General features: G+C 37.8%; 1 protein-coding gene across 3 annotated transcripts; it reads left to right on the forward strand.

The window, feature by feature from the left end:
* Positions 1–13278: 13278 nt before the first annotated feature.
* On the forward strand, positions 13279–93371 carry EPM2A (EPM2A glucan phosphatase, laforin). Of its 3 annotated transcripts, none has more exons than XM_074368218.1 (4): positions 13299–13815; positions 45876–46050; positions 83366–83607; positions 91006–93371. In XM_074368218.1, exons 1-4 carry the CDS (start codon positions 13515–13517, stop codon positions 91281–91283), a joined length of 996 nt encoding a protein of 331 aa, XP_074224319.1. In that variant the 5' UTR covers positions 13299–13514; the 3' UTR covers positions 91284–93371. The 3 variants fall into 3 exon arrangements, with proteins under 3 accessions (XP_074224321.1, XP_074224319.1, XP_074224320.1); XM_074368219.1 differs by having other exon boundaries at positions 13637–13768; XM_074368220.1 differs by lacking the exon at positions 83366–83607 and having other exon boundaries at positions 13279–13815.
* Positions 93372–126631: the final 33260 nt, after the last annotated feature.

Below are 126631 nucleotides of genomic sequence, written 5' to 3' on the forward strand. Positions count from 1 at the left end.
GGAACCAAGAATAGACTAAATGAGGCAGAAGAATGGATCAGTGAGCTAGAAGACATATTAGTGGAAATCACTATTTCAGAACAGAAAAAAAGAAAAAAAAGAATGAGGATAGTTTAAGAGAACTCTAGGACTACATGAAGCACTCTTATATTCAAATTATAGGGGTCTTAGAAAGAGAAGAGGGATAGAAAAGACCTGAGAAAATTTTTGGAGATATAATAACCAAAAACTTCCCCAACTTGGGAAAGGAAACAGTCACTCCAGTCCTGGAAGCGCAGAGAGTACCATATAGAATCAACCCAAAGAGGAACACATCAAGGCACACAGTCATCAAATTGACAACAATTAAGGATAAGGAGAAAATATTAAAACTACCAAGAGAAAAGCAACGAATAACATACAAGGAAACTCCTATAAGGTTATCAGCTGATTTTTCAGCACAAACTCTACAGGCCAGAAGGGAGTGGCATGCTATATTTAAAGTGATGCAAGGGGGAGACTTACAACCAAGAAAATTCTATCCAGCAAAGCTCTCATTCAGACTTGATGGGGAAATCAAAAGCTTCACAGATAAACAAAAGCTAAAGATTTAAGCACCATCAAACCAGCTTTACAACAAATGTTAAAGGACCTTTTCTAGTCATCAAACCATAAGAAAAGAGAACAAAAAGAAAGAGGGAAAAAAAAAAAGAGAGACTTACAAAAGATTGCTTTGGCTGTTTGGTGTCTTTTGTGGTTCCTTATAAAATGTGGAATTGTTTGTTCTAGTTCTCTGAGGAATGTCATGAGTATTTTGATGAGGATTGAATGGGATCTGTGAATTGCTTTGGGTGGTGTGGTCATTTTGATAGTGTTGATTCTTCCAATCCAAGAGCACAAGAAATCTTTCCATTTCTTTGTGTCATTTCGGTTTTCAGAGTATAGGTAACCTCCTTGGTTAAGTTTATTTCTAGGTATTTTGTTGTTTTTGATGTAATGAAAATGTCTCTGCCAGTTATAAAATTCTGGTTTTTGAAATGAAAAAAAAAAGTGAATGAAGGGCCGCAAATGGCAAAAATATCTTTCTTTTTTATGGGTGAGTTGTATTCCATCATATCTATATCTATATCTATCTATATATATATGCTGCATCTTCATTATCTATTCAGCTATTGATGTGCACTAAGGATGCTTCCATATCTTGGCAATTATAAATAACATTGCTGTTAATGGCAGGGTTTGTGTATCTCTTTGAGTTAATTCTTATTGTGTGGTTTGCTTTATTCCTTTGTAACTATGTAAGCTAAAAAGCTAAAGTTCTAAATGTTCTTAGAAACAATGAACAGTACATATATGTAAGTTAAAAAAATATGTTCAGTAAAAAAAAAAAAGAAAGAAATATCAAGCCATGAAAGACATAGAAGAAATGAAAAAGACATATTACTAAATGAAAGAAGCCAGTCTGAAAAGGCTACAAACTGTACGATTCCAACCAAAAGACATTCTGGAAAAGGCAAAGCTACAGAAACAATAAAAAGATCATGGTTTCCAGGGGTTTTGGGAGAGGGAGGGAGGAATGAAAAGATGGAGCACAAGGGATTTTTAGAGCAATGAAATTAATCTGTATGATACTATAGTGGTGGCTGCATGTCATTATGCATTTGTCAAAACCCATAGAATATACAACATCAAGATTGATCTCTAATGTAAACTATGAACTTTGGTTGATAATAATGTGTCCATGTTGGTTCATCGATTGTGCCAAATATGCCTCACTGATGGGGGATGTTGAGGGTAGGGGAGTGTATATGTGTTGGTGGGGAGGGCTCTGTGCGAACTCTGTATTTTCTGCTCAATTCTGTTGTGGAATTGAAACTGCTCTAAAAGAGTAAATTCTATTTTTAAAAAAGATTAGAGAAAAATGGTGATTAACTTATGGAAATTATGCGGAAATTAGATGGAAGGATAAAATGGAAGAGAAAAAACTTATGCATGATGAGCAATTAGCAGAAGAACAATAAAAAAGAATAATTTTTAAAGATTCTACTTTCAATGTATCTTGAAAAGGTTTGGTTATACAGGAACATTATTCCAATGATTTAAAGTTTTCTGCTTCAGGATAATATCAAACTTTGATGCTATTGCCCATCATGCATAAGAAGTTTTCTCTCTTCCCTTTTATCCTTTCCACCTAATTTCCATAGATTAATCACGATGTTTTTTTCCTAATCTTACCGTCTGGCCTACTTTCTTTTGTTTACCTTACTTTTAAACTAAATTAAAATACAAAAATACAAGATGAGCTAAAAGTTTATTCACCAAAGTGAACTGTTGTCATAACAAAAATTGGATGGACTTGAAAGGCAACCAGAAAAATATCTTACCTCTGTGGATCTGGGCATTCAATTCCTCCTACTTGATTATCTACATTATTCTACTAATTAATACATATTTTTCCTAAATTGACATTGTTTAAATTGACTTCCCAAGAATATGAAATCCAATTTTTTTAAATAGTATTTTTTCTTCTTTTTAGATTGTCACCCTCTTTAGTGCTTAAATATTAATTTAAAATTTTTTAAGTTTAGAAATATATTTTCAAGGAAGGTGTAGATTGTTTTCTAAAGTAAGCCCCCAAATCTCTGCTTACGTTATTTTGAATTGTTTTGATAACCTAATATCCTCAAGTCTTAGTAATATGTTTGTTGTCTCTATTAACTTAATGTTTGAACTTTTATAGCATCTTTTATGTGGTAGCAAACAAAATCAAAGTCTTCCAAATATCTTATTAAAAAAACAAAAAGCTTTTGGAGTCAAAAAGCTTTGGATTTACACACTGGCTCAGCCAGTTTTTCACTTGTAACAGAGAAAGAGTTTACTTAACCATTTGAGCGTCAGTATCTTAACCAGAAAAATGGGATCATAATTTCTAGTTAAGAAAATTAAAGAAGTTTTATTAGATAATGTAGCCAAAGTTTGAACCTCAGTACCCACCACTGAGCTTCTCATTAAATGACTAATTCTATTATTATTATCTAATTATTTGAGAAAATCCAAGTATTTCTGAGGCAGTTAAATTTTTTTCCCAAACATTTTACTTTTTTATTCAGATATTTTACTTTGCTAAACAATGAGATGCATTATAGACTGTTCTACACAAACAAATACTAACCCTGTGAAATGTCTTTGTGCCTAAAATAGTTTTGTTTTGCATATTTCTCCTGGTAGAAAAATGTCACAGTTTCAACTTTCCAAGTACAAATTGTCAAACAGGTCCTATGTAAAAGAGAACTGTTTTCTGAAGCCAGTAAATACAAGGGAAGTTAGCAAAACTTTCCCATCGTTACTTAGCAACCAGCTGATACTTTTGAAAAATCTCCTTTGAAAACTAAATTACCATGCGATGTGTGTCTATTGCTAAATTGAAGATCAAATATGCAGTCACAATTTCCCTAAAGGATACAGTTGAAACCTGGTTAGCATCAGCTCATTACTGCTAAGAGACCAACGTTTTGCTCTTGCTGTTTAGGAATGTGATTATGTGCTGTTACTTAGACATAATAAATTCATAATAATGGCTCTCAGACTGAGATTGTAAATGGGAATTTGTCAGGTAGCCAACTGCTTCTCTTTAATACTTAATATGAGCCAGTCCTCCAGAAGCATTCCTTATTTGGTGTGAGAACACACATATAAAGTGTGATATGAATAAGGTCACAGTACCTTCTGGTTTGCCTAAGATGGATCTTGCTTACATCTGTTGTAGATCAGTGGATGCTGTTAATTATTTTAACATCTCTTTTCATTCTCAAAATTGACCTGCTTTGGACAATACATTACAAGCTCACCCTAGGTGTGAAACGTTGGCGGACAGTCCAGAAGAGAGTAGTGGAAATAGTTAGAGGCATGGGAAATAGCCTCTATGAAGAAATAACTAAAGGAATTGGGTTCATTTGTTTGTTGAAGAAGAGAAAACTTACAGAGATTACATACTTGAAGGAGAAAATACAGGAGATATTCTAAGAGGAATCAAAAACCTCTGCCTTCCTTCCCACCCAGAACTAAAATTCTCACATTGGAAATAGGCCATGTAGAGGTTGTAGAGGTGGAGAAAGTAGAGGCTGGGAAGATGCTGTCCACACTGGTTTGTGCCCTAGTAAGGGTTATTTTTTCCCCCCTATTTTGAATATCCTTTAAAGAACAAGTAGACTATGAACATACTCTCTTGTCCAGCAATTCTAGTTATATCCTGCAGAGAAACGCATGAAAATGCCCAGCAGGATGTCCATATCGGGCTGTGAATAGCTCCACTGTCTGTAATGGGACCATTTGAAAATAATTCATCTGTCCATTAACAACAAAATTTATAAAATATGAGATAGTCAAACAGTGAAATAAACTGTACAAAAACAAAAGCAGTTGAACTTACGTGCCCCAACGTGACTGTAATTCAAAAACATCATGTTGAGCCAAAGACCTAAGTTAACAAGAGAATGCAGGTTACAAAGGCATTGTCACTTGCACCAGAGGCTGAAACTGCTGCAGGGGTCCAACTACAGCTGGTAATCTTCCAAGTTACCCAGTGAATGGGTTGAGGCAATATTCTTGAGTGGTAGATGTTCTTTAGAATCCAAAGAGGCTTGTTAATGTCTGTGCCTCTTTCTTAGTTGTGGGAATTACATGGTATTCCTAACGGGATATGCTGGCATACCTCAGACCACGGATCTCTAAGCACTACTGGTGTTGCAGGCCTCTGACTTTTTGAAGGAGTTATTTCCAACTCTCTAGTGTGCATTTTGCCTTACTGACACATCCAGAGTATTGCAACTTCTTGATCCTCAGTTTCAATTATAATGCTATCAAATATAGTGGCTTGCTGTGAAGTTCTGAGAAATGTCCAGATGACTGAGGTACCCTTGAACTGAATTGTGTTCGAGATCAGGAGTGTTATCATAGCCCTGGGAAGGCTGTGATGGAGTCTGCTGTCATCCATCATGATCCATCTGATTTTTGTAAAGGCCAGATTGGTGAATTAAATGGAGACATGATGAGGACATGACCCTGCATCCTTTAAACTTTTAAGCCCTTAAAATTTTAAACAGACTTTGCTCCTTATTCTTATGACAGAACTGGACATTTATTGAAAATTAACGACTCTGGAAAATCAATGCTTTCCTCAAAGTGATAATAAATGACACTTTCTAGAAGGAATGTTACTGCCTTCCAAAGATATTTACTTTCAAAAGCAATCTCATGTATCTAACCTAATGCCTCAAAAATTTGATAACTAAATGAGATTATTAAATGTATATTAATTCATTGCCATGACTAATACTGTTTGCCTGATAAACTTGTGGGTGGTACACTCACACACTCACTGCTAAAGGTAATGAGCAAATAGATTATAACAATTTACAAGGTACTGATTTCTGCTGTTATGAAAGAGCATAAATGAACTTGTGCCTTCATATTGACCTAAGGTGCATGAAATGGTTTACCTCTTGATTTTAGTAAGTTTGATAGTCTCTCTGGACATTAAATACCCAAGACATTTTCTTTTCTCTTTTACTTTCAATCTCTTTGTTAGAGAACTACCATAACACACTTGTCTCTTTATCCATTATTTTTATTACATATGGTGGTATGTGAAACATATAAACTGAAGGGCACAATTATTCTAAATTGCATCTGAATAAGGCAAAATACATGTTTGTCCTAGAAGTAGACTCATGGACGTAGAAAACAAACGTGTGGTTACCAAAGGGGAAAGGGTGGAGAGGGATAAATTAGGAGTTTGAGATTAACAGATACACATCACTATATATAAAACAGATAAACAACAAGGACCTACTGTATGGCACAGGGAACTATATTCAGTTTCTTGTAGTAAGCTCTAATGGAAAAGAATCTGAAAAAATAAAAACAAAAAAATACATGTTTGTCAATTACCTTAGAAAAATGATTTCTGCGATCCTTATCTTCTGCTTCTCTAAAATTGTAAAGGTCAGAATTGGATGGAAGCACCAAGGACCTGGACAGGTTGAGTCTGACATCAGGTCATGAAGGACTTGCAACCAACACACGTTCCTCCTCCCACCTTTATGATTCCTGTTTCTAGTTGGCAGTCATTGCCCCGTAACAAGTACTTCAGCAGTCTTATATTTAAAAAATTAATATTTGTGTTATAATTCAACTTTTCATGTGTATATATCTCCAACAAATACACCACAACTCATTGAGGATCACATCTTAAGTTTGTCAGGTCCAAGTCGCCTGATCCAACGCTGTCTACTTCAATAGTATTTGTATATTGATTGTCTGATGTGAATTAGCTGCTTTTCGGGGAAGGATTTGAAAACAACAAAAAGGTTATTCTTCCCATCCACCACTTCAAAGTGCAAATCAGTACCTTAGTGTATGTTGAAGGGAGAAAACTCTTCTCTTCTACATTTTAGGAACCAGGGTTATGTGAAAAACTGGGGCTTAATGCTCAAATCACTTATTAAAGAGGCAACACAAGCTGGTAAAATAGTTCACTTACTTTTTTTTTTTTTTTTGCTACATTCCACAAGCTCTCTTTTGTGTGGTGCTTAGAGAGAATACCCCCTCACTCCATCTGATCACATTAAAAATTGAAGTGAAAGGTGCTCAGGCTGGTTCAGAAAACTATTACCCTCATCAGAGCCTTCTCTGGTCTCCTTTTAAGGAAGGAAGCATTAGAATTTTTGTTTCCTGTTTCACTCATCTCTCTGAGTTCCCTGAGCTACAGAACAACTATGAACTTTCTGGTGAAGTTCCTGCACAACTAAGTCTTAGCAGAGCATAGAATCCCCCACATGGCAGGCCCCCAAAGGCAGACCATCTCACCACAGTGGATGTATATGAATTGTAGGCTAGTGTTCTACACCTAGTTAGATACATCTGTATTTGTCCAGGCTGATGGATAAAATCTGCTTATAGCTGTAATTTTGCTAAGGATCTGTTCTAATGAGTAAAAATATTGAGATTTACCAAACTGTGTCTAAATAGTTGTCATTAAATTTTTTACACTTTTTCTTTTGAGAATTTTTTTTCTTGTTCTTCTCCCTTCCCTCCTTCTCACACAAGCTTTGCACTGTGGTACAGTGTCTATGACAATATTATGTGGCAGACCGTCTGGTCTGTCTTTGTTTGGGTTCTTTTTTTTTTTGGTCTACTTTTTAAAATTGAAGTATAGTTGATGTACAGTATTATATGCTACTGGTGTACAATATAGTGATTCAGAATTTTTATAGGTTGTACTCCATTTATAGTTATTATAAAATATTGGCTGTATTCCCTGTGTTGTACAATATATCCTTGTAGCTTGTTTTATATCTAATAGTTTGTACCTGTTAAAATCCTATATTGCCCCTCCCCCTCCCGTCTCTCCTCTGGCAACCATTAATTTGTTCTCTATATCTGTGAGTCTGTTTCTTTTTTTTTTCTGTTACATTCACTAGTATATTGTGTATTTTAGATTCCACATATAAGTTATACAATATTTGTATTTCTCTGTTTGACACTTCACTTGGTATAATGCCCTCTAAATACATCCATGTTGCTGCAAATGGCATTATTTCATTCTTTTTTATGGCTGAGTAGTATTCCATTGTATGTAACCATCACATCTTCTTTATCCATTCATCTGTTGATGGACACTTAGGTGGCTTGCATATCTTGGCAGTTGTAAATAATGCTGCTATGAACACTGGGGTGCATGTATCTTTTCAAATTAGAGTTTGGGTTTTTTTTGGTTTTTTGGGGGTTTTTTTGGTTATATAACCAGGAGTGGAATTGCTGGTCATATGATAGTTTTATTTTTGTTTTTTGAGAAATCTCCATACTGTTTTCCACAGTGGCTGCACCAATTTACATTTCCACCAACGATATAGGAGGCTTTCCTTTTCTCCACATCCTCGCCAGCCTTTATTATTTGTGTTCTTTTTTGATGATGGCCATTCTGACAGGTACGAGGTAAGATCTCACTATGGTTTTGATTTGCATCCTTGATGGTTAGCGATGTTAAGCATCTTTTCACAAGCCTGTTGGCCATCTGCATTTCCTCTTTGGAAAGATGTCTATTCAGTTCTTCTGTCCATCTTTTAATCAGGTTTGTTTTTTTTTAAACTTTTGTAATCAGGGCTTTGGCTTATATATTCCTTGGTGGGAATTGGGAATGTTCCCCTCTGGGAGAGGGAAATAGTGACATGTGTCACCCCTGGGCACTCACAGGCCCCATGGCTTTACGTACATGCAGCACCAGGTTTACCAAGGAGCAGGTATTTCATGGGAAGAACAGAACACCAGAGCAAAAGGCTTTGCAAGTGGAGCATGGGCGGCATTCCACCCCACTGACCCCTTCAGCCCAGTGCTTCTGTGCAGTATCTGAGCTGCAAAACCCAAGGCTGAGTCCCTGGCTGGAGAGATATTCTTGGGTACAATTCCTAGCTCTGTCGTTCATTAGTTGTATGGCCTTAGGCAAATCAGTTGATGTTTTAAAACTTCTGTCTTCCTTCTGTAGAATGGAGATCATAACAACGCCATGGAAATGTGGAGAGGGTTAAAATAAGATAAGGTGCGTTAGATACCCAGCACAGTGCCAACCTCACAGTAGACAGGAGATCCATAAATGAGAAATTAGTATTATTATTATACATTGTTAAGAAAAATTATTCAAAATTTAGAAGTAAGGTGCAAGGTCGACTGCATGTCAGGCAGGCTGGAGCAGCACCCACCAGATCCATTCGAGAGTTATTTCATTTTTTATGAGATTATTCATGCCTTGATTTATGCTACTGTTTATCAATGATTAGAACCCTACTCCCAAAGTCATATGTTAAATTTTACAAATCTGTTAAAGATGCAAGTGATTTCTGTGTGGTAGAATAAACCCAAAGGTCACAGTTTTATTGCTTAGTAGGAAATTAATCAATTGTGTATCTAACCTAGTAATCTTCAGTCTTTCAGCATCGATATACATTGCATCTTGAATTCTTTTTGAACCATCTTTACCATCCTATTGGTTCTCTCATTAATTTACATTAGATTCACTATGGAAAATTATACTTTGACAATGTCTATGGTGGTGCATGCTTGAATGAGTACATATCTTTAAATAAGTGGCTGGTTCCACTAATTAAAATGTGAAGATACCCCCTCCTTCTAACCTATCTTTGCATTTCCAAGGAATCTCTGAGGTCATAGTAAGAACTAGAGACTGGGGGGAGCCCAGACTTTATCCTCTGTTTCCTGCTGAAGGCCAGTGGGCTTTCAGCCCAGCTTACAGTCGCACCAGTGCTTACCTTCCCTGGGATCCTGTTCTTTGTCCTGCTGATGGTGAAGTAAAGGAAGGTCTTCAAACCAACCTTCTGCCTGCTGTCCGCTCCCCATCTCAGAAACAGGCACCCTGAACAGTTTCATGTTTAAAATACTTCTATTCTTAATATAAGCACATGGAATGCTTAGGAAAAATAAGCAAAGGATGAATTAGAGTGTTCAAATTCTTAAAAAGTACTGTCAGGTCCCCTGACCCCCCCACTACCCTTCTTCCCCACCTAAGTCTCCATCTTTCATTTAAGTATAAATGAGCCTGCTCTCCTTTCAGCTAACCTCTTTTCTTTTTTTCTCAAACTCTTTGAAAGTTCCCTTGGGAGTTTCAAATCATCCCTTCCAGCCACTACTCTTTTATTCCCAAGGGTTGAGTGATTGGGCCCTCTGCCCTCTCTGAGAAAGGTGTTAACTAGCCTGCCATTCAAGTTACCCCAGACCCAGGAGGCTCTTTTTACAGTGGAAAGAAGCTCTAAGCTGGTGTCTCTAACCTCAAGGTCCAGCCACCTGGCGTGACATTCTACTTTCCCGAGGAAAAGTCAGTTGAGGTCATTGCCTAACAGAACCTGGGCCTGACTGACCTGTTGAGTATTGAGAGGTGTGGGGAGGAGGTGTGGGTTTTACAGTGCTGAGAGCGGGATGGGATGTGTGAGGGAGGGGGCAGAGTCAATGTCTTTGAAAAGGCATAGGTTTCATTGTAATTTTATCCTTGGAGCATGTTTAACAATTAACATTTTTATTGTATAAATTACAGAGAAATAAGTATGACAAATAAGCATGTCTGTTGGTGATGCACTGGAAAAGCAGTACCTCACTATGACTGTGGGGTGGGAAGTGGAATTACTGGAATCTCCTGGAGATAGAAGATTTTTTATATACATCAAAAAGGGACATGGATTTTTTAAATAGTTGAGAAATGTTGTGGGATTTTTGAACAAAGCCTTAGTTAGCATAGCTCGAATCCTTCTATCACTCCAGATCCTCAAAGGGACTTCAAGTAGCCTAACCTACAATTTTCCAACCCCGAAAAAAAAGTCAGCTGCAATATGCAAACATTTAGAAGTTATTCAGGTACTCTCTGGAAGGTTTTGTTTCTTTGTTTTTGCTTTTATTTTTTGGCTACAAAATTGCAAATAATATAGGTACATTTAACTCAGTGTGTTCTGACAAGTAATAAACTAATACTTATAATGGTTCCTAAACTACTTGGATGAAATACGGGTTATATCAGTGAGTGTGCATATACATACACAATATTATAAGGAAAGATTTATGACAACTCACTCACCAGTGGAAGATTATTTCAGAAAACATAAATTACCAGAGATCCAAGTAATGGCTTTCCCTGAGGGGGATTTGAATTGGATCCTGAAACTCTAAATTTAAATCTATCACCCAGTCTTCAAGAAATATTGTAGTTATATATAAGATAGCACTATAGAAATGGAATCCAATGACAACAAATTAGTTAAGCCTTTTAAAAATTATCAGAATTATGTTACTCTACTGAGCTAATTCTTGCTCTAAATTCAGCTTGTCTTCATAGCATCAAGAATCTGATCCCAAATGGATTTCATAAATAATCCCTTTTATATAAGTATCATGTTTCATTGAAATGTAAAAAGAAATCTCATATGGAGAACTCTAACAAAAAAGAGCTGGGAATAAGACAGCTTAATAATTGGTAAATTTTTTTCACCTTGCCTTCTTAAATCTGTGTTTCTACTGCCAACAAGATAGGCATATTGACATAAAAATGACCATTTTGTAGGACCTAAGGTCAAACCCACTTTAAATACCAAGTTATTTATGTCTTTACAGACTCATTGATCAGTGTAGATGGCCACTTGTGATTCATCTGTTCCATCATTCCTAAGCATGAAGTTAGTTACAGGAAATAATTACAAAGTTCGTTCTTGTTTTTTTATTAAGAACTAATGGAGAATAACATTTAAACATGCTGAGATTAAAATGCATTCTGTAAATGATTTCCTTATCAGAAATCAAATACTGTATTATGTCTTTAACTATATAAGCTGAATAGATGTCTTTTAGCACCTGACTCTGCCCTTTCCTGGCTGTAGGCTGTTTACTGGACCTTTTTTCCCCTGTTTTCTCACATATAAAATTGGGGATAACAATTGCAGTTATCTCACAGAATTGGTGAGAGAATTAAATGAGCTAATATGAATATGAAACCATGTGTCTGGCATATAAAAAGGGCTCAATAGCTGTTATAATTATCACCGTTAATAAATTCAAATGATTGACAAAGTATGATTGAGACTTTGAAATATGTCTTTTAATCCATATTTTGGTATTTCTCTCTTTCCAAGTGCATTTTATTTGGGCACAATGTAGCCATCACATTTGCACTGTATGTAAATCCATGCCATAAAATAAGCTGTTATATATTTGGTTTAGGGGCTTAAAAGGGTGCTTCCAACTGTTAAAATTACTCAACTTCTTTATGAGGAGACAGGAGAAAAAGAAATAATGTCTGTTGAACAAGTACACTGTTTTCTTTTTTTTGTTACTGTTTTATCTACCGAATGGGCAGTACTCCCTTTGGAAGAGCTGGTGGGAAAGGGAAATGCCATTTGGAAAGCACACAACACAGGCAGCATGGCAAAACACAAGAAAGTTCTGAACTGTCAGCTTCCAGGGTCCTTGCATGGCCAAATGACTCTTATTTTCCTAAAAATATTCTAAGAATATTTTGTAACAGCAATTTGAATAAACTGAGTCACTCACCACTGTGATTTAACGTCTACTGTATCAGCCATGTTTGGCCAGCCCTGCTGTCTTCACATTTTTCTGTGTTTATTCTTAAGCTTAGCAACTAACCAAACATTGAGTGGAATATCAATATTTAAAAGTAAAGTGTATTAATAGTTTACTAACTGTTCCACAGAGTGAATGAGTTTGTACAGTTTACATTTTTATACTTCTGTTTTATCTGTGCTGTTGTGAATGCATGAAATTTTGCCCCCCCCCCTTATGTTTCACAAGCTTTCAAATACTGGCAAAAATGTGTCTTTGTGTGTCTTTCGTTCACATAAGAGATTATTATGTTAAGTGCTGGTGAATATAGAAATGTTAAGAACAGGAGAACAATTTTAATAAAGAATCAAAAACTAACAACTATGTTAACAAGACAGTTGGTTTTCTTAAGGCAGTGAACAAAATTAAAACTCGCCGCCTCCCTCATGTAAATAGTTTTCTTTTGACGAAATAGCTATAAGCCCGTGTTTCTGGACACAAAACTGTTTTAAAACATTGCTGACTTTCACCTAAAGCAAATTTTAAGCAAAGTGTTTTATTTTATGCCATTTAAAAATTCTAAAAGTCATCTATTTGCGGTCATAGAATTACTGTTTTTGTTTTGTTTTACCCTGGAAAGGCTTGAAAATATTTACTCTAAACCCATTTTACCCATACGAAAAATATTACCATATTTTGGAAGAGAAAGTGACCATTTGTCATTTCGGGCATCAGATTGGTCTAGGCAAGGGAAAAGTATTTAGTGTTTTTGCATCAGCTCTTGGTTCTGAATGGCGCCTCTTCCACCAATCAGAGAACCTTTAGAGCTGGCAGCGTCTTTAAGATCATTATTTTTTTACCCTCAGTTTACCGATAAGAACCTGAGCTCCAGAGAGTAAGGGACCTGTTTAAGGTGCAGAGCGCTCCAAATAAAGTGCAGGATCCTTCCTCAACTTCCTTCTTGTGGAGGCTGCTTTCTACGTGCCATTCTCTTTTTATGATCCTCACAAAGATCATTTCGGGTCTTTTGCAAAAATGACTGGAAAATTGGGGCTTATGAGACGTTTTCCTTCCTTTCCTAACCCGGTTTTCCTCGCTTTCTCCACGTCCCCAGCCGAAGGCGGAACCGCGGTGCTGGAAGAGGCAGCCGAGCAGGGGCCAGCCTCCTTCTCCGGGAGAGCGGGTGTTGGCTCCCGCTGACCACATCCCTCAGCCAAAGGCCCGGGCCTACATCTGGCCCGGGCTCCAGGCCGCGTGATGCGGCCCAAAAAAGGTGCAGCAACGCACGTGGCCCCCCGCCGGCGCCCGGGCCTCGGCGTCCAGGCCTCGCGCGCCACCGCCCAATCGCCGCGGCCGCCTGGCGCTCGGACCGCGCCCGTGGGTCGTAGGGAGACTGGGGGCCGGGAGCCGCGCCGCCCGCCGCCATGCGGTTCCGGTTCGGGGTGGTGGTGTCGCCCGCAGTGGCCGGGGCCGGGCCAGAGCTGCTGGTCGTGGGGTCTCGGCCGGAGCTGGGGCGCTGGGAGCCGCGTGGAGCCGTGCGCCTGAGGCCGGCGGGCACGGCGGCGGGCCCGGGGGCGCTGGCGCTGCAGGAGCCGGGCCTGTGGCTCGGGGAGGTGGAGCTGGCGCCGGAGGCGGCGGCGCAGGACGGGGCGGAGCCGGGCCGCGTGGACACGTTCTGGTACAAGTTCCTGAAGCGCGAGCCGGGAGGAGAGCTCTCCTGGGAAGGTACTGGGAGCTGCGCCGGCCCCGAGCGCCGAGCGGGGCCCCGGCCCGCACCCAGGCCTCGGCCTCGGCCTCGGCCTGGGGCGGGCCCCACAGTCCCCGCTGCGGCGTCCCGGGCGCACTGTCCGGCTGGGCCGCCCGAACGCCCCGGGCGCCCCGGGCTGACGCTGCGCAGCTGTTGCCGCCAACAGCGCCTCCTGCTCCCGACTGGTTCCCTAGATTCAGGCTGTGTTCCCGACCTCCCGCCCCTCCGACCTCTTCGCCACACAGCCAGGACGCGCCCAGCGTCTCTCCCCCGCGCCCGCGGCGCGCTCGCGTTCCCCCGCCCTCCGCTCCCGCTGCGCGTCCCGGGCGGCCTGGCCCCGCCGCTCAAGGGTTCGCGCCTCAGCTCTGCCTTAGTTGTGTCTGTGCCCGTTTTCTTGTCCTGATTCACTAAAAAATGGCCCAACCGGTGAAGCTAAACTTTTCGCTAGTCCAAAAACTACATCGTGCTACTTAGTGTATTCCCCCCCCCCATCTTCGTAGAGAGTGAGTTAATGCAAAGACGTTGAGCATTTCTTTTTCTTTTTTTTTTAATTTTGGATTAAAAAAAAAATCCCAAATAAATGGCAGTTGAGATATGCTCCGATTTCTGGTCTGGGGACGTTTATTGTCCTTTTGTGTTGCCATATCAGAATAGAAAGGTACTCTCATCATCTATGCTCTTCTTTACAGGGTATTACTATTATTAGTAGTCTTATATCATTTTTTTCATAAAAAAGTAATGTCTGATAATCTTAATAAAAATTAAGATGGTTAACAACAAAGCTCTCCCCCTTTCCCAGTGCTCCTTTTCTATTTTTAGTGTTTCTGATATTCCTCCCAAAGTTCTGCATAATTTGCTTATATTATTTCTTTAAGGTATCAACTCGAACTTTTCTGTTTTTAGATTTCCTGAGTTATGTATAACATTTTAAATTCAAATATTGATAGCTGCTGATACCTATAAAATTAACCATCACATTTGCTATGAAATATGAGGAATTTAGCTCAAGTTTATTATCTCTCCTCCCTGCTGATTTTTATTTTAAATTATATATGGAGTTGACTGTTGACTTTCTATTATATAGAAAGTTCTGTATTGTACTTACGTTATATAGAAAGTTACTCCTATATAAAAGGATAAGAATAGCTCACCTGCACATTCCTTTCCTCCCTACTTGGGTTAATCATTATTTCTCCATTAAGTTCTATAAAATTCATACTCTGTTTTATAATTGTTACTACGCCTTCTTGTTTTAGACTGATAGGTTGGTTCTAAGAGTTATAAGTTAACAAAGAGCATTATGAGAAGCAGCAAAGCCAACGTTTAAGAGCAGTGATTATAGAGCCAGAATTCCTGGCTTCACCAGCCAGTGTGTGACCTTGGACAAGTCACTTAACCTTCCTGTGCTGTTGTTGAAAAGACTAATCTGGCTAATAAATCTGAAGAGCTTTGAGTAGGACATAATTAGTGTTAGTTATTACTATTTTTGCTATTATGGTTAGGAAATAATTACTTAGTACAGAGCCAAGTAGTGCAATTAGACTCATAAAAAAAAAGAAATATAATTCTGATATGAAACCTGTGTACCAGGAGGAAAAACTCTCTTCTCTTACATAATAAGTCATGTTCAAATTTATTTAAAATGACATTTTACTTTATATTTGGGTGGTGATGCTCTTCTACACCTTGTTTTAATATTTCTAGTTCCTTTTTTTGGTACAAGTTCATACTGTCTAGTTACTTTAAAAAAAAAACAAAACAGAAACAGCCCATTTATCCTCAGAATTACCTAGCTTAATTGCCCTATTTGATAAATCCAAATTCCTTACTTTTTGAAGGCATTCTTTTCCTTGAAGAACTGGGATATTCTAATTTGCACTGATATATAACTTTCTGAGCACAGCTATCTGGGACTTCTATTATTGTTGTTTTTCATTGAACTCCTATGTTAGTTGTATTGTTTTGGATTCCACATTTTTCGCTTTCTTAAATATCTTAATCATTTCATTGGATTGTATCCTCAAATAATTTTGAGGAAATAGTAAGAGAGAGTCCTTATAAGCCTTTCTTTTGCTTTCGCACTTGATTAATCATTTGGTAGACTATTTTAGTCTCAAAATAATTTTCCTTTTGAAGTCACTGCCTCAGGAGCTTCTAGCATCCACCATAGTTAATAATTCTGATGTCAAACCAATGGCATTTCTTTGTAGGCACTCAGTCTATTTTGTTTTTTTGTTTTTTTCCTCTTTTGAAGCTTTTAAACTTTCCCTTACACTACTTTATCAGGATATATCTGTCTTTTTTGTTATTGTTCATATCACTGACAATTGGTTGACTTTTTCAATTTCAGGAACTGTTTTTTTCAACTTATGGAAATTTTCTATTTCTTTATTTCCTCCTCTCTGTTTTTTCTGCTCTTTCCTCTGAGATGTCCTTAGCCATATGTTGTACCTTCTGCTTTTATGTGAGTATCTCTTAACTTTTCTCATGTATTTTCCATCTTTTGTTTGGACAGATTTCCCTAACTGGTGTTTCCAGATTACTGTTTGGTTTTTATTTTATTTTTTAATTTATTATAATTTTTTAAATTCTTTGGTAGGATTTTTTTCTTTTTTCTTTTTTCTTGAATTATAGTCAGTTTACAATGTTGTGTCAATTTCTGGTGTACAGCATGACATTTCTGTCATACAGATTCATACATATATTCCTTTTCACATTCTTTTTCATTATACATTACTACAAGATATTGAGTATAGTTCCCTGTGCTATACAGTATAAACTCATTGTTTATTTTATATATAGCAGTAAGTGTTTGCAACTATTTGATTTTTAATACTAGCCATTCTATCATTTATTTCTTACTAGATTTTTGTTTTTATTTTTGGCAATCATATTTTTAATCTCCCACATTTTTCTGTTATTCTCTGATTTCTTTTTCAGAGCTTATTTTTCTTCCTCTGTGGATTCTATTTATACCTGAATCTTTCTGAGGGCATTGAATAGAATTGATTAAAAGTTGTTTTTGCCTTGCATTAACTTTTTTTTCCCTTCTGTAGTCAAAATTTTTTTAAGCTAAAGGTGTTCCTCAAATATCTGGTAATCCCGCGGTGACCATTTGTTTTTATGAATAAAGAATCTGTTGATTTATATAGGCAGCTGTGCTGGTTTCCTGTTGAAGTTGCTTATGTTTATCCAAAATCTCCTCTAAATGGGTGGACACTCATGGCATACTGTGTAATTTGGCAGATTTTGTGGAGGGGAAAGTTTCCCTCCTTACAGTTTGTGGCCGGGGCTCCAGCAGGCTCCAGGTCTGTATCATTAGCGAAGTAAAACCAGACCAAACCAACAAGCACTTTACTGTGGGGAGAGGTTTTCAGTCTGTTTTATTCCTGAGTGGAGTTAGCTTTTTCTCTTACCCCCAGGTCTGTTGGTGGGTCCAAGGACATCTCAGGATCTGTTGCACTAGATCACGAGCCCCTACACCCATGCTAGGGCCCTTTCCAGGACATCCACTCCCTCCTGTGTTTAGAGCACGCTTATTTCATGTTGGGGACAGGGTGGGGTGGGAGGAGGCAGTGGGAAGCCTTTCCTTCTGCTCTTCTCCAGGTTGGTGTCTCTTCATTTGTTAAGTCTCTTCTTACATATTGCTTTTTCAAAAGTTTTTCCTAACTACCTTCTTATCTTTTCTCCCAGCTCCTGGTCCTCTCCTTATATCTCTTATTACAGTTTAAACTCAACATTAATTTATATTGGCTTGGACTCTGGTTGCAAGCGATTAAAAACAGTATGATCAGGCCTAAAAAAAGAACTATTATTAACTCGTGGAATCAAACTGAAGATGGGTGGGGTCCAGCCTCCTTCCTCACTTGCCCTCCAGCCTCTCCCCTCTCCTCACACTGTTGCTTTACTCAGGTACCAGCATCATTCTCTGAAGCTAATAGACTCTACCAAGCTAGATTCCCCAGGGGGCTGCAGGCTTACATACTTAGAATAAGAGAAGAAAAAGATAGCCTTCCCTGCCAGCTTGAGTTAGAAAAATCTGGGGGAAGGACTAGAATTCACCTTGCTGGAACCACTCTTGCCAAGGAAGTGGGAGTGCGATGAGCATTTCCAACAACAAACACTTCTTGAAGTAGAGAGGAAGAACGCTCTCCCCGCCCCAAGAAGTGTGTGCTGTTTCAGAAGCAGTTTGGAATGTAAGTTAACAGAAAATACAACAAACAGTTCCTTAAACAAAGAAGGGCTTTCTGCTGTGAAAAATTCACAGGTACGTGATAGTGGTGCTAGTCCACAGCGCACGGATGTTAGGTGAGGGGCCATTGCATTTTCTTGGCTTTTCCCTCAAGGCAACCGCTGCCGCTCTAATCATCACACCTGCATTCAGTGGAATAAGGGAGGAGAGGGAAACGTGGAAGCGTGAGCCACGGGTATCCCTTTGTATCTAGAAAGCAATAGCTTTGCCAGAACACTTCCCACCTCTCAACACACGTACGGGTACACCTTGTTGTACTGCACTTCACTTAGTTAAGCTTTTGCAGATATTAAATACAATATTTATTTGTTTATTTGTGTAGTATATACCTTCTTTCCAGACTGTGACCTCTATGAAGATAGGGACTATGTCTACTTTCTTCACCCTTTTATATTCTGTGATTGTAATTGGCACATGGTACCTGCTCAGTAAATATTGGTTGACTGACTGAAGCACAAAGAGAAAGATGGAAGTTTTTCTTAAGTATCTGTCATGTGCTAATTACTTCTTAGGTGCTTTCAAGTAGCCTATCCTTTGTCCTCAACAACAACACTGTGAGAAGGAAGATATTCATTTGCCTGCTGTGCAAATGAGGACATTGAGGCTTTCTGCAGATTGTAATCTGCAATCTGCTATTAATCTCATCCAGTGAAATTTTCTTTTCAGATATTGTATTTTTATCCTCTGAAAGTTCCATTCAGTACTCTTTTGCATATTTTCCGTTTGTTCTTATTTAGTTTATGTTTTTCTTTAAATTCTTGATCACATTGAACATGCAGCTAGAGTCTTTATCTTCTAGTTCCCTTATACCTGTTTTATATTTGGGTCTGATTTCTACTGACTAATTTTCCTATTGGTTATTAATAATACTTTTCTGCTTCTTTTCATGTCTCCCCAACCCCAACATAATCGAGCTTTATTTGTGGATTTTATTTTTACACATTTTGGACCATATTGCATGTATATTTAAAAATTTAACTGTGTTTGGAATGGTTTTGGATTTACAGGAAAGTTGCAAAGATTGTACAAAGTTCCCATATACTCCATACCCAGCCTTTTCTATTGTTTACACTTTATATTAGCATGATATACTTGTCAAAATTAATTAACCAATGCTGATACGTTATTATTAACTAGGGCCCATACTTCGTTCAGATTTAGTTTTGTTTTTTTTTTAACAACATACCTTTTCTCTGTCCACAACACCACGTTACATTTAGTCATCATGGCTGTGTTGGTTTCTCAGACGTTAGTTGTTTCTGAGATGACTGGTAGTTTTGAGGAACGCATCAAGTATTTTGTAGAATATTCCTCAACTGGGATTTTAATGGTGTTTTTCTCATGATTAACCTGGGATTATGGGCTTTTGAGAAGAACATCATAAAGGTCAATTGCCTTTCTTACCACATCATATCAAGGGTACATGCTATCAACATGATTTACCTCTGTTGATACTGACCTTGATCACCTGGCCGAGGTAGTGTTTCTCAGTCTTATCCCCTCTGAAGTTACTCTTTTCCCCTCCCTTTCAATACTGTATGCTTTGGAAAGAATTCATTGTGTACAGCCCACAGTTTAGAAGTGGTGAGCTATGCTCCCACCTCCTTAAGGGTGGGGTAAGTACATCAATTTTTTAAAATTCATCTGCATGGGAGATATCTTTTCTCCATTTTTTATTTATTCAATCACTTTTTTTATTTTGGTATGGATTCTTAGGCATTTATTTTATACTTTGTGTTATAATCCCAGTATTTATTTTTTTTATTGAAGTATAATTGACATTTAACATTATATTAGTTTCAGGTATATAACATAATGGCTCAATATTTGCATATATTGCAAAATGATCTCCATAATAAGTCCAGTTAACGTTTGTCACCATATGTAGTTAGAAACTTTATCTTGTAATGAGAACTTTTAAGATCTACTCTCAGTATAACTTTAAAATATACAATACAGTATTATTAACTATAGTCACTATGCTGTACATTACACCCCTATGACTTATCTGTTTTAAAACTGGAAGTTTGTACTTTTTGACTTCCTTCACCCATTTTGCCCACATTCCCATCCACCCTCCACCCCCACCTCTAGTATTTTATTTTTTTGCTCAATTTGGTCCAGCTTTGGCTACTGAGAACTCTCTCAGTGGTTCCAGCATCTCTTTGAGATGCCCCATCGTTATGTGTGTGGTTGGTTGGTTGGGTTTTTTTCTTTGTTTGTGGCACTTTTTTACTTTTTGGTACTGCAAGGTGCTCCAGTCTCTTTTTTTTCTTTTTGTATTTCCTGCCCTCACACCAAAATCAGCAATTTATCCAAAGAGCTCTGGTTTGTTTTAGTGTAGAATCATGTTAGAAACCAAGATCTGGGCACTGAGTATGCTCCTTGTTTCTGGGATATTGCCACCTGTAGGCCCTCTTGGCCGACAGAACAAAGATGTATATATGTGTATGTACACAGGGAACAGATACACTGCTTGTAATATAAAGTTCTGTGAATTATGGCAAATGCAGTCATACCCACTATTATAATATCATACAGAATAGTTTCAGGTCCCTAAAAATTCCCTTGTCTTTTGTCTATTCAATCCTTCCCCAGCTTCAAACTTCTGGTAGCCACTAATCTGTTTACCATCTCTATAGTTTTGCTTTTGCCAGAATGTTATATAATTTAAATTAAACATTGCTGAGGCTTTTCAGACGGACTCTTTTCACTTAGTAATATGTGTTTAGGATCTACCCATGTCTTTTTGTGACTTGTCAGATAATTTCTTTTTATTGCTTCATAGTATTCCATTATATGGATGCCTCATAGTTTATCCATTCTATTGAAGGACATCTTGGTTGCTTCCAGATTTGGTGATTATGAATGAATTTTCTATAAACACTGAATTTTCTATAAAAACTTTTATAAACTTATAAAAGTTATAAAACTTTTATAAGTTTCTATAAAAACTTTAGTTTTTATATAAACCTAAAGTCTTCAAATCAGTTGGGTAAATACCTAGGAGTGGGTTTGCTGGATCATATAATAAGACTATATTTAGCTTTATAATAAACTGCCAACCATCTTTCAAAGCGGCCATAGCATTTTTCATTCCCACCAGCAAGGAATGAGAGTTCTTATTGCTCCACATTCTCATCAAGTGCTTTCGTTCATTTTAAAAAAAAAATTTTAGCCATTCTAATAGGTATGTAGTGGTATCTCATTATTTTAATTAACAATGCTCTAATAGTAAATGTGGTTAAGCATCTTTTCACAAGCTTATTTACTACCTGTATAATTGGATGTTGGCTCAGATCTGGTCTCTCTTTTTTAGTTGGGTTGTTTGTTTTCTTATTGCTGGTTTTTAAGAGCTCTTTGTATATTTTGGATACATGTTCTTAAGAGATATGTGATTTGTAAAAATTTCCTCCCAGTCTGACTTGTCTTTTCATTCTTCTAACATTGTCTTTTATAATGTAAAACTTCTAATTTTAGTAGAGTTCAGTTTACCATTTCTTTCTTTCATTGATTGTGCTTGTGGTTTTCAGTCAAAAAATTCATCTTCAAATCTAAGGTCATCTAAATTTTCTCATGTGGAATCTTCTAAAAGTTTTATAGTTTTGCATTTACATGTAGGTCTGTAATCCATTTTGTGTTAAATTTTATGGATGGTGTAAAGTCTGTGTCTAGGTTTTTTTGTTGTTGTTTTTTATTTGTTTATTTTCTTTTTGCATATGGACATCCAATTTTTCCAGCACCATTTGTTAATGGTTTGAGTTACCTTAATTAAAAATAGGTCAACTAAAAAAATATTTGCATGAGTCTATTTCTGGGTTCCCTATTTGGTTCCACTGATCTATGTGTCTGTTCTTTCACCATTATCACACTGTGCTAATTACTGTAGCTTTATACTAATTTTGAAATAGTGTTATGTGAGTCCTCCAAATTTGTTCTTCAGTATTATGTTGGCTCTTTTTGGTCTTTTGCCTTTCATATACATTTTGGAATCAATTTTTTGATACCTACAAAATAGCTTGTTGTGATTTTTGTTTGGGATTGCATTGAATCTAGAGATCAAGTTCAGAAGAACTGACATCTTAATATTGAGTCTCTTAACATATAAGCATGGAAGGTACCTCCATTTAATTAGGTCTTTTTGACTTCTTTTATCAGTGTTTCGTTATTTCTCCATTTACAGATTGGGTGTTTTGTTAGATTTATACATAAATTTTTGGGGGGGAGTGTTGCTATTTTAAATGATGTGTATTAAAAACTTTTAAATTTTCAATTTCAATTGTTTATTGGTGGTGTATGGGAAAGAAATGGACTTTTATATCTATCGATTTTTGTTTGGATTCTGGACATTGTAGTTTTACATTGTTTTGAAGAAAGTTTGGCTTTTTGCTGACAGTTAAGTTACTTATGGATTAGTTGGTTTCTTTTGAGGTTTATCTTGAAGGTTTATAAGGACACATCTGCTATAGCTTTTACTGTAGGCTAGTTTAGTCCCACTACTAAGCAATGATCCTCAGATGCTCTCTGCTGAATGCTCCATTACTCTGTCTGCTGCAAACTCAAATGTTTCCCAGTTCTGTGTGAGCACTGCCAATTCTTTGGCTTACAGTTTTCAGAAATCGTTCTTTTCTTGCCATTTGTTCTTTGTATGGCTCTGTCAAATTCCAGTTTATGCATCTACAGATTGGCATGAAGCCAAAGAATATGAGACCTTTATGCAGATTTATGGACCTCTTTCTCTGCATGGCTTTCTCACCTCTGGAATTTGGCCCTACAAATTCTAGTTGCTTTGTTCTAAACCAAATCCAAACCCTAATTTGGAATTCTGTTTCCTCAGTCAGTGAGACAGTTGGGTTCTACTTGGGATTCTATCCCTGGGTAATGGTTCAGAAATTCTGTATAGGCAAAAATTCATGGCATTCATATTGTTCATCTTGTTTGTTTTCCTTCTCTCAGAGATTACAGTCCTGCACTGCCTTTTGTTCAACATCTAAAACAGCTGTTTCATATACTTTTCCATTTTTCCCTAGTTCTTGCTTTTACAGGCAGAAGTCTCTGACTGATTTTTAAGTTTGCAGGTAGACATTTTTACAGCACATTTTAAAAAATTTTCTGAAACAGCAATTCCTTATCTTGTCGTTTAATTTATGTCTAATTTTTTTATGTATATGTGTATATACTTAAATATATATGTGTGTATATATAGAGACACACACACACACAGTCTAACCTGTATCTTTCTTGTTAAAATTAGGATATTTTCTTTGGTACTATCTTCTTTCATGCTGAAGATCCCTAGCTCTCTAATTATAAAGTGGCATTAAATTTTGTTTCCACTCAATTACACTCTGAATTAGGCTTCATAGTCTTAGATTTTAGTGGCCATAAATTCAGCACTCTAATTATCACTATTTCTTACTCTGCTTTTATTCCTCTCTGCAAACTGTAATTTATCTTTATTTCATATTACCTTCTGTGTCACAACAGTGATTGTGTTAGAGTAGATTGACATATTAACATTTCTAATCCTTAAATAATCTATTATTATAATTTAAGAACATTAAACAAATCAACTTGCAACTTTATGTGTTTAAGATAAGGCATTAGTTTGCTAGGGCTGCTGTAACAGAGTACCATGGATTGGATGATTTAAACAACAGAAACTTATGGTCTCCTAATTCTGGAGGCTAAAAGTCCAAAATCAGTGTCAGCAGGATGTGTTTTTTCTGAGGTCTGTGAGGGAAGGATAGTTCTAGGCCTCTTTCCTTGTCTTGTAGACGGTTATCTTCTCCCTGTGTCTTCACATCTCCTTCTCTCTATGTGTCTCTCTGTCCAAACGTCCTCTTTTTATGAAGATACCAATCATACAGGAATGGAGTACACCCCAATGCCCTTATTGTAACTTTATTGCTACTGTAGAGATACTCTCTTCAAATAAGTTCACTCTGAAGAACTAAGGATTAATTAGGGCTTCAACATATGACTCTTAGGGGACACAACCAATAGTAAATCTTTTCTAATATTCACTTCATTTATCAAATTGTTCTTTACATTCTGAATGATTAAAGACGGCTATCATTTGTCACTAGGCGAGAGAGATGGCTCTTTGTCTTGGTACCAGAGTTGGTGCCACTGCTTCCATACCAGTAAGCTCATTAAAATGTTTTTTATTCCAAGATGATCATCAATTTGAGTTTCGTTATGCAGCAAATTTTCTCAGTTTTCTGCTCTAATGGTGGGATCACAGGCCAGATCCAGCTAGCTGAAGTCTGTAGAACAGTCCGTATACAACAGAGTGAGAACTTAACATTTTCAATTCTATGACCTTCGTGTTTTTAAATGTTAAATCATAATGTCACATTAACATAGAGCTTTATCCTGAATTTTAGCTAATAAACCATAGAGCATCAGAGGAATGGTAACTTTGAAATCATTTCCTTTCTCAGTTTAGTTGTAAAAGGCTCTATTTCTGTGAAAAATAACAGATCATCATTTGACCTGTTATTGCCAAAATTTCTGTATGTTTGTAAATTTTATTAACTATTTGTACCTTTGGGAAAAGTTAGTGTAACATTCACATTCATGTCTTTTGCCATAAATTACTAGTTTATTACCATCTTTATTGAGTACAGTCACTAAAAATTTGTTTGATGAGTGACAGTTGTTATCCAGAGCTGGAGTAATTTGGACTCCTGTACACAGGAAACTGTATATTTGGGAGTTATACTGTTATTTCCATGATCTTAGATTCAGAACTATTCTATATATCACCTATTGAATTCTGAGGTTGTGCAATTCTGAATGTTGTGTAAAAGACCTTGGTTTAAAGTATTTAACACTTACTAGTTCAGAATAATTATGAGGAAGAATTGAGTTAATATATATGAATATTCTTTGTAAATGGAAGTGATAAATATTTTGTACTAAAAACATTGACAAGATTTTGTCATTGGCTTATTGATGTGGTTTTTTTTGTGGTTTTTTTTTTTTTTTTGGTGGCATTTCACATTTTATTTACAACAAAGGAATATCCTGTAAAAATGTTTATTAAAGAAGTTCTTTACCCCTGAGTTGTGTATACTTTTTTGCACAGACTTCTGTCTTTACTTAATCTGTTTAGAAATTTGAATCTGAAACTCTCACTTGGTAACATTATCTTCTGATTGTGGTTGAAGAGGTTTTTTTATTTCTCAGAGAGAGGTACTTAGAATTCGTTAGTGGATCAATCTGATTAGATGTGAGCAGTGTAGAGAGACATAATCCAAATCAAACTTAAAAAAAAAGTAACTCTTCTAAGTAGTATGCTATTACAAAGGGAATAAGTGCCATGGAAATAAAAATGTACTATTATCATTAAACCTCGAATTTTAATATTATTTAAAACCTTATTTTGGTATTAGCCTTTGAGAAAGGATCTCTATTACTTTCTCTCCCTCAATTAGGAAAGAAAAAGCCCTAACAAATCAGAATTGGTATTTTATTCATTTATTCAACTTATTTAACAAACAAGTTTGAGGCTCAGTTATCCACCAGGAATTGTGTTAGGTGTTGGGAAACAAAGATGAAAAATTCACAGGTCTTGTGTTTAGGAGACACATTCTAGCTGAGGGGAAAAAAGGTTATAGTCAAGTGGGGACTGTAACAGCGATCTAAGACTCCACATGCAGTGTAGTGGAGGAAGCCCATCCTAGTGGGAATTCAGGAAGAGGGGAGGGGTTAGGAAAGTCTTTACAGAAGGGGTAGTAATTTGGACTAAGTATTTAAAGAAGAATCGGACCATCCCTCATTTATTTTTTCTGTAATTATGGAAATAAAAACAAAATTAAACATCTGCCTAATGTGCATCCAACTGGCTCTGACTTTATCCTCCATGAGTGAGAATCATGGTTTTACTAAAGTGAGAAGGAAAACACCCAAATCTGAGGGCTCAAAGGCATGTAAGCCTTTCAGCCTTTTGTGGAGAGGCCCCCCGGGAGTCCTGGAATAGGGAGGGGGTGAGCTGTAGGAGTGCCAGTTTTCTGGGTGAAGGAACCCCGAGGGAGGTGCTTGTAGGGACAGCAGGTGGGAGGGTGGACTGGGGTCTCAGGAGGCCACTGTGGGATGCTGAGTAGGGCTTTCTTCCTGGAACCTAGCGGACTTGGGCAGAGATAGCCTTTCTTCCTGCACTGCTCACTTTCAGCCATCTCTGTTGGCATCTTTTCTTTTTCTTCAAATGGAACCCAAGTAACGCTCTGGGAATAATACACATTCACCGGTGTTTCTCAACCTGATTAAGTATTAGGATCACCAGGGGAGCTTTTTCAACATACAGATTCTTGGGTCAGTCACAGACTTAACAGAATCTCCAAGGATGAAGCTTGGAAATCCGTATGTTTTTAACAGTTTTATTGAGCTATAATTCACATGTAAAATGCACCTCTTTGAAGTGTGCAATTCAGTGGTTTTTAGCATATTTACAAAGTTGTGTAACCATCAACACCAATTCTCCAATATTTTCACTGCTCCGAAAAGAAACCCTGTACCCATTACTAATCAGTTCCAATTCCTCCCACCCCCTTCCTCTGCCAAACACTCAGGTACTTTCTTTCTCCATGGATTTGCCTATTCTGGGTATTTCATATAAATGGAACCATATAATATGTGGCCCTGTGCAACCAACTTCTTTTACTTAGCATAATGTTTTCAAAGGTTTAGACATTGTAACATGTTTCAGAACTTCATTCAGTTTTATTGCTGAGTAATATTTCATTGTATGGATGTACCACATTTTGTTTATTCATTTATCATCCCATATGATAGATGGGTTATTTTCACTTTTTGAATAATGCTGCTGTGAATATTTGTGCACAAGTTTTTGTGTGGATATATGTTTTCACTTTTTTTTTAACTCATTTTTAATTGAAGTATAGTCGATTGACAACATTACTTTCAGGTGTACAGCAAAGTATTTCAGTTATACATATACATATACATACATACATGTATATTTTCAGTTTCTTTAGCATTACATCTCCTTACAAGAAATTGAATATTGTTCCCTGTGCTATATGGTAGGTCCTGTTGTTTATTTTATATATAATAATGTGTATCTGCTAATCCCAAACTCCTAATCCATCCTTCCCCCCTCCTTTTCTCCCCTGGTAACCACAGTTTGTTCTCTATGTCCATGTTTCTGGCTTGTAAATAAATTTTTTTTTTTTTTTTTTTAGATTTCACTATAGGTAACATCATATGATATTTGTCTTCCTCTGTCTGACTAACTTAATACGATAATCCCTAGGTCCATCCATGTTGCTGTGAATGGCATTATTTCATTCTTTTTTATGGCTGAGTAATATTCCATTGTATATTTATACCACATCTTCTTTATCCAGTCATCTGTCAATGGACATTTAGGTTGCTTCCCTGTCTTGGCTATTGTAAATAGTGCTGCTATGAACACTTGGGTGCATGTGTTTTTTTGAATTACAGTTTTCTCCAGATATGTGCCCAGGAGTGGGATTGCTGGATCATATAGTAAGTCTATTTTTAGTTTTTTAAGGAGTCTCCATACTGTTCTCCACAGTGACTGCACCAAATTACATTACCACCAACAGTGTAGGAAGGTTCCTTTTTCTCCAAACCTCTCCAGCATTTATTTGTAGACTTTTTAATGATGGCCACTCTGGTGTGAAGTGATACCTCATTGTAATTTTGATTTGCATTTCTCTAATAATCAGCAAAATTGAGCATCTTTTCATGTGCCCATTGGCCATCTGGATGTCATTTTGGAGAAATGTCTATGTAGGTCTTCTGCCCATTTTTTGACTGGGTTGCTTGGTTTTTTGTTTTTTGTTTTGTTTTGGTTTGTTTTTTGATATTAAGCTGTATGAGCTGTTTGTCTATTTTGGAAATTACTCATCCCTTGTTGGTCACATCATTTGCAAATAGTTTCTCCCATTCTGTAGATTGTCTTTTCATTTTGTTGATGGTATGCAAAGCTGTACAAAAACTTTTAAGTTTAATTAGGTCCCATTTGTTTATTTTTGCTTTTATTTCCATTACTTTTGGAGCTGGTTAAAAAAAATACTACTGCGATTAATGTCAAGGAGTGTTCTGCCTATGTTTCCGTCTAGGAGTTTTATAGTATCCAGTCTTACATTTAGGTCTTTAATCCATTTTGAGTTTATTTTTGTATGTGGTGTTAAAGAATGTTCTAATTTCATTCTTTTCCATGTAGCTGCCCAGTTTTCTCAGCACCGCTTATTGAAGAGACTGTCTTTTCTCCATTATATATTCTTGCTTCCTTTGTCATAGATTAACTAACCATATGTGTGTGGGCTTATTTCTGGGCTTTCTATCCTGTTCCATTGATCTATGTATCTGTTTTTGTGCCACTACCATACTATTTTGATTACTGTAGCTTTGTAGTATAGTCTGAAGTCAGGGAGCATGATTCCCTTAGCTCTGTTCTTCTCTTTCAAGATTGCTTTGGCGATTCAGGGTCTTTTTGTGTTTCCATATGAATTAAAAATTTTTTATTTCAGTTTTGTGAAAAATGTCATTGGTAATTTGATAAAGATGGCATTAAATCTGTGTATTGCCTTGGGTAGTATGATCATTTTAACAATGTTGATTCTTCCAATCCAAGAACATGGTATATCTTTCCATCTGTTTGTATCATCTTCAATTTCTTTCAATACTGTCTTATAGTTTTTGGAGTACAGGTCCTTTGCTTTCTTAGGTAGGTTTATTCCTAGGTATTTTATTCTTTTTGATGTGATGGTAAATGAGATTGTTTTCTTAATTTCTTTTTCTGGTATTTCATTGTTAGTGTATAGAAGTGCAACTGATTTCTGTATATTAATTTTGTATCCTGCAGCTTTACTGAATTCATTGATGAGCTCTAGTAGTTTTCTGGTAGCATCTTTAAGATTTTCTATGTATAGTATCATGTTATCTGCAAGCAGTGACAGTTTTACTTCTTCTTTTCCAATTTGGATTCTTTTTATTTCTTTTTCTTCTCTGATTGCTGTGGCTAGGACTTCCAAAACTATGTTGAACAAAAGTGACGAGAATGGGCATCCTTGTCTCATTCCTGATCTTAGAGGAAATGCTTTCAGCTTTTCACCATTGAGTATGAATTTAGCTGTGGCTTGATGTATATAGCCTTTATTAGGTTGAGATATGCTCCCTCTATGCCAATTTTCTAAAGAGTTTTGATCATAAATGGATGTTGAATTTTATCAAAAGCTTTTCCTGCATCTACTGAGGTGACCATATAGTTTTTATTCTTCAGTTTGTTAATGTGGTGTATCACATTGATTGATTTTAGATATTGAAAAATCCTTGCATCCCTGGGACAAATCACTTGATCATGGTGTATGATCCTTTAAATGCATTGTTAGAGTCTATTTGCTAGTAATTTGTTGAGGATTTTTGCATCTATATTCATAAGTGATATTGACCTGTAATTTTCTCTTTTTGTGATATCTTTGTCTGGTTTTAGTATCAGGGTGACAGTGGCCTCATAGAGAGTTCCAAAGTGTTCCTTCCTTTGCAATTTTTGAAATAGTTTCAGAGGGATAGGTGTTAACTCGTCTCTAAATGTTTGATAGAATTCACCTGTGAAGCCATTTGGTCCTGGACTTTTGTTTGTTGGAAGTTTTTAAATTACTGATCCAATCTCAGTACTGGAAATTGGTCTATTAATGTTGTCTATTTCTTCTTGGTTCAGTCTTGGCAAACTGTACCTTTCTAAGAAATTGTCCATTTCTTCTAGGCTGTCCTTTTTGTTGGCATATAGTTGCTCTTAGTAGCCTCTTATATTCTGTGGTGTGTTTTTTACTTTTTTTGAGTATCTACCCAGAAGTGGAATTGCTGAATCATATGGTAACTCTACTGTTTAACTTTTGAGGAACTGCCAAACTGTTTTCCAAATGTTGCAGCATTTTAACATTCCCACCAATAGTGTATGAGAGTTTCCATTTCTCCACATCCTTGACAACACTTGTTATCGTCTGTATTTTTTATTTTAACTATCACAGGGGGTGTGAAGTGGCATTTCATTGTGGTTTTGATTTGCACTTCCTTAATGGCTGATGATGTTGAGCATCTTCTCATATGCTTATTGGCCATATGTCAATCAGAAGATATATGTAAGTGTGTGTATCTTCTTAGAGAAATGTCTCTTCACATCTTTCTATTCATTTTAATTGGGCTATTTGCTTTTAAGATGTTGAGTCATTGAGCCCATGTTTTTTAAAATTTCACCTCAGGTGACACTGATGCAGATCTTTGGATGAGTAATAAGTAACTGTAGGATAGGCTGCTGATAAACCTAACTTGGGCTGAACATTGAAGCTTTTACATTGAAATGCATGAATTGGTTTTGTATAGTGCTTTACTTTGTTGTAAACAAGTAGGGCAATATGGTTTAATGCTGATTTAATGGGATTATCTGTTAAGTACATTTATCCTTCCTTGGCCAACCCTAATATTACCATGTTCATCTTTCTGTGCACTGCTGCTAAGTATAAGTGCTCTTTGAGCTTCTTTACTCAGATCACGTCTCATATTAAGCTATGTTCTTTCTTTGGAGAACCTCCTCCAATCCCATAATCCCATGATGATATAGCTCTGGCTCTAATCCCTCTTCTGGGCTCCAGATTTATATATTCTTTTGTTTACAAGATTTTTTCATCTGGATACCCTGCAAGTACTTTAAATTCAATATATTCAAACTTCAACTCATGATCAACCTTTGCAAAGCTGCTTTTTCTGTATTCCTGATTTAAAGACACCATAGTTTAGTCATTCAAGTATATGGAAACATGAGAACTCCTTAGGCCTGGCTGCCTGCATCATGAGCCCCTGGGGTATTTTCCTAGGCCACATCCTTGAAGACTTTGATTTAATAATTTTGGGATTGTCCAAGGAATAGGAATTTTACAATTTCTCCAGGTACTTTTGATAAGCAACTGGCTTGGGAGACCACTGTGTGAGATTCTGCAGTTGAAATATTTTAATCCACACCCCCCTCCTTTTTTATGTTCATTTTACTGCCTCTGCTGTAGCTTGGTGCCTTGGCATTTCAGTGGCCTTCTACAGCTCTAACTCATTTGTGTCCCTTCTCTATTTGTTCCTTCTCTATGCTGCACTGCTATCTTCCTAAAGTACGGATTGGATAATGTCACATGTGTGATTAAAAATTCTCTGATGATTTCTTATTTCATATAAAATAAGTCTAAACTTCTTAGTATGACCTTTTATGTTCCTCATATTTTGGCAGTTACTTACTCTTTTTTTAAAAAAAAAAATTAGTTTTGCCGGCACTTTTCCTGCCACTTCCTAAAAACAATCTGTTTCAGCTACCTAGACTCTTGTTTTTCCCCAGTATTTCATGCAACTCTTTGTTAGTGCTGTACCCTTTCCCTGGATATCTGTCAAAACTATGGCAGTCTTAGATCTGTGACCAACCATGCTGCATTATTCCATTGGCTTTGGTGGGGTAATATGAAAAGTCAGAGATAGCCTTTTCAAATAATTTATATTTATTATACAATTCTTACATACAGCAGATGATTATATAATATAAAATTATTGAATCTATCTAAACAAAACCTTCTGATTAATGCACAACACTCACAGATGCATGTAATATACATACTTTGGATTAGGGATACAGGAAATTAGTATCTTACTCTCTAAGGGGTGTCTGCCACAGTCCATTGGTGACATTGTAGGTAAGGTTGCTTCCTTTTTCTCTGGCAGCTGGCTAGGTCATCAGTGTTGATTAGATCAGTATGAAGGCTTTCATTTTAGAGCTTCTGGTCAGAGACCTAACCTTCTGACATTAGCAGAGGGAAGCACATATGCAGCCCTCCTGCTAGAGTAAGTGTTATTGAGCAAGGAAAATAGCGTGCAGTTTAGGGAACTCATGTATTTTGGTTATATATATAGTTAGTGCAAATACTGGCTCTGTTGCCCCTGTTCAACTGGTTGTGGGTTTTACATATATGTGAACTAGGCAACTGTTAAGTGTTGATGCTAGATACAATTTGCACACATCTGGCTCTGATACCCCCACCCACCTGGCTGTAGTTTGGTGTATATGCACATTAAGAAACCCTGCCCTGTTGCTTCTGATGAGATGTGATATCCTTCACCGAACACAGGCAGCTTCTATGAGTCTGTACTGATAAAATGCTGAGTCTAGAACTGAGACATAATTCATACTCACAAACATTCTAAATACCTTTTCTCTTTCTACTTGTTTAATACATTCTCATCTATATCTCACATATCTGAAGCATAAATATTCCAAGTCTCTAGCTTTCTGTGAGAATCCTTCCTTTTGATATTTAAGTTAAATTGCTTGAGTTCCCATCCACATGTTGACAGATCTGATCTCTTTCCTCTGTGTTACCCAGAACCACCTTTTCTCAGCATAGTTGTAAAAGCTGGGGTGTGGCAGATGATTTTTTTTTTTTAACCAATATCTATGTCCTCTCCCCATGGGAGGATTATTCTTCTTTGTCCCGTTGAAGTGTCTCTTTGTCATGTGACTTGCTTTGGTCAATAAAACATAAGAGGAAATGATGTGGGGTCACTTCCTGTTACTTTGCCTCACTCTTTTCTCTCCAGCAAGAGGTTGTTACTGTTGATGTTCCAAAAAGTGATTGCTTTGTCTTATGGTCCCAGCATGAAGATGGATGACAAAGTGAAGAAGAACCCTTACTTAGCTGATCTACAATGAGCTCTAGCACGGGAGAGAAGTAAACCTTTGCTCTACTATGCCGCTGATAACTTGGAGTTGTTATCACTGTATGTCCCCAGGATCTGAAACAATGCCTGGCATTTGGCAGGTGTTCATTAAATACTTGATGATTGAATGAATTTGAACAAGGCACTTTCTAGGTGTCTCAAACTAGCATAGTCATACTTTCTGTCTTTCCATCTTTGCTGTGGTCCTGGGCTAATGAGTCTGTAGCCCAGGAAAGACATACACCATTGTCTCAAAGCAATAATTTTTCTAAAAAAAATTTGAGGAAAAAAAATTCTATTATTTTCTAATTAAAACAGACATGTATATGATATGGAATAGAACACAAATCTCACAGGAATTTTAAAAGGAGAAGTACAAGAATTTTCATGAAAGCAGGGTACTGCTTTAATCTTTTTCTGAGACCCCTTGGAAATGTTTGAGAAGCCCTGATGATCTCCGAGTCTCACTTTTTTTCCCTATAAAATACAGAGTTCGGACAAGGGTAGAGATGTCAGAGGCTCTAAAGGAGGGGCTGTGTGGTGTCGGCAGCACTAGCCAGGGAGCCGGCAGCCTTGGGCTCCAGTGCTTGCTTTGCTGATGGAGAAGCCGAGGACTCTGTCCAGTCATGTCATCCTCTAGATCCTCAGACGCAGGAAAAGTCGTGCCACATGTCTGCCTCTGTCCCACTGGATTTTTTTGTCTCGGTGGGGGGAATAATATATTTTAAAGTATTTTGAAAATTGTTAAGCTCTGTTATTCCAGTTGAAAAGTGGTATGAAAGTCTTGTAATCTTTTCAGATTTGAAGTCTTTCATTATACTTTAATTCCACTGGATGGCAGTATTTCACTTGCACGCCACTATAATTTTAGGGTTTGTATATAATCTCATAGAAAAGAATGTAATCACCATCTCATTTTCTTCCAACCTTATCTTTCCCCTTTCCCTTCCCAGGCACTCCCTATCTCCCAAAACAATTCTGAGAAACTGTTACCATTCGTTTAAAAATGATTTAATGACATAAATGTGAGGACAATCACTAAGACCTAGCAATTTATGCAGAACTTTAGATTCTTTCGGGAAGAAGTGTTAGATAGCTTAATTTTGCTGAGATGTAGGTAAATTACTTTGATGTAGGCAAGTAAAATCAGTTAAAAAGTCACCTACAAATATCTTGTCATTGGCTCTTTTTTATAAATGCTTTAACAACTATTTTTTCAAATAAACTCATGTAGTCATTTTTGACTGATAACGCCACTGGTGCTTATTTTATCCTATGTTTCATAAGATGATAAAGTTGTTATGCTGAATCCTTTGATGTCTGTGATGTGTTTGTGAAACACTTCGTTATGGTTCCATATCAGTTTACTTTGTGTCATACTCTTAGAAAATTAATTCTACAGGGTGAGTTGAACAAGAAAAGTATACTTGTAAAGCTTGATAAGTTTTTCCTCCCTGACTTCTGTTGATATTAAGGCTTCCATGTAAGTGGTGGTCCAGGTCTACTAGTGTTCCCTGCAGCAAGAAAAAAAAAATCAAGAGTCTTTAGCAACATAGTGGATTGCTAGTTTTCACTTGTAAGGAGACCATCATGCAGTTTCAAAACTGCAGTAATCACTGGATTCTATACAAGAGAAGGTAGCTGCTTGGAAAATTAGGTTATTGAAAAGTTGCTTATAAAATGATGTTGCTAGAGAAATTATTTTTTTGATGGCTGACATTTGAAAGAAAATTTTAATTGTTTTGTGTCAAATAAGTTTTTGTTGTTTTCAAGGAGGAAAAAAATGTTAAAAAAGATAGATGTCTAAATATAAGTTGATGTGTTAGTGACAATTTCATCTCTTTTTCTTATGGTCATAATTAGGAACCACATTTCCTCTCTTCTAATATACAGGATAATGATAAGCTGTTTGCACTGTGTGTATGAACATTTGCAAAATTTTTTGTGGAAGATAATCTGTAGCTTTTTAGTGATTCTCAAAAGGACTTACTACCCACAAAAGTGAAAAAAAATGGTATTTCATCATTACATATTTTAAATAGATTTAAAAATTGCTTTAGAAGTTTTACCTCATGAAATATCAATCCTCATTTGTGCAAGGGGTAAAAATGGAGGAACAGTGTATCTTAGTTCAGGATTTTAGAAAAATCTCACCATTTCTTTGTCCACAAATTAGAAAGTGACTGGCTGGCTAATAGATTAGTTTGGTGGATCCATTGTAAGTTGAACAACTGAACCTAAGGTGTTCTGATTAATAAACCAGTGGGAACATGAGGCATTTCACAAGTCACTTTATAATAGGTCCTTTCCTGCCAGATCTTTTTATGAGTAATTTAGGAAGCATGCTTGTCCAGTTTCCTGTTGAGAGAAAACCATGAGAAGTAGTTTCTGTTTCATTTGAGAGAAGCAGTATTCAAAATGTGAAGTCTCAAAGACAGAAATAAACCAACAACAAGAAATTAATAAAAGTCAAGTCTTGTATTTGCATTAATAAGTTATTTTATAAAAATAGAGAACTAGAGAAATTTCCCTTGAGAACAATTCAAAGTGAAAAGATTTGGGAGTTTCAATTAGTGTTGATTTTAGGGAGAAGTTTGCATGGTTTGGAAAGAGATTGGTCAGACTTTGTAAGCTAGGTAAATTGCTGGGAAAAAAAATCAGTGGTCTTATCTTTGGAACATGTAGGTCTGAACAAAGCTGTGGTTAAAACAATCTGAGCATATTTTAGGGGGTTACCTGTTTTGCAAATACAGTGAACAGTTTTTTAAACAGACTTAAAGGACTGGAAAAGAAGAATAACAGTTAAGCATTGTCATTGAGCTGTTATTGAACACCAGCTGTGGTAGGTCCTGTGTTTAGTCCTTTAAACGGGTCATCTAATTGAATTCCTTCACAACAACCCTATGAGATAGATAGTACTGGGATCTCCTTATCACAAATGTGGAAACAGAGACATAGATTGCTGAAACGACTTTCTCGTTACTATTTACAAACAGTGAATAGCATAACTTGGGATGGAGTCCGAGTCTGGATCTTGAGTCCACGCCCTTAGCTGCTATAATATCGTGCCGTCCAGGGGAAAGAGTATTATGAAGCCAACAGAGGAGAGCGTCATCAGAGAGTGGTCACTATCGTTAAATGCTGCGGGCAGGTAAAGAAATGTGAAAAATGAGTCTGACAGGAGATGACTTCATTTAAGGGTTTTTCCAGGGGAGTGATGAGGGCAGATGCCGAATTGTAGATCGCTGAGGAATGAATAGGGAAGTGAGGGTATTTGGTGAGGACAGAGCTAGTTAGAAGAAAAATTAGACTAGAAGCAATGATGGTGGGACAGAGACGACAGGAAAACTGGAAGAGAAGGTTTAAGGCTAGGAGGAGAGTCTGTGTCATAGCAGAGAGGTCATACGAGGCAAACACAATCAAGAACTAGACAGCCTGTAGTCCCTCTCTTTCTTTTTGGCCGGGGTGGGGGTTGAGGAGGGGGTTGGGGTGGTGCTGGTTCAATTTTCAAGGTTTCATAGTACATTAAAATGCTTTTAGTTTTACTGTCGATTTATTTTAAAAGCAATTTACAATTAAAAATTTAATGCACTGAGTACGTTTGAATTAAATCAGATAGAGACATGGGGTACCTAATGAAATGTGGTTTATCTTCCAGAGTGATTTGCTGGAGAAAAGTGATGTGTTCAGACCCATGGAAGTCCTCATCAGTGGCCTAATTAGCATTCTTTTCCGCCATGTTCCCAGGATAACAGAAATCCCGACTTGTGTTAGTGGCAGTGGGATGAATCCTTACTGCTCTGATCAGTTATGGTACTCTTTGCTCACCTTGGCTAGCAGTTGGTCTAGGGAAGTCCCTGTCGCCTAGTTCTGGCTAATGAGATGTAAGAAGTCTTTTGGGTGAGGCTCCCAGGAAAGCTGTCAATTTTCTCACGAAAAGGAGCAGAGACTCATCACTCTTCTTTGTGGCCAGTGGAGTGTCCAGACATTAGGTCTAGAGGGCACCCTTTGAACATGGGTTGACAAGCATGACAACAAAGTCAATGTGTGAAGGACATTGTGCAAAGCAGACATTTAGGAGGCGCTTGGTATTTCACGAGTCCTGGGCTGCCTAGCTTCACACCTCCTAGTTCATGAGAGGCACGCATGTATTTACTGAAGTCACTGTCTATCAGATTTCCTGTTGCTTGCAATCAGATGTAGGACTCAGAGAAGCAAAATTCTTCACCAACTGTTTCTTACACACGTGTAGTTTATTTCTGGCAAATTTTAAGATAATCAACCTAATTGACCCTCTTCTATTTTTACAGCCTTTAATAATGTCTCATTAAAAAGATTTTAATCTGGTTTTTCAATTTCAGAAATAATCTAGTCTTTAAAAATTATATTTGACCACTCTATACTTTAACTCAGTTAGCTATTCATTTCTAGTTTCTTTCCAGAGACAGAGCAGTGCCTATATGATGTTGACATCTGCTCTATCTCTATAACATCAAAAAATATTTTTGCCGTGGAAGAAACCAAAGCATGAAGCCATCAGAGATCGTTTTCCCATCAGACCCAGATCAGCTCAAGGGAATGTCTCATTAAACCATTTAGTCCACATTCTAGAAAATCTCAATTGAAGAGAGATTTCATGCCAAAATGTTTATTTATAATGAAACTGCTAAAATACATGTCTGCTGGGCTAGTTGGGTTGGGATGGGGTTAAATGTAAAATAATTCTCAATGTTCTTCAGAGTTCCTCAGATGAATATGATTATTGCAGTGTTCTTTGCACCTAAATGTTGGACACTTGAGATATGACTGCTAGGGAAGGTGCTGCTTTCTGCCTCAGCATCATTGGACTTAAAAGTACACAAAGATAGGTGACATAGCCTTTGTCATGGCCTTCAAGGTGAGTTAAATGAAGCAGTGAAATTTGTTTAGAAGCCTTTTCTTCATAGAATGAGTCTAATATTAATATAGATGCTTTATTTTAATAGTGTGACTTGCATTTGTGTTCAGACAATGAAACACAATGAAATTTCTAGTCAATTCTGAAAGTGCTATGGAGAGAAAAATTGACCTGACAACTGAACAGCAGAAGTCTAGACACTGCTATAAAAATTGTTTAAATGACAGTAGGAAAGTCAACATTAAAATTATTGGAGTAATCAAGTATAAATTTATTAAACACATGAATAAACATCTCTGCATGTGACATAGAAAGTAAATGCAGAATGTAGCAAATATCCAGTTATGCAGAGATGGAGCATTTTAATATTCTGCTCTCCTTACTTAATCCCATGAGTCATGGCATAATTAGCTACCAAAAGATTTGATCCCTTCAAGTCAGGTGGTCAAATCTTTTAGCTTCTCTCTAGATGATCATCACATTGAGTGAATTGTTAATAATTCAGTCTTGGTGCTTTGAGTCAAGCTTATTAAGAACAATCTAAGTTTCAGATTTTCTCTAAAAATTATACAAAAGAAGAGCTCTGTTATTGTATTTAATTTTGAATGGAAGCATAATTGCCTAGTAATGCTATTTTTAGGGTGTTTTTAAAGGGAACATTCAAGCTTTGAGATGCTCCCCATTTTAAGATGTGTGTATCAGTATGAGTCACTAATTAACGTAAATCGTCTGCCATACAAAAAAGTCTGACTTCCTAAAATCATGGCTGGAGAAGTGGTAATTCTCTTCTCTGCTTTTCCAAGTCATGACATCTAGTTGTTTTACAACGATTGGTCTAGAATTTGGTAAGTCATACTGACCCCCATGGGTTCATATGTTGTCACTCTACCCACTGAAATAAACATGCATTCTCATTACCTATTTCCTGCTTTGAATCATACTCATTCATACACTGTTGTGTTCTTTGTTAAGTCTCTCAAGCATACCTTGTTGTCAGTCACAGCTTGAGACCCACCCCATCTGTCACAAACCTCTTCTCAGTGGACGGAGCTCACACTGATACAACCACCTCCCTTTCCCAGCCTTCTGCATCCATGCGCACACCACGTGTCTGTCATCATTTCTTTTCCTAGTGAGCCAGCTGCTCTTTAAAATACATCTCGACGTAGCATTCTGGTCATCATATATTGAAAATGTCCTTGAAGAGGAAGCTTATTTGTAATTCTTGAACATTCTGTTCATGTATCAGCATCTTATGTAGTTTTTAAATTATCTCCATCATTTAGTTTAGTTTTGTTCCTTTCACTAATTGCTCTGTGCAACCTTTGTCTCATCAGCAATAGTCGATTCATCATGAGAATCATGTTTCAAGTTTCACTCGTCCACTTCAGTGTGCCACAGGACTGGACACATAACACGTTCTCAGTAATACTTGGATATTTTCTGGACTAGAAGTCTCAGGTCAGGGGGCCAGCTGGTCTGGCTTCCTGGCTTGCGGATGACTGCCTTCTTGCTGTGTCCTCACACAGCATTTTCTCTGTCCCTGCATGGAAAGAGCAATCTCTGGTTTCTCTACCCTTTCTTATAAGGACATTGTCCTATTGGTTCAGGGCCCCATCCTTATGATGTCATTTAATGTGAATTCCCTCCCTGTTGGGCCACATCCCACAGGCCAGCAAGTCTGAAGAAAGAGCCCAGAGTCAGCGACAGAGACATCAGTGGTTTAATGGATAGGGTGATCTTACTAGTCTGAAGCAAGGCCCTGGAAGGACACCCCAGCATGTGCAGTGGTCGGTGGACAGGACGCGGCGGCAGTCTTTGCTCTTGGAGAGGGGTGGGTTACCAGTTATAGAGGGAATTGACGTCAGGTTGGCTTATCAGTTACCAGGGAAACCAGCAGAGAGCCACGGCCCTCACTGCCCCTTGAATAAACATAGTGGAGAGTTCTCATCTAAAGCCTGAAGAATGTTAGCTGGGGCCTGGGGCAACTGTGTAGGAAGGTCAGTCATGTGAGTAGGGTGTAGGTGAAGTAGGCACAGTTTGAGCAGGGACATACAGAGAGCGGGAGAACAGCCAAGTTGACCAAGTCCTGAGTGACTTGACCATACACTCCCAAAGCCCCTCTCTCCGGGTAAAGGCCGGTTAGGCCTTCAACATATAAATTTGGGGGTACATAATTTAGTTCATAACAATGAGATATTAAAGTATTAGTAAATCTTTTAAGAAAGGAACCATTGAATTTTGCTTTACTTTTTTTTTTGTTGTTGTATTTCTTCAACCTAGCTTGATCTAAGCCTCCATTTCACCTATATCTCTAATCATGGGAGTTTTCCCCTTCTAATATTTTTTGCTCTGTATGATTTGGCAGGCATTAATCAAGTTTTTCTTTAAAATTCTTAGTGGGAACTGATCAAGGCTCTTTGGGGGGTTTTACCTAAAAGATCCCCTCTGGAGGCTTGGCAGAGAGTGAATCCAAGGCTAAGCTCTATTAACCACTCCTGCTGTTGCCCTTTTCTGCACACCTCAAGCTCACCCTTTGAGAGGACCAGCATATCACACCCACCTACTAAACTACTGTCTCAAGGACTTTTGTTTATTGTCTCACAGAATTTGAAGCACATATGAGTGGTCTTAAGTCTGATTATTAATGAGAACAAGTGAGGCCAGGTCTATTATATACAAAGGTAGGAGCCCTCTGACTTGTGTTTCTATCAAGTAATTAATTGTCTTAGACTGAGTGGCTCGTTTTTGACTAAAAGGGTTAGACAGGTTTACATGTACAGGTTTACAGAAGGGACAATGCTTATGTATCTTTCATTTCAACTACAACTTGTCATAAAAACAGCAATCACCAATAATAATTAGTTTTTTACCTTGAAAGACAAACACACATACACATATCTGCATGCCTGCACATGTACGTGTACACACACACACACACACACACACACACACACCCCTGAATCAGATGTTTGATTCATTGCCAGAACCACCCTGTCACATTTGATGTTTTCCTTTCTGGTCCTCCAAACTCTAGCCTCCTTAACAAATAATATTTTTGTATCTATTGTAGAAAAATCTTGTTATCTCTAAATCTAATTCCCATTTTCATCATTGCTAAGTCATTATTTTTTTTATAATCAAAACTCTTGGAGCTCTTTCCTGAATTTGCTGGATTGTTTTGTATTAGATTTTTCCTAGGAGTTATTTATTTCAGATCTAACTCTTGGCATAGCACCCTTGACTATATAAATATTCTACTATTTTAATGTAAAATTGTTATACAAGAACTGGGCTTTGGTCTACATACCTACCTGAATTAATATAGAACTTTCTTCATACACTAGCTAGTCACTGATTTCCTAATTTTCATTAGCCAGATTTCATTATTTTTGCCATGTCTACTTAACACTTTGTATTTAAGATTTGTGCATTCCTGTAATCAAATGAGATAAAAATCTTGTAAATAAAAATATTCTTCCTACGTCTTGTATTATTTATTATTTTCTTATTAACTTTCCTTGTTTTCTTTCTTAAAATTTTATTTTGTTGTGTGTGTGCAGATTCAGAAAGCTTGTAACGAGTCTATAATTGCATAGGTTAGAGTTTAACTGTGGTCTTCCTCCTTTCGGTATGCATGTATCAGTCCCGTTTCCTCTAGGCTGGGGAGGCTGGAACCCTCTCTTTGATGCCTGTGTAGCAGGGAAGGTTTAAATCCTCACCTTTGCTTTCCTGCTTCTGCTCTGCTTAGCAGATGCAGCTTCTTGTTGCCCTGCTTATGTTGCCCTGTTCTATATCAAGTCAACCTAGGCAACAAATTCAATTTTTAAATAAATTTTCGTTAGTGGCCTGTCTTCTCTCTCTCCATACAAGAAATCTGTGTGTGAATGTAGTAGGTTATATTGAAGGTTAGGGGTGGGGGGCGGGGAGAAGAGAGGAATATTATAGAAGGGCATGGAAACACTTGCTGCGATTTACCTGCTCCGGGCCGGCCGTCTCCTGACCCTGTGTTTTAATTAGCCACTTCATGTAGTCTGCCAGTGGGATCTTCTCTTCTTTGCCCCCTTTCTCCATCTCACCTTTCCTTCTCCTTCTCAGTCTTCACATCCTCTTCCCCATCCTCTTTTTCTGTGATTGCACCTGTGTCCTCTACTCTATGATGCAGTTCAGTCTCCCATCACTACTCCCAAACCCAGCTGTTTTCTACCTTGAAAAGCATATTGCAATGTATCAAAGTGCTCATTTGGAACAGGATCCACTCTCAAAGAGGCAATTGGTTGACCAAAAAGATTTTTTGCCTTTTGTTTTGTTTTGCCATTAGAACTGAATATCAAAGTGCCAGAGTTGGTAATGATTATACTGTATTTGTACGATTTAAGGCACCAATAGCATCTGAAGTAGTAAGTAACAGATGGGGCGTGAGAGAGATCTGGTGTGGGTGAATTACTAGCTAAAATTAGAGATTAATGGGTTAGGTTCAGAATTTATGTTCATGTGCTGGAAATAAAAACGGCAAAGTAATTAAACGTCAAAGAGGATACAAATAAAATAGCATGAATAATAATTAGAATTTTAATTTTAAGGAGACCACACTATCCAATAGATTTTGTTTATCCAAAATAATTTTAAAACGTCTGACTTTATGGAAAACAAAGTCATTTTAACCTGAACTTTAAAACGTATAAGCTATTTAAAATAATGTTTAGTTAGATTTTTAGATTTTGAGATTTCTTACTCCTCTGGCTTTAATGGGCATGCCCAAAAAGCAGACCTCTTACTCCTTCACATTTATTCACTTTATTTTAACTTACCTAACTTGTCTCAATAAACAAGTAACATGATGCCCAAATCTGCTCTAAGGAAATAGGTGTTTACTGTTAATTAAACCAGTCCTTTTCCACTTTTCTGCCAATAACACAGATGAGTTTATCCCCACCTTAGTAGCTGTCTGTATGTGTATTTATTTTATTTGATTTTATTTTCATTGACATATAGTCAGTTTACAATGTTGTGTAAATTTCTGCTGTACTATATAGTGATTCAGTTATACATATATATTACTTTTCATATTCTTTTTCATTATAGGCTATTATAAGATATTAAATATAGTTAATGCTAATGAATAACTGGCAATGGCTGACTTCAATCTGGACAGATAATTCACTCCTACTTGCTCCCTCCCCACTACCCCATCCTCTGACACAAAGTTACTCCTTCAACCTTGTTAGAACATAGCCAGCTGACTCTTTAATGAGGTATATGAGACCTGGAAAAGTTAACTAAGCTTCTAAGCTCAAGTGATCACCATGGTAGTAAACAATGCATTACACACTGTACTTTTAGGCCAGCCCTATGGAACAGAAAGTAAATCAAAACTGAAAAATTCTCCAGTCTATTTGGAAAAAACAAACCAGGATTTATTTTTTAATTACACTTTTTTATTTTGAAGTAATTGTATATTCACACGCAGTTGTAAAAAATAGTAAGGAAAGATCCTGTGTAAACTGACCATTTCCCTCAGTGGTAACATTCTCATCACTGCAAGGATCTCCCTTGTTGCTCTGTTATTCTTACCCACTTTCCTCCTAGCCCCCAACCTCCAGCCCCCTGGCAACCACTAATCTCTTCTTATGTTTTCTTTCATTTCAAGAATGTTGTATAAATGGAATCATGCAGTATGTGAGATTGACATTTTTTCACTCAGCATAATTCTCTGGAGATTCACCAAAGTTGTTGCATGTATCTTTAGGTCATTCCCTTCTATGGGTAAATCATGGTGTGGCTGTACCATGATTTGTTAAATTATTCACCCATTGAAAGACATCTGGGTTGTTTCTAGGTTTTGACTATCATGAATAAAGCTGCTGTAAAATTCTTCTACAGGTTTTGCATGAGTAAAAGCTTAGTTTCTCTGGGATAAATACTGGGATTATAGTTGGGTTGTATGATACTTGCAAATTTAATATTTTTTGAAAAATTGCCAGATATTTTCATCTCTGTCCACACTTTCAGTCATGCCTCAATTACTCCTAGTTATCCTCTTCAGCTTCTCTTTCTCTACCTCCTTTATAAGCTCATCCTTCTCTATTCAGCTATTAAATGTGGAAATGCTTTTCAGACTCGGTTCTAGAAGCCTTTTCTTCTCAGTCAGCATTTTTGTGTGTGTGACTCATCTATATCCTTGTCTCAATAACCATTTATACTTAGATGACTCATAAACTTATTTTTCTAATTCACATCTCTGGTCTGAATGTCAAACCAATAACTCCAACTCTCTACTTGACATCTCCTTTTGTATCTAAATAGCACTCTAAGCCTCAAATGCCAAAACCATGCTGATGATCTTCCCTTCCAACTCTTCCAGATTTCACGTCTCAGGGAATGGCACCACTGTATACTGAGTTATATTTGCCAGAAGCCTAGGAGTATTTATTGCTTCCCTTTTTCCTTCACCTCTCATATCCAATTAACCACCAAATCCTGTGGCTTTTCCCTCTTGAATCTTCCCCCTTCTTTCCATTTCTACCTCCAGGCTTTTATCATCTCTTACCTGGGCTAATACAGTAGTTTCCTAACAGACTTTCTTCTTCTAATCTTTTTGTGCTTGAATTAACTTTTGACTCTGTAACCAGAGAGATATTTTCAAAATACAAACTTGGTCATGTCACCTGCCTGCTTAAATTTTTTTTTATTGCTCTTGTGGGAAGTACCTAAATCCTTAACATGACTTAGTACATACAGTTGACATTCAATAAATATTTATGGAAGAATAAATAGATAACTTATATAGTGTATAATATTAGCTATTAAAACAGCATTGCTACACCATGTATGTATCTGCGTATCTTTCTTTACTCTTGTTATACTTCTGCTGGATGTATTTCTAGAAGTGGGATCACTAGTATAGTTTGGCTTTCATCTACTGAGTATCAGGGTTAGTGGGGCAGTTGGTGTAGTGCCTCATAGCCACCAAGAGAAAACCGAGCTAGGAAGATCTGTGATGATTTATTAAAGGAGCCACCCTGTACCTCCTGTCTGATGGAGGAGGGTTATAGTCTAAAGAACTGCCCAATGATTTAAGGATTTTTAAAAAACAGATTGTATGCCATATAACCTTAGATTAAATATTTTGTAAGGCAGAGCAAGGAACACATGAGTTGAATTTTCATATTCATAATAAATGTGACTTATCCCTATTTTATTTTGCTTATATGTTTTTCTTATTAAGGACAATAAATGGAAATTAGGTAGTTTAAGGAAAAGAATGATTTGAAATCAGGTGGTCACATAAGAAGGGCTAATAAAAATAATTTATGACTTACAATTTTTATAGAAATAAAGGATCTGTTTACTAATGTAGCTGATAACTGGGCAGAACTGTGATGTCTGCAAATAGTATTTTCAGAAACATGCTCTTCTGTCTCTGCCTCTTTTGCTCCCCTCCCTGGAAGGAAGATGGTGCGTCTCAGTGCATGTGGAGTAGGCAGAAAACAGCATGAAGGTATCCAGTGCCTGAAAGGTGGGGGGTAGGGGTATCAGGTTACTGATAGCTTTGTACTTGTTGGTTCTGTGACCCTGGACAAGCTAGTTAACCTCTGTGATACTTAGTTTTTCCATCTGAAGAAAATACTAACCACTGGCTTACATGCAAACTGGATTTGATGTTATCATTTGTTTTATTATTTATTAATGTATTTATTTTTTGAAATTTCTTTATTTTTTTGAGCTGATATGAAACACTTTATTACTGATTTTAATCATAAATTTGCATACCAAGAAGTGAAAAGCATGCAGTGCAGGGACACTGATGGCTTTAAAAATCCTAACAGCAACTTATCAGGCTGCAAAATGACTCACAATGGGCTCCTAAGGCACTGAGAGGTACCATGAAATTCTGAGAGTTACTATGCTTTTGGAAATATACATGTTTTCAAAAGGAGCATAGAACTCTATGAAATTCATAAGCAACACTAGAGTTTTTTTGTACTGTGTTCCTTCTTACTCTAGACTGTTTTTGTTTATACTGAAATGTATTAATTATGCAGCTTTATATTTATTTTCATCTTACTATCAATGTTGCATCCGCTACTTTGTGTCTGCTTAATTGATGTAATTGCTCTGTCTGTCACTCCTTCTTGTTCTAGGCAATGGACCTCACCACGACCGTTGCTGTACTTATAATGAAAACAACTTGGTGGATGGTGTTTATTGTCTCCCCATAGGACACTGGATCGAGGCCACTGGGCACACCAATGAGATGAAGCACACAACAGATTTCTATTTTAATATTGCCGGCCACCAAGCCATGCATTATTCAAGGTAAAAATAGTGCCATGTTTATAAGCACAGAAGTAGGACAAGGGTAGCATTAGGACGATGGAAGTATTTACTGCCTTCAAAACTGCAGTTTTTCTCTTCGGGGGGTTGTATAGGCCTGCAGTACTTTGAGGAGGTAAATTGCAGTGAATTACTGTGTGAGCTTCTCTGCTTCCAGATGTGAAGGATCCTTTTTATAGAATTCTTTTATTAAATACATAGCCTGGCATCAACATACTTAGACTAGACGAGAGTTAACCAATCTTTGTACTTATATAGTGGAATAAAAATAAAAACTAGACTAAACGATCCTAAATCAGTATTTTAATCTTTTATGCTACTAAGCAATAGTGAAACAAGAATTGGTGTCTCTTTATAAAATTTTATTCTAATAAACATGAGTGAAAATGTAGACATAAAACTAGATTGGATATGATCACTTGCTCTATTATTTATTAATATATTTATTTTTATTTGTCTGCTTAATTATTATGCCAATAATATGTGCCATACTGTAACTTCAAACACAGAAGAGAATGTTAAATGAAAAGTAAGGTTCAATACATTTTCCTTCATTCCCACTCATCAGAAATAATTATTTTTAACCATTTTATGGTTAGTTCTTCTGGAAGTTAAATCCAAGTCTTAAATAATATGCATATATTTTAATTGTAAATATATCAACTTAAAAATCACTATTGATCTTCCTCTATGACGTGAGAGAAATTTAGCTCACTTATACTCATTTTCTCTCCTGATTCCCAATCCCTACCAGGCTCATTAAAACAATTCTTTTGTTATTTAACTTAATAAAAATTCTATTTCTTGACCCATAATTTTCTTTTTACAGTGTCTCTTGATTTCCTATCCTGTAAGATCAGAGATTTATTGCCTCTATATGTTCCTCCACATCTGCTTCTACCCATTAACTCCTGTTTTCCATTACTTATACATGTTCAAGTTTTATAGAACTTAAATTTATTCAGCAAATAGAAATGTCTTTCATACTTTGCTGATTTAAAATTTAAAACCAATGCCCAACATTTAAAATATTATGTATGTATTATTTGCTGTAGAACATGCAGTACTTGTACCATAGACCAAGAGATCCATTCTCATGTACTTAAAAATTGTATTGCTTTGAATGAGAGATACAATGAATACAAACAGCGTTGTAAGGGGTAGGAGAGAGGAAGAATGTAACTTCATCACAGTGTTAGGGAATTAACATTCTTCTTGGACATACCTTTCTTATAAATTCACGTTAGAAGTTGGCCTTGGATGCAGAGCCTGAGGAAAAGAGGAATTAAGTATGACTTGTGGTTTTATGGTCTGAGCAACTGGATTAATGGTGTTACCATTTTCTGAGATGGCAGAGACTTAGGAGAAGAGCAGTTTGGAGTTGGGATTGAGATAAAAATTCTACTTTAGACATATTGCATTTGAAATGTAGGTTAGATTGCAGAAACAAAATCAACTTGATGTCTGGAGTTTTGGGGAGAGGTTGGAAGTAGAGAGATAAAGTTGGGATTATCAATGTATAGATAACGTTCAAAATGGTAAGTCTAGATGAGATCACTTAGCAAATGAGTAAGATAAAGAAACGATAAAGAAAAGAAGAGCCCTTGGGTCCACACAAATCAAGGATCAAGAAGAGGATCCAGAGAGAAGAATGAGAAGGAGCACCTGCTGAGATGTTCTGATATTTAGCGAGGATGTTTTTATGGGTTGGTTTGCATTTTTGCTGAGCCACATCTTCTCTCTGTAGGGTCACGTCTTAGGCTCTAGGGATTTTCCTCTGCTGCTTGATTGTTTCTCCGCCTTCACTGTCTTTGTTCTGCCAGTAAAGATACCCCTTAAGGTGGATGCTGGACCTCTTGGATTTATACTCTATTCTTGACTCTTAAAAAATATTTTTCAGCTTCTGCTTTGATGGCTTTATATTTTAGGAGACTTCTTTTTTTCCCCCCAACTCACCACATATATTTCCTCTTAATTTTGATTCCTAGTTTTGTGTTCTTTATTTTCATGAGCTCTTCCTTATTCTTTTATTCCCATTTTGCATATTTTTTGTTCTAGCTTATGAATAGATATATTCTTGAATCTTTCTTAGAATACTTAGGAGAATTATTTTAAAGTTATCTTCTCTTACTAAACAGTTTGTTTCTTCCTAAATCAGTTCTCTACTCATTTTGATCTTTCTCTCTTTTAATGTTCATTTTAAAAATAACTACTAATTCTTAGTTGTTTATATTCATTATTTGAAATACAGTAGGTTGGTTATTAATTTTGGTGGGCATGAGTTTCCTCTGCCACTGCTAGCTTCTATACCTGTGAGAGTATTGGCGCAAGCTGTGGGCATGTGGGCAAATCACCTCTGTCTGAGTGGAGCAGAAGCAGACAGTCAGCCTGGGCCCTCCTGCCACCCCTCCCTGAATGAAAAGATGGGAAGATCTGTGTGGGGCACATCTCTCACTCTGAGAGCCTTTGCACCCCAAGTAGATGTTTCAATTTTTAAAGAAGGTATTTCTTCAGCTTCACGTATAGTATCATAGCTGTGTATGGAGTGAGTACAAATCATAGTTCAGATACTCTTCATTCATGCAAGAAAGGTTACATTTTAAATTTCTCTTTAAAGCAACTTTGTTTTACATCTAAGTTTCTATCCTACTAGTATCTCAGGTAATTCAGCCTGTTATTATCCTTCTCAGGTGTAAAAAGAAAAAAATATGTAATATATAAAAATTATATAACATAATAATATATGTATATAAAGTATATAATACATGCATAGTATGTATAATGCATAATAAACATACTTACACCTGGGGTATTATATATGTAGTATAGAATACACACAGATACACATACCTGTATACATATATAAATGTGATAAAATCTCATCCTCTTCATTGTTTTGGACCTGACAATAGTATTCTTTCTTTTTCCCCTCTACTAACTAAGAACTTGGAAATAAGTAACAATTGTTTATAGTGGACCTGATGCCATATCTCTGCTTTAAGTCCCATTAACTCCAGTGTTTCTCACAGTTCAGTCTCAAAATTACCTCTTGAAAATCAATTAGGTGGTATGATTTTTAAAAGTGAAGACCAATTGGGTGTTTTCATTTTTTACAATACAGATTCGTGAGTCCCATCAAGTCCTGGAATCTTTTTTTCCCAATCTCTCCAGATGATTCCTATGGGCAGAAAAATGTGAGAACTTCTGTGATTAGTTGAATAAAGAGAGTCATTTAGAATTTAAAAAGGGAAGATTTTTATGTACCATCAGTCATTTTAGTCTAACTCCTCTTATAAATTCCAGACACAATTCATCCTGTCTTGAAACTGGACAAGATAAAAATCTGCATTCATTTTATAAGAAAAGAATTGAAAAGCCATTCATATATTTCATTATTTAATTGAAGATGTCTAATTGCTACTGCTTGCTATATTCATCTGTCTGTACAGTGCTACAGTAATTTGTGAATTTATTTTAGCTGCTGAAAGAGATGCCCACATGATAGGTTATATATTGAGCATGTGTAATAATAGAGGTAGTCAAACTCACCTACTAGTTTGTAATCACAAAATACCAGCCTTTAGTTTGAATATGGGAATAGAATCACACCTAGATTTTTTTTTATAATTGAGATAAAAAATTGAGTTGCCATTATCAGTAAGGATAAGACTTACAAGATTTTGAGATTTTAAAAATATCTAATAATTAAATTTTACGTAGTGTGGCAAATTCTTTCATCCAGTAAAAATTGTGTGGGCTCTTTTGTGTAGCCCCTGCATTCAGTGCTGGACAATCAAAGATGGAGAGACAATGACCCTTGCTCTCAGGAACTCATGTTCTTGTACAAGCACATAAACATCTGTAATGGAGTGAGATAATTTTTATAATGAGGTTGTATATGCAGAAGAATGAGGGGCAGAAGGAGAAACCTTTCATGTAAGGAAATCTTTTCGAGTAGAACTTGAACAGAAATGGGAAGGATTTTTCTTCTCCAGGAAGGTATTTGTGGGAAGGAAGCCAAGTTAAGGAGAATAACAAGTGCAAGGTGTACATGCACATGTTTAATGAATCTAGTAGGTCTGCAGGCTTGATTGTGAAGACAAGTCTGCTGCTCCCCTACCTCCACATCTCCTCTACTTTGGTCTTTCCACAGGCAACCACTTTCACATCTTTAAGCTGATTATTCTAATTACTTTCAGGTAAATGATAAATACCATGATTACATTACTACTTCTTGATTTTAGTTTTTGATATTATCTATTGACTTCACACCATGAATAATGAAGATTTAGCTCTTTTTTTTTTTCCTCTCCCCCTCAAACCTCAGTGACATCTTCCTGTTGTTCAACCCTCCCGGTAGTTATACCGTCTTTCTGATGAGATCAGTATGGCACACGATTATTCGTATGCCTGTGTAAATGCTGCTTAACACCCCTAATGCTTCACAAATGTCCAGATCTCCTTTGGTGAGTGTGTAGCTTTCAGGTGTGCTATTGAGGAGTTGAAGCCTTTACGGTTCCTAATCCTTTATGTTTGAACTGAGTCACCCCCAGAGCTGTTAGAATCTTTTTATTTTCAATATTATGAAATTTCATGATGGAATATCTTGATGTGGGTCTCTATTTTATCCATTTTTGCCAAGCTCTCAGTGAGTAGAATTTTTAATTCTGTAAATTCTGCAATTTCAAATTCTTTGGGGCTAAATTTCTTGATTTATTTCTTCAGTGATTTATTTCTCTTTACAGAACTCCTATTATTCAGATACTGGAATCATGGCTTGAGTCTTTTATATTTTGCATATCTTTGTATTTTTTTTCTCCAGATTTTCTCAACTTAATCATCCATCACTGCTATTTAGTTTTTTATTTCTGCTATCACTTTTTATTTTCTAGGTGCTCCTCATTTAATTATCTGAGTGTCCCCCAGTCCAAAGACTTGTTTAACCTTCCAGAAAATAAACCTCCAGTCTTTGTCAGGATGGGAGAGGGACAGTGTCCCAGCTGAGGAGAGTGGAAATAAATCTGAGGGCTGGCTGCTTCCTAAACAGACTTGCAACCAGTTCTCTGCGTTCCGTCCCCCCACATCCAGAAGTCCCTGGCAACCCCAGTTTGTGAGCCTACTGGGGACTCTGTAGTCTAAGTCTAGTTGTTTCTCAGCTTTCTTTATTGTTGGCCTTAGCACTTAATATTTTTTCAGTCTGCTAACTTATTCAGTAATCAACCAATTGCTTTTTAGTTTCCACAGTTTTGTTGTCGTCTTTCCTCCAGTGCTCTCTCTCTTCGAGTTTTGGGTGTTTAATTTTTTTTCACAAAATCTTTTCATACTTGTTTTAAAGGGATTTGATGAAAGAGTCAAATTAGATGTGGAATCAATTTTTCTGCAATAGAATTGAAGTGAAATAAAATACTCAAAGTGTCTAATATAAAACTTGGTAAAGAGTAGCTTTATAAATATTGTCAATTCTTTCTTTCTAACATTTAGTTTGTATTCTGTTCCTCTGACCCAGCTAAGATTCTACTATGCTAGAAAGAGATTTTTAAAATCAATGCATACTTCCATATTCAGACTGTACTTGGTACCAAACTGCATCTCCCTCTTCAGTAGATTTTTTTATGCAAAAGAATGAATGTTTGCATTAAAGACACAGATAACTAATTTAATGAGACTTTAGTGGAAAGGGACTGTATTTTCTGTATCTTGAAAAGGCTTATTGCCAATTAAACACATTTTGAGAGCCGTAAATTAGACTTTATGAAAGTCACACTTTACACTCTTACAAAAATGTTACAGTTTAGAAAATGTGTCGTAAAAGCATGATTATACTTTGCAGCCTCTCTGGCTTATAAAGAAAAGGTATACAGTAATTTTCAAAACTCAAAATTTACTTCATGCACTGTAGAACAATAATTTCACACATTTAAAAATAATGTTTTATCTAGCACATTTTCCAAATGAATGGAATTAATTACTTTGGAGAAAGAGTGAGGAACTGGGTGCCAGCCCAGCTCTCTCATTTGCTGCTGGGTAACCTTGGGACAGTCCAACAGTTCTGGATTTCAGTTTCCTGATTTACAAAGCGAGCTGGTTGAAGCAGATGAATACTAACAGCAGTTCAGGAAATAATCAAGGATTAAAGTTAATTTAAAAAACTAAGCCTTATGCAACATTTTGCCAATATATTATATTGGCCTAACAATGAGTATACCCCATATCAGCTTCTCTGATTTCAGATTCAGCCATCAAATACCTGCAGTCTGGGGCTACTTTCTTTCACTTTTGTAGCTCAGGACATACTCAACAGGAGCATTTGGAAATATTATTTGTGCACTGAGTTTATAGTCAGTGAATAAATAATCCTTGATAAGTATGTATATACTTATTTTATAGTGATATTTTTACATGGCTCAGATTTTAATCAAATTTTGACAAGAAATCTCTTTTGGAGTAAATAGAGAACAGCCACAAAATTTTGTGCAACAACAGGACCTAATTACATTGTCCTGCTTCTGTAGTTAACAATCAAGACATTATTGACCAAAGGAAGAATCTAATTTCAATTTGTATTTGCATATGATTGAATGATTTGAGATTTTTCTAAACACTGAAACCAAGATTATAATTGTTCATTCTACTAGGAAAGGAAACAGCATAATCTTTCTTCTTACTGAGTTCTGCTGATCGGGCAATGCTTTTTGTTGAGTATTAACTGAGTGTAGGAGATTTCCTTGAAGAGTTCCTTTTCCATGTATAAATAATGCTGTTCATATTTACAAGGCCAGATTAGTTGATGGCTGTCCTCTTTTTCTTATGATTAAAATATATATTCTTATATGAAAGATTTAAGTATATTAAAGTGGGTTGTATATTTAATATTACATGTATAATTATATTGAGATGATTTATCTTTAATATTGTATCAAAAACTTAGTGATAGATATTAGCATCTTAATGGTAACATGAGCTACTGTGAACATACCCCTTAATTCTTATTTCTTAGGAGTCATTTAAAATATATCTGCTAAAGGTCATGGAGAAGCCAGTTTTTGCTGATAGCGCTGATATGGATTCAGTACAGTTAGAAAGGAAGCAGCTGGATTCTGTGCTGCCTTGTATGTTATCAACGACATTGTTATTTAAATTATGATTGAAATTCTTGATCGGGCAAATGAGAGACAAGCCTGACTGAAGGAGAGAACTCGATTGTCAGATCTCAGATTGTGTCTGAGGAATGGTAGTAAGAAAGAGGGAATATTCTATCATGTAAGTTAAGCAATTTGGATCCCTAACTCACTATGTGGGGAAAGTATGGCAGTTTTGCTATGAAAATATGGATTTTTTACTACAAAAGAGAGCAGAGAAACAGGGACGTATAGGGTAGGGGAGGGTAATTTATGACGGCTACTATTACAGAATGTTTGGATGCTGATGAAAATGATCCCACGGAGTGGAATACAGTTAATGATTAAGAGAGAGGCGAGAGTCTTGGGAGCAAAGTCTTTTCGTAAGCAAGAATGATCTGAGTCCAGGATAACAAAGAGTACATCCATGGTCCTGGAGGAAGCAGAGAATTTGGGCACAGATGCAGGCAGTTCAGTGAAGTGGTGAGGGCATGTGGAAGTTCAATTTTTGTTACTTCTCTTTTCTCCGTGAGATAGGAAGCAAGGTCATCAGACAAGAGTGAGAAAAGAGGGGAGTTTTAGGCTAGAATGAGATATATAGATGGGGTAACTAATGGAATGTAAATGTACTGACTCATGAATTTTAATTTTTACAAGACTCTCCCATTCCAATATTATAGTGGCCAATGCAGGCAAAGAAGTTATTCTCTTATTTTAAGTGAATACGGAAGACAGAGTATTTTTGACAATTTTCTGTGTGACTCTAGACAGATCAGAAAGAAGTCTAAGTAACACACAAAAATGGAGTCTTGATGGGTTGGAAATTATATACCATATGTTTCAGAGCTAGAGTTAAATTTATTATGCTAACCATTTTGGAAGGTCTACTTCAGGAAGAACAGCGGATCTACTTAGACTGGAGTCAGTGAATACATTGGGGAATGCTGCTTTCTCGTTTTCAGAGTTGATATATTCATGTCACTTTGTCAATCATTGATTGTGATCATTTAAATTGGCTTAAAATGACTAGTTTCTTAGGTTATAGGCTCTTCTTTGGCCAAAGAGAATGCAAAGATGATCAAACCCATGGTGGAGGGGTCAGCTAAGAAGCAGTAGTCAAAACGCACATGTTACGTACTATATAAGACCATCAGTTTTGCTGTTGGCTATATGTAAAGGTCCTATTGTGACTTGTACATTCACAGACTTCTTTGAAAAGCAAGGTCTTTATTTTTATGCTTTGATAAGTTGTGATTTGCCTTTCTCATCCTTTTTCTGAGTTCTTTAAATTTTTTTCTTTGAATGTCCTGTAGATGTCATTTCTGATAAATGAATCAATAGTGATGAAATATTAATATAATTGATTGGCATATGTAAATACTAGGTGTTTCAGCACATAGCTGATAGATACTCTGCAAAAATACTGTGTGTATCAACACACACACACACACACACACACAGATATGCGCTCCCCACACACATAGACACCCCCCCCCACACACACACACTGATAACATCTCCTTGTGCAGGCTCTCCATCTTACAGGGAAAAGATTGTTTTCTCCCCACAGGCCATGTGACGTGTTTGATGGAGTGCTGGGTCAGGACTCAAGGCTTCAGGGAATAGATTACAGGTGTTGTAGAGGGTTCCACTCAGCAAGTAAAACCACAATAATGCTTTGTAACCCTGAGCTCCTTCTGGCTGAGAGAGAAGGAATCTTACACAGCATCCCCTCCTGCTCCAGGGGATCAAAGTGGGAACCAGATCGACAAGGTCCTGCTCTGAGGCCACGGCAGCTGACCTCATTCCCAGACTCTCCTCCACGTGCCTCTGTTTTCTTGCACCAGAGTGTTCCACCATCGACTTCTGATCAAAATACACATCTGGACATAAACACATGACAAAATAATCCTGCTTATTTTCACTAATCAATGTTTAAAGTTTAGATAGTCAGTATAAGTCAGAATATGGAATTAATTCTAAGAGGGGCCTGAAAACTTTCTCCCTCTCCCAGCACCTCCATGCTGTGTTTTGAAATTGGTATTTATTCAGGCATTTGCCTTGTAGTTCAGCTCACCTCACTACCCTTCCCCACCTTATAATCCTGAACTATCGTATTAATTGCTTGCCTCATGTCCCCATTCCCTAGACTGCAGGTCCTGTCCCAACACCCCTTCCTTCCATAAGATTCATTTGTTTGGACTGTTTTGTTTTTCTGAGACAATTATTATTAATCTTCTAACTTAGGCACTGGCATTTCCATTGCCACGCCCTCTCCTCAGACATGTTTATTTCACTCCCTGGTGTGAACAGGCTTGCTGATGTGAGAGGAAGGCATCTGATGGGAGGAGCTTCTGGCATAAACTGCCTCACGCTTTTTCTGCTGCTACTCCAGCTTCGTTATTCTTGGTGTGACTCCTCATGCTAAGCTTTATGGAAACAAGATATAAAATCCTCAAGCTCAAAGAGACGTATTTGAACAGGAAGTCACCAGAGAATTTACTTAAATGGTGACCTCCCCAAGGATTTAAGAATTTGTTTCCATGCTTTTTTATTTGTTTGTTTGTTTTCTTGGTCGAGTTTTAGAAGGGAAGAGGAACCTAAAGCTAAAATTAATGATTAATCAAGAATGAAACTTGAGCATCTCAAAAATGATACATTGAAGAGAAGCATTATCAATTTGTAAAAAAATAATAGGTTTATACAAATTATCAGGAACCGTTTTGTTGCACAGAGTACAGCGTATGGATTTATAAAGCTGCTTGTATGTTTGTAGTTGGTTCATCATATCCTAGAAAAATTAGAAAGAAAGAAAGAGGAGGAAGGACAGAGAAGAAGGTGGGAAGAGAAGGAAAAGAGCTTGGCCACTTGTTGTTCAGCTGTTGTGTGATGGCTGGGGAGCCATGGATTATTTTCTTAGTCCCATTTCCTTCTGAAGCATGCTCTGACCCTGGAAAGTTCACCCTGAATAATCTGTTGTTTTTGATGGTACCAGAGGTTTGGAAATAGGGCCTTTTGTGTATCTCATTGCTTGTAGCCAGGTGAATGAAAAATGTTGCCTGCCACGTCAGTAACCAAAGGACGTTGCAGCCATCAAGCCACTACATCCACCCCAATGGTGCACCCTGAGGGAACTCAGGATGGAGACAAACTGGCTGCCCACTGCTAAACCCTCAGCCATCGCTATACCCTGAGGGGACTCAGGATGAAAAAGAACAAGATACTGGCCCTGTAGAGCTCAGGTGCATATCAAAGGAATGATTTCAATGAGCCCAGACCTCTGCATCTTCCCATGCATAGAAAAGCACTAAATTCTCTAACAGGAGATATCTGGTTTTCTTTAATTAACAGCACTCTTTTGATGTTCCAATGACATGGTCTTTGTTGCAAAAATGTCTGTATATCCTGGCTCCTCCCTTACCTCTTCAGAGCAGTCCCTTAGAGAGACCTGAGAGGCTGTCTCCAGGGCTTGGCGTCCTCAGAAAACCCACCGAATAAAACATAATTCTCAATTTTAGGTTGTGAATTTTTTTTCAGTCGACAGCCACAACGGTGAGTTTTTATTACTTCAGAGCTAAAAGAAAAGAAAAGAAAAGAAAAGAAAAGAAAAGAAAAGAAAAGAAAAGAAAAGAAAAGAAAAGAAAAACGAACAAAGCACAGGGATGCAGTGAAAGTGAAAGAACCTTTCTGAGTGAGATCAGCAATGCTTAAATCAATGGTCCGTGGCTAGAATCATAGCTATTCACAGTGGCTGGGTTTGAGAGCTGCCCCTTAATTTAGGATATTCGTATCAGATATCATTAATTAAGTCAATATGGAGTAAAAAGGATGATAACAAAGGATATAGAAGTGGAAAGTACATGTAGTTAATTTGATTATAGAAATAGATGTGAACATTGGAACACTAATTTTTAAAATACCCTTTGCTTGAGACTGGCTAATGTTATTCCCTTCCCTACTTAAGAAAAAAAAAATTCAGAAGTAGGATTTTGATTATATACCATGGTATTCCCGGTGTTAGGCATTGTTAAATATTTCCAACTTAAATAGTAATGAAATTATATGGTATTTATTTGCATCACGAAAGTGCTCTTCCCTTTGTGGATGCACTCCCTTGCTTTTAGACGGGAGACCTTCTCAGGATGGAGCTGAAGCAGGAGCATCACTCCCTGGCCTGAGTTAAGAACACCTGAGGAATGTGATTGTCCTGGCCACCGCCACTGCAACTAGGAAAAATTAATTATAGGGGAAAAATCCCCCTAAACTGCGAACAGTGGTTAACCAGCTAGCTCACATGTCAAAGATGAGCAATGAGAAGTTCAGACACTGACATTCATGGCCGTGGTGAACTGCAGGTCACAGGAGGGCATTTATAAATTTTTTCATACAAATGCACCCTTGTCTAGCAGGTTTGCCCTTCCTCTTTGCCACCTTTTCTATTTCTCCACCGTTTTCTGTATATCCAGTCTACTTCTCCCCCTACCCCCACTTCCCTCTGTTTTCCACTGTCTCTTCCATTGTCCTCTGTTTCCCTGTCTCTTTCTCACCCTCCCTCTGGCTTTTCCTGTCCCTTTTTTCTTATCTTTATGTCCTTCCTCCTTTGTTCATTTTTATCTTGATACTTTATTAACTGGCCACAATATGGAATTGAAGTCCATACCTAAACAGATATTTAAAACATTTTGTACTTTCTGTTCTTAAATGGTAGTCAGATGAGTTTGGTCTGTCTCCATTCATTCATTCACTCATTCAACTACTTTTTGAGTGCCTACTTTTTGCAAGAAGCCTAGATACTGGGGGTTCAAGGTCAAACATGTCCTAGTGTCTCTCCTTCAGAAGCTAATAGACTCACAGTAGAGACAAATAAAATATGTATTACTGTGAAAATCTTAATCCAATTAATTTAGTTTTTCCTTTTCTGAGATCTTCCAACATATTTTCTTTAAGTGATTTTTAGTGAATTAAGGTCTTGAATTCCTGTTGAAATCTCTCTACATGTAAAACGTGACTTGGCTTACAAAAATTTAATTAATATTTAATTTTCAGGAACTTTTTTTTAATAAATGGAGAGACCATGGTACTTATAATTTTATGAAGGAAATTAATAAAAATTTAATTTACCTCATACTCTTATTTTCTCACCCTAATAAAATCTTGTCAATTATTATTCTGTTGAAGTACAGAAAAAGCCTTCTGGGTAAAGTATAGCACTGTCTTAAAATTGTGCTTTAGATTTTTATCCTTATTTGAAGTAAATTTTCATAGAGGGCTGGGGACAGGACCGTTGTCTGGCACAACTCCAGAACAAATAATTCACATAGTAGTTTACGTGAATCCCTGCTCCACCGATTCTGCTGCCACTCTGTGCAGTGCAAAGCCTGCCATGCTATGTGTGGTGGACCAGGTTGGGTAATAATTTTAAACACTATACACAAATCTATTTGGTGGGCATTATAATTTTTTGGATTGGCATATACTTAAAAACTTCATAGTAGATTTGTGACCTAAGATGTAATAACTTCTAAGAATTACCTGTATTAATCTTTTTAGTTTGTAAGTCAGCTGACTGATATTCCATCACATTTCCTAAGGGACTCAGAGTGAGTTAAGGTCTCTTGTTACTAAACCAAACTTGGGTCATCTCGCCCACGTGCAATAAAATCATTCTACTGACCCTGGGTTTTGGTGAAGGAAAGTGCAGCGTTTATTGCAGGGCACCAAGCAAGGAGCCTGGGACACTTGGTGCTCAAAAAACCCGAACTCCATAATGGGTTTCAGCAAACATTTTTACAGGCAGGACAAGGGCAGGGAATCCCAGGGTATGTGATCAGCTTGAGCACAGGTCTCTGATTGCTGGTGGTAAGGGAAAGTAAAAAGGCAGGTGATAAGTTGTTGCAAACATTACCTGGTTCCGGCCAGACTCCAGAGGGGATGTGTTAATTTCTTTCATTTCGTGGGGGTTTTAGCATCTGTAAAACAACTCAGAAAATTTGTGTCAGATACTGTTGTCTAGATACTTCAGACAGGAGCTAAAGCAGAAGATACGGGGAAGGGGTCTGTCCCAGGAAGGCTGCATAGGGTCCTGCTCAGTTACATTCTCCTGTTATTTGATCTTCAAGTGCATCCAACATCATGGTGATGGGGTTTAGAACATGCTGCCCTAGATATGGCACCTTGGGATACTGAATAATTTAAGCCAAGGAATTTGAGAAGCAGCATATATAGGAAGGACTTTTTGACCTTCTCCTAAAGCAGGTATTAAGACCCTTCTGTGAGTGATGCCCTCTCTACATCCAGAGGAAAAGAGCATCTTTATCTCTGAAGACTGAGAGCAATCCAAATACACAGGCCTTGCCAGGTTTCCCCCAGTTTACCTCCCTTAGCTCACATCCTTTTGTCCTATCACATTTTCCCACGTCTTTTCACTCTTCATTACACCTAGTATAATAATGCTCAGGTTTAACTGCTTCATCAGGTCCTCATTTCCTTGTGAAGGCTCCTGTGTCCTGTAAAATTTATATTAAATAAGTGTATATTATTATAAATAAATGTGTGTGCTTTTCTCTTATTAATCTTTCTTTTGTCAGTCTAATTTGTAGAGACCCAGCCAGAGAACGTAGAAAGGTAGTAGGAAAAAGAATTTATCCCTTCCCTACAACAGCCTGAAAAAGCTTCCTGGAATTTGCACAGGGAAAAGTGTCTAAGCCTAGAAACAAATATTTCTAAACACTGTAGGAAAATGGAGATTAGAAAACTATATGGAAGTCTCTAATCCACTGGCAAGATTAATATTTGACATTAGGTTAGTTAAGAAATTAAGACTACTTTTGGATTTTGAATTTAGAAAACTGTTACGGCTTTTCACTACTTTACCTTATAAAAGGCAAGTAGATTTTTCTACACATTCAGGTATTTGAAGTAGTTTTATAAGGCATGTGTCATACCAAAGAAGGTGTTTTTTTCAGTATTTACTTTTATTAGGTAGAATTGTTACAGTCTGATTGCACATATACAATATATTGCATGTAAATACATATATACAAGATACTGCACATATTTTTAAAATTTACATATGTGTACTGTTCATTGTTTTTAAGAACTTTTATAGCTTTAGCTTTTTAAGCTTACATAGTTATCAAAGGAATAAAGCCAACCACAAAATAAGAATTAATTCAAAAAAGATACATATACCCCACTATTAACTGCAACATTATTTATAATTGCCAAGATATGGAAGCATCCTAAATGCACATCAATACATGAATGGATAAAGAAGATACAGCATATATATGTAATGGAATACAACTCACCCATAAGAAAGAAAGATATTTTGCCATTTGTGGCCCTTCATTCACTTTTTTTTTACCAAAGTAGATTTTTTTATTGCTTAATTATAAAGTAAATTTTAATGAAGACAACATAACTTTCATCTGGAATTCAGTGAGCTATGTTATTACAGCATACATTCTATTTTAAATGAGAAGAATAGGAAAAGTATCTTCTAAGGATAGAAATAAAAGTGGGAAACAACTAACTCTCTGACTAAAACTATCTCAGAGTTCTAGTAATTGTAATGAGAAGGAGAAATAATGAGTTTAGGAGCAAAAGCCATCTATTGTGTTGGAAATGGTGAATCCAAACTACAGATCTTCATTAAAAATAAGAAGCCTGTAAATTAAAAAAATGCTGTAGAGTAGTGCAGAACAGGTCAGTCATTTAATGGAGCATATCTATAAATAAAATGCAAACAAGAAGAGGGTAGTGTATGACTGCCTGCTTGGACAGGTGCAGATGGTATTTACTGTCCAGTTTTGGCTTCAAATATTTTACCTTGTTGACTCAACTAATTTCTTCAACTTATTTAAAGATGTTTGTCTTAGGCTGCTGTCCTGCTAATGCAAATAGCTTTTTTGGGGAAAATCAAAATAGCAAACATAGTCTTATGATCTACTAAGCTGATGGGAATTTGGTGTTAACGGTTTAGGACAAAGTTGAAGGGCAGTCCCAGGAGATGCATCAGCTGAGTGACCGTGTGTCTGAGTTCCGCAGACTCTGGGAGCCAGAGATTGTAAATCTTCCGCTGTTTTAGAAGCGAAATGACAGTCTTTTGATTAGAACATGAAACTGGTCCTTAAAATGAACTTGAAAATCTTAACAAAAAGCTGCTTTGTGTCTCTGAGATTCTAATAAAGACCTGCCTTGTAGCAGCCTCAGACCCCAACTCATGAAACAGATTGTTTCCGTAATGCTGCTTACATTGAAATTTCCCTGATTATGGAGCAAGTGGTTAAGAGAAGCTGGCATGGAAGGAGAAGGAGCAAATGGAAGAAAAGGAATAAAGAATGTAAATGAAAAAAAGCAAAGGTCAGAAAGAAAAGCTAAATACAACTTATGAGAATAAATCCTATCAGTTAGATAGGAAGTGTAGCTTCCACATGAAAAAATTACAGTGCATATCTGGAAAAAGGAATCAGAATGATTAAATTTTTCAAATTAAAAAAATGATGGATGTAGCACTCTTCAAATTTTATTGTCTATTCTAAACCTACTACAAACATTCTCTAAAATGAACCCTGCCTTATTTTATTAGTGGACAGTGAAAAAATTTTCTAGTATTTCCTAAAAAATAAGCTAATAAACGTAAGATCTAGGAGATTATATTACCTGTAGATCTGCCAGTGTGGGCAAATGTCATGCTGCCAGGCTCTCAAAGAAGTGTTAAAAAGACTTGGAGAGCAGGGGTTTTTTAAGATTTCAAATAATTGTGCATGGCTTTCTGTGGATAGAACATAGCCAGTCATCCAGCTTCATATGGCTCCTTTGGCAATAACACTGTATCTGTGTCAACTGTTTGTATGATGTTGACGTCACGTCATCACGTTGACACATCTGAATATTGATCAGGCCCTTTCTCTGATGCCACCTGCCCCTCCTCTGGCTGTGAGAGTAGAGACTTCGACTATTACATTCACTGTTGTAGTCCCAGCTCAGGTGCCTGCACTTTGTATTTGATCACTTCTTACTGTATATAAAAGTTATTTAATGATGCATGCTGTAAGAAGACTATACTCCTTCAGTGTAGGCTGTATATCTGAATTCAGCTGCATATCTGTTCACTGCTTTTAACACAATGCCTTACACACAACTGATGGTTATATGTGTAGATTGAATGATGAACTCCATGTACTTTAATGACTCATTATCTACTATTTGCCACCTGGAACTTATCCAAAACTTTCGCAACTCATGGGTAGATCTTGTGTGGTGCCAGGGGCTGGGGTGGAAGAAATGATAACTGAATTGCTATAAAGCCATAGCTTGGCCACCATCAGGCCCAGTGTGTTCTCCCCTCTTTGAGTCTCTAGAATACCATGTATTGTTGGCAATTCACAGGGGATGTTTTTCAGAAATAACACAATGATGATGAGTACACATCTCAGCGGACAGGGTGACTAAGCAGATGGGAGTAGAGAAAAAGGTAAAGAAATCTGAATTATAAGAAATTTTTAAATGTAGAATTGTGGAATATTATTGAGTCAATTGATCACAAATCATGAAGGGAAACTCAGATCAAGGTAGCTGAGGGCTTCAAGTTCACTGTGCACAAAAAGAGTTAGTAGAGCAAGCTTGGAATCGCCTGTTCTTAGAATAGTCTGCTTGCCGGGTTGGCCCTCTTACCGGTCTCTGGGAACCTGGCTAGTAAACAGACCCCCATCCTGATATACACCTTTCCCTAGATAATAATGGTGGCTCACTGTGCCTAAACTGGGCAAAGAATGTGTTTATACTTAACACTTGCTTCCTTTTGGGAATCTAGAGTTTTGGTGCATACTAGGCAGAGGGTACCTACATACCAGCCCCCAGTAAAAACCGTTGGTGGTGTCTCTAATGAGCTACCCTGGTAGACAACACTTCCCACTTATTAGCAACTTGTTGCTGGAGGAATTAATCATGTCTTATGCAATTTCACTTTGTGTTCGGGGGACTCTTAGAAACTTGCACCTAGTTCCCTGCAGACTTTTCCCATGTACCTTTTCCTTTTGCTGATTTTGCTTTGTATCCTTTTACTGTAATAAATCTCAGCTGTGAGTACAACTATATACTGAGTCCTATGAGATTGTCTAGCAAATCACCAAACCTGGAGTGGTCTTGAGGAACCTGAACATATTCACTTTGTGGGACGCAGCCCAGCTAATGTCTCGGGCCAGTCCTGGCCATGACTGCAGGCTGTCGGAAGGCCCACCACCAATCAGTAGAGGTGCAGGTTGTCTTTTAGTCTTAGACCGGTATCTGGTCAGCCTAGTATGAATCCCAGGCACAGTTATGCCTATTCTGTGTGAGTGAGTTTTTTTCCCACCATATTTTCTAATTAATTTCTGCTTATATAATGTAGTCATTAAAAGCATGTGCTCTGAGATGGGCTGCCAAGGATTGAATTTCAGCTTTACCACTTCCTAAGCAGTAGGACTTTCTGAGTATGTTACTTAACTGCTGTGCATAATCTATAAGATAATGGTAATAATAAAACTTAAACCTTAATAGGCTGTTGCCAAGATTAAAACATTAACACACTTAGTAAGTGCCTAATACGTGTTAAATTATTTTTACAATTGGCATTATAAACAAGTAGCAACTTTATTCTGCCTCCCAGAATTCAGTAGGGAAATTCTCCCCCTGTCCCTGGATAAAAATTGGGGCAGGTCAATAATTTCTTTGGTCACTTATAGGTAATAAAACCTCTATATTCATTTAACTCATAAAATACAATCTTAATTTTCTACTCAGAAGTTTGGCTTCTTTGAAATAGTCAAATCTTTCAATTTAATATAAAATGAAATCTTTCAACATTCTTGCCTTGAATTCAACCTTGCCTGCTATTAAAATCTTGTTCCTTGATTTATTTTTACAAATAATAATTTAATGATAAATTACTAATAAAAATAAAATTTTATCTATCCATTTATTTTATACATTTCCCAATTACATTGTTTTCACTTTGCCTTTTACATTTAACATGTAGTTAGATTTGTTTTTGGAGTCAGGGAGAGTGGTTTTCCTTTAATGGGTAAATGCAGCCCATTAATATTTAGTGTTATAAAATGCTCAGTCTTAACTATGCCGTCTAATTTTAAGATTCCTGTTTTCAATGCTTTTTAAACATTTCCTACTTTTCTCTCTTTTCTGTATGATCATCTTTCTGATAAGTTAGAAAATATATAGAATGTTTCTTGTTCTACTACAGATTATCTTCTGAATGTGAACATACTGTTACTTCAAATTCAATTTAATCAGTTGAAAGCACCCAGAAACACCTCCTTTTGAAAGACCATAGATACTTCTACATAGATAGGTATATGACCCCCTTGACTGCAACCTCGGTTTTCAGTATTAGTGAGATTTCTCCCTGTCCTTTATAATTATTTATTTTTATTTTTGATATTATATAGTTTTACAAGTGATAACACATTGTTTTCTCATTATCAATTCTTTAGATTTAATTACATATTTAAATAAATTGCTTGCTTATTATGTAATTCATATAATGGTATTATCTTTCTTGAATCTTTTGAAAGTCGTCACTGTGTTGGTTAGATTAAATCACAAGGTAGGGTTTTTCAAGAAAGACTCATGGGAGTTTATTTCTTAAATCTTTTATGTATTTAATATGTCTTCATATTGTCTTTATACATGGATGGCAACTTGATTATATATAGAATTTTGAATTACTTTCAAATATATTTAGAGTTGTTTTTGGTCTCCTGACTTGATTATTGCTATGGAGAATTTTGAGGCCAGGCTTATGTTTGGGGGATCAATGCAGATTTGTAGGATTTAATGTGCCCACCTTTGACCCTACAGAACTGGTATTTTTAGGGTCAGGAGAATTCAGATAGTGGTTATCTTTATAATTACTAGAAAAGAGTACAAGGAGAGTCTTCTAGGGCCTGTTAGAAGTTTTGTTTCTGGATTTGGGTGCTGGGTATATGGATATATTGTTTGTAAAAAAAAAAAATTGTTGAGCAATACATTTATGTGTGTTTTTAATGTATATTACGTTTCAATAGAAAGTTTTTACAAGTTCATGTAATCAGTCTTGCAGATACTTAAAAAAATTGATAGGGTGCAAAATCCTAATGTTTACAAAGATGAACAAGCAAATTAACTTGTTGCAGTATTTCCTTTCAATAGTTTCCATCAGAAAATTAGATTCCCTTTAAAGGCAAACAAAAAGGGGGGGGGGGGTAAAATATAGGCAAAGAAAAACCAGTTTCTTAGAGGTCCATTAACTGATTTTCAGTAGATCTACCCAAATTGTGTTTCAGATCTTTGGTCCTGTGCTTATTTTACTTGTTGATGTTCATCTCAAGAATGCCACGAGGCCAAATGGCTGCATTTGTGAGAGTGCTTTTTGATGTTCATTAAAACAGAATGGAAAAGCCAAAGTAATAGCAGTATAGCCTTTTTATAGACCATAAAAGGAACAAGTAAGCCTCTTAAAAGTATATTTGAAGCTTCACTGGTCCTAGTCAGAAAATGGAATTATTTAGTGTTTCAGTAAAGCAGTGGGACCATCCTCCTTTTATGAACCGTTAAGTGTCATGCCAGCCACCTCCTTTTAATATCAATGAAAAGAGAATGGATGGGACTTTCACACACACACAGTGTCTGCTGGAAACGATAAACATACCCCAACATTTTCTGCAGATCCCCTTTGATCTATTTAATAAAATAACAGAATCCCAAGTTATGAGTTTTTTTTAAAAGCACCTGAATAGCTGAGAGATATCCTTATTGCAGGTGGGTTGGTCACTAGGGCGGACATTGGATAGCTCAGTACCCTCCATCACTGCCACCCTCTTCTCTTTTGGTTATTTTATATTCATGACCATTCTTCTTTCTGGCCTTATGTAAATGTAAAACATATACTGCTTAATTGCTGATTCTGTTTGCTGGATAGAGAAGTCAATTCATTAATACATCACTCAATATTTCTGGTTGCAGAAATTCTGTGCATTGCTAAGCAAAGGAGAGGGCTCTCAGGAAAGCTTCCTTTACATTGATAGAAACAGGTGTTCTCTTTTAGTTGTCAAGTCAGCTCCCTTCTGAGAATCTCAGATAAGTGGTCCAAATTACATGTAAGAGGAAAATTCGCGAAAGCATAATTACTTTTCATCAGGGTGCCACAAATAATGGAAAGCACAGAACACTGGAAGTACATTGTAGTCTACTTAATCACCATCATTTTAGAAAGCTGATGTAGAATTCCTTACTTCGAGACAAAATTGTATAGCTTTGGTGGTAAATTAGGCATATTTTCTAAACACTAAATTATATTTTTTTCGAATTCATATTTGGCTAAGGAAAGCTGACTGGTCTTTGTAGCAGTGGAATATAAGTGATAAGGTTTGCAGCTGCCATTTCGAACAGTGCATTTTTGTCTATTATCCAATAGCTTCCTGCGTTTCATTCACACTGAATGAATCCCTTTCTTTATCTTTCTTGATAAGATAAATTTCAGTAGGATTGCTATCTCTGCAGGATGCAGGCAGATTCCTTATATCACCTGGCCTGTCCATCCCTCTCTTCCCCCACCCCCACCCAGGAGCTAAACTTGTGGAGAACGGTCGATTATTTGTATGGGTAGAAATAGTAAAGCTTTGCCCAGTGATAAACATTTATTTAGCATAGTGCATGAGAAATTCTCATCATTAGAATCTTATGTAGCATTTGTCTGCATTTAAGAAAAGTTCTAAAAGTTCTAAAAGCATTTAGTCAAGACATACTGGAAAATCTGAGACCAGTAAAACTCGGTTTGACTGCAGGCTCAACCATTGACTAGCTATGGGAAAGCTGCTTAAACTTCACTCTTTATTCATCCGTCAAATTGAGACAATAACATTCATCCTGTAAGAAACAAATAGCATAGCAAAAACATTTTTCTAGGATGGTACTCGATGAATAGTAGTAATTATAAGGGAAAGCTAATATTTGGGGGGAGCTATGTAGACGTTTGGGGAGGAGATGGGGAAAAGTGCCTGTCCTACGTCAGCACTTTTAACTGGTTTCAAGGACTTCAGGTCACCTGTTTTCCCGACTGCTTTCTATTTTTCCCTAATCAGCAGCTCTTCCTCTGTGATCCTGACTGTTTATTCTTCCCAGAACCTATCACCCCCATGTCCACTGTCTCTTTGCATCCCACATGGATGACTGTTTCCTTTCTCTCTTTAGCCAACTGGGTTGATGGAATAGAAACGCCTGTTCATAAAATAAAATCTGTCTCAAGTTACCATGGGGAAGAGCTGCAGGCTTCCCAGTACGGCAGGGACTGGCAAAGGGTGGACAGTATATATTTTAGGCTGTGTGCGCCATATGGTCTCTGTTGCAGCTATTCAACTCTTTTGTTGTGGTGTGAAAGTAGATACAGACAATATGTAAACAAGTGAGAATGGCGGTGTTCCATGAGAACTTTATTTACAAAAACAGATGGTCATCTGGATTCAGCCCATGGACCATATTTTTCTGGGTCTCTAAGATGCAGAGATGAATCACACCATAGCAGAGTTTTAAGGGATATGGCAGTCATGTGGTCCGGCTTCCCCCAAAGTGCGATCCACAGAGAGCTGCCCCCCCTGCAACTGAAGGTTAACTGCTGATATGTTTTTGAAATGCCACACAGTGTGCCCCCTTCTTAGTGGCTCACCAGTACATTAGCAATCCTCAAGGCCCTGATTCTTCTCAAGGGTGTAATACAGCAGTAGGGATGGTGACTAGTGCCTTAAGAGTGCTTACTTGGTGCCCAGAACTATTCTAAATGCATTTATGTACATTATGTCATTTAATCTCACAACCCTATGAGGTATAAAGTACTGTTAATGCTATTTTATAGTTGATGAAACTGAGGCACTGAAAGGTTAACTCATCTGCCAAGGGTAGCATGATGAGTGGAGCCACAATTCAAATTTAGGCAGCCTGGGTCCAAGGTCTGTGCCCTCAGCCACCCTTCCACCTCTGTGCAGCGTCTGAGAAACAGTGTGAGCTGAGAAAGTGCTTCTTTAATTCAGTCCTCTCAGTCAGTTTACAAGTTGGAAAAGTGAGATCCGGAGAGATTCAGGTCACTTTGCAAAGGTCACAAGAATAATTAATAACTGAGACCAGTCTAAAAGTCCACTCAGTCACTACCTGGTACTTGAAACAATGCTTAAATTAATCCTTTATAAAGACAGACAATACTATTGAAAATGAGTAATCATCTCTAATTTCCCCTTGTTAATTCAGGTTTTTATAACCAGCTTCATTTCCATGGGGTAAATAAAACAATTCGATTTTTTTAAAAGGTAGAATTATTTTTACCTTAAAAAAATCTGATAGGCTGTCTCCTCTCTAGAGAAAGATGGCAAATATTTATCTCCAACTCAGACCTCCTCCCAGGCGCTAAATCATTGATTCTCAGTGTATATTAGAATCACTTGGGGGGCTTAGAAAAAATGATGCTGATCCCCACCCTGCTGCTTCAGAAATTCTGTTTTAATTGAGGATCCGATGTAAGTATTTCTAAAGCTACCCCCAAGGAGATTCTATTATGGGGCTAGGTTGTGAATCACATTTGTTACTGCCTGCTGAATTTGTCCACCTGCGTTAACAGCTAACATTTAAAATACTACATGGCATGAAATGGAACTTAAGACTACGGTCCATGGGTTATCATTAATAAAAGTGTGACCACTTTCCAAGCATGAGTGGAACTTTATTCTTGCAGATAAATTGTACTGGTGGCTATAATAGTCAATCAGTTTTATGTGAGTCGGACTTTTGGATTGACATGCATAGTTACAGAGCCAGACTGACTGAACAACTTAGGGGTTCTGATGGATGGCTACAAGTCTGTGGGGCTCAAAGAAAGGCTGGTATTTACTTCTTAATTGAAGTTTAGTTGGTGTACAATATTGCATTAGTTTCAGATGTACAGCATAGCGCCTCAGTTATTCTTCTTCTTATATTTCATTATAGGTTATTACCAGACATTGAATGTAATTCCTTGTACTATGTAGTAAATACTGGTTGCTTATCTGCTTTATGTGTAGTCGTTTTTTCTGTATCTGTATCTGTTAATCCTATACTCCTACTTTGTCCCCACCTCCTCATCTTTACTTTGATGTGGCTCTTTAATGCCTGAGATGTAAAGGAGAAGAAACATTATTTTGAAGAATTAGATTTTGCCACCATCTCTTACCTACTTACAGATATTACAGTCACTTACAATGGAAGAATTTAGGAAATAAATCATGTATAGTAAAATAATTTAGGATAGAAATGGAGCATCTCTGACAGGAAATGGGGTAGAATTTACCAGGGACTTGAGATGGTCTAATTGCTACTATTGAGCACTAAATTTAACTTTAATTTTTTGGGGGCAGTTAAGGCAAAAAAGGAAACATGTTGGGTAACATGGCTTTATATTCTGGTCAAAAACAGCTTTAAATATTTGTCTGTAGAGAGAATTGTTATTTTTAAACTAATTTCAACTAGTAATTTCACACATATATCCTTGGGATAATGCAGTTAAAATAATTTCATCACAGTTTTGCTAAAGTCATAGAAGTGCTGTTCGGTTGGTGATGGTTGTATACAGTTGAATGAACCAAATATTTTGAGTAATTAAAGACATTTCTAAGTTGTTCATTCACTCATTTATTTATTCAATGTAAAGTTCTGGAAATACGGTGATCAATAAGACGTCATTCTTGTTCTCAAGGAGCTCACAGTACAGAGGGGAAAATGCTCAGAAAAAAGCAACATTCAGAATGAGAGAGGTCAGAGTCTGAAACAAAGGTGTGTATGTGTTACAGGAACACAGAGGAGGAGGACCTAAGTGAGACTGTTGGGGATCAGGAAAGATTGAATAGGTTTAATCAGGTAGATGAGCAGGGACAATGTATTCTAGGAGGAAGAACAGCAGGGTAAGTGGCAGGGAAGGGAGAGTGCACGGTGCTTCGGGAGAGTTACAAATACCTCCCCTAAACTGGAGGGTAGGGTTCACATGGGGATGAAGCATGAGAGGCATATGTAGGCATCAGATTCCAAAGAGTCAGGTTAAAGACTTGAGACTTTATGTGAAAGCAATGAGCAGTCACATTAGCATTTTAGGCACTGGAGTCACATGATCAGATTTGTGTTTTAGAAAGATCATTTTAGCTCCAGTGTGGAAGGGAGATGGACTGGGAGGTCCCATAGGAGGCTATTAGTGTAATTCACTTACAACTGAAGAATTTGAGAAATAAATCATGTATAGTAAAATAATTTAGGATAGAATCCTTAAGGGTTGAGGATCTGAAGGAAAGCAATGATAATGGAGAGCAGGGGACAGGTTTCTGCAGCTGTTCAGGAGATTGACTTACGTGATTGGGTTAATGACTGTAGGGAGAGGAAGAGGAAAGAACCAAGAAAAGTTTCCTGGTTTAGGTGACTGGGCAGCTTATGGCACAGTTGATGGAGATCTAGAACAATCGGTAGAGAATCAGGTTTGTGGGTAGGGAGCAAAGATCAGAAGATGGTGAAGATGATTTCAGGTGATACTTATGGGACAATGCGTGGAGAGTTCCAATAGAGCATGGAGGTCTGAGCTGGAGGCAATAGATTTGGAATTCATCAGCCTGTAGATGGCAGTTATAGGTGGCAACGTATATTCGTGAGTTAACTTGAGTCTATAAATTGAAGAGAGACCAGAGTTTGGAACTCTTAGAAATACTCGCATCTACAGGGCTTGTAGAGGACACGAAGTTTATGAAGGGAACAGAAGCATAGTAAGAATAAACTAGGAGTATGCACAGCAATAGAAGTTGTCAGTAGGATATGTGCTACCACCTAGGGATGTAATTTGGGACAGAGATAGAACGTGCACATTAACTGGCCCAAATTACATCCCTAGGTGCTCATTCTTAGGAGGATGTACTGACTTGCATGACTTTCTTTTGGACATCTTGAAATATATTATATGTGCCCTGACTCCAGGCTGAATGAAAGAAGCAAAACTTCCCAGGGATTTTGTAGGTCCCAGTATTACAATATTTTTAGCTGTGAATCTCTCTTCTGTCCCTGCAGTCCTAACTACTTCCATCTCATCAGGGGGGAGGAGGTGTTTATTGTTTGTCTTTCTGGAACCATATCTAATTTCTGATACCCCTGACTGCAACACTGCTAACTGCATCAGAGTTTTCATTTACGTTCCTTGGTGTTCCAAACATTTCAAGTTTTGTGTGTACCTTCGCCAATTTTCAGCATCCACATGTAAAAAAACTCAAACCTTATTTTTTTAATACTACTTTTATTTTTGTTTATTTGTTGGTGGGAAGGTAATTAGGTTTATTAATTTACTTATATATTTTTTAGAGGAGGCACTGGGGATTGAACCCAGGACCTTGTCCATGCTAAGCATGCACTCTACCACTTGAGCTATATCCTTCCCACCTCAAACTTCAATTTTAAAATATAACACAAAAGGGAATTTTAGGTTCCTATCAAGAGGCCAATGAGCACTGTAAATAAGGAGAAAAGAGGAATGTTTTAGAACCAAAGAAGGTCATTATGCAAATATAACTTTGATTTCCTACAGATTCTTCACTGAGAAACCAAGAAAGAGGGCTAAAGAGATGTAAAATTTTTCTGTAATTAGTAGGATTTTTTTTTTAAAAAAGTGAGCCTCTATGCACCATTAACATTAGGCCTCTAGTGTTAGCATCAAAACTAGAGCGAAAATGCTTGTCTTTTTGTTTGCTCTCACAAAAAGACCTTATTTCATTTACTTCTCAGTGCATCTCAAAATTATGAATTGTATTGAACTATTGTGATGTATAATAATATAATAATAGTATTTAGATTAAATACCATTATTAGAGTAATCCTTGCTACTCAAAGTGTGTTCTAAGACTCAGCAGCATTGATATCACAGGAGAGCTTGTGCAAACGCAGAAACTCAGGCTCTAACCTAGATGTACTGAATCACTGTCTGCATCTTAACATGATCCGCAGGTGAATCAGCTACATATTGGTATTTAGTAAACATTGGTCTAGATGAATCATAACCGTACAAATATCCCAAATGATTAATTTTTGGTCAAGAAAATTACAATGAAAATAGCTATTGTGGCTCAAAGTACTTAATAGAATGCTTTTCACAACAGAACTTTTTTATATTTCAATAAATCAAATGATTAGTTAGCAATAAGGAAGAATTAACATAAGAAAAAAATCGTGATTTTTTTTTTCATTTTCCAGCTACCTTGCTTTCTAAATTCATTTTTGTTCTAGAGCTGAAATAAAGACCCACAGGTGCAAAGAATAAATTTTAAAATTATCTCTTTAGTGAATTATTAAATAAATCAATCAGTTTCATTGTGTGCCACCTTGTCTATAATGCATATTTCCTGGATATGAGTTAAATCTAATTGATGGGCAACATATCCTGTGTATAAAGGTTTTAGATCAATAAAAAAACTTACCTTTTCAACATTTGTACTATAGAAATAAAGATTTGAGTGGAAAACTGAAAGGAAGTTTGAATAGTTTGATAGTCTCAAGATTTAGGTGTATGGATGCCACTAGCATGGTGTCTAGTAAGTAAAGTGTTGGTTAATCTGAAACTTATAAAAATATACAGTAAAGAAACTTAGACAGATAAGCTTCATTGATCTGGTTAAGAAACTGTAGACTATATATCACATTAGTAAGCTTAGAGTCATTTTGGAATCTTCCCTTCCCCTCAATCCTTGCATCCAACTAATGTACAAGTTCTGTTGGTTCCACCACTAAAGTACATCTTGAGTTAATCTGCTTCTTTATCTGCACCACTAACTATATTCAGCCATCACTATTGAAAAGCTCCTTTGTCTTCTTCATAGTACCCAGAGTCACCTTTTAAAAACTGTAAAATTAGTCCATGTCACTCCTGTATTTAAAAATCCTTCACTCTTATTTCATTGCTTTTGTATTATTATACAAATGCCTTAGCACATCAATACACCTCCACATGGTCTGGTCAATCTATCTCAAGCCACACTTCTTATTCCCCTCACTCCATGTCTCTAGGTTTCTCTCAGTTCCTAAAGTACACCCTTCTCACCATAAAAAAGTCTTGCTCGTTTTTCTACATCATGTTTGTTTTAATGTCACCTTTTTGGGAAGGACCTTCCTGATTATCTTATCTGAATTCTAGCTCTTCGGTGGTTCTCTGTTTTAATTCCCTGTTTAAGTCCTCCATAGCACATTACAAATTAATTTTATAAATTTTATACATTTTGTATATTTATTTGCTTATTGCCTATCTTCCTCAAAGAAAAAAGACTCAAATAAAGACATATTTTGACTGTCTTGCTCACTATTGATTGTTGAGTACTTGGCAAAAAGCAGACATCATTACATTTTTATTGAATAGACAGAATGACTTTAAAATAAATACAAAAAATTCACATGTTTAATTTTTTTATTACTTCCTTGATCTTCTGTGATTCCTAATTTATTATGCAAGTGATTAATTTTGAACAAATCCTTTCAAGTTCATTATGTGAAAAAACATAAAACGTGACATTTTACTCTTTGAAGGAACTCAGCATTGGAAACAAAATTAACATATCAGGAGGATACTTTAACGGAACATTTTGTTGAAATTTGTATCAAGGTAACTAGTTGAGGCTGCTAGCCTAGTTATTTGTCCCAGTCTGTGGTACCTTGTGATTAACTTTAAGAAAGTGAAGTGTGCTAGTTGCCCTATTTACCACAATAATCTATCAGTATGGCTTATAAACCAAATTTCAGGACAACAAATGTGCAAAAATAAGAAGGCCAAATTGCCTGGGACAAAGAGTCTGAAGAAATTACGAATCTGAGAGACTGCTCCTATACAATTCAGGTGATTCTCCATTGAGGCCCATTCTCTCAAAGCCAAGCAAAGGGGCCCAAGACTCTATTTCTCAAAACCAGATACCTCAGGTCTTCAGAACTGAGTTATTAGATCAAGAAAAAAGACAAGTAGTCCATCCAGGGGCCTGAAGATCTCTTGCGCCATGTCGGAGGTGCACAGGTGTATAGACTGCAGTATATGAGTAAAGGAAAGAGGGTGAGGAATTTTGTGTATCAGAGAACAGTCTGGCACCCCAATCAAGTGTTAGTTGTATTTACAGGAATTCTGAACATCAGGATGAAAGGTGAAAGATATCTATTAAAATGCTAAATTGTAAGTGCAACTGATATATGGATATTTGAAGAGTCTGAATAATTGTATATATTTTGATAATTGTATATATTTTAAGTCTGAATTTTAGACCTTGTATCTGTTTCCTGGGGTTGCCATAACAAAGTGCCACAAACTGGGTGGCTTAAAGAGCAGATGTTTTATTTTCTCACAGCTCTGAAGTCTAAAGTATGAGGTCGATGTGTCTGTGGGACTGATTTGTTCTTAGAGCTGTGAGGGAAGGATCTGTTCTGGACCTCTTTCCTTGCCTTGGAGATCAACATCTTACTCCTTTTATCTGCACATCATTCTTCTCTCTGTATGTGTCTGTTCAAATTTCCAGTTCTTATAAGGACACCATTCGTATTTGATTAGAGCCCACCCCAATGGCTTCATTTTAACTTGATTACCTTTGTAGAGACCCTAACTCCAAATAAAGTCACACTCTAAGGTGCTGTGGGTTAGGACTTCAACATGGGAATTTTGGGGAAACACAGTTCAACCCATAGCAGACCTTCATAATTAAATTATATGACATTTTATAGTATAGAAAATGAGAGAACATATGTCAAAAATATTTGCTTCATTTGGCGATAAACTACATAGCACATCCAAAAAAATCTAAGAAACTGACAGCACTTATAGAAAGTCACATGTGTTCTATATACACTAGTCTTTGACCCACAAGCAAACTATAATAAAACTATTTTTTATTAAAGCAGATAATTAGCATTGCTCTCTAAGTTGGAGTTTGTCTTTGAGCAGTTATTCAGCCTTAACTGGAGTCTGTTACAAGCACCCTTTTGGCATAGAAGTTTGGCGTTAATAACTTAACACCTGACACCAGAGAACAAATTTTCAGCAGAAGGAACTATATGTGCTAATGAAGCTTGGAGCTTCCTGGAGGTTGATTTTAATGTTTCTCTTGCTTTCTCACTAATGAGATCTAAATTGCAGGACTGATAGACGTTTTTCTTCACCCATTATTTAAAAGCTAGATCACATTTTAATTTCACATTGAATTGCCCATAAAATATTAAATAAGGTAAATGCAGCACAATTACCCATCGTAGGAAATGTGCTAATCGTTCGGTTTTTTTTTTTCTTTTTTCCTGCTAAATTCTTAGCTGGATTTTGCGAAGAACCTCCCCCAAATCCATTTTCTCTGTCTTTGAATGGTGCTGAGTTTGAATGGGGAGAAGAGGGCGCTACGGTTCAAGGGCTGTTGTCTCTTGGTGTGATGACAACTAATCGCCTATGTCCATACGTTGATCCCACCATCCCTGTGGTTTCCCTAATTTTTCCCCTCTGTGGACAAAAATTGATGCTAATTTTCACCTTCAGGAAAAGGTCACTCTGCCATTTCTCATGGTCGTTAGTGATGGAACCTGCAATGTGGAGTCCATGCTAACTGTCTCGTTTCCTGAGATCTCTTGTCTTTTCCACACCAATACCCTGTGGTGTTTTCTGCAAAGAGCTTGCGTGCTCACTCTGCCTGATGTACTCATTATTGCCAGCGAGGCCTCCTTTGACTGACAGCTGAGGTGGAGCTAGTGGTTCCGATTCACATGCCTCGGTAGCTGTTGTACCACAGGCCCCGGCCTGACAGGTGAAGCGGACGGTGCAGTGTTGTGATGTGATTACCTGGAACTGCACATCCAGATTCATTCAAATGAATGAAATTGATTTTGATTTGCAGTCCAGGAAAGTAAGCTTTCAGAACGTCAGCCATCCATCTCTTCCCCCTGGTCTTTAACTGAGTTGTGATATTGTTAGGATAGATTTTATTTAAATTCAATCTTGTTGAATCATAGTGGCAACAGTCAAAACCCAAGTCCATAATTTTTTCTATGATAGTACATTCTTAATGGATATAACTATATTAAATGTGTGTCATGACTCAGAAGGAGAGTTCGTTTTGACATTTTAGAAGATAATATGCATTAAACACATGGACATGTGTTCTCATAAACACTCTCTCATAACAGTTCCCCAGGCCTCACTCTCTGTCTCGGAATCATCTGCAGTCTTGAAACTATTTTTGGAGACAGTCGAGGCTTAATTTTATATGTCTGTGTGTAGAGCTGAGCAAGTTCATGCTCTCATCTCTATATGTCTCCCTGCTACTAAAAGGTGTTGAGACCCACATACTAAACTTCTACATGTTTATTGGGTTCTGCTAGGCTAGTGGTTCTGGAATCTTGCTGCATAGTAATATATGAAATCCGGTTAATTTCTAAAAAATAAAATAAAAATCAATTCACAGAATCTTAGACCTCACTTAATTTTTTTCATTTTTTTGTTTATTGTGTGTGTGTATATATATATATACATATATGTATATATATATATTTTTTATCAAAGTATAGTCAGTTTACAATGCTGTGTCAACTTCTGGTGTACAGCATAATGCTTCAGTCATACCTGAACATACATATATTTGTTTTCATATTCTTTTTCACCATAAGATGTTGCTATACAGTAGGCCCTTATTGGTTATCTGTTTTATATATGTTAATCCCAAATCCCTAATTTATCCCTCCCCCACCCTTTCCCCTTTGGTAGCCATAAGTTTGTTTCCTATGTATGTGAGACTATTTTTTTTTTGTAAAACAAGTTCATTTGTATCATTTTTTTAAAGATTCCACACGTAAATGATATATCATATGATATTTGTCTTTCTCTGACTTAGTTCACTTAGTATGGTAATCTCTAGTAGATCTCACTTCAGAAACACTTTATGAGTATCTCTGGGGTAGGTCCTGGTGATAGAAGTTTTTATAAAAGCATCACATGTGGCTTGAATGCAAAGCCAGGTTTGGGAATTTCTGTTCTGGGTTGACTCTGTGAACGCCCATTTGGTACAGTAATTTCTCGTTGACCTTTCCAAATTGTCTGTAGTGGAGCCAGAAATCTCTGATGTAATTCATGATTGATAGTGAATTATTCATCAAGTAATTCTCTGGAAGTTTTACAATGCAATTTACAATGTAAGTGCAAGCTATACTCTTTATTCCAGTAATTGTATCTTTGAAGTTTGATATGTCTTGCATTAAAACTACCTTTACAGGAGATTTTTATGCCCTAGAAACATATTTCAACAAACTTCTTTTCATCTTTGAAAAGTCCTGATTTTTAAAATAGTTTAAAGTATCATCAACACCAAAAGAAGATTAAAACTAAGATGAGATGAGTAAAAATTGATTTTTAATGGTGTCAAATCATTCTCTCTTGAATGGACAAGTAGAAGTTTAATTACTGTTTAGAAAGGACATCATGCATCTTACTACCTCTTGTATATCATGTAACTAGAAATGGATCACTTGCTATTGGAGGCAACAAACTGAAATAGGATGCATATAAAGGGCACTTTAGCTGTCCAATTACGCAGGATCTATTGATCTGTGTGTTTCCAACAAGCCTAGTATTTTGCCTACATGTCCCATAGAATGGTTCAGTACAATTTACAACTTTAATTCTCTATCCTTCATTACAGTGCTTGTTTTCAGAATTTATCTTTAGTTATTCATCTCCTAGTTCCAGAACATCTCACTTAAACAAGTCAGGAATTATTTTATACTAATTTTGTAAATATGGACTCTGACTTCCAGCATTTCCAGGGGAAGGGTTAGTTATGTTGCTGAAAAGTTGGAAAATATTTGATATAAATACTGGTGTTTATATGTGTGTGAAAACGTATGGGAAATGTTTAAAGGCTTATTCTCGTTAGAAATTTGATGTGGAAAATATATATGTTAAGGTACTAACTTTGGGGCTGTTTATCTTTGATTTGTTCTGAGTTTCCTGAGGTTCCTGATTAGTTTAAATACATTTGCCGACCAAGGCTGAACGAGATAAAATAACACCTTTTAAAGCAACACAATGTGATCTGTATATTGAGTCTGGTTTGGGATTCTGATTTCTTATTTTGTAGGCTCCCACATCCTGATTTACCCTTTGTATGTCTCTATGAACTATTCTTTGGCATTTATGCAAATCTTGCATGCTAGTCACTTTATTTTATTTTTTTAATTCAAAATTCATTTTATTTTATTGAGATATAATTGACATGCCCTATTATGTAAGTTTAGTGTACAATGTGTTGATTTGATATATTTCCATATTGCAATATGATTACAACACTGTCGCAGTAGCTAACACATCTATCACATCACATACTTATCATTTCTTTTTGTTAGCCACTTTATTTTGGCATTTATTTACTAGCTAAATACTAAGTTCTACCCACTCAAAGAGTACAATATTCAAGAAAATTCTGGGTAACATTTGAAATCTAGCTTGCTTGCCATGAATATTCATTTTAATCTGTTACCAGACCACTTCAAGATTTTGCCAGTAAAAGTACACTGTCGTTCAAAAGGTCATATTTCTTAGTTATGTAACTGAGGTGTCCAGTCCCCCAAAGCACAGGTATGGCTGCCCAGCCCTGTAGTTATCCGCTGGGCGTCCAGCAGGTTCCTGCAGGAGGGGTCTTTCAGATAATGGAAGGAGGGATGGAACATCAGGATTGGTGAAGGCTCCTACTCTCACTAAACAGCCAGAGGGAAGGGACAACGGCCCAGGTGAGTGAAGATTCCACTCCTGCAGAGACTGGACACTCAGCGAACAATGTCCTCACGAAGCGTAGTTCTCCGGCACTCTAAACGCCCCTGCCGATGGTCTTCCTCTCAGTCCGCGGGCCCAGTGGGGTATCTGAGAATTCTTTGGGGTCAGAAATAAGGTAAAGAGAACTTTGGATCCTGTGTCCGTCTTCAGAGCATCATTAAGTCTTTCCTGGGTTTCTAACTTTTCTCTGTAAACTTTATCCTTTTATTATTTCCATAATAATCCTCAATAATCCACAAGGAAATTCCTAGTAACCCATTAGACTTAGAAACAAAGCAGCAATTAAAATTTGGTTTATCCTTTCCCTGAGGGTGAGTAGGATTCAAGCTTTAGAAAGATGATGCTTGATCTGGTAAGATATTTTTACTGAGGATGGATAATGCCCACATTTGAGGATTCATCCATTGGCTTCTTATGTTAACACCCACAATGACAACAGCAACAGCTCGAAGGAAAAGACAAGCTGAATTTCATGTTTAAAAAATTGGGTGAATAGTCTATATTCTGCAGCATTCAAATGGAGGACACAAAGGACAATGGAAAAGTATTTGAATGGTCATTTCAATATAAAATAAATTACTTTTATTATTAAAATAAATTATTTTAATAAGTAAAATATAAAAACTGGACATAAACTCCACTTGCATTTATTGTACATCTGCTAGTGTCAGTTTTATACAAATACCTTATTTAATTGTATTTACTTCTCACAAAATTCCTGTGAGTTAGTAATTTTTAGGACCATTTTAAAAAAAAATGGAAGTACAGCCAGTTACAATGTGTCAGTCTCTGGTGTACAGCACAATGTCCCAGTCATGCATGTATGTACATATATTTGTTTTCATATCTTTTTCCATTAAAGACAGGACCGTTTTAAAGATGAACACACCAAAGGCTCAGGGATGATAAATACGTTGGCCTAAGGTCAGAAACTTATGATCAAGTTCTTTTAAAAATACTGTGCTGAAGTTGTATTTGAGCTCAGTTTTTCTAGCTTGTGTTCAGTGCCCTTTTCCCATGACACCACACTACACATGTTGCCCTGCTGTTCAGCTGTGCAGCATTAGGCTTTTGCTTCACTCCCTAGGTCTCTCTGTGTATGCATGTATACATACCTGTTCTACAGTGTAACCTGGAAGCATATTGTTATCAGACTGTTGCAGCTGATGAGCCACAAACTCCGTGTCAGTTATGTTGGTCTTACTCCAGCTCCATATTCCTTTTCGTTCTACAAAAAGTAAAGAGTTCTCTTCCACATTTATTTCCCTAAATGAAAGCTTCCTAACTTAGACACTATTGACATTTTGGAGTAGAGAATTCTTTGCTGCGGGGAGCTGTTCTGTGCGTCTCTGATCTCAGTCTACCAGATGCCAGTAGCAGCACCCAGCTTGACAGTCACTTGACAATCAAAAATGTCTCTGTAATCATTGTCCAATATCCTCTGGGAAGCAAAGCTGTTCCCAATTGAGAATGACTGCTCTAAACTCAAAATGAAAGTCACTAAATAAAAGTATAGTCCCTCTGCTCTGTTTCTTTCCTCCATATTAGAGACTTTAGAGCCATTGTTTTATTTAGGCTTTGTATTGGTCAGAATAAGTTAAGTTATGCTGTGGTGACAAACAATGCCAAAACTGGCTTTACACAACAAGCCATTAGCTCTCCAGGCAGCTGTCCTCCCTGAGGTAGCCTGACATTCCAGGCAGCTTCAGCTTCCAGCAGCCCAGCATCCTCATGTGCCTTCATGATCATTGCAGCCAGGAAAGAAAGAATGGACAATCATGCATAGGGTTTGAAGTATGTACCTCTGGAAGTGACATGTGTCACTTCAGCTCACATTTTATTGACACAGCCATATCTAACTTGGAGGTGGAGAGGGAGTTTAGTCCTCCATGCTTGAAAGGGGGTACCTGAGAACCCTGGGGAGCATCAGTGATGTCTGCCACAGTCATCTCATAACTATTGTCTGAATGCCCTGTAATGGACCTAGTAAGGTTCTAGGTGACATGATTCAACTGTAAAGTTTGAAACAGAGTATTTGCCCATTAGTTCTGGAGAGAATGTACACGTGTGAAATAATCAGTGAACAAGACAATATAACCATCTGCAACAGATTATAATAACATGCATTTAATTTATATATTAATTTAGAAAATATTTACATTTTAAAGATATTTACATATTTTTGATTTTAAATCTTCCAACTAAAGAGCGTGGTTATGTCTTTTGGGTTCTGGGACCCAATTCCAATGTGTGTGTGGGAAGGCGTTTCCTCAGCTATCCAAGTGATTCTCTGTGGACCAGTTTGGTGTCCTATAGTTCAACTCAGTTCTGACCCCATCTACCTGCAGATGTATCAGATTCCACACATTAAGGGTTCAGTCCCACAAGACCCACCTCCCTAACCTGCCTTCAAACACCAGTCATGAGCCCAGGTTGTTCCCTGTTTCTGACTGGCTACAGATTGGGTGTTTCCCAGACTCCCTCCTTAGATTTGAGTTTGATTATTTTGCTACAGCAGCTCACAGAACTCAAGGAAACATTTACTTATGTTGACTGAAAAAAAAAAAAAAAGCACAACGTGAGAACTATGGGTTAAGTTTTATTAGGTGCTTACTGAGGACTACAGCCCAGGAGACAGCCCATCAGGAACTGCTGAGGTGGTGGGGGAGGCTATTAATATATATATGATGTTGGTGAAGCAGGTATGTGCACCCAAGTGCATTTCTTGGTAGAAGGGTGCTGCTAGTTGCAAGGAGCAGATCTCTCCATTACTGATTTTAGTGCTTTTCTAGGAATGAGCAGATGTAAGAAACTGAGTTCATAAAATTTTCTCCTGAAAATATCTAACTATCTAAAATAGCCTGTTCTCTCAGTTTTCCCCAAAGCACAGAATGCCTGGTCCTGATCTCCACCCTGAACTCCTTTCAGTGTGTGTAGAGAAGGCCAGTGACTGCAGTGCTAGTGACTTCATTCTTGTAGAGCCAGATGGTGAATTACAACATTCTTTAATTTGCACTGAGTGGATCACCAGTTCAATATAAAAGGATATAACTCAGGAACAGTCGGATATAAGAGATGCCAAGGGAAGGCATGGGGGAAAGGGCAGAGCTTCCATGCCCTCTCCAGGCACCACCAAGTGTTCCCCAGCCTGGAGGCTTTCCAAACCCTGTCCTTTTGGTTTTTTATGGAGGCTTCATTACATAGGCACGATTGATGAAATCATTGTCTAAAGGTGACTGCTTCAACCTCCAGCTCCTCTCCCCTTCCAGGAGGTCAGGGGGTGGGAATGGAAGTTCCAAGCCTCTAATCACGAGGTTGGTACCCCTGGCAACCAGCCCCCATCCTTTGGTGCATTCCAATAGTCACTTCATGAACAAAAGACTCCTCTATGGCTCTCATCACTTAGGAAATTTCAATGGTTTTAGGAGCTCTGTGCCAGGAATGGAGATGAAGAACAGATATATGTTTCTTATTATAAATCACATATCACAGTATTTATTTGTTGTTGTTATTTTCTTAACATCCTCCAGTGAAATTTTATAGTTCTGTCTGGTTTAAGATATTCCGAGATGTTTTGTAATTTTGTTATTATTTTTGAATGAGATTTTCCTTCCTCCCCACACTCTGTTTTTCCCTGGCTCTTGGCAGTGTAGAGAAAAGCTGTTTGGTTTTTATGTATTTTCCTTTATCCAGATATCTTAATACTTTTCATGGCTTTTACAGTTGAATCTTTTTTGTACAGATAGTTATATTTCTTCTTCTTACCTTGTAGCATTAGATGAAACACACAGAATAATGTTAGGTGCTAATGGAAATAACCTTTACTTTGATTTTATTTGAAAGAAGATTGTTGTTTGTTAGTTTCTGGTAATCTCATACTATTTGAAATTTTTATACAGAGCTTTAAACAGGGATGATTGCTGAGTTCTAGCACATGTTTCCCAGAATTTATGACATAATCATAGGAGTTTTGCCTTTAATTTACTGGTATTTGAAACATGTTAATGGGTTTCCTAATGCTGAACCACATACACATTCATGGAGTAAGTGTAACTTGGTGGACTTACTTGAATATATTGCTAGATTTGGTTTGCTAATGTCTATTTCCTGGCATTCTAGTTAATTGAAATATTTGTTTTCCCCAAAACATTGCCACCAGTATTTTTGTCTTTCAATAATAATATTGGTACTCATATTCTTAATACAGCTTTTCCTGCACCAGATTTAAAGGTTAATTTTGCCTTTAAATACTCCGTGTTTTATGCAGTTCCTCAGGCTTTAACTCATGACACCAACAATAGTAATAGTTGACTCCATGTGTTCTTATTAGAATTCTACCAAATATCTGGCTGGGGAGCTGCCCTCGTCAAGTGGAACACGTAACCATCAAACTGAAGCATGAACTGGGGGTTACAGCTGTCATGAATTTCCAGACGGAATGGGATATTGTACAGAATTCCTCAGGCTGTAACCGCTACCCAGAACCCATGACTCCGGACACTATGATTAAGCTGTACAAGGAAGAAGGCTTGGTCTACATCTGGATGCCGACACCAGATATGAGCACTGAAGGTAAGTATCAGGAGGACCTCTCTGGCTCATGGTCAAACGTGTTTCAGAGAAGCCCTTGCTCTTTCTGCCAGCCTGTCTGCCTGTCTGCCTGTCTGCCTGTCTACCTACCTACCTACCTACCTTTCTACCTATCATTGAATGACCTAAAAATGAATGATAGATATGGAATAAATACGAGTTTTGTGGTTTAATATATTTTACATATATTTATCTTTTGACTCGTTGGCTAAGATTCTGTTTAACATGGGTTCTTCGTTTGTTTATTCATTAAACATATTTACTGTGTATCCACTATGTGTGTATGTGGCAGTAGGCTGGTGGCTGGGACTACAACAGTGAAGGAAAGCGGGCACACCTCCTGTCCTCATGGAGCTTACAGTCCTGTGGTGAAGACAAGCATGCATTAAATGACTACAGATAGAAATTTAAAACTGTGACGAGTTTCTTTATTAGAAAGATACATAGATATTGCTATGAGAACGTGCTCAGGCAAGTCAGACCCAGGAAGAAGGGCCAGGGAAGGTTTTCTTGGGTGCGTCTGAGCTGAGATCTGAAGTGCAGGCTGGGCGAGGCTGAGGAGGGAGAGGCTCCCAGGCAGAGGGAGCAGGTTGGGAAGAATCCTCGTTGCAGGAGAGCAGAGTGCTGCAGGGACTGAAAAACAGGCCAGTGTGGCTGCAGGTCTGGGAAGGGGGGAAGAGAGTCTTGCAGGATTTTGGACACAATAAAAACTTTAGACTCTAGATCCTAAAGTGGGGAGAAGCAGTTGAAAGGGCAGGAGGCTGACAGATGCCAAGATAACCATTTTTTCTTCCTCAAAAACCGCCCTTTGATTGCAGTGTAGACAATGTAGGGGTGAGCCCCAGTGGATCTGGGGACGCTGGGGAGGAGTCAAGGTGAGAGATAAGGAGGGAGAACGCAGCTCGGGGTAGGGTAGCTACAGGGATGCTGCATTTACTGCACAAACCTTGGCTGCACAAAACCTGTCATTGTGGAGAGAGTATCAGGGTGTGACGTGGGTGCTGCCGGGGAATCAGAGACAAGCAAGGCATAATTTTGATCTAATGGTAAGAGGCACTAAGATAGGTTCAAAACTAATTACAGTACAAAGAAGAATGTGAGGAGAGGAACGTGTTGTGTGCCGGGAGGGTGGGTTATGGTGTGGGAGGAGCACTTTCTGTGGGGGAGCACAGTGTGGCTACGGGAATGTCCCGGTATTTGAGGTGGACGTGACAGGTCAAGATAGAGGGAGGAGGGGCATGCCGGGTGGAAGAAAACATAGACCAAGGCACAGAGGCATGGTGCTTCAGAGGAATGGCCTGTAGAATTGGGTTCTTGTAGAAGAGATTAAGCCAAGAGAACAAGTTACACTAATAATATCAACCAGGGGGCAGCAGAGAGCTGTGGAATGGCACGGGCTGCGGGAGTTTGTGAACTGTTTTTCTGGGGAGGAGAAAGAAGGCCGTGATTCTTAGGGAGGAGGAAACGCCTGTATCATCAGCCCTCTTCCCCCCACAGTACATTATGTATCAAACACTATTCTCAGCAATTCCATGCATTAACTCACTTAGTTCTCACAACAAGAGTCCTGGCAGATGAGGTAGTCTCCAATTCGCAGAGGAAGAGAAGGAGACACAGAAAAGTTAAGTCACCTGGCCGAGGTCCGAGAGCGGAGATGCAGGCTGGGTTTCCGCGCAGGCAGTCCGGCTCAGAACCTGGCTCCAGGCACCAGGTGAGGAAGCTGCTCTCTACATGCTCTCTGCACGGACTCTTCAAGGATCTTCTGCAGACCACCAACCACACTTTCAGTCCTTCATGTTCTCCATTAGCTGGAGTTAGACAAAGTCCTGAGCTGCTCAGGAGGTAGCTTGTCTCCCCAGACAGAGTCAACAGTCCAAGATGTGAGTGGGGCAGGAGACTGAGAGTCACAGGCTGCCTCCGTCACTGGACCTTGGGACCTGGGCTCTCTGTGACTCTCAGGTGGTTCTCCTGGCAGGGCTGGACCCCTTCGTGGGTCTGTGTCTGTACTGAACTCTCACTGGGAATGAGGTATAGGTTTTGGCCTGAAGCAGGAAGTAGTTTGGTTACTCCCCTTGGTGGTTAATGCTCATCCAAAGGAGCTTGATTTAGCAGCAAGAGCTCTTTTTCCAAGGAAGAAAAAACCAAAAACCTTATTTGCACAGAAGAACACTGATTGAATCAAGGTCATATTTGTCCTGTCCAGCTTCTCTCGCTTAATAACAGGTAAGATTGTTAGGACAGTGTGCCTGTAGCTTTCAGGGAGTGTTTTGGTTTTTGCTTCTTCGACTCTGATTTTATAGCATCGTTATCCCACTGAAGAATTAATGTGAACCAAGGCTCAGAGAAGCTGAGATAACTATGGCGTGTTCCACCCAGTGCACTGATTGCCCCCAAACCCTGCTGACTAATAGGTAATTTGCTTGATGGTTTGGGAATATGCAGAACCCCGAGGGAAAATTCTATCCCCAAAGACCCACTGTAATTGTATCAAACCCTTTTGTGGGGTCACAGAGTCACCAGGTCCCATTCACACAATGGAGCACCTCGCACACTGAAGCAGTCTGGAAACATGGAATGGCAGCAAAATGAAAGCTCCTACTTGAAAAAGGCCAAACCCCAAGACTAAATAAAGGGTTTCTTTGGTTCAGCATAACCTGCGGGAGTAATCAAAGGGTTAACAACCATTCCTGAGTCACCCAGGAATTTCTGACCAGTAGATCAATCTATGTGGCTCACAATATTAGCACAATGAACACACCGATTAATCCAGCTGAATGTTTTTGGAACTCTAGGGAAAAATCCATCTGGAAGTGTTTTGAGCTGCAGCATTATGCTGTCAGATAAAGTCAGAGAAGGAAGACACTTTGTTAGGGCTGACTGTCACCACTGGTTGTCACAGACCTGTTGCAAACAATTGTGCCATTGATTCTTACTCTTGTACTTTGTGTCATATGCAGAGGGGTTGGGGTTAGTTAGGTTTCTTTTCCTTTTTCTTCTTTTTTTTTTTTAAATTTTGGTTTGTGTCTTTTACCTGAGAAACAAAAAGCTCCCAAACCTAGCATTCACCTGAAAACATTAAATCTGCTCACTGAAAGTCAGTTTTCAGACTGGGTTTTGACCTGTGTCAGCGCAGTGCGGTTGGTAACAGATGGTCTACCCTTGCCTCCCAAATGGGTTAATGTGCTGCCCGGAGTCCTTGGCCACCCCTCTGTTGTCACAGGCTGAGTCCTTTCTCTGACTCAGTGCACTGAATTCAGCATTGCCACGGGGCAGAGACATGGCCTTGGAGCCACAACACCTAGGCTGGAGCCACCTCATCCTCGAGCAGCTGTGCGATATGGGTAGGCTGGTCCCTAACTTGGAAAATAGGGAGTAGTAATTTGTGCCTTACAGGATTATAACAACAGAAAAAGATAATTGATAGGAAAGTGCTTGCAAAATTCCCAAGTTGGGTCCATATGATTAGTCACAAGTCTTTCAGTTTCTATCAAAGGATGTTACAGATAACATGGACCTTATCCACATCAAGGAAAAGAAGACATGCTCATATGCAATAGTAATATATTCAGCCATAAATCTGGTCTGGATTAAGGAAGCAAAGGGATGTGTGTGTATGTGTGTGTGTGTGTGTGTGTGTGTGTGTGTGTGTGTGTGTTGGAAAGGCTGGAAGTTGTGCCAGGAATGATTTCTTTCAGGGTCAGCCTTAGGTCGGCCTCAGACATCCTTAGGGCTCCCCACTCCCACTTATTCAGGACCCAGTGCCTCAGGCTGCCCCACCCTGCCTCTGTCCCCTTTTCACCACCTTTGCTTGCTTGCTCATTGCATGTCATCAGGTAGCTTTTCATCCTTCCAGAGCCGGATTCACCTGGAGGAAATGTGGACCAAATGTAGTATTAGAGTTGTCTCATGGTGTCTCAGATCAAATCGGTGTTAGTGGTTTTGTTTTACTTTGTTTTAATTCATGTACTTAACGAATGTTTATTGAGCATCTATAGAAAGTCAAGGCCTGTTTTAAATTCCAAAGTAAGAATCACAGATGGTGGAGTGTTTTGTTGGACCTGCACAGGGTTTAAAATTTTCAACTTAGTTGCCAACATTTAAAATTTGGAATATTTAAAAAAAAAATCAGCAGTTCTTTCTTGCCTTGAGGTATTCTTGTTCTTTAAAAGGGAAGCTTTCTAGAATCAAATTAAACTCTACATGGAGCCTTAATGTATGAAACATAAAAATTAGGGGCTCTGGTTGACACTGGCTTGATTGGGTGAGCCCTGCACCTGGGGACCCCGTTGTGATGCCTTGGAGGGTTGAGCATTAGCTCAGGCTCCCTAGAATGGGTCGGCAAGTGGAAGGGTATGAGCCTGTTGGGCACAGATGGTCCCTCTGTGGTGGGGACAGAGGTGCTGAGCCCCAGGGAGGGTGTCACACAGGGGTGGGGGCCACAGCAGGACCAGCCAAGTAAGAATTCGGATTGACAGCATGAGGACCTGCAGGTACCACTGACCTGGTAGGTTAGAGAAGGACAGTGGCACGGAAGTTGAGACCAGAGGCTTTAGAACCTGGATGGCTGGGTTTGAGTGGCCACTGGGGAATAACCCTGGGTAAATCTCCACGCCTCAGTTTCCTCAGATATAATGAGGATAAGAATAGTACCAACCTCATAGTTGTTGAAACCTCATAGTGCCTGTGAAGGAGCTTTTGCAAGCCCAGTGCTTAGAGCAGCGCCTGGCAGGTAGAAAGGGCTCAGTAATGTCAGCTGTCATCAGTCAGAGCAGGGTGATCTGCAGTCCCTGGAGGTCAAAATAAAGAAGGGCTCTGGCTGAGGCCAGGCTGAGACTGCTAGCATCCTAGATCAGCTGCTTCTCTGGTGCCCCTTTTTATTTATTGATTCATTTTTACATTATGTAAATAATGTTTGACAGTTCTTAAGTGGAATGGCTGAGTGGTTCTAGTAGAAGACCACCAGTGGGGGAAACTCATGTTTAAACTGGGAGCCTTCGGCGTTTCGACGTGGAAGTTGACATTTACCTTCCAGGATTACATGTCTGAGTGTATTGAACCTTAAACGAACACACGCCCCTTTTCAGCTTCTAAGCTGTATACATGCCTCTTGAAGAATCTTTTGCAGATAAAAAGGAAAGGGGGACATACTAGGTCATTTGGGCCACTAGGTGAAGACCTGGCTTGGGCGGGCTGGCCACAACGATGCTGAGCACCAGGGGCTGGGACTCTGATTCCAGCAGCTCCCCATGCAGATGGCCACCATGGGATATTCGGATATTGGAAACGTGATAAAAATCCACATTAAAGATATTTCTGTTTACTTCCTGGCAATGCACTGGTAGCTGGAGAGGCAGGTGTAACAGGAACTGGAAAGGTGATCCCAGTTGTGGCAGGAGCAGGAAGAACCCAAGCTTCCTGGATCCATCACTGGGCGCTCCCTTCCCAGCCAGTGTTACTTAAAGTCAACCTCCAACACCCCCTGTGTGGAACAAGTGCTCGCACTTGAACAGGACTCACCCTTGTCAGCAGTGTCGCTCAAACAGACTGGGAGGTGTTGCCTCCTCTGATCCCCCAGCTCAAAGAGTGGGTGACATACACAATACTCTCTCCCTGGGAGATACAGGGAGACACCGCTCCAGAACATGCGATGTCCACACCTCGTTACATCTCCAGTGATGCTTTACTGCCCCTTGGAGATGCCATGAGTAACTGACTGTATGGCAGGCCCACCTAGCGCTAACCTCAGAGCACCCTGCAACCAAGCACAGAAGTACAGATCAGTCTGGACTCTGAGAAATCAAGCAAGGCATAGGAGCTGATGTGTCTCCAATTCAGATTCCCCCTAAGGAACAGGCAGGGAAGAGGAAAGTGTGGCAGCAGGCCCTGGGGAGAGATGGAGCTTTAGGAACTGCAAAGTGTGCTCTGCCTAAAGCATTCCTGTTAAAAACATTTCTAAATTGCGTATGGGGCCTTTAGATCCCTTAGTTAGAGGGATTAACAGAGCACCAGCAGAAACATAGAACATTATCTGGCTTCCACACAGATTTCCTGCTTTGATCGCGGAGTGGGGTGAGCCTGAAGCTAAGGTGGACACCCCCCCCTCACATAGTGGTCCCTGGGAGGGCCTTCCGGCTACAGAGGGGTTTTGGTAACGTCTCTCCTTCTAAGGTGTTGATGCCTGATTGCAATGTGTTGTGTTGGTCCCTTCAGGGTATTTGCATTTAAAAAAAGACATCTTAAGAGAAAAATCTAAACTTGAGTAGCTCTCCTGGGGGAGTTCTAGGCCTCAGGGAACATCTGGCTTGAAATTGTTTGAGGGAGGGGCTTTTCCTGCCTCTGTAGTAATCCTCTGGGTGGGCAATGTGGAGGCTGGACAGGGCACTTCTCTGTGGCCCTTGGAGGATCCCCTCAGGGCTGTGGTGTCTCTGTGTGGTTGAGGACAGAGAGCAGCTGGAGTCAGAGCACACAGTTTTCATCCAGGACTGCGGTTTCCCTCTTTCATCCCTTCTTGAAGTAATTTACACTGACCATCCTTCACCCTCCCCAAAATCCACTAAATTAATTTTGCTCTGAGAATCTGTGAGTAGAAGAAACTCCAGGCACCCAGGCGTTTGCTGATTTTAGGGGGCTCTCTGTCCCTGGGATGACAGAGAGAGCTGAGTCCAACAGGCCTCAGCAGAGCATTGCATATTCTGTCTTAGTGTGACAAGCGGAAGACATTTGGATCATCTAATCATCAAAATAGTAGCACGGAGCAGCAAGAACTGTAGTCATAATTGCCCAGTAAAGAAGAAGTTGAATCAGTTTTAATACACACTGTATCACTAGGGAGTGAATGAATGATTGACTACGCGACACATTTCAATGAATATGTTAGCCGGTCCGTGGACAAATGAAAATTAGCATATGTTGAATGCATAGGACTGACTCCTTTAACCAACATGGACGAATTCTGTTTTGCCTTTACCTGGAAGATCCTTCTGGATTAAAGGAGCTTCTCTTTGAAATCCTTTAAACCTCTGTGCGATCTGTACAAACCGTTCTGATAGATGTAAAAATCCATTCTTCTGATCATAGGCGGTGGTGAACTTACCTTTGACCGGAAATTTGCACGGATGCAGAAGTGAGAGGAGCAGCAAAACCAAGGGACGGTTCAGAGCTGACCTACTGCCTCTGGATGTTGGTTCCACTTCATTACTAGCAGGTGTTGACCCTGTCTCACCTTTTCCTTTAAAATAAAGGAGTGACGCACGCTCGGACCTCCCTGCGTCTCCCGCCCTAATGCTGCGATGTCAGCTGCCCTGGAGGAGTTACTGTGAGTCAGCGGCGGAGTGGGGGCTCCATTTCTCACTTGTCTGTGCTGTGCTCTCTCAATCCCAGGCCGCGTCCAGATGCTGCCCCAGGCGGTCTGTCTCCTCCACGCGCTGCTCGAGAACGGACACACCGTGTACGTGCACTGCAACGCCGGCGTGGGCCGCTCCACCGCCGCCGTGTGCGGCTGGCTGCAGTACGTGCTGGGCTGGAGGCCCAGGAAGGTGCAGTACTTCCTCGTGGCCAAGCGGCCGGCTGTGTACATTGATGAAGAAGCCTTGGTCCGGGCAGAGGAAGATTTTTATCAGAAATTTGGGAAGGTTCGTCCTTCCATACACGGTGTGTAGGTGATGGGTCTGGCCCCCCTCCCTCCAGGTTTCCTTAGGATGCCTGGGGTGATGACAGTAAATGGCCCAGAGACCGAGATTCTTCCTCCTGACCCACCTTCTCTAGTCTGGGGCCGACTTTCTGTTACGCTTGGATTTAGCTGTATCTTCTCTGAAATATTTCACAAAGGAAGCTGTGACTGACACAGAAAAATCCGCAAGCAGGTGGGCTGTGCAGTTTTTCTAGCATTAGACAGAAGGGAAGGGGTGCAGTTCCACTGTGAGCAGGCGGCCGGGCCCTTGCTGCGCGGTTGCTGCTTTGCTGTAAATTCACGGCCGCCCTTGCGTGTTGCATTGAGACGCGGTGCGGGGATGAGGTGTTAGGTAGATGTCAGCCCACGCGTGGGCACACGCACGCACACACACACACACACACACACACACACACACAGCCTTTCTGCTGTACTGAACTGAAATCATAAAATAAGAATCAGTTAGTTGGCCAAAGAAGGGAATCAGGTGGGTAAGAGCCCAATAAGGCCAAAGGCGATGACTTTCAAGACTTTTTCTTTTGCATCGTGCTTTAGCTGTTAAAGTGTGTTCCAAGTCTTCACCTTCCTTCTCTGCCCACAACCATGTAGATTTATTATCTGTTTGTTTTAGGCTCAGTGAGCATAGAGAGCTTGCCCAAGGCCTCGGGGCTGGTCAGGGATGAGCTGGAGTTTATAACCGAGGTTTATTTGACTCAGTGCGTTTTCAATACAGCTAGTGGCTTTGCCAGCATACTGAAGTGAGTTCAGTTTCTCTCAGAATAAGGTCGATTTTTCTGCAGTAGTTTCTGTGGTGAGAAATGGAACAGTGTTCCGATCAGTTGCCATAGAATTCAGGAAAGTAGTTATCCTAAATTAAACCAGAGTAGGCCGTCTCAAGGCCAGGGCGGCCTGAGCCATACATAGCTCACAAGAGGAGCTGTATTCCCCAAAGGGCCCAAAGGGCCAAAATCCACAGATAATTGTTCCATGACTTAAGAGTTACTTTAAACATAAGAAGGAGCAGAAAAATAAAATACAGTTGTTGTGCTTCCAGACTATGTGATTTGCTATCCTAAGTTCTATAGGAAACGCAAAGTTTAGTAAGACTCTGCCTCCCAAAAGCTCAGAGCCTAGAAACAGCCCTGTGTTCAGTCAGGTGCACTGCAGTACTGACCTCGTAACGAAGGGCTAGAATGGGGAAGGGGAGTAACTTTTACTGGGTGCCTCTTACGTGCTGGGAGCTTTACAATCTTATTTAATTTAATCTTCATGGTACCCTGTGAAGGTAGGTTTTATTATCTCCACTATATAGAAGAGGAAACGAAGGAAGTCTCAGAGAGGTTAAATCAGCTGTCCAGTATTACATGGTGAGGAAATAGATGAAATGAGATACAGAGCTAGGTCTGTCTGACACGAAGCCCATACTTTTTCTATTAAACTACAGTGCTTGTTTATTTTTCTGCCCCTTCTTATCTTCCATAAATATTCACTGATAGCTGTGAGAGACTCTGATTCAGGAATTGTGGGGGTAAGAAGGGTGCAAGGTGAGTCCAGGGGAGTTCAGAGGAGGGGGAGGCATCGTATAACTGTGGGACTCAGGGGAAATGGGTGTTTAATTTGGACTGAGAGGGTTGGACGGGGCACATGTATCCTACAATTTTACAAAGCTAAGTTTATAAGCCAGGATTAAATAATGTGAAGTCCAGCTCTCTTGCTAAAAATAACTAGAAATAACTGTTGTATCCAAGTAACCCATTAACAGTCATAATGTGTCATGTAAAATTTAATCATAAAAATGGAATATTTCTAATTATATAACTCTGTGTGTGTGTGTGTGTGTGTGTGTGTGTGACAGAGAGAGAGAGAGAGAAAATTTCTTTAATGTCTAAGAATACATAATTTCCATTATAGAAAGCCTTTTTTTGGGTGGATTTTTTCCTTTTTTGCTTTGATAGGCAAAATCAGTTTAGGGCTATTAAAGAATGTTTTGGAACAATCTCTTGTCCTCAGTGAATGGGATGTCCAATTTATTTCAAAATCCCCTGGAATTTTTGCTAAGTAAAAGTATTAAAAATGACCTCTGTGTACAGACTTTTTTTTTTTTAATGTTATTTATTTAGTTTGAAACCCAGAAGAACAAACCGTATTTCCTTATTTGTAAAAGAGGCAGTCATCTGAGCTAAATTGTTTTTCCTTATCACTCTTACTTTCTCATTAGCTGATGGAAATTGGCAGTTACAGGACAAAGGGAAGTCAAAACTGAGGGGACCACAAAGAAGCTCAAGGGTGTGTCAGAGAAAATCGAAGCAAATATTGTGTCATTAGCTGCTTGTCACTGGTGTTAACAAAACTTCTGTCACAGATTTCTCAAAGAAAATCGTAAGATCTCACTCATGGAAAAGAAATGTCCAAACAAGATTACTTTCTTTTAGACTTGAAACATTGTTCTTCAAAATTTTTGTGTGCCAGTGTGAGGAAAAATCTAAAAAAAGAAATACGCTCTTTTGACCACTATTAAGGTTTGAGTGAAAACTGCTTGGCTTGGCCTAAGAAATAATGATGAAAAAATGTAGTTAGGACTTTGAAAACTACAAGGAAGTAATGAATGGAAAGATTTGAGAACAAGCTAGCCAGGAACTGAGAACTTGCCACACATGAAAGAAACACTGAATAGCTAAACATAAAGTCCGTTTGATCAAAAGTCAAAATTGAAAGTATCTTTGGAGATAATCTAGTTTAATTCCTTTATTTTACAGAAGAGTAAACTAGACTCAGAGCCCTCAAATGACTCTTCCTGCAGCAAAGAGTATTAATGGAGGACCAGCGGAAAGGAATAAGCTGGGAAGACAGGTCAGGAGATTTATTGCGGTGTTGAGTCATAGGAGAGTTCCTGGGAGCGAGAGCAGACAGTGTTGTTAGCGGGAAAGAATAGGTGGGAGGATTAATGGAAACTGAAGTAAGTGGAAGAAAAATGGCTGAAATGAGAAAAAGCGAAGCCCAGCGAAATTTCCAAAAGAAGAAAAAGCAGGTGTTTCCTTTCTACTGGGGGTACTGATAAGGATGGTGTGAATGTCGAAACAGAGGAGTGGAGTCAAGGTAATGTTCTCAGGAGAGGGTGCTGCTCTGAGTATCCATTTGCTTCTCTCTGGGACTAGATTACGGTAGGAAAGGAGGACCAGCTAGATGTAATGTGAGGACCAAACAGGAGCGTGGGATGCGCCGTGGCTTCTTACCTGCTGGGAAAAAGAGAAAGTCTGATAGGAGACGGGATTAAGAACCAAGAGGGAAGGACTGATGAAGCTACCTCTTGTGACAACAATAATACCGGCGGTAGTAATAGTGGAAGAGGAAGAACAGCAGTAACAACTCTGTTCTTTCCTTCCACAAATCATTAGTCCAAAAGTCTTTCCCAATTCGGTTAATGGAAACGTGCTTCCAGTTTCTCAGGTTCACACCTCAGAGTCATTCTTAACGCCATCCTTTCTTTCAGACATCACAATCAATCCATCAGGAAGACCTGTCACCTCTCCTGTCAAAATATCTGCAGCCTGACTGTATTTTACCTGCTCCACTGAACAGCTCTAGGTAGAGCCACATTCTCTCTAGACTGGACGTCAGAAACAGCCTCCTACCTAGTCTCCCTGTGTCCCGCCTTCCTTTCCCCATCCCCTACCTCTGGCCCTACCACTATCAAATCCATTCTCAAACAGTGGCCAGGGTGATCCTATGAATATGTACGTCAAATCATGTCACTCCCATGCTCAAAATCTACAGTGACTCGGCAAGTCGCTCAGAATAAAAGCCAAAGCCATCCGGGGACCTACACAACCTGGTCCCATTATGTCTCTGATCTCCCCTCCTCCTGCTGGCACCTCACTCTGCTCTAGCCACGCTGGCCTCCGTGCTCTTTGTTCCGTGCTGGCTCCAACTTCAGGGCACTTGCACTTGCTCATCTCTCTGCCTGGAATGGCCTTTCTCCAGGTGTGCACTGGGCTCACTCCCGTCCCTCCTCCAGTGGTGCCTCTCTGCTCCACGCTATTAAAATTGCCACCCCCAATCCCAAACCTCCTCTCTCTCCTCATTCTCTGCTTCATTTCTCTTCATGGAACTTATCACTAGCCAGTATGTTGCATAATTTGCTTATCTGTTTTATTGTCTGCATCCTCTCACTGCAAATGTAAGCATCATAAAGGCCAACATTTACATCTGCTTTGTCTGGTCATGTACTTACAGTGCCTGTATGGAATCTGGCAGGTGGTTCAACGAGGGAATGCCAAGAATAGCTAGTGACTTCGGAGAGCGTACGTGGTCCATGTACTTTTCCTCTAAGCGCTTCACCCGAATCAGAGCTTTTAATCTTCCCAGCAAATCCTATGAGGTAAATATTGTCATTATCCTACTCTACAGATAAGTAAGCTAGAGGCACAGAGAGCTGTGAACTTATTCCAAGGCAAGTAGGACAGATTCTCTCCTGGTCTGGTGGCGAAAGTGCCCAATGAACCACCGTGTATGAGTTCTGGGCATCACATGCATTGGTTTGTTGGGGCCTCTGAAAAAATGCACTACAAACTAAGTAGCTTAAACGACAGAAATCCATTGTTTTACGGTTCCAGAGGCCAAAAGTCCAAGACAATGTATCTGCAGGGTTGGTTCCTTCTGAGACGCCGAGGGAGAATCTGTTCCACACCTCCCAGCTAGTTTCTGTGACTTGCTGGCAATCTCCGGTTTTCCTTGGTTTGCAGACGCATCACCCCAACCCCTGCCTATGGTTTTCTCTCTCTCTCTGTGTGTGTGTGTGTGTGTGTGTCTGTGTGTGTCTGTGTCTGTGTCCAAAGTTACCATTTTTATAAGGATACCAGTCACAATGGATTAGTGGTCCACCCTACTCCCTCAGGACCTCATCTTACCTAATTACATCTGCAAACACCTTATCTCTGAATAAGGTCATATTCTCAGGTACTGGAGGTCAGGACTTCAATTTATGAATTTTTGGTGGGGATGCAATTCAAACCATAACATTACAGAAAGCAACTTCCTGAAGACAATGGCGAATGAAAAACAAGGCAGATTGGAGAAGAGTGGAAGTTTAGAGGAAGGGTTCAGAATGGACTAAGTTTCCCATTTTTATAGGTGTAGCCTGATGCCAGGCCACACTCACAGTGTTGCTGAGACAGTTAAAACACTTGACAGAAAACCCTCTCATCTTTGGTTCAGGAACCCAGAGTTGAGTAAAAATCAAGTATTTCCCTGGTAATAGAGATTAGTTCAGGAAAAAATATGTGACTTAACAAGGGCCCCGGAGATACATGAAGAATTCTGGGGGCTTCTGGGTAAAGTTTCCTCGCTCTTAAGAAAGAACTACAGGAAAAGATGCTCTTTCTTCCTTTGGTGGCTGTTTTGTATGGATGTGTGAGTCAGGCTAGCGGAACCATCTTCCTACCAGCCAGAGAATAAAGCCAACACCAAAGGAAAGAGAAAAGAGAAGTGCTGAAGCTGGAACTACTAGATAAGTTAACCCTGCCGTCTGCCCAACTTCCTGACTTCAGTTGTGTAGGATTACATATTTGTTTGTGTTTAGCCTGTCAGAGTTGGGTTTCTGATTGCTTGTAGCTGAGGGCATTGTATTTGGTTCCTAACCAACACATAAATTCTACTTTTATGATGGAATTTTAATTTTTTATTATAACTTGTGGCATGAAAATGTATTCTGATTTCTGATATCATTTGGATAGCTTATATTTTGCTTCTGCTGGGATATTACCCAATAGCATTTTTTTTTTTTACTACTGGGTTTCAGAGGATAGTTCTTAAAAGAAAGATGGAAGTTCTTAAATGATGATCTGCAAATGAAAATGTTGTGACAGAGAAAAGTGTTCTGTAGTAGATTTATTAGATTTAGAATACTTTTATATTTGTGGTTTCCAGTTATTGTCTTTGAGTGCTGAGTGATTCTTACTAGCTAACTGAGAGCCAACCCAAGATGAAAGATATTAAAACCTCGCCATTTTTCTTGGCAATAAACAAATACACTCCACAGGGTTACACCTTCAGGTAATCTCCAAGCCTTATGTGAGCCAAGTAATCTTCATGTCTAACCAGGGAGCTGGTGAAAATGAAATGGACTGGGCAGATTTGAAGTTTATGACTTCTTTTCCCTACCTTTAGATAGAAATTATACTGAGTACACATTTGTTGTTGTTGTTGTTGTTGTTTTTTCAAAGAAAAGAAACAAAAGGAAAAAGTAGCATGTAAAGGAAGAGGCAGTAAAACTAATGGACTTCCACAAATGCAATCTCTAGCCCCTGAATATATGAGTTGGGTTTTCACATTTTAAAAGTAGAATTCTCAAGTAGAAATTTAAATGGGAGAAACTTTAAAATTTGGTCCATATGACAGTGTTCAGTGTTTCTAGTTGTATGCCTATACTATAAACTTGGGCTAAGTTTTTACCTAATAAAACTTATATTTAAAGCTCCAACACAAAGCACATTAAAAACTTCCTTTGGTTGAATAGCTGTTTTTTTCTCTTGTAAGATCATTCAGAACTTGGTAAAAATGTATTTGTGTATCTCATATCCGTAATCTTCTACTGAGCAGCTCTTTTATCATCTTCTAAAGATATCCCTTTAGTCTTTCTTGTTTGTGTATCTTTGATTTCTTAGCATTAGCTTAGTGTCAACATAAAATATGGGATTAGGATAGATTGTAGTAGACATGGAATAAACAGTTAAGCTCAGGACACCTGCAGCGAGAGGATATTATAGAATATCTAAGAATCTGTCTGATGGGGGAAAGCTTCAGCCTCACATACAATTTGGTCCAAAGGACAGAAACCCAAGAATATAGTCCAGAGACAGCTGAAAGAGTAGTCGGACGCAGACAGAAAATGTGGGGCCATTGAAATAACAGACAGGATGAAGTCCTGAATTATAATTGTATCAGGAATTGTAGCAGTATTACTAAAGGAAATACTACTTAGCATTCAGTGAACAAGATTGTTGTCATTTAAAACCTGAACTATAAGCAGTTAGTATTAAATGATCTGGCATAGCATCAGAGTGGTGTGGATTGCAAAAAAGAAATTCAGAAGGAATTGGACAGTGAAAGAATAAAGAGCTGGACCTACCACAGAACAACAGATAATTGTCATTGTCACCCATATCAAGGCTCTCATCAGTTCCTGGTGAGAGAAAATTCAGAACTCACTGAATGAAATTTAGTTTGCTGTGTATCATTGTTTAAGAAAATGGAATGTATTTTTCATTCAGTAGAGATCCTTATTGTTGCTTTCTTAACGTTAAATGAGAAATCCAAAGATAGATTCATGGTCCAGACAATTCCAGCGAAGATTCTGTACCCATTGTGAACAAACAAGATAAGCATCCTGCATTTCTTACAGGCTGGTGTTCAGACAAAGCTGCTGTCGGCCCCACACCTCACATGTCTCAGGGACTTACGCCATTTCTGTTTATTGTGATTACTGATATATTTGGACTTGTTTCTCTTGTTTAGTTTTTAGATGAAAAATTTTCTTCTTTTTCTGTCTTATTTTCTCCCTTCTTGCTTTGACTTTTGACTTATTTCCTTCCCCTTAAGGGAAAGAACATTAACATTGACCTATAGTCACCGGTCTTTATCCCTCTTCCTGATGACATTACTACAGTTATAATTATGAATTGTTTTAGATATACTTTCTTTTTTCCTTTTTGTATTTCTAACTTTTTTTAATTGTTAGGGAGGGCAAAGAAAACGTTGGTGAGGACATACTCTTCCTTGCCAGACTGACAATTACTACCCCATCTCATTTTTGCTTTCTCATCTCTCCCAACTTCCTTATAATTGAGAACTTTAAGCCCAGTGGCTCTCAAGTTTCCAGTGAGCACATTGTTCATTGTCCATCTCCCTGAAGTACTCCATCTCCTCATTAGATCTTCTAAGCCACAGTCTCTTTCCTCTGGTTCATCCATCAACCCACTTCCAGAAACATTCTTTCATGCTGAAATACCTTATCTGCTGGTAATCCTTCTTACTTTTCTATTCATTGTTGCAGGTGGATTTCTAGCCTAAATTTTTATGTTGTAAATTCCGTTCAGATGTCAGGAGGAATAGCATGTTTGCCATTTTAAATCAGAATTTTCTCAATCATCATGGATACCAATGACACCCAAATCTCAATCTCAATTGTAAGACCCCTTCTTGAGTGCCAGACCCATATATCAAAATTTTTTTCCTGAGCAAGCAGTTTAATTTGGACATCTCTCAGGTTATCTTTCAAATTCAACAGGCCACAAACTGAAGTTTTCTTTCTTTTGCCAAACTTCTCATATTTTCTCCTTTAGACAAACCTTCCCTCAGTGGCTCAGATCAGAAACCTGAATGTTATTTTTGCCATTTTCCTCCCATTCACCATTCCTCTGATCACTCAACAAGTTCTTTCAATTATGCCTCCTAAATATCTCATATGTATGTCCACTCCCCACTATCGGGGGGACATAGATTGTTAAAACATTCTGACCTAACCTCCTCATGTTATTCTTAGCCCTTTCCAGACCATTCTTTATGCTGCTACCAGAGAAACCTTTCTAAAATTCAAATATGATACAGTCTCTTCCTTGCTCAACATTTTTCAATAGCTCCTCATTGTTCTAGGGAAAAAGATTAACGGTTCTTATCACGACATATAAGACCCTTTGTGATCTAGACCAGGCCTTTCTCTCCAGTCTCCTGTCATTCCTAGAAGTGTCCGCCAAGAGTACACTCCAGTCACAGTGAATTACTTAAATGGTCTATGACCTTTTTTACCCTCTGGTTTTGGCTCATGCTCTTTCCCCTACCTGGAATCATCTATGTCTGGACTGTATTAACTCATCCTTTGTTCTCCAAGGTCACCTTCTCTGAGATGTCTTCAGGAGTCCTCAGGGTTGTTCCTCCTAGACATTTTCATAGGACCCACAGTTGCTGCTCTTTAAGTACTTAACACACTGCACTATAAAATCTTTAGGCAGGAGTTTAAATAGCATTCAGCAACGTAGGCTTTTGCACATTCTCAGATGGCACTAGAGCCAAGTCCTTGGACTCCTGTGCTCAGATCTAATGTATATTTTAATCTAAGAGAAATACAAAGAAAAAATTTCAGGGGAAGTTTTTTTTTTTTTCATGTAAGTTAATGATTGGGATAATTTATTTAATAAAAGTACTATCAGAGGTTTCCTCTGGTGGTTTTTTCTTTTAAACATTTTAGTAACAATTTCTATATATGCCACTAGTATTTAATGATATTGTCATAACAAGTATCATATGTCAACATCAGAAAGCCATGATCCTATAAAAATTTTATATTGCACTTTCCACCTGATCTCTTGCTGAAAATTGCATTTGTATTCAATCCCTTTTTGGTTTGCCATCATAGGCTAATGCTGATGACCTTCAAAAAAGAACACCTTATGAAATACATTCCTATGTGTACTGGGATTATTGATTGTATTACACTGTACAGTAGTCTCACTGTGAGTGATCTCATGGAAGAAATTTCCTTCTGGCCAAGAAATTAAGCACAGTTGTTGTTTTCTTGAGCAATAAAAAATACGTTGTGCAACTGTGAAGCTTACAGATAATTATGTTTCCCTCTTCTCAGTAACAGTTAGGATTATGTAGTACAAATTTCTTGAACTAACTTTACTCCATGGTCTGGCTTGTATTTCTACCCATTTTTACTCCATTGCCTCATCTTTCTTACTTTTTTGACATTTCATTGTCATTTTGCTATATTGTTTGCCCCATGATATGTGTCATATTTAATTCCTTTTGGAGAAAGAGAGGTATACATAAATACACAAATAAAATAGTTGCCATGTTGAAGTACTTGCACAATAAAGAATGGATTTGAATACTATTTGTGTAAATGTCAAAAAGAGGTGAAATGTCATATATGTTTCAGGGTAAAATTCTATCTTTTGCAAATGAAGATACTCTAAAAATAGTATCGTCCTGTATTCTTCACTTCAAGGGTACAAATGTCAGAGGATTGTCTCAAACCCCCGGAATGTCTTCATGCCTGTGTGTTGATCTGATTGATAGATGTGTTCTTATGCTTAAGCAAGGATGAGCTGAATTCAGGCAATCATCATAAATTTCTAGGACATCTAAAACTTTACAGATGGAGGCATGTATTTTTTTCCTCTTTCTGACTAATCCAACAGTTCACCGAGCCTCCATAATTTCTTTGATAATCAATGGAGTAAATAATTAGATGTGAACACCTGTTCTTCCTCCATATATTCTGTGGAGCATAAAACAGCTGCAGGCCTCAGAAAGTCATAAATAAAACTCATAATGAAAAACTTAGGCAAATCTAGTGACCTGTTACATTTCAGATGTCTGAATAGTGGATTTGTGTCTCCCAGAGAAAACTGCAGACTTGATAGTATTGTTAGGACATTGGCAGTATTCCCTAAATTAACACCAAGTTTTAATTTTTTTCCTATTTATAGTACATTGTTTTCTCCAAGGGTAATCAAAATGTGTTCACTTATTACTTAAAAACTTTCAAATTTCTGTACACAGAAATTTTTTGAGTATTTTAAATATATTAAGCTGATGATTTGAAAGTGGTGGTGACACCCTTTGGACGATAATAGATTATTACATGTGTAAACCAATTTAAATAAAGGAGCCTTGTATATAATCACTGGTAATCAGTAATTGGAGTTGTATAAAGAAAATTTGTTTTATTATTAAGTTATTTAAATAGTTATGAATATGCATGAGGGATAACAACTGATATAAAACAAGTCTCTTTTGCAAAGTGATTTTAATGGGTCTATAAGCAAATGCCCCAGTTTAATTTGAAGCATTTGCCAATATTCTTTCTCTAGGAATTATTTTCACAAAAATATTTCTTGATAGCACAAAATGTAGTTTATCCCTCGGTGGTCTATTTCTTTCAGATCAAAGAGAACTTTTTAACCCATATGATAGGATTTTTAATTGTCATTTTTAATGACAGAAATAGAGGATACATAAACAAAATCCACATTTTAGTCAAGAGTCAATCTTCCCATGGCTCATGACAGAAATGTTATCAATAGGATACTTCGCAAAGATAAAAAGGGAGAAACCTGGTTTAGTAATAGTTCAAGTGAAAACAATGTAGGGTATCTAAATCAGCGCACCATTTGCTGTTGTTGCTAAAAAGGCTAACAAAATGCTGGGCTGATTTTTTTTACACGCAGAAGTTTACCAACAAGCAAGGAGTGCTCAGGACTTTACCACGTAGAGTATAATGCAGAACGTTGGCTCTCTACTAGCTAATTGGAGGATTGTGTTCTGTTCTGTCAACAGGTTTGCAGTAGGGTACTGACATTTACAGATCAGACAGTTTTCCAAAGAGTATTTCTGACTTCTTCTGAAGTATAGATGGAGAAAACAAGACCCAGAGGTCTTTTTGTATTAGTAAATTCATCCTTCAAACAATCATGCAAATGCTTACTTATTTTCCACTTATTATACAGGACTTCTACTCACTTAATACTCACAATGGCTTTGTGAAGTGGATGTAATTGTTAAAATATAGAGAGAGGAGCTTGGGACCATTAACGTGGAGAAAAGCAGACCATGGAAGGAAATAACCACTCTAAGCATTTGAAGGACTGATACATAAATAAGGCAATTACCTTGCACTTTGCTGCTCCGGAGGGCAGAAGTAAGATTCATGGCTGGGAGTTATAGAGTGGTAGCTTCTGGCTTCCTTTAAGGAAGAACTTTCAAAATAGAGTTGGAAAATGGTAAAACAGACTGCTTTGTGAGACAATGAGCTTTCTGCCATTAAATGATTTTAAACCAAAAGCTGAACCCTGCTCCCCCACCCCCCACCGCATTCTACAAATCTTTTAAAGAGGGTCGGTTACTGGATAGAAAATTTGATCCTATGACTTCTGAGGTCCTTTCCCAAGTTAAAAATTTATGCTTTTAATTATTGATTTATGTTAGCTTTCAATTTCCTCTTTTCCCTTGAACATTAAAAGCTACAAATGAGCATTTATCAAGGCAACCAAAGGGCATGAGAGCAGAGTGCAATTGTCCTACGTGCTTAAAGGGAAAACTGGATGCTCAGGTGGCTCTTGCTACTTCCTAGTGATGTTGGGGAAGACAGGGTAAAGGAATGAATGAATGAGTAAGTGTCAACCTTCTGTAGCTGTGCAGGGTTCACATTATGTGTGCAGGGAATCCTGGAATAACATATCTGGGGCCAAATGGAATGAGCTGTGGACAGATTCTCCAATGAGAAGAACTTTATGGAAAAAAGAGGGTCATAGCTTGTGGGAGGGAAGAGACCATCTTTGCCACAGGAATCAACTCCTGAAATCACTTAGAATTCATGTAATTGTCTTGATTGAGTATAGATCATTATCTTCTCCACGTATTTTCCATGTAAGATTTTTATTCAGAATTCATGAAAATTTCACTTTAAAACGTCTCTGACAAAAATCCAATCTGGTGTCAGTAAAACAAATTTAAATTTGATCATTCCTAGACACGGTTCTAGTTTACTGGTGAACAGTTCTATGGGCTGCGTTTAGATTAGGGATATTGACCAGTCAAGTCCTGCTTGCCTATTCATTATTTATTTTAATTTTGAGCCAAGCACAGAATCAGATCAAACTAATTGATTCAGAACACTACTCAAGGCAAGTGTCTGTGACACCCCACGATTTTACTAATAACCTAGTCTTGTGGCTAACGACTATCCCCTCCCTCCCACTGGAAGAGCTTACTTCCTTTCATTGTCTCATGGGATGAGAGCCACTTGCTGCGGCAGTGTCTCAGCCAAGCACATTAAAGAGAAGAATACTTGTGCATATAATCACATTCCTCAAATAAATAATCTCCTGGGCAGTTTTCTCCCTGTTTCCCCCGCTGTTTAATTTTTTTCCCTTTGACATAATTTGCTGCCTATTCTGTTAAAGCAATTAGATATTTGTGTTAATTAGATATTTGTTGTGTGTTCTGAAGTGGAGGTACTTAGCTGATGAGGGGAGCTGGCTCTCAGATGCTCATTCTGAAAAGAACTTTTTGTTTTGCTATTTTCTCGGTGGCACACATGCATCGCTTTCTTCCGCTCTGTGTATGGCTCTCTGAAAATCCATCAAACTTAAATGGGTCCTCCAAGCAGCCCTTCTTCTGTACTGTCTGTTGTTTAAAAATGTGTTGTGTATACTACTTTCTTCTTTAGTACCACCGGAGAAGAGAGATGACCAACCAAGTTCCTCTCATTTACCATGATTCAGCTGTTTATGAAGTGATCCGTGTGGAACAAATGTAGGGGATAACAGAGAGATTTTTCATATGAGTAAGTGCAGAAAGCAAAAGTCATTTTACAAAAGAAAATAACATGAAAAGGGTGTTAAGGAAATAATTTCTTAAGTTTAATTCTGATGCTGTTTTCTAGCTTTGGAAGGTGTGTAAGTGTACATGCATGCTTCAGTCTGTGTGGACATGAAACTATTTTTGAATCCTGTGTACTGTCTTCCACCTGCACAGGCCAAGTGCCTGCCCACTGGGCAACTGATAGTGACAAAGGGTTGAGGATAGGAGAGAAGCAGCAAAGGATTTAGATAGTAAGTGCTGACCTCACATGGTATCAGGAGCTTTGAAATACAAATGTAATTTTCCTTCCGCCTGCTCACGCTCTTGGCTTATATTTCCCTGAATAGAGGATGAGTTGGGATGGAGATCGTACGTCAGTTGAAGATGAAAGAACAGTGACATATTCCCTCTGTATCCTCTGTTCCACCCCACCGTCAATCAAAGCAGCTGTCTCATCACCATCTCTTTCCCATTTCGAGCCACGACTAGTGTCATTTCACCTCCTCTGCATTCTGCATTCTGTTTCTGTGTTTTATCTCTGAACTAAATGGCGCTTTGCTTCATGCTTTCTCCTCATATCTGTCCCACATTTTTCTTCCACTCCTGATGGCTACCACCTGTCCCGGGGACTTTTTATTTTGTATCTTGATCAATTTCAGTCTCCTTCTGGACTCTCTGCCTACAGCTGTTCCACACTTATCACTGTCATCCTTGTGGTCAGCATTGTTTTCTTCATCCACCCCTTAGCCCCTTAAAGTTCTTCCTAAAATGCTCTTGCCTGTCTCCCCTCAAAGCTCTGTGGTGACTTGTCACTGATTATATTCTCAGAATCCTAAGATCCACATAGCATACATCACAGCCTGTCAGGGATAAGCCTTGAACTTCATTTCCTTAGTTTCTATTCTTTGGTTCATGGGTCTTTAGTCATGTTAGGCAAACTTGTCCCAAGCACCCATGATGTAGTCATTCCAGTCCAAATGCCAAGCCTCTACGAAAGCAGCCTTATAAACCTAGATCAGGCTCTTTTCTTTTAAATCTACCCATTTGTGTCTCTCCTATCATTAAACTGTCACTGTCCCTGCTCTTCCACGAAGTCTTTCTAGATTAACCAGAGGGGACCTGCACTTTTCCTTGTGGAATACAGAATTCCCAGGGATTTCCAGGGGTGTCCCCACATCGCTTCCCATTTACCTTTGACCTGTTTCTAATGTCAGCACAGCACATCTGTAGATGATGTTCTCAGTTGGGTGTCTCAGAGTTAGGTCTAGGCCATTCTGTTGCAGGATGTGTGTATGTGTGTATGTGTGCATGTGCTCATGTGTGGGTCTGCAGATTTTAAAAGGATTCAATTGATGAGCTCATATACCTAGTGTCTAGCAAAGCATCATGTGTCTATGAGTTCATAATTGACTCTTTGGAATGAAATTGAAAACAGTACCAAGATATCACCTTGGCTGGCACTAGACACAATAGTAACAGTGCTGGTTTAAAATGAATAGGGCTCATAACAATTCTTTGAGGTAGGTACTATAATCGTTCTCCTTTACTGATGAGGAAACTGAGGCTCAGAGAGGTTAATACCTTTTGTAAGTTCAAACAGCTTGACAGTGTTAGAGACAGAATTAAAATCAGGCTTTCTAATACAACAAACCCCACTCTTAAGCACTATACTATGTTGACATTATAGCTAATTTATTTTTAAATTCTATATTGAAGACAACTCAAACTATTATACCTGGTTTTTTAAATAGAAAAATAACATTTAAAATAGTTAATAGAAAGCTGTGAAGTAAATATTTATGTCTTAGCATAGCTCAAATGGATTCTGGTTAGCAATTTAGAAATGCATTCTGCATAAAAGTTTAATATAATATATAAATATTTAAATATGAAAAATTAATATAAAATGTAAACACATGCTTTAAAAAGTATATATATTTTTTATTTATAACAGGGTATTGAGTATTATTTTTCCTATACTTAAGAAATACAAGTGGAGAAAAAGAGTGATGATGTCTAAAAAATAAAATAAGTTACACAGTTAAGAAATGAAAAATTAAATTATACACGTGTGCTGCTTCCAGAAGTTCACGCAGTGCACCAAAAGAGCTGAGTAAGGGACCCAAGAACCATAAACAACGGAGTTTCTTTTCATGCAGAGTCAAACTTTTCTGGTTTTGTTCCTGGATTTGATTTTCATTTTCTTCTTTTTCTCTTTTGGTGGGTGTGAAATTGAAAAGGAATTTCAATGATTGCTAAAGGAATTGTCAGTTGGTGGAAGTAAATTTCCATAGCTAGTCATCTGGTTTGAGAAGTAGCCTATGGGATGAAAAGCTATATGATGAATAGGCAGGATTGCATGTGGCTTCTTTACCGATGAATCTAAGGTGTGATGAAAAGTTCCTGTAGTTTTTTTTTTTTTTTTTCAGTTTCTTCCTAGCCATAGTAAATATGCTGTTGTTTCATGTATCACTTTCTGAGTTACTTCTTCTAAGTCTGAAAGAAGATTTTTTGTTTCTTCTTAACCATGGAGATTTTTAAAATTTTAAATCTTTTTAATTTTAATGGACATAAATGTTAATTTATGATATAAAAATTTGATGCCGAGGATACCACTCCCTTTTGTATCTGGAAAGCAGCATTATAAGCAATGTGTGTTTCTCTGCCTGAGAACATTCTCCTTTGAGTGTCAGTTTTCGTGAATTACAGTGACGTTTGTCTACTTCTGAGCCGTATTTAGGTGCCATATATATTCCTTTCTGAGACTTACAGTCAGCATAATTATACTCCCACCTTTCACTGTGGTTGATCTTCAGAATGAAGCACCCCTGTTTCAGAGAAGAGGAGAGGCTTATGGAACAGACCGAGCTTATGAAGTGTCCTGGTACAGGACCACATGCAAGGATTACTGATATCAAAAGTTAGAGTAGTGCCCAAACTGTTCAGAGTATGTTTTCCCATGTTTCTATAAAAGATAAAAAATAGGGCACAAAACTATTTAAATACTCAAGTGAGAACATGCTAAACCAAAGGGTACTTTACTTATCACCTACGGCATTTTGGTGTAATTGTTGTGACTGGTGAATAATTGTTGTTGCCATTAGAAATTCTGAACAGTCTCTCAAAGGAAAATAAAGTGCAGGTTGGCAGTTAAAGCCACTTTCTGACTTTCAGAAGCAACTTTTCTGCAATAAGAAGGCCATAAAACACATACTCTGTCCCTGGCAAAACTGAATTTAATTTTTGCCATCATCTCGCAGTCCCTTTAAGCATCGATTACTCTTCTCTGTTCTTTTCTTCCTTCTCCCCACCCCTGGCGATGCCAATAAGCCACAATATGAACGCAGGAATGCCGCACTCTGCTCCCCTAGGCCTGCCCTGCTCGGTTATAGGCTGTCTCTCCTCATCGCTCCAATCTGTCTGGTATTCCTTCCTGCTTGTGAGACTGACTTTCATGGTTGGGCTGACTGTATTCTATGTTCTAGATGCAACATGACTGAATAGTAGATCAATAAATAAATATATTTAATGCTCCCCCTAAAGATAAGACACCAAAAAGGGACCTGCTTGCACGTTGCAAAAATCCCCAAGGAATGGATCCCAGATAGTGAAATGTCTGATACAAGTCGTGATACGATGCTGGAGGTGAGTTTATCTTTAAAGGCCAGTGGTCCTCATTAGTGTTTCTCAAACTTAGACCTCTTATCAAACCAGCTACATGTTTATATTTAAGGTCCTCATGGCCATTTGAAAGCAGAGGTTGGAAGGAGTTGGAGATAATATACTTTATTCTGTTCTTCCAAAAGGAAGTAATATTGCTGACTAAGGGATGTGCTTAGCATGAGGATGTGAGAAACAGCAGCCGCGGCTCTCCTCTACCCACTGCTCTCAAGTCGCCTTCCTGTTCTGTTTCTTTGAAACATCTTGATGACCTATTTGATTTATGAAAGTTATTCTCAGGCTCTGGAGCAATGCCACTATATAAACTAATCATTTATTTTGAAGATTGCAATAAAACTAAATGGGGAAAGTTTTCTTTATGGGGAAAACATTATTTCATGTTGAACAGAGTATTTCAAGATACTCTTTTGTGTCTGGGTTAGATTTTCCAATAGTTGCATTTTACAGATTCAGTATAAAATTTATACTTATAAGAGCAGGGTGAAAGCTAAAACAGAATCATTCAAATAGATATGTTTTAGTCTTTACCAGAAATCAAATTTGTCAGATTTGTTAAAAGAGAGTTATCTTAAATGGTTCAATGGCCCAAACGTTTGATATATTTTTCTTGAGTATGATAGTAAATTCCTAAAGGAAACTTTCAAATCTTTGTGCGTAGTAATACTATCCAGCAGGCATAATAACGTTTCTCAAATTCCCAAGAAGTATAAACTATTTTATTTCCTAAAATGATACACTTTTAAAAGTGCATACACATTTCAGAGATTTTTCTGCATGGCCTCAGAAGAACATAAACTCTTCAGGGTTATCCATTTTGGCTTCTGTGAATAAGCATTTTATTGTTTATAATTCCATTAGGTAAAAGTAAAATAATCAACAAATCTCTATCCTATATATTTTTAATGAAATTTCTCTCCACATCTTCAAATTTGTCCTGAAGGCCTTTTTCTTTCTTATTTAAACTGCTTAAGATATTGCTAGTGATTTGAGATATGAGAATGTATTTTATATTTAGAATCATATAACTTTTAGCTTTTTTAATTGGAAGGGACCCTAAGAGATTATTTCTAGAATAATTTCTTCACTCCACAGATTAAAAAAAAGAAAAAGAATCTCAAAGAGGCTTTGCAAGCCACTTGATACACATGGCAGAAATACTAATTCCCAGTTCAGGACACAGATCAGTTCAACAAACGTTTGTTGAGTACTTACTGGGAATTTTTAAATAATTGAGAAATAATGTTGATAGGAGCTTACACTCTACTAGGGTGTACAGACCGATAAATAGATAATATGAACAGAATGTGTTAAATACGGTAATAAAAGCCAGTGCAGGATAAAAGTAGACAGGCAGAAAAATGGAGTCATTTGATAAGTGATTTTATTTTTCTTCGACTAACATTTACTAGGCACCTACTAAGTGCCAGGCGATGAGTACTGGTGAAGTGAAACAGGCGTGGTCTCAGTCTCAGGATTCTTACTTAGTCTCTTGGAGGGGGCAGATATCAATAAACTAATCACATAAAATGTATACAAAAAACTAAAACAAGTGCCTTGAATGCAGTTCTAGAAGGGCACCTAACAAAAGAACCTGATGACTGGGATTTGGGAAAGGCTTCCCTCTCATCCAGTCGCTGGGATAGATAATCCACAAATCGAAGGGGTCAGACTTATGGACTTTCAACAGTTAAGTTAAAAAAATTTTCTTTTTATTTAGAAATAACAGATTCTCTTCTAGACAGTTGAATTGTGCAGAATAGGTGTTCGCTAAGGCATATTTGGCAGCTTCACAGGCTTGGGGGAGTCTCAGCCAGAGATGATGTCCCAGTTGCACCACTGGGCAGCTTTGGCAGAGATGCTGTGGGCTCCATGGCCAAGTACAGACTCGGCCGAGTGCCCTGCCAGCACGGGGCTGTATGCCAGCATGAAGACTTCTGCTGGTCTGTCTCTGGACCCAGGACATGGTTGGCCACTATTGAACTGAAATCCAGGAGGGGCTTGACGTCTTCATGCTATTGCCTTTCAAAGTGAAACCTAAGAGCAGAGGCAGAATTGCCATGAAGCTACTGAAGTGTAAGCTCACGGCTCCTCACTTGCCAAACCCTGGGTATGGCCCTAGCAGTGGATTCATTTGGTTCACATACTTTTGTAAAATCTGGGAAAGGAAACTACTTCAACTTCAACCAGTTAAGACTGCTGTTTTCTTTCATCTAATCTTGCCCCATCACACAGCTTCCTGAGTCAGATGGTTTGGAAGTGGCCCCAGGGACTCATCTAAGGGAAATGGAGTTGGGATATTTAACTTGCATTTAGTGGAATGTGTTTACTTACTAGATTGCCAGTTTATTATGAAAGGCTATAACTCAGGAGCATCCTGGTTTTGCTGTAGGATCAAACCAAGAAGAGCTTAACCAGGCACCTCGAAGAAAAGCTCTTTCCTCCTGCAGTGTCCTTCCAGCACTTTCTACTGACCAGGCTTAACATCAAGCCAACCAGCAAAGGAAAATTCTTTTAGTGTCACAAGCAGGCAGTGAAGGGTGGATTTGGAATTGAGAAGCAGTAAGTTGAAAACTGGTGCACACTCCTACGCAAATATCATTGCCAATAACCTGCAAATCAGGCAGATGTTGCAAAATCCAGGGGGGAAAAACTGAAATGAATGGAAACCAATGGTTTAGTGCGATAAAGAAAAAACACTCTTCCTGTATGTTCCCCTACTTTCCATACTCTACTACAACAATACTTCATTTCTAATACTTCTGGTCACCAAATGTATAGGTTCTTTCCTACATCAAGCAATTATGGGACACCAGCTGAGTGTCCTACAGTTTAACTCAATTATGACACTGTCCACCTGCAGGTAGCATCAGATCCCATAGGTTAAGGGTTAAGTCCCAGAAGATTGCTCCCCTCCCCCACTTCAGACTGCCGACCTGTGCTTCTGACCAACTGGCTATAAATCAGAGGTTAACACAACCTGTCCTTGGGGTTGGTTAATTTTTCTGGAGCTGCTCACAGAACACAGGAGAACAGTTTACTTACTAGATTGCCAGTTTATTATGAAAGGATATAACTCAGGAATAGCCAGATAGAAGGGATGTATAGGGCAAGGTGTGTGGGAAGCTCCATGCCCTCTGTGGGGATTCACTCTCAAAGCACCTTCGTGTGTTTACCAACTATGAAGCTTTCCAAACCCTGTCCTGTGGGTTTTTATGTGAGGTTTCATTACAAAGGCACAGTTGATTAAGCCATTGGCTATTAGTGACTGATTCAACCTCCAGCCCCTCTCCCCTCCCAGGAGGTAGAGGGCAGGGTTGGGGGGTTGAAAGTTACAACCTTTTAATCACATGGTTGGTTCCCTTGGCAACCAGGCTTTATCCTGTGGACTTTCCAAAAGTCACCTCATTAACATAAACTCTGGTGTGGCTGAAGGAGATTGTTAAGAATAACACAAAAACACTCATTTCACCTTTATGACACTAAGGCTCTTTCAGGATCTGGGAAGAGAACTAAATACTATAACAAAAGATGCCCTTATGGTTCTTATTTAAGAAATTAGGAGAGCTCTAGGAGCTATGTGCCAGGAACCATGGACAAAGCCCAAATATTTATTTCTTACTATAAATCATAATATCACAAGTTTACTTTGAGAGGGTAAGGATGTGATTGGGAGATTGGGGACTGGATTGGGAGATGACAAGCAAAGAACCCTGTTAGCACTGCATGTCGGGAACATCAGTTTTCTGTTGTGGGAATTGACAGAGACCCAGGCAGAGATGAGAGGAGGAGCTCTGTTAGAAACTGTGCAGTAGATCAGATCTTCCTGCCTTCCAGCTGTAGATCTGTTCACTGTGGAAAACAATATGCAGAGAACAGAACTGAGGCAAATCCATTGATTATATTAGGTGGAAAACACCAAGTAGGACAGGACTTGCCTTGTTCATGGATAACTAGGGAGAATAAAACAATAGGCATCCTATAAAATGTTGCAGAACAAGGGAAAATTGCATATAAAAGAAGAATAACCTGTTTCATGAAACACATATAAAGAGACAATGGTTTCACAGCCAAAGAAATAAGATAAAAAGGGAAATAACAGGTATAAGATTTGAAAATAAGGAAATATGGTTGTTATTCTCAGATGATATGATGGCCCACACTAAAAATAAAATCGAATATGCAGAAACTTAGAACAACTAAGAGTTCAACAAGGTTACCAATTATAAGACCAACAGATAAAATCTAGTAGCATTTCTATATTCCAAAAATAACAAATTAGAAAATATAAAAGGAAAAAAGATAACTTTTGTAGTATGAAGAAAACTATGATTTGCCTAGAAATTAATCTACCAAAAGAAAATGCATGTAATTTATAAAGAAAATTAGAACACTTTAGTTGAAAATAAAATGAAATTTATAACAAATGGAGAGATATACCATGTTTACAGATAACACAGTTTGCTTTTAATATTTAACTGCATCATTAAAATAAAAATTAGCCTAGAACGTCATAGAAGGAAGTCTAGACTCAAAGAACTTCAATTATACATGTAAGGTAAAGTCTAATGAGATAATTAGTGTTTCACTTTTAAAAATGTTAGAAGACCTAAGAATTACTGTTGTGGGAGAACAGGTTCTTGCCTCATGCAAGAAAGAGTTCAAGAGCATGGCATGGTAAAGTGAAAGCATGTTTCTTTAGAGAGATACACACTCCATAGACAGAGTGTGGTCTGTCTCACTCAGAAGGGAAAATGGCTTAGGAAGTGGACACATTCCATAGGCAGAATGTGGGCCATCTCAAAAAGGTGAGAGGGAGAGAGACTGAGAGGTGTGGAGGTGTTTAAAGTAAAAATAGATACACACTCCACAGACAAAGTGTGAGCCATCTCAGAAAGCAAGAGAGAATGACCACAAGGTACAGAGCTGCTGGTTTTTATGGGCTTGGTAATTTCATATGCTAGTGAGTAGGAGGATTAGACTAACTACTTTGGGGAAGGGGCAGGGGTTTCCAGGAATTGGACCCCCTCCCCCAACTTTCTGACCTTTTGTGGTCAGCTCAGGAACTGTCATGGCACCTATGGGTGCACCATGAGGCTCAAGCTCTACTGGAAGTCAAATCTTCTGCCATCTTGGTTCTAACCTCAATTGCTGTGTCACTCCTTCAAAGGTTGTGCTCTGCCCTCTTCCCTCCTGTTTCATTACCATGTATAAAGAAAAGCCCCAATATATTAGAAAGAGATCAAAGCATATGCAAACAGATAATACAGAAAGCAGAAGGAAATTATATAACTGTTTTTAAAAAATAAGAGAAATTATGACACCATGAATAAAGAAGAGGATACTATGAAAATTATTAACCAATTTTCAGAAAGAATTATTTCTATTTTCAGAAAGAATATCTGAAAATTAAAGATATGATAAATGAAATGAAAAATTCAGTAATGTATCTGAAAGATAAAAGTTAAAGAAATCTTCACTGAAAAGAACAAAGAGATAAAAAATGGATGATAAGACAGGAAAATTAAGAAAATTAGAGAATTAACACCAGAAATACAACATCTCACTAACAGAAATTCCAGAAAGAGAGCAGAGATAAATCATTGGGGAGGAAATTATAAAGGACATAGTAAAAGAAAATTAACCAAAATTGAGGGACATACATTTCCAATTTGAAACAATCTGCTGATATTCAGGTCAATAAATTAGAAAACAGTCATATCAACTTTTAATCATGATATTTTGAAATACTGGGAAACTCTAAAAGTTACCAAAAAGAAAAAAAAAGTAAACAGATCACATACAAAGGATGTGAAACAATAACAACATTTCAAAAGCAATATTAGAAGTTAGAAAACAATGAAGCAGTCTTCTTGTAAGGAAATTATTTCATGCCTAGCTAAACTAAGTGTAGAATAAGACATTTTCAGATGCACGAAGTCTCTAAAAATTGACTTCCTATGGAGCATTTCTCCAGAATCTCATGAAGAATGTGTTCATATCAAAGCAAAGAAATAAACCAAGAATGAGGAAGACATAAGTTCCAATAAACAGAGGATACAACATAGAAGAAAGCAAAGAAGTCCTACAGTGACAACTGTGCTGAAGGCTTAGATAACCTCCTGTCTGAAAGACAGCAGGAGGTCAGAGGGCTCCAAGAGGGCTGAGGGTGTCTCCAGTTCAAAAATGGAGCTATTACATTTTCAGTGTGACAGCATGAAAGGATTTCGATATGAAATGGAAATGGAGGATATGAAATGAAGACTCTTATGCATGTGCTCTCAGGAAAACAAAATCTAAGAACTGAGAGACTGATTTCCCATAAATGCCTGACTTACAGAAAACTGGAATTTATCTCCTGATCAATGAACTTGTGTCAAGAATCTCTCCCTATTCTCAAGGCAATGAACCTACAGCCTGGACTCTGTCTGGATTTCCATCCTCTCTTTGAACGCCTTGCCCGTGAAAACAGCCTGCTCCAGACCTTCCATGGACTCCCTGTAGCTTGCTATTGTTTCCCAATTGCAGTTCCTCTACTATTCCAAATAAACTCAATTTCTGGTAATCCCAGCTAGCCTCAGTTTACCTCTTTATTTAGGTTGACAACAGGGCAGAAAATATATTGAGAGATGTTTTTACAAGATTGTGGAGGTTATAGGAAGCCATCCACAGATTTAAAGATAAGGAAGCAAATCAAATCAAAGAGAGGCATTATATATTTCCAGTAAAAAACAAAAGATTCATTGGAAGCAGAATTAAATAGTAATATACTTATGAGTAAAAAAAAAAACTACATGGTTATAATAACAAAATATTCAGCATTTGTACTATAAAACCTATGATATAACAATATTGGAAAAATGGGAAGAGGGGAAGAAGAAATCTACAAGATTTTTACCTAACAGAATAATAAATAGGAAGTCAAACATTGTTGACAGTGTGCAGTATATATATCTTATTTAGAGAGGTTTAGGCAAATTCCAAAATAAATGGTGAAAGCATAGAAAGCGATTGCTTTCTGATAGTGGAGTGGGGGAATATTGTATTCTCTATGCTGCACAGTTTGCAGTGTTTCCAAATAGGGCCATTATTGGTACTTCTGGTGGCAATGCTTTTTTCTGTGGGACACTCCTATGCATGTAGGACATTTGGCACACCTAACGTTGGGTATCTCATGCCAATAGCACCTCCTGGTCATTGTGACAAATCTAAATACCCTTACACTTTTTCTAAGGCTCTCTGAAGGGAAATGCACTACTTGAGGCTGAGAGCTATTGTTATATTCCTTTGATAAAAATAAAAACTAACTATAAAAATAAATAGAACATGTAGGATGCAGAGAAAGCTGCACTCAGAAGAAGGCCCATAGTGCTAAAGCCATTTTATTATAAAAAGTAAGCAAGAAATGTAAACAAATTAAGCATTCAATTCAAAAAACTAGAAAAACAAAAATAAAATAGAGAATAATGAAGATTTAAACATAAATTAATGAATTAGAAGAAAAAAGCAGAATTGATACACAGAAGAACTGGCTCTTTGAAAAGAGCAAAAGACTACAGGAACCACTGGCAGTGTTAAGGGAAAAAAAATCAGGAAAGCACAAATATATAATATGGAAAATAATTGATAAAACTACAGAGTATAGGGTAATTCTAAAAAATGAAAATACTATCTATATTATGCAAACATTTGAAAACTTTAAAGAAACATGATTTTCCTAGAAAAACTGAAATTATGAAAAATAAAAATCAAGAAAAAGTAACTTTGAAAGGGAGAAATGTATGATTCAAAACTTACCTTCAAACAAATACACATCAATTTAAGAAATACACACTAAGCTTATATTACACAGGAGTTCCAGAAACCTTCAAGGAATAGATATTTCTACATCTTTGGAACTCTTTTACAAAGGAACTGGAAAGTTTTCCACACAACAATAACATTAAAATGGAAAGTGTGAATGCACACATGTACACAAATTCTGAGGGCCAGTTTTATTTTACTTGCGAATATAGATTCAAATTCTAAATAAAACATTAGCAGATTTTATTCAGCAATATACAAAGCACTACTGAATTGAAAATTGCTTAATGACCAGCTATGTGAGAATGTTTCATCAGGAAATCTATTAATCTATTTTATTAAAGGATAAAAATTATTTGTCAATCTCAACACTAATAAACGTATTTGCTGAATCATAACATACATCACTGACACGTTGTTTTAGAAAACTAAGAGAAGTATACTTCCTTAACTTTTAAAGAATGTTCTTAGTTGCTTAGGGCTTTTAAGTTTCTATTATTTTTATTAACCTTATAATCACTATGCTGTTATTGTTGTGGGCTAACAGTTTTTATTAACGCCCAGTTTTATTGCACTGTGTTCCAGAGGCCAGACACCAACAGCCAGCATCATTAGTCAGCAGGCTTTCCCATTAAAATCAAGATGCAGACAGGGATACAGACAATTATTGCTATTATTGCACATTTTTCTCAAAATGCTGCACAAGGCACTAAAGATAAGAAAACAAGAAGAAAAAGAAGGTATTAAAAACTACTGTAAAGAAAGGCAAAAATCATTGTTATTTGCAATAATATAACTGTCTACTTCAAAAAATTCTTTGGAAATTAATGAGTTGAAATCTGACTGGTTTCAAAATCAATATGAAAAAAAACAATAGCTTTGTTCTCTACCTAGAATAATAAGTGGCTAGAAAACAAAGCTTTAAATATATTTGTTACTTAAACGAGTAATAAAAATGTGAAATAAAAACTGAACCTAAGATGCACATGTTACATCTTTGTATATTTCAACAAATCAATAGACATAATCTGTGCAGAGAATCTATGATTTAAAGCTGTTTATTCTCTCTAAACTGTAATTCAGTTAAAAATAAATCAATATAAAGCATTCTGAGAATGTATTACATGATTTTACATTCAATCTGAAAGAATAAAGAAATCTGAGTAGCTATAAAACATTTTTTAAAGATAATACATAACTAAAGCAAGATGGTTTTGAAGTCAGAGAAGAGAGATATCAAAAGAAGGAAATAGAAAATACAAAATAGACCCTCTAATTTATAAGTGAGTAACAATAAATTTAAAAACTAATTAACATCAGTGGGAGAAAAAGATGAATTGTTATTCCAGAACATACCATGAATTACATATTCATATTTTAAATTACATACATATTAAAAAAAATCCTATGGCAAAACCACCAAAAATAGAGCTAAAAGACAAATGACAAAGCAGGAAAAACCAGTTAGAAAATATGAAAAAAATCTTATAAATCCTTACTATATAAATATTAATTTTAAAAGTTGGGAGAAAACCTAACAGAAACACAACAAAATCACCAGAGAGGATACGTAAATGGTTCACATAGCTGTCTTAGATTCTTATGGTAGAAATAAAAATTAGATCAGCTCCCTTGTAGGTAATTTTAATAATATTCATTAATAATTTTCAGGAAGTACACACCCTCTAATCCAGCAATTCTATTTCTAGGAATTTAGCCTAAGGAAATAATTGAATAAATACACAAAAATGTATGTACAAGGACATAGATCCAACTTGGTCATGATGTATAATCTTTTTAATATATTTATGAATCCAGTTTACTAATATTTTGTTAAAGATTCTTCATGTATGTTCATGAGCAATGTTGGCCTATAGTTTTCCTTTCTTACAATGTGTGTCTGGTTTACGTACGAACGTAACGCTGGCATCATAGATTGAGTTAGCAAGTGTTTCCCCTGTTTCTATTTTCTGGAAGAAATTATAGAGCATTGGTATTATTTCTTACTTAAATATTTGATAAAATTCCCCAGTGAAACTATGGGGCCTGGTGCTTTTCTTTTCAAAGGTTATTAATTATTAATTCGATTCCTCTAATGTATCTTTTAATAGTTATATATTAATAAATATCCAGAAAACTATTTCTCCTGATGTGAGTTTCCGTAGTTTGTACCTTTTAAGGAATTGGTCAATTTCATCTAAATTCTTAATTTGTGGGCTTAGAGTTATTTTTTAGGATTCCTTTCTTACCCTTTTAGTATCCATTGGATCAGTAATAATAACCCATCTTTAATTTCTTACATTATTAATTCATGTCCTTTCTCTCCCTTCTCCTTCACTGCTTCTTCCCTCCTCCCTTCTTCCCTCCTTACTTCTGTCTCTCTTTTTATCATTTTATGGACCTTTTCAAAGAACCAGGTTTTGGTTTTATTGATTTTCTCAATTGTTTTCCTATTTTCAATTTCATTGATTTCTTTTCATTTTTTAAATTGACGTATATTTGATATACAATATTATATAAGTTATAGGTATACAGCATAGTAAAATAATTTTTAAAGGTTATACTCATTTTATAATTATTATAAAATATTGGCTATATTCCCTGTGTTGTATAATATATCCTTGTAGCTTATTTATTTTATACATAATAGTTTGTACCTCTTAACCCCCTTTCCCTATCTTGCCCCTCCTCCCTTTGTTATGGAGAGCATTCTGGGCATATTTCAAGATAATTTCTCTCCTTTCCCTTGCCAGAACCATGAGGGGATCTTTTTTTGGTTCTTCACCATGAGAACTTTGTGAGATTCCTAGAAGTAAAGCCCACAAAAGCAAGAGGGTTTCCCTAAGACTGTGGCCCCCAGGAGTTTTTCATTCTCATTTAGTCCACACTTAGCCTCCAGCAATTTGCCAAAATTACCATTGACATGTTCCTACAGTATATGGCTCCAGCAAGCTCTGCTCCAGGTAAACACATCTCAGCTGTGGTTTTCTGTATTCTCTCATCCAGACTTCCATTTGACAGTTTGCCCTATGAGCTCAATTTTCTGATAGAGTTCATTGGTTTTTAGTTTAGCTGTTTTTGCTTGTTTGTTTGTTTGTTTTGTTTTCTAAGGATGGGAGTAAAAATTTCCAAGCTCTTCAGATGTCAGAACTGAACCTGGAAGTTGGGATTGCTTTTATAAAGTTTTGTTTCGCTTTTGTCATGTTTCTTTCTTTTAAACATTTGAATTGTACAGTGACCGTACATTGCGTGCATATATTAGCAGTTTTCTCATCCATTCAAACTGATTCTCTTTTGGCCCAACATCAATCAGTACATGAAACTCAGACCCTTCACTTAGTGTCACATGAAATCCAACTGCACTTACCATTCATCATCATCCTTTTTTTTTCCCCCTTATTTTTGTAAACTCTACTTAAGATTTACAGAGGACCTGTAGTCACCCACTACACATCACGCCCCTAGACAAATCCCCGGTAAACACATCTCTTACAAAATCCCTCTGTCCTATTGCTACTTCAGATCATCTATTTCATGGCCCCCCTGGACACTGTGCATACCCTCCCCAACAATGAGACTCAGCTTCCATTTCTTCAATAAAAGTTGGATTCTACAAAGAAAGTATCAGTTATTTTGTGGAAGCAAGCACATTTGTAAATGAGAAGTGGAATAATGAGATCCTCTGTCCAGTTGCATTTCAGACCATACTTTCCTTACCAATAGACCACTTCCAGGTAGGTCTGATCTATCCACAGTCTCTCACAGTGATGGGCTCTTTCTGTAGACCAACTCCAGGCTGCCCACACACTTCAGAAACTTGAGCTGTCTCTACAGAACAACACTGTCCTTTTCCCTCTAGCAAATTTCTTTGTCACCAGCAGATTTTGTGTTGAAGGGGGCTAGATCTCAGGCTTGGTTGGGGGCAAGGTCCTCTCCTAGTCATTAGTTTCCATATTTTCTGCTCTTCCTTAGCCTGGAGGTAGCAGCTTTACATCTGCTATCTCTGGACCACTTGGAGGTCTCATTTATCTCTCTTAATAGTTACCTACCTTCTATTAATTAATAATTCCTTATAGTACAATTTCCCTTTTCAAACAACTGTGTGGTTTCTATACCCTGATGGACCTGATCCACTTGTCACAATAGATTTCTGAGTACCTGTTTCCCTCTGATACTAAAAAGTTTAAGTTCATAGAGAATAAAACATAAGTAAGTCATAGACTATATTTTGGTCACATTTTAATCTTTAACATCTTGCAATGTTCCTGACATGCAATAAGTGCTCAAAAATAGTTTGATGAATAAGTGAATGAGTAATGGTGATTTTTTTTAGTGACAAACTGGGAATGTTTATATACATTTATGATACAAAAAGAAAAACAACTTAGAGCAATGAGTGACAATTAATATGATTTTTTTAAACTTTCATACTTTAAAACTTTCCCAAATTTGAATCACTTTTGAATTGAAAAAAGTTTCCTGAAGGACATGTCTCAGAAATAGCTCAATTCTCCAAGTTAAGCATGTCCCACATGAGGAATTTAAATTCTGTTCTCTAAGAAATTAATTCATGAATTGTATGATTTGTCCATTCTTGTTAAATGAAGAATATATAGGCCTCTAAAGTAAAACTAATTTATTTCCCTACAGCATTCATGATTTTTATTAGGTTCTTTCCAATATTAAAGAATGCTAAACTGTGAGATTGTATTTTATCCCCAGAAGATAAACATGTCAATACTATACTCAATGAAGTCTAAAAAATCCTGTATTTGGCAATGAAGACACATTATTAAGGCATTCCAGTTGTCTGTATAATTCATTATGGTTCATCAGGAAACTTATGCTAAGGTTTTTGGTGTTCATTTTCAGCAGTTGATAAGTACGCCCTTAATACATTTTGAAACAGAGTGAATGACAGCTAAATCTATAAACAGTTTGCCAAACAGACTACTATCTGATTTGTGCACATTTAACTTATATTGAATTCAGAAGTTTTATTTATGAGATTTCACCAACATTAACTTTTCATTTTCAAATCTCTTGATAGATTGAATTATAGAGAATAAGATGGATTTGTTTAAGAAAAATGGCACACCCTTCAAGGTTTTAGATATTTTGTTATGTTTTATACCTCATCAAAAATTCCTTTAACTCAAATTCTTGTTTCTTTTTCCACTCCTCTTGGGAATGATATAAGAGTTGGGTAAATTGAGAATTAGACTCAATTGGAAACATGAATTGGGTGCTCAATTTGGGTGATATGTTGCAGGGAATTGCAAATAATATTCTGATCCTAGCTTCACCTGTATGAAAATAAAGAGTCCCTTCTCAACTTGCTATACTGAGAGAATTCTTATCTACAGAAGCCAGGGAACAGCTGTTTACTAATGGATCACAGCAGGAGAATAAACACTGCAGTCTGGGCAGAGGATATTTTTCACTCTTGTGCAACTTGTTTCTCAATATTTTGTCCTCGGTTGTGGATTATAAAGTGTGTATGTGAGAGTAAACATCAGGCAATCACTCTTCCTTTCCCTGCATGAGGAATAACACTTTGAGGCATATTAGTAATTCATATATTCTGAGCCATGTGCAATGTGGTTCTTTATTGAATACAATGAGTACAAAATAGATACATGGATTGGATTTACTTTTCTCATTAATCATAAGAACATCATGCTAAGATGGGAATATTTCTTTCAAAATGGGACATCTCTGACTTGGCCAATTACTGCATGCCTTCCATAATTACACGGCTATGGCAACATGAGAGTGAACTACAGGAGAAGTGATTGGAATAAGAACATTTCAAGAAGATAAAAGTTTTCAGGGACTTCTAGTAATTCAAAGAGGTCATATATAAAAGGGAATTAAAAAAAAACCCCTCACCTAAGAACATTGATTAAATTTGGCAAGTTGGAAGGTTTTGGTAATGTTTTAGGACACTCAAGAGCCATACTACAAAGGATAGAGGTTGATTCCTGATTACTCTTTCAGAGAGATTGGCATTAAGACCATCAGAGTTCATTTGGAATTTTGTTTCAGATAGAGTAGGCAGTATGCATTTCTTTGGGCTGGGGACATATCTGGAATTATTCCTGTCATATTAGTTTCTGAAATTTTCTGCTCAGAGGTTGTGTTAGGGTTGTGAGGGATGCTTAGAAATTATAATTAAATAAATAGGAAAGTTCACTTAAGGAGGTAAATGATTGTCTCCGTGTTATACAAAGATCTAAATAAAGAAATGCACCTTTGAGTGTATATCTTGTTTATAACTTACTGTATCACTTTGTTTTAAAATAGAGTGGCATTCACTGCTCTGTTCTAGCATGTCAATGCTGCTCAGAAAAAAAAATAGATGCCTGGACTATAGCCTCAATGACACAGAGAGTTAATATAGTTTTAAAGAGTAAATAGTTCTGAAGGGAAATTATGGTATTTGACAACACCCTCCTATTACATCTATGTGCTCCTTGCTCCTTCCCTGAGGGCAAGCTCCCATTTTGTGTACCAAAGTTTAGCTCAGAAAATACAGAAAGAATAAGATCTGTATTTAAAAAAAGGCACACACAAGAAAAAGACTGTGAAGATGGTTTAACAGGAAAAACATTTATTATCCCACATTAGACAAGCAAAACACTAGATACAATATATGAAAAAAATGGTTAAGACACTACATACCAGGTATGAAGGAAAATAACCCTGAGTGTTGAGAAAAAAGTGGCTTGAGCCCAGTGACTACTCCAGACTACTGCCTTGAAAGAACTTCCAGGCTGCAGCCCAGAAAGGAGGAATCAAGGAAGCCCAGCAGATTCCTGAGTTGAGGAGATGACCTAAGGATTTAGACTTGACCGAAGCAGCTACAGTTTGCAGGAGTACTGGAGAGGTGAGAACTAGACCAGGAAAAAAAAGAATGGATGTGAAAGTTCCCAGCATTCATGTAGGACTGGGAACTGTGCCTGTTTCTAACAACCAGGCTGGAAAACCTAATAATTCATGGAAAATTGGGTAAGTACATAGAAAAGCTTTGCATCTGTAGTGAGTCAAAATTAGCCTTAGACTACAGGCTGTTCTTATCCTACTTAATATAGTTTAAACACAAGACCCCAAAAGATCAAACTGTTTCCAAGTAACTTAATTTTATACCAAAACAAAACTGAAAAATATTTTTAGATACCTACATTATAGTCATGCAGCTGACTTACACTATGTGGAGTATTGAAGAAAGTGCTTAGTTGGACAATGATACCAGATGGAACTATGACTGGAACCAGAGAAATAAAGAATACTGAAAATGGTAACTACAAGGGTAAATTTATAAGAACTTTTTATTATTGGGTGTATGTGGGGAAAAAAATAACAACAGAAAACTTAAATCCATCTCTCATACACCATATAAGGAATTAACCCAAATGGTTAATAGACCAAAGAAATCCTAAACACATGAAACTCCTGGAAGAAAGATTAGAGAAAATCTTTGTGACATTGGGCTAGACAAAGTTTCCTTAGATATGATGTAAATTCAAGATCCATAAAAGAGAGAAAAGGGAAATTGGACTTCATCAAATTAAAACTTCTGCTCTTTGAAAGGCACTAATAAGAGAGTAAAAAGATACATCATAAAACTGAAGGAAATATTTTCAAGTGATATATGTAATAAAGAACTTCTACCTAATATATACAAAGAATCTAATACTTACCAATAAGAAAAAAAAAAATCAACTGAAAAGTGGGCAAAAGTTTGGGGCAGGCATTTCACCAAAGACCATCCAAAGATAATGGCAAATTAGCACATGAAAAAAATGCTCAATATAATTTGCCATTAAGAAAATGCAAATTAAAACTATAATAAAACACTACTATACACCTATTAGAATGGCTAAAACTTAAAAGACTCAGTCATATCAAATGTTGGAAAGGATGCGAAAAAACTGGAACTTTATATACTGCTACCGGGAATATAAATGGGACAAAGACTTTAGAAAACAATTTGGTGCTTCTTAAAATTTTAAACATGTGCCTGTCATATATAATCCAAGTTTTCCACTCCAGTTATTTATCCAAGAGAAATGAAAGCTGTACAAAGGCTTTTACACAAACATACCCAGCAGCTTTGTTTATAGTAGCCTCAAGTCAGAAATAACCCAAATATCCATTAATAAGTAAATGGATAAACAAACGGTGGTATATCCATATAGTGGAATACTACTCAACAGTAGAAAGGATGAACTATTGATATTTGCAACAACTCAGAATAATCATGCTCAGCAAATGAGGCCAGACCAAAAAAGAGCACATAACGTTAATATGATTGATTCCATTGATATAAAACTCTAGAAAATGTAAATTAAAAAGTAGATGAGTGGTTGCCTGAGGATGGGAAGGAACAGGAGGGATTACAAAGGGGATGAGGAAACTTTGGGAGATGATGGGTATTTTCTCAACTTTGATTGTGGTGATTATTTCATGGAGTTTAGATATATCAAAACTTATCAAATTGTACACTTTAAATATGTGTGGTTCATTATATGTCAATAATACATCAATAAAGTTGTTTTTAAAAAAGAATTGCTATTTATTCTTGTTCATTGGCTTTTAAGCTGCCAGCTTTTTACTTTCCTTATTACATAAATTAGGGCAAACTGCTGCTATATTGTCTGGATAAAGGTATTTCTTTCCTCTTAAATCTGACCCCTAGTGTCTTTCCAACAAATCTCTCATTAACTGGATAACAAAAGACAAAGGAAGTTTCAAACAGAAGGGGCAGCATTCCCCAGACATCCATAATTACCAGGGACTAATTCTTTCCATTCTCCATCTAGCAGTGCTTCTGAGTTCTAGAATGGTCATTTTAATCAGCCTGGGGTGATCTTATTCCAGGGCAGGAATCACAGGGTGGGAGAGATAGGGAGGGATGGAAAGCAGGACTATACTGACATCTTTGGAGGGTGGGTTGATGTAGGTAGTTTAAAAACAAAGCAGATCAATGTCCTACTTATGATTTTTCTTTGTTATGTTTCTTAATTTATTTTGATTCCAAGAAGAGGGAAGGTTTATAAAGATGAGAAATACTATTTTAGAATATGACTATTACTTTTGAGTTATCGGCTCTTAGCTTTTTGCAGTTTTGACAGTCAGAGGCCTTTTCCCAGGAAAATGAACAAAGCTTAGTGTTTTGTAAAAGTGTAAGAGTTCTACAGAAGCAGACCCCAAGAAGCAGCTCATGGATTCCAGGCTCAGAGCCTGTATCTTCAACCACTTTGTTTTCAGATGCCCTCAGGGCTGTTTCAGGGTAACAGGAGCTCTGGACACAATCTGTGCTCCCGAAAGTATTTTTTTCAAATGAGTCTGATGGGTAAACATTGGAGCAATGGGAGAAAAGGTCTTAGAGCTTTTGCAGAGGAAGCAGAATATAAGCCTTGGCTACGAATATTGGTTTTGTTTCCCGTAAGCTGTGTAATCATGGGAAAAGTACCTAACTTCTCTGAATCTCACATTTTCTCATATTTAAATATGGGAAGACTAGTATCTATTCAATCTACTTTATAAGTACCGTGTGAGGCTCAAATAAGACCTTGTTAAAATCTGGCTGTGTACGTGCAAAAACTATCAAATGTAAATAATTATTACTCTGCATAAAAGGATAGGGACTACAAAAATCAAAGGGGACTTTTAAATAATGCGTTTGAATATATGCTTTTGAATTGGGACAAATGAGACTACTTTGCCTTCCAGAATGATCAAGAAGCTGTATGAGAGCGCAAGAGTACTGTGCAAATGCCAGAGATGAAAATCAATTCATTTGTTTCCTGTAATGCATTTGCTGTGGCCACTAAGGTTGTGGGAATTTTCATCAAAAGCTTTCTACAACCTGCCACCGTAGGATAGCACGCTGGGGGGTTTGAAGTCCCCTGTGTTGTCATGAAAGCCCTGTCCCTTCAGTAGTTATGCTCCACATCATCATGGACCACCCAGAGGCTATCACAGAATAATTCTAGTACCAGTGAAGAATATAACATGTTTGCAAAATTTACTGCTGCTTTGACGACAGTTTTTTTAAAAATACCTGTCTAGGCTATTATTACAAAAGTGAATGTTGACTCCACCAACCTTGCAGGAGTCAGGACGGAGTCAGTGCTGATGTGCCATTTTTGCCTTTTCTTCCTCCAAATGGAAAGCTTTTAAAGAGGTGTAAATTTCCCTGAACAGCATTTCAGCAATTCATGTATCATTTGGTTTTGAAAACTCCAAGCCCGTGACTGCCTCTTCCCTCTTCGATTCCATTGTATTGGCCGCCGTGCCGCCTCCAGTGCAAACTCATTTATAGTCCGGGGCACCAGCAACCTAGAGCTGCTTGAGCACCCCACGGGGAAGCAGTTACTCCATCAGAGGCCTCTTACTGTCCTCATCATGCCACTAATTTCTGCATGATTTAAATGTGCATTTGCCACTACCTATTATTTGCCTGTGCTGGCACCACAGGTGCCA

Source organism: Camelus bactrianus, chromosome 8 (genome assembly GCF_048773025.1).
Source record: "Camelus bactrianus isolate YW-2024 breed Bactrian camel chromosome 8, ASM4877302v1, whole genome shotgun sequence".
Taxonomy (NCBI): domain Eukaryota; kingdom Metazoa; phylum Chordata; class Mammalia; order Artiodactyla; family Camelidae; genus Camelus; species Camelus bactrianus.

Excerpts from the sequence above, each read along its gene's own strand:
- EPM2A (XM_074368218.1), top strand. The coding sequence starts at position 13,515 with ATGCGGTTCCGGTTCGGGGTGGTGGTGTCGCCCGCAGTGGCCGGGGCC. Across the intron at positions 46,051-83,365 it reads CAAGCCATGCATTATTCAAG|AATTCTACCAAATATCTGGC; the intron begins GTAAAAATAGTG and ends TGTTCTTATTAG. Across the intron at positions 83,608-91,005 it reads ACCAGATATGAGCACTGAAG|GCCGCGTCCAGATGCTGCCC; the intron begins GTAAGTATCAGG and ends TCTCAATCCCAG.